This window comes from Neoarius graeffei, chromosome 24 (assembly GCF_027579695.1).
Source record: "Neoarius graeffei isolate fNeoGra1 chromosome 24, fNeoGra1.pri, whole genome shotgun sequence".
NCBI lineage: Eukaryota > Metazoa > Chordata > Actinopteri > Siluriformes > Ariidae > Neoarius > Neoarius graeffei.
The window spans coordinates 44,518,453-44,654,591 of NC_083592.1; the positions used below are offsets into that span (position 1 = coordinate 44,518,453).

The window sequence follows — 136,139 nt, forward strand, 5'->3', positions numbered from 1 at the left end:
GACATACAGGACACTTTTTCGATTGAATAAAAACGTGTTCTATTCCCTTCTAGCGGGTTTCATTCATTTGGTTTGATAGCATGCAATATTTTTAGCATATTGCTTATCCTATGTGTATTACGTCACTACCCAATGGACAATGAGCGTTGAATATGGTTTACGATATTGCCTGATTGTCAAGACAACATGACATCACATGTCAGAGATGTAAAACTTCTGTGCTAGCGAGGGCCTGTGACAATTTGTAAACAAACATGGCTGCCAGGTTTGCTTCATTAAATATGGAAGATTTTGAGAGAATTTTGAAAGAGAAAGATGTGTTGAATACCCAAAAGGAATGTGTATGTATGTATGTATAATAATAATAATAGGCGGCACGGTGGTGTAGTGGTTAGCGCTGTCGCCTCACAGCAAGAAGGTCCTGGTTTGAGCCCCGTGGCTGGCGAGGGCCTTTCTGTGCAGAGTTTGCATGTTGTCCGCGTGGGTTTCCTCCGGGTGCTCCGGTTTCCCCCACAGTCCAAAGACATGCAGGTTAGGTTAACTGGTGAGACTAAATTGACCGTAGGTGTGAATGTGAGTGTGAATGGTTGTCTGTGTCTATGTGTCAGCCCTGTGATGACCTGGTGACTTGTCCAGGGTGTACCCTGCCTTTCGCCCGTAGTCAGCTGGGATAGGCTCCAGCTTGCCTGCGACCCTGTAGAACAGGATAAAGCGGCTAGAGATAATGAGATGAGATGAGATATTGGCTCATTTGAAATTTCATGACAGCAACACATCTCAAAAAAGTTGGGACGAGGCAATAAGAGGCTGGAAAAGTTAAAAGGTACAAAAAAGGAACAGCTGGTGGACCAAATTGAAACTCATTAGGTCAATTGGCAATAGGTCATTAACATGATTGGGTATAAAAAGAGCATCTTGGAGTAGCAGCAGCTCTCAGAAGTAAAGATGGGAAGAGGATCACCAATCCCCCTAATTCTGCGCCGACAAATAGTGGAGCAATATCAGAAAGGAGTTCGACAGTGTAAAATTGCAAAGAGTTTGAACATATCATCATCTACAGTGCATAATATCAAAAGATTCAGAGAATCTGGAAGAATCTCTGTGCTTAAGGGTCAAGGCCGGAAACTCATACTGGTTGCCCGTGATCTTCAGGCCCTTAGACGGCACTGCATCACATACAGGCATGCTTCTGTATTGGAAATCACAAAATGGGCTCAGGAATATTTCCAGAGAACATTATCTGTGAACACAATTCACCGTGCCATCCGCCGTTGCCAGCTAAAACTCTATAGTTCAAAGAAGAAGCCGTATCTAAACATGATCCAGAAGCGCAGACGTCTTCTCTGGGCCAAGGCTCATTTAAAATGGACTGTGGCAAAGTGGAAAACTGTTCTGTGGTCAGACGAATCAAAATTTGAAGTTCTTTATGGAAATCAGGGACGCCGTGTCATTCGGACTAAAGAGGAGAAGGACGACCCAAGTTGTTATCGGCGCTCAGTTCAGAAGCCTGCATCTCTGATGGTATGGGGTTGCATTAGTGCGTGTGGCAAGGGCAGCTTACACATCTGGAAAGACACCATCAATGCTGAAAGGTATATCCAGGTTCTAGAGCAACATATGCTCCCATCCAGACGACGTCTCTTTCAGGGAAGACCTTGCATTTTCCAACATGACAATGCCAAACCACATACTGCATAGATTACAGCATCATGGCTGCATAGAAGAAGGGTCCGGGTACTGAACTGGCCAGCCTGCAGTCCAGATCTTTCACCCATAGAAAACATTTGGCGCATCATAAAACGGAAGATACGACAAAAAAGACCTAAGACAGTTGAGCAACTAGAATCCTACATTAGACAAGAATGGGTTAACATTCCTATCCCTAAACTTGAGCAACTTGTCTCCTCAGTCCCCAGACATTTAAAGACTGTTGTAAAGAGAAAAGGGGATGTCACACACATACAGTGGTGCTTGAAAGCTTGTGAACCCTTTAGAATTTTCTATATTTCTGCCTAAAACATCATCAGATTTTCACACAAGTCCTAAAAGTAGATAAAGAGAAACCAGTTAAACAAATGAGACAAAAATATTATACTGGGTAATTTATTTATTGAGGAAAATGATCTAATATTACAGATCTGTGAGTGGCAAAAGTATGTGAACCTTTGCCTTCAGTATCTGGTGTGACCCCCTTGTGCAGCAATAACTGCAACTAAACGTTTCCGGTAACTGTTGATCAGTCCTGCACACCGGCTTGGAGGAATTTTAGGCCATTCCTCCGTACAGAACAGCTTCCACTCTGGGATCTTGGTGGGTTTCCTCCCATGAACTGCTCGCTTCAGGTCCTTCCACACCATTTCGATTGGATTAAGGTCAGGACTTTGACTTGGCCAATTCCAAAACATTAACTTTATTCTTCTTTAACCATTCTTTGGTAGAATGACTTGTGTGCTTAGGGTCGTTGACTTGCTGCATAACCCACCTTCTCTTGAGATTCAGTTCATGGACAGATGTCCTGACATTTTCCTTTAGAATTTGCTGGTATAATTCGGAATTCATTGTTCCATCAATGATGGCAAGCCGTCCTGGCCCAGATGCAGCAAAACAGGCCCAAACCATGATACTACCACCACCATGTTTCACAAGTGAGATAAGGTTCTTATGCTGGAATGCAGTGTTTTCCTTTCTCTAGACATAACGCTTCTCGTTTAAACCAAAAAGTTCTATTTTGGTCTCATCCGTCCACAAAATATTTTTCCAATAGCCTTGTGGCTTGTCCACGTGATCTTTAGCAAACTGCAGACAAGCAGCAATGTTCTTTTTGGAGAGCAGTGGCTTTCTCCTTGCAACCCTGCCATGCACACCATTGTTGTTCAGTGTTCTCCTGATGGTGGACTCATAAACATTAACATTAACCAATGTGAGACAGGCCTTCAGTTGCTTAGAAGTTACCCTGGGGTCCTTTGTGACCTCGCCGACTATTACACGCCTTGCTCTCTGAGTGATCTTTGTTGGTTGACCACTCCTGGGGAGGGTAACAATGGTCTCGAATTTCCTCCATTTGTACACAGTCTGTCTGACTGTGGATTGGTGGAGTCTAAACTCTTTAGAGATGGTTTTGTAACCTTTTCCAGCCTGATGAGCATCAACAACGCTTTTTCTGAGGTCCTCAGAAATCCCCCTTGTTCATGCCATGATACACTTCCACAAGCGTGTTGTGAAGATCAGACTTTGATAGATCCCTGTTCTTGAAATAAAACAGGGTGCCCATTCACACCTGATTGTCATCCTATTGATTGAAAACACCTGACTCTAACTTCACCTTCAAATTAACTGCTAATCCTAGAGGTTCACATGCTTTTGCCACTCACAGATATGTAATATTGGATCATTTTCCTCAATAAATAAATGACCAAGTATAATATTTTTGTCTTGTTTGTTTAACTGGGTTCTCTTTATCTACTTTTTGGACTTGTGTGAAAATCTGATGATGTTTTAGGTCATATTTATGCAGAAATATAGAAAATTCTAAAGGGTTCACAAACTTTCAAGCACCACTGTATGTTAACTGTAGCAGTGTGCGCAGGTGATTCTACTTTCATAGCATTAATTCCTAAGGCACTATACATATGGAAAGTCACCTTAATCATTCTGATCAGTCTGCTTTCATGGATTAATTCCTCATGAGCAACTCATTAATATGCCTCTGGCCTGAAATGACCTGCATAACGTCATGCACAACAACAAGCAGGTGTTACGTGCAGGACAGTTTGTTACTGCAGGAATGATCAGTTTTATTTACTCTGAATCTGAAGGTCAGATGTGGATCAGGTGTTCATTACTCAGATGAGAAGAAAAAAGGACAGATCCGGAAGAGTACTGGAGAGAAAATAGTAGTGATGTGTGCGTACATGTTTCGCAAATTTCATTACAGCTACAAAGATACATGATTGTGTGTCCAATTGAGGACCACGTTAGCGAAGAAAACTATGACTCTAATACAACTCTAAGCAAAAATTGCATTTTCTGGCAACCCAAGCAATTGTACAGTTTCATGAAATAAACAATATATAATATGTATGAATATTCTGGTGTGGTCTTTGTAAAATTTGATGGATACTAGCCGAAGTGGGCGGCACGGTGGTGTAGTGGTTAGCGCTGTCGCCTCACAGCAAGAAGGTCCTGGGTTCGAGCCCCGGGGCCGGCGAGGGCCTTTCTGTGTGGAGTTTGCATATTCTCCCCGTGTCCGCGTGGGTTTCCTCCGGGTGCTCCGGTTTCCCCCACAGTCCAAAGACATGCAGGTTAGGTTAACTGGTGACTCTAAATTGACCGTAGGTGTGAATGTGAGTGTGAATGGTTGTCTGTGTCTATGTGTCAGCCCTGTGATGACCTGGTGACTTGTCCAGGGTGTACCCCGCCTTTCGCCCGTAGTCAGCTGGGATAGGCTCCAGCTTGCCTGCGACCCTGTAGAAGGATAAAGCGGCTAGAGATAATGAGATGAGATGAGACTGGCCGAAGTCTTTTTTCTTTTTTTAATTCACCATGGGATTTTTCTAGGAAGGATAGTAGGTGTATGATATCCAGTGTTTCCTCCATCTCTCCTCTTTCTCTCTCCCACACGTCTAACACAGTGACCTAAGTGCTTGTATGTGTGTGTGACTGTGGGTGATATGCTAGAAAGCTAACACCCATTTAGCAAAGTGAACAATATGAAAACTGATTTTCTCTCAGTAACAACTTAGCATTATGAAAGAAAACAAGTGAGACTCTGAGTTTAAGCTCAGGACAGATTACTTATAGTCACTGCACACACAGAAAGGAGACAGAGCAGGTGCAGCTCCATCATCGTAACTCATTACTGAATTTCCGAAATGGATAATGATACGAGGCAGTGCTATCTTTAAATTCTGGCTCTTCCCTGTTGCAAACATCTAAGCTGCCAGGTTCTACTTGACCGAATATCCTTTTAGAAGATTTTGTCACACAGTCATTGGGACTTTACATTATGATGTGTGTAATAAAAGATAGGCTTGATGGGAGAAAAAAAGAAGATAATGAGCTTTACAAGATTTTTTTTTTTAGTAATAAAAATCGATTAAAGTCATTAACCCGTGCGCTGAATGATCCAATCACATTGCTATTTTTGGATTGTATTTGCTCATACTCTAATTCTACTGGACGGATATTCCTAGAAGACATAAGCCTCTGACATGTTGATGAAGCAAACCAGTAAAGTGCAAACGGAAAGTTTGAGTGCACCTAGTCGATAAATGCATGCCGGTCATTTACTAGGTACTTTCCTTCTATTAAAACAAGTATATGACTCATCAACCTTCTTTATGTCCACAATGTCACTTGCCGAGCATGAGGAACTTTGCCAAATGCTTCCATATATCTGCTTGTAGTGAAATTTAAAAATATGGATGCATCACCACTCAGTATTTTTCACAACAGACTTAATCATGAAGGTCCAGTAACCTTCACTGCCAGCTATCTTAGAACAGATCCATTACAAATCCACGGGCAGCTCGTTCCCAAAGATCATGTCATGCATTCCAGTCATGGAAGGCCAGCATCTTGCACAGTTTGGTGACTTCCCCGTTCAACACACAAAGTAAGCCTGGTACTTAACCAGTAAATTCAGTGTGGTGTCTCTGAAGAGTGAAACCACCAAACTGTGCTGCACTCTAGTGCTCCAGGATCCAGAATTACTATGTGTGTCTTTTATTAGTGGTGTTATAAACATAGGCCCTCACAAGTGCAGCCCATCAGCATTATCTATTACATCTGCAGACCACAGAGATCTTTGGCTGCTAAAATACACTGCAGTAAAAAATGCTTTAATGATTTAAAGATTTATTGCACGGGTTTAGTCTTTTAAATCTCGGAAGATTAGAGTCAACCCATTAAATATGCAATCGAGGCTGTTCAGCTTATAAATTAAAGACTCACAGAAAGAAAAACTATAAAACACATATGTGGTGTGCTCAGAGTGCTTAACTAGAGCGACATAGATTTTTTTTTTTTGCCTAATTATATTTGATTATTCCAATAAATTAAAATGCATTTTTAAAATTATTATTTGGTTCGGTTTAAGACTACTTAGAGTTTCATATAGTCAAGGTTATTTGTCTAGCGCTTTTAACAGCAGACATTGTCGCAAAGCAGCTTTACGGAAAATTAAAGACTTGAAAAATGAGCTAATTTTATCCCTAACTTAGACCCAGTGGCGACGGTGGCAAGGAAAAACTCCCTCAGACGACATGAGTATACAACTATATTCCATTATAGTGTATAACTATAGCAATCTGCATTAACCTGAGAATTTTGTGCACAAGTTTTTATTTATTTGGGGTTTTCTGAAATCAAAACAGGGTCAAAATTATACATCTCATCTCATCTCATTATCTCTAGCCGCTTTATCCTTCTACAGGGTCGCAGGCAAGCTGGAGCCTATCCCAGCTGACTACGGGCGAAAGGCGGGGTACACCCTGGACAAGTCGCCAGGTCATCGCAGGGCTGACACATAGACACAGACAACCATTCACACTCACATTCACACCTACGGTCAATTTAGAGTCACCGGTTGACCTAACCTGCATGTCTTTGGACTGTGGGGGAAACCAGAGCACCCGGAGGAAACCCACGCGGACACGGGGAGAACATGCAAACTCCGCACAGAAAGGCCCTCGCCGGCCCCGGGGCTCGAACCCAGGACCTTCTTGCTGTGAGGCGACAGCGCTAACCACTACACCACCGTGCCGCCCAAAATTATACATAATAAAAATAAAATAAAATAAAATTACCGTGCACCTAATATTTGGTTAAATGTCCCTTAGCATGTTTCACTTTGACCAGATGCTTTTGCTAGCTGTCAACAAGCTTCTGATAGAATTCTGGTTGATATTTGATCACTGTTCTTTGCAGAATTAGAAGAGTTTAATTACATTGGTGTTTTTCCTGGCACAGTGTTTAAAAAAAAAAACTAACAATGCTATGCTGTGGTTCATACAAATAACATCTGATCAGCAGCGAGTCTGTGGTGGTTCCTTTCCAATGACGGATTGGGGAAAGGGGAGCCGACACACTATTTATAGAAACAGCAAAGCAACAGTCAGTATCTATAAAGTGTGCCTACATGCTAGGTGTAGCTATTAAAAAAAAAGAAAAAGGAAGAAAGAAAAAAAACCTAGCAACTGTGTGTGTGCTAGAATGGGGCTAATTGAAGGTCATACTCCATGTCTGTGACAGCGGTGGCACAGCAATGCTGAGCGACATGAATTTCCAGGGTTCAAATAAGGATAGGTTTCAGTCTTGCACTTCTGTTGCTGAGGAGATGTTAGAGAAGCACTGCCTTGCGCATACAAATGAAAACCTCCTTCCCTCAAGCCTGAAGGGAAATCTAGTGTATGGGATTCAGAGCAAACTCCTGGATACTACATTCCAGCACAAAAGGACAATGCTGCTTTTATATTAGATGTCCCAAAATGGTAGATTTTCTCTCTGATCAACTAAAAGAGCCAATGGGTCTCTATAGCTTTATATGGGGGCTTTAGATAGCGGTCTGTAAATATTGTTGATGATGCCAATGGCGGTGTAGCACGGTGGTGCAGTGCTTCACAGCAAGAAGGTTCCAGGTTCAAACCTCACAGCTGACTGGAGCCTTTCTGTGTGGAGTTTGCGCAAGCTCCCCGTGTCTGCGTGGGTTTCCTCCAGGTTTCCCCCACAGGTCAAAGACGTGGTGAAGTTAACTGAATTGCCCATAGGTGTGAATAGTTGAGGAGAAAACCTCTATAATAATCCAGTAGAAAGCAACAGGAAACCATGACTGTAACGTTCCTTAGAAACTGACGGCTGGAGCCATCCGAGCGGCCACTGCAGCGGTACGCTAATGTACTGGTGTTGAGGTCAGTGAATCCTTTAAACTGTTTTAACTATAAAATAAAGACAAGCTTCTGTATTGGTTAGAAATGCTAAAGATGCATAATAATCAGCATTATCGTTATTATTACTCAACGTTTTTTGTACTAGTAAAAATTAAGGAAAAAAGCATGACGTTTTGGTGCCGCTCGGACACCATTATCAAGCAAGTGTTCATAAGCCAAGTCAATGTCAAAACATACAAAAATAGATTAGCATAATGCGAAACAAAAAGTTTGGCCTGTAAGGAGTCCGATTGCATGTTGAGAGTTGGTCTTCTTTCCCTAATGTAGAGCATTTTGTACAATAAGCAGTCGAATTTACTCTGACACTTTCTTAAGACAACAAAGTTCTTGTTAATGTCTTTAGGTGCAATACTGTGTGCCATCTATAGTATAGTAAAAATGTTTGGGTTTTTTGGTTTCAAAATAATGTATTACTGACATCATAGTAAATAAAATACAGTGCCTTGCAAAAGTATTCATCCCACTTGGTGTTTGTCCTGTTTTGTTGCATTACAAGCTGGAATTAAAATGGATTTTTGGAGGGTTAGTACCATTTGATTTACACAACATACCTACAACTTCAAAGGTGCACACTTTTTTTTAATTATGACACAAACAATAATTAAGATGGAAAAACAGAAATCTGGAGTGTGCATAGGTATTCATCCCCTTTCATATGAAACCCCTAAATAAGAGCTGGTCCAACCAATTTACTTCATAAGTCATAATTAGTTGATTAAGATCCACCTGTGTGCAATCAAAGTGTCACATGATCTGTCACATGATGTCTGTATAAATCAACCTGCTCTGGAAGGACCCTGACTCTGCAACACTACAAAGCAAGCAATATGAGAACCAAGGAGCACTTCAAACAGGTCAGAGACAAAGTTGTAAAGTAGTATGGATCAGGGTTGGGTTATAAAAAATATCCCAAACTTTGAATATCCCAGGGAGCACCATTAAATCCATTATAGCAAAATGGAAAGAATATGGCACCACTACAAACCTGACGAGAGGAGGCCACCCACCAAAACTCACAGACCGGGCAAGGAGGGCATTAATCAGAGATGCAATAAAGACACCAACGATAACACTGAAGGAGCAGCAAAGATCCACAGTGGAGATGGGAGTCTCTGTCCATAGGACCACTTTAAGCCATACACTCCACAGAGCGGGGCTTTATGGAAGAGTGGCCAGAAAAAGTCATTGCTTAAAAAAAAAAAAAAATCACGTTTGGAGTTTGCCCAACAGCATGTGGCAGACTCCCCAAACACATGGAAGAAAATTCTCTGGTCAAATGAGACTAAAATTGAACTTTTTGGCCATCATGGGAAACATCATGTGTGGCGTAAACCCAACACCCTGAGAACACCATCCCTACAATGAAGCATGGTGGTGGCAGCATCGTGCTGTGGGGATGTTTTTCATCTGCAGGGACAGGAAAGCTGGTCAGGACTGAAGGAAAGATGGATGGCACTAAATACAGGGCAATTCTGGAGGAAAACCTGTTTGAGTCAGCCAGAGGTTTGAGACTGGGACGAAGGTTCATGTTCCAGCAGGACAATGACCCTAAACATACTGCTAAAGCTACACTGGAGTGGTTTAAAGGGAAACATTTAAATGTCTTGGAATGGCCTAGTCAAAGCCCAGACCTCAATCCAATTAAGAATCTGTGGCATAACTTGAAGATTGCTGTACGCCAACACAACCCATCTAACTTGAAGGAGTTGGAGCAGTTTTGCCTTGAGGAATGGGCAAAAATCCCAGTGGCTAGATGTGCTAAGCTAATAGAGACATACCCCCAAGAGACTTGCAGCTGTAATTGTAGCAAAAGGTGGCTCTATAAAAGTATTGACTTTGGGGGTGAATACCTGTGCACACTCGAGATTTGTTTTTTCATCTTAATTATTGTCACATTCACATCACATTATCTCTAGCCGCTTTATCCTTCTACAGGGTCGCAGGCAAGCTGGAGCCTATCCCAGCTGACTACGGGCGAAAGGCGGGGTACACCCTGGACAAGTTGCCAGGTCATCACAGGGCTGACACATAGACACAGACAACCATTCACACTCACATTCACACCTACGGTCAATTTAGAGTCACCAGTTAACCTAACCTGCATGTCTTTGGACTGTGGGGGAAACCGGAGCACCCGGAGGAAACCCACGCGGACACGGGGAGAACATGCAAACTCCACACAGAAAGGCCCTCGCCGGCCCCGGGGCTCGAACCCAGGACCTTCTTGCTGTGAGGCGACAGTGCTAACCACTACACCACCATGCCGCCCCTTAATTATTGTGTCACAATAAAAAAAAAAAAAAAAAACTGCACCTTTAAAGTGGTAGGCATGTTGTGTAAATCAAATGGTCCCAACCCTCCAAAAATCCATTTTAATTTCAGCTTGTAATGCAACAAAACAGGATGAATACTTTTGCAAGGCACTGTATTACACTTTATTACTGTACTACAGTGTTCCTCAGATGGTTAACAATACTAGTTTTCTAAAGCACTTGTACATGGCTGGAAATACACATTTGATAAGGGCTCCCCATCGCGATACTGAAGAACCCCCCAAGAATGTTACAGTGTACACCCACAGAAGGGTACGTTTATAAGATTACTGACGATTATTGACGTACACATTGTTACATAGCTGTGTGTTTATTTAATATCAGTATTTTATATCTAGCTATGCTTCAATTATCCACTCAAATAGCAGACAAGAGTGGCCTGCATAATTATCAAATTTATACCTGGATATCCATTATTAAAAGCGCTATATAAATAATATGGGATTGAATTGAATTCCCTGGTGGTATATGGACCAGATGATTTGATTTGATTTGATTTAGGTTTTCCACATGTACATTTACAATAAAGTACACATTAAATTATTGTAAAGACGTAAAAAAAACCGAGGATGACACAAAAAAGTCTAATAAAATGACTTATTTCCATTGTGGTCCTCATAAAAAATTACAAAATGGTGACAATATGATAGAGGACAAAAATTACAAAAATGTATAAGTAAACAAAGTGTATAAAAATAACATTAATAATATTATTAATAAATAAATTTAAGAAATATAACTATCACATTTTATATATCACAAAATATCACAATTGTTATCACAGAAATTGAATAACAATTTACAAACATATTAAAAGTACATGAGAGAGTCCATTTTTAATGATTCTAATATGATGAACTGGTAAGCGTGGGATATTACTGGGCCATTATTCATTTTCTATCAGTGCAAAGATGTTTCACTAGTGAAATGGGTTAAAAATTCTCAAAACACAAAAGCCACTGTTCAGCATTTCTGATTCGTCTTTGTTCCTAGTTATAGAGAGATTTGTAGGCAGTGGAAGTAAATCTTCAGAGAACAGAGCAGAAAGCGCTTACCTTTTAGAAAAGTCAGACAACAGTAATATTTCCTCAACTGTAAGTTAGCTATGCATACCTATCAGTTTCCAGAGAGTATGAAAATAAGTGCTTTCTTTGTAGATTATTAGTGGATTTCTTCCAGGGTCTGTCTGTAGCATGACTTCTAAAGCAGCCCTGGTCCTGGAGGACCCCCTGTTATACACAATGATGATGTTTTTTTTCCTCCCCTCTGCTCCCAATACATCTGATTCAACTAATCAGCTGATGAACAGAGAAAATACAAAAATGTGCAGGAACCAGGGTTAGGTCTAATGATCTAAATGCAGGTTTGAGAAAGAGGAAAAAAAAAAACTTTGGCAAAGCTTTGTAACTTGGATATAAACATGTGCTTTGTTCTCAATGCTGCCATACAATGGGCATTCACACAAACTGTTAAAGCCAAATCTCACCAGCACAAACAAACACTGAGCTTTTGTATTGAGCAGCAGACGACCATAATGTGTTTAAATGTTTGTCTCGCACCTCGCAGGTTAAGGGTGTTAGACTGAACTATCGACTTCACACGTGTGCGCTGTGGATCTGAGTCACAAGTGAAGAGAGCCGCAACAGTGAAAAAGACCAGAACCTGGACGTTCATTGCGTTCTCCCATCTGCTGTCTGCTCGTAAAAAATGGAGATAACCATAGCAACAGAGAAGGCGGGGGTGCAGTCTGCATCACATAACATTCTAAAGTGAAAGACTATTCTGACTGGTATTTCTGAGTCTATGAATCACGTAGACGATAATAATTGGCATTTTTAGAGAAACTGAAGTGGTCTCTGAGGTGTATTATCAGGTGTCCCTTATCAGCCTTATACGCCTTCACGTTTGGGAGATAGGACATATGATGTTAAAGGTACCATGTATGTAGATTATCAAAGGTTTTCTATGATATTTTAGACTTTTTTTTTTGGCCAAACTACAAAAAGCCATCAGACTACTAGAATGATGTGTAAATTGAATTTACTGGATGTCAAGGGATCCAGACTCTGTAGTGATTCGACAAGACCAAGCAAGTCCAGCTTTTGCTGGACTGCAGTCATTCACATTACCGTAGCAACCGTAGCAAGACAGCAGACCTGGCATTGCCACGCATTGCTTTGTCCCCTTCACCTGCACTCCAATAAATCTCCAAATCATCAGTCAGCTTGTGAGTAAGAACCATTAACCAACCCTAGCACTGTAGAAACAGGAAGAAAAATTGGAACACAGTGATGTTCATTCTTCTACTTCACGAATAAAATGACGACGACCTCCTGGATATGCTTTATGTATCCCACCACCTCGTATAAAAAATACTTCTTTGTTTCCCCCTCCCATTCCTTGTTAACAGATTCAACAATCATAGAAATGTATTGCAGATATGTCAGAATACAATACATATACTATTTACAACACATCATCCATGCCTGCCAATTTTTTTTTTTTAGGCGTTCCTGTTGAGTTTGGTTAATGATGTTAAAAATTTTCCAGAATTTGTAAAATGTACATTTGAACTGATTTAATACTCATGACAGAAAACAAAAAGAATTTCTTTATGTATTTATTATGGACACTGAGAGACATGGTCTAAGGCTATTCATTTTTACATTAGCAATTTACAAATTGCTCACGTGACTTAGCTTTAGGACAAAAGTCATGGCAAAGTACAAAGAAGACACATACAGCGACTGTGTATCCGGATTCATCCGAGTGTCCTACAGAGCCCTGGAGAGGTGACAAAAATTATTTTAGTGAGCTGACCCAGATCATTAAGCCTCGATTATTGGGAGTAGAATCGATTCTTTAAACCCAGAATATTGTGCAGTGGGTGTGTGTGTGAGATGACTTGGTATTACAATTCCAAATATTTACTTCATGTAAACATACAAAACAAATACAGAGACACAACGAGACATTTTTATTTCGTCCAATAGCATAATTGTTAGGATAATAAAAAAAATTTTTCTTTACTATCATCAGCAATTTATTAAACTCACACCAATCCTCCCTTGCTAATTTACTACAAATTAATTGACTTGATCCAATTCTGAATGTTCATAAGAGTAAAGTCCTTACACCCTTAAAATCCTTCCTGTTCCCCACACATGGTTACACACACACACACACACACGCTTCAGGACCTCTGAATTGTTCCTGCAGCACTCCCAGCTCTCCAACAGGTTTACAATGGACCTGTGGAAAACACCATTTTTGTTACAATCCTGTTACTCCCAGTACGTCTCTGGAACACATCTCAATCCCAAAATACACTTCAATGACAGAACCTTCACCTATAACGGAGACTTTAAGTAAAACTCCACCTGCTCCACCTTTAAACTGTAACTTGCGAGATCAGTTTATTCATGAAACCATGAGCACCTTTTCCTGAGACAAGAGGCAAAATGAGCACAAATGGCAAACTGAAAGCTCAAAGGAAAAAAAAAAAAAAGTGATAGATGGTACGTCATGTGGTCAATAAACTGGACATACATTTCATGACCTCTCAAGGACTCTGCAGCATCCTGGGTTTTGTGTAAATTGAAAAACCTAAAAGGATCTACGGTCTTCTCTGTATAGAATTTTCTTTCCCCCTGTCTCAGTTCTCTCAAGCAAGTAAAAGCCACCAAACATAAAAGTGTGTCTGCATAAATAGAAACCATCTTCAAATTCCAATTATGAAATGTTTTAAATAATGTATATCTAAATCTCTAAAACTAAAACACACGACAGAAAATCCCAAAAGCCTCCATGAGACCTGTATGATGATCTGACTACATTCAGCAAACAAACGCAATGATTCCCGAGTCAGACTGACTTTAAAGTGCATACTAAATTAAATCATGTGGCAAAAATAAGTATGTTCACGAGAGGTGACTCGAGGAGAAGTTATTTTAGGCCTTCTCATATCTTCACAGGCTTCTTTCGAACATATTCACACTACAGACCTGAATGTTAAATACTGTATGCTATACACCTTGAGAAAGTGTAGTATTTCACTGTAAGATTTTATGAAACATTCGTAATAAGAGCAAAATTAAATCTGAACATGAAATAAAAGGTAACCTTGTTTCACTTCATTTACAAACATGATCTTGTACGTCTTTCATGCTTGTATGGAACCAGTGAAATCGTCGCCAAAATACCAAATAAAACAGAGCATACAAACCTAGAAAATGTTAGATTAAGATCAATAACTGTACATATATCTCGCACTAGAGCTGACTTTGTCGTACATTTCGAAGTCTGACACTTGTGTTTCATGGACCTGCATATTTTATTTTACTTTTTTTTTTTTTTTTTAAAGTTATTAGTTCCAGTTTTGGAATTGCCATTTTGACTTCCAGGACAGGTTTGGCATTTATTTGGCTCAAAATCATAGCATTAAACAGTGATTCAAGCATGAAGAGGCAATTTCGCACACTAATGATTCCATTCGTATTACACGCTACTATCAAATGTAACTCATGGCTCTGACTGACCGAGATGATCATACATATTTACTTTCTCAAATTTGGCCAGCAGCAAAACGCGTATATTAAAATACTGATGGCATGTAGTAAAGAATTTTAAGGTCTTGTAGAATGTCTGGATATTTTCACTCCATGAAAAGGAACATTCAAATAAGGCTTGAGAACTGTTTTGACGTTGGCTGATTTAAATGGGGTGGGAAGAAAAGGCTATGATGACACAATGTATAAAGCAAAATCTCAAAACGAACATTTTAGCTGGAGACACATACAAGTGCAACGTCAAAAAAAAAGGGCAGGCAAAAAAGAGGAGCAGAATACACCATTACACACATCTGGATTACCTTATAGGCATGAATTCGTGACTTTCAAAGCTTCTCTTTGGCACTGTATTCCACAAAACACCCAAAGCTCTGTTCCAGACAATGTTTTCAGGTAAGAACCCCATAAAAGCACAAATGATCTGAATTTCAGTTTGTTGTGCTCATTCTCCAGTGCATTTTAACACAACAAGTGTAGTGTCTTGGTTGATAAGTCTGCAGTTCAGACCATGCTAGCGCATGATGTCCAGATAATGGAGGTCTGGGTACAGCGAGTTGATGAGCAGGGATAAAAGGCGGTTGCTGTCTCGCAGGCAGTGACCTGGGTACTTGATGAACTGACAGGCTTGGCTCAGGGTCTGCTGCAGCTCCGAATACTGCTTATTGGTTGACATGGCCTCCAGTGACGTCACAGCCTGAGGATGCAAAAATCTTCCGTGAAAATGCGAACTTCTCAAATTTCTCTAGCAAATGTTAATGAATATAAATAGCCCGTTTCTCTGACTGTGTTCTCTTCATTTTGGTGTAAGATAGTGTCAACAATAGTCTTAAATATCACAATGGAACGTTAAAGAAACATTTTCTCCATACACCGTAAACTGAAAGAAGAGGAGAAAAAAAACAAACACACTACTAAAAACGACAATATTGCATAAACACATAAAATATACTTATTGCACTTTTGCTGATCCACTGCCCTAACCTGAAGCTCTTACCTGTTGGGCCTTCAAGGACAGCTGTAGCTCTGCTCCTGCATGGATGCGTAACTGGCATTCTGAAGGCACCTGCACCAGGAGGAACGCGGACATGCTACGAGCAACAATCCGAAATCTGTAATGGACACGAAACCAGTCAAACCATATAAAGCGTTTCTGTACATCTGCTCTAGAAATTGACCAGCAGGTTTATTCAAACATCTATGTTTACAGATGTCAACTTGGGGAAAGCCATGGCCTAATGGTTAGAGAAGCAGCATTGGGACCAAAAGGTTTCCAGTTTGATTCCCTGGACCAGCAGGAATGGTTGAAGTACCCTTAAGCAAGGCACCTAAACCCCCAACTGATCCCCAGGCTGCTCTGGGTACGCTGTACGTCACTCTGGGTAAGAGCGTCTGTTAAATACCATTAATGTAAATGTACTGTAATGTCAAACTGCTATAATTTTGTTACTGTTCAGTTTGCTCTCAACTCCACAAACATGATAGAAAGCACCAAATTTGAGCATCACTCTCCATCAACCTCATGATATTTTCCATGACTTAAGTACACTTTTTTTTTGTTTTACCTTATCCCCCCCAGTACAATTATCTGGAGCTTATCAGGTTTGTTACCTCTGCCAAAGAGGTCATGTTTTTGGTGTGGTTTGTTTGTCTGCCCATCTGTTTTAAGCATGATTGTGCAAAATCTACTGACTCAATTTCCATGAAACTTGGTGGAAAGGTGTAGCATGGGCCAAGGAAGAACCCACTACATTTTGGAATGGATCTGAGTCACGGGGCCGATCCATGAATTTAGTTTCACTTCCGTTAACATTGCAAGATACAGCATTTGACCTTTGCAGAAACCTGCACTCAAAAATACTATCCAGGTTAAAATCCAGGAGATGGCAGTAAAGTTCAATAGTGACAAAATATAGCCAATGTAGAAATACGATAATTCCATATCTCAACCCACATACACAGGTACCACTAACCCACTTATATGAATGTACATAATTCTAAAAATATATCCAGACATATAAAGTGGTTGCGGTTGTAGATTTGCATATCATAGAAAAGCCGACTATTGTCCTTGATGGAGGTCTGCATTATCAGAGTTATTATTTTTTTTTAAATATCACTTTCCAGAACCCTATATGAGCCCTATAAAAGGACCATGGAAGGCAGTATTGTTTACAAAAGCAACCCCGTAAACACATCACTTGTAATAAAATCTTTTGTTGCTACGCTACATGACTGTCATAAAATGCATTTTGCCTGTTGGAGAGTGGTGACTTGCGCCCTAGACCAATGGCTCCCAGGATGCCCGAGTTAAGCCGCTCCTCTCCCAGCTGGGCCAGGTGGTTCTGAAATGATATCACGGAGAGCACCAGTGTCTCTAGTCCACATGGGTCCCCCTGATCAACCTGAACCTGTAGCAGGTGCAAGGCTTTGTGCCACCACAGAAACACCTTAGCTTCGTTTGCTGGACCACTGTAATAATGTACGTACACACACACACACACACACACACACACACACCAACAAATCACAGATGCACACATGTGCATGCAATACTAAAAACACAAAGAATGGTAACTAACAAAAGGCTTTAAACAAAAACTTGCACTGGTCTATATCAAACAAAGATGAACATAAAGTTACTTAGGAAAAACTTGGTTGATCCAGGAGTTAAGCAGCATCAAAGTCTTCTTCTCATTGAGCAAAGTCTGCTCCATGTTGAGCTTTTGAAGGATGTAGACATAAAGCGTGAGGTAGCTGCCGAGGGCCAGACTCTCCTGGATGAAGTCCTCCACAGTGAGTTCAGGAACCTGGAGAGAGACCAAAATAGGTCCCCAGCCAGAGTACTGATCCACACCGCCACCTGAGAAAGACCCAACAAATTAGAAATTAGAGAAAATAGGACACTGGCTGCTTTGTACTTTGAGTTATTTAGTCTCAACACATGACTGGCTTAAGCATTAGACAGACAATATTTCTCAGTGTTGGGAGAAAATTACCATCAGTGAAGTAGGACAATATGCAGGCCTCAGTAGTGCGAGTCATATGGCGTACAGAGGCCAGGCATCTGCAGGCAGCAGTGAGTAAAGGCAACACCAGTGGACTTCGAGCCCTTTTCTCTATCCAGGAATGAAGCTTCGTGCCAAGCTGCTCTGCTGTTGACACACTTGCACCATTCAGTAGGGTCAACAGCTCAGCAAACAGACTGCAGGTGGCCATGTGTCTCTGCTGAAGGTCAGTTTCTGATGGAATAAAACAATAATGATGCTGTCACAGGGGCCTCAAGAGTCAATTCATTCATTCAATACATTAACTATTATGAAATTCTCATTAAAGTAAATACAAATTAACACTGGACAAGAACACTCGATAATCCCCAGTTAATTCAAAGTCAAGCCGCATCCTCTTACCAGGTGGGTTGAAAACAACGATACATTCCAATAGCCTCTCCATCTCAGTTTCTAATGAGGGGAGACCGATGTTACCATTCTGATCCAGAGACGTCAGAAACTGCACCATCAAATGAAGGAACGCTTGGCACTTTAAAGTCATGTCCTAACAGACAAAAGTGAATAATGCAATGAGATCACAAAAACAAACTGGAGGGGGAAAAAAAAAGCTTAGGTGTTTAAATAATTTGTCATAAATAATTCTAACCTTGTGATGCAACCCATCTAAAGTGGATCCGAAGCCGGCAGCCATCTTAAGGAGTTTGACTACTAACTGTGAAGAAGTCTCTTGGCTGAGAACAAGGGAATCTTGGTAGTGTGTGCTCACATAGCCTGTGACATTTTGGTATGAAGAAATGTCTACTAGGTGCCAGGGTAGAGACGTTGACTGGCCAAGGAGACTTAAAAGAGGAGAATCCTGCAGAGAACATTAAAAAAAAAAAAAAAAACTACCAAAAAGAGAACTGAAATAGAGCATAGTGTCCCATATTTTTGTCAGCTGGAAATATCAAAGCTAGCTCCGTTCTAAGAGAATTTTTGATGAAAAAACTTGTTTAACTTCTTTTATGGTAGAAAAGCTTGAATGTGAAAAAGGTTACAGGGGAAAGCGCCAGCCAATAAAGTATGAGCTATTTTGCAAAGTATGCATTTTCCTAAATAACGTTTCTGTAATGAATTTCCTGCATATCATTGAGTATCATTATCATTAATGAATAAACCAATTCATAAAAAATAATTATGAATTAATAAACCGCCATTATATTCTTGACATCATTACCAGTGTCGTGTTTCAGAGCCATAACTAGATTTTGAATAATGCTGGGGAGAGTAAAGATGACGGGGGGGAATAAAGAAAACTGTACACGATGAATGAGACACGAGGCCAATTCATATGGAAAGTTTTTTTTCTAACACATTTTCAGTCATCTCGATGATACACATCGTAACCAACATATAAATCCACACCATTTTTTAAAAACACTTTAGGCAGTTTGAAGGATAGATGCTGTGGAAGTCTTAATTTCCTGCAGGCTGATTAAACCAGCCCTTGTAATTAAAGCTACAGCATCAACGGTATAAAGTCTCTTTTTTCTCATATGCGACAATATGATTATAGTTTATCAACTATAATGAAACCATTGCGTCTGTGTGATGCAAAATACCAGATTTGCAAGAAAGGAAAACTGAAAATTGGTTCATCTGGATTAAAATGAAATAAAATAAAAAATACCCCACACTTTTTTTTTTATTATTTTAATTTTGCACTCGGGCAGCACGGTGGTGTAGTGGTTAGCGCTGTCGCCTCACAGCAAGAAGGTCCTGGGTTCGAGCCCCGGGGCCGGCGAGGGCCTTTCTGTGTGGAGTTTGCATGTTCTCCCCGTGTCCGCGTGGGTTTCCTCCGGGTGCTCCGGTTTCCCCCACAGTCCAAAGACATGCAGGTTAGGTTAACTGGTGACTCTAAATTGACCGTAGGTGTGAATGTGAGTGTGAATGGTTATCTGTGTCTATGTGTCAGCCCTGTGATGACCTGGCGTCTTGTCCAGGGTGTACCCCGCCTTTCGCCCGTAGTCAGCTGGGATAGGCTCCAGCTTGCCTGCGACCCTGTAGAAGGATAAAGCGGCTAGAGATAATGAATGAATGAATAATTTTGCACTCACGCATTCAAACTAAAAATGAACTGATCGTCTATGACAGTTCTTTGGGTGGAAACGCCTAAGGCTATGTTTACATTAGACCGTATCTGTCTCGTTTTCTTCGCGGATGCACTGTCCGTTTACATTAAACCGCCTGGAAACGCCGGGAAACGGGAATCCGCCAGCGTCCACGTATTCAATCCAGATCGTGTCAGCTCCGGTGCTGTGTAAACATTCAGAATACGCGGATACGCTGTGCTGAGCTCTAGCTGGCGTCTCATTGGACAACGTCACTGTGACATCCACCTTCCTGATTTGCTGGCGTTGGTCATGTGACACGACTGCTGAAAAACGGCGCGGACTTCCGCCTTGTATCACCTTTCATTAAAGAGTATAAAAGTATGAAAATACTGCAAATACTGATGCAAATACTGCCCATTGTGTAGTTATGATTGTCTTTAGGCTTGCCATCCTTCCACTTGCAAGTAGTAAGTGATATGCGCTGGGATCACACACACAGCGGCTCAGTCCCGAATCATTGCTTGTGCACTACACTCGCGCGCTGTGTGAGCTGCGCAGGGCCGGAGTGCGCACCCTCCAGAGGGCACTCGCTGTTCAGGGCGGAGTGATTTGGAGCGCAGGATGCCTGCGGAGCCGAGCGTATCCGTGTATTGGTGTTGCTGTGTGCACGCAAATCGTGTATTGGTGTTGCTGTGTGCACACTAATCGTTTTAAAAACGTTAATCTGATGATCCGCTGATACGGTCTAATGTAAACATGGGCTAAGTATATTTAAGGGGATGTTCCCCTCCCCCCCATAATGTGACCGAAAACTACTACATGAATGTGAACACTCACAGGTTTGCTAATAAGATGGTCCTCTTTGGCTAAGAAGATCATCAGGTACAGAAGATAGACCACCATCATGTGGGAACTGGTACTAGGCTGTGGGCTCAGGGGATCACTTAATGCACTGATCCAGTTGACTTTACAAAGAACTTCGCCCATGAACAGGAAACAGCTCTTTGGGCTTCCTCTTTCAATCTGGACAAGACAAAATGAGGCTTAGAACAAGAGTATATATGCATGACGTGAAATCATACATACAGTGGTGCTTGAAAGTTTGTGAACCCTTATTTATTGAGGAAAATGATCCAATATTACATATCTGTGAGTGGCAAAAGTATGTGAACCTTTGCTTTCAGTATCTGGTGTGACCCCCTTGTGCAGCAATAACTGCAACTAAACGTTTCCGGTAACTGTTGATCAGTCCTGCACATCGGCTTGGAGGAATTTTAGCCCATTCCTCTGTACAGAACAGCTTCAACTCTGGGATGTTGGTGGGTTTCCTCACATGAACTGCTCGCTTCAGGTCCTTCCACAGCATTTTGATTGGATTAAGGTCAGGACTTTGACTTGGCCATTCCAAAACATTAACTTTACTCTTCTTTAACCAGTCTTTGGTAGAACGACTTGTGTGCTTAGGGTCGTTGTCTTGCTGCATGACCCACCTTCTTTTGAGATTCAGTTCATGGACAAATGTCCTGACATTTTCCTTTAGAATTTGCTGGTATAATTCAGAATTTGTTGCTCCATCAACGATGGCAAGCCGTCCTGGCCCAGATGCAGCAAAACTGGCCCAAACCATGATACTACTACCACCATGTTTCACAGATGGGATAAGGTTCTTCTGCTGGAATGCAGTATTTTCCTTTCTCCAAACATAACACTTCTCATTTAAACCAAAAAGTTCTATTTTGGTCTCATCCGTCCACAAAACATTTTTCCAGTAGCCTTGTGGCTTGTCTACGTGATTTTTAGCAAACTGCAGACAAGCAGCAATGTTCTTTTTGGAGAGCAGTGGCTTTCTCCTTGCAACCCTGCCACGCGCACCGTTGTTCAGTGTTCTCCTGATGGTGGACTCATGAACATTAACATTAGCCAATGTGAGACAGGCCTTCAGTTACTTAGAAGTTACCCTGGGGTCCTTTTTGACCTCGCCAACTATTACACGCCTTGCTCTTGGAGTGATCTTTGTTGACCGACCACTCCTGGGGAGGGTAACAATGGTCTTGAATTTCCTCCATTTGTACACAATCTGTCTGACTGTGGATTGGTGGAGTCCAAACTCTTTAGAGATGGTTTTGTAACCTTTTCCAGTCTGATGAGCATCAACAACGCTTTTTCTGAGGTCCTCAGAAATCCCCCTTGTTCATGCCATGATACACTTCCACAAACGTGTTGTGAAGATCAGACTTTGATAGATTCCTGTTCTTTAAATAAAACAGGGTGCCCACTCACACCTGATTGTCATCCCATTGACTGAAAACACCTGACTCTAATTTCACCTTCAAATTAACTGCTAATCCTAGAGGTTCACATACTTTTGCCACTCACAGATATGTAATATTGGATCATTTTCCTCAATAAATAAATGCCCAAGTATAATATTTTTGTCTCATTTGTTTAACTGGGTTCTCTTTATCTACTTTTAGGACTTGTGTGAAAATCTGATGATGTTTTAGGTCATATTTATGCAGAAATATAGAAAATTCTAAAGGGTTCGCAAACTTTCAAGCACCACTGTATATATAAATAGTAGATCATGCATCTCTTTAAGTAACTGTGCCCAAGTCTACGATACTTTCAATCCCTGTATGCACTGATGTGTGAACGTGTATGTGTGCGCGCACACGGTGCTTGGAGGCCTCTTACATTGAAGAACTGGTTCATGAGGGTCTGGTCTGGATAAAGATCTTTCCAGGGCAGCTGGCTGTACTCGGTGTGATAATTATACAGAAGATATTCTGGCATTTTTGGAGAGGTGCAGGTCTTGCAGTAGTGCATGAGATGAAGCCACAGAGCACCTTTTTGTCCTGGCAGGAGGCGATCTGACAAATAATAAAGCATGTTACTGGTAGAGCTACTCTGGGTGTGAATTAAAAATTTCCCCATACACTTGGTATACCTTTAGATTGACCATGACACCCTTACCTTTGAATTTGTCATTCAAGGTTGCAGTTAGTTTTGTGTATAGGCTGAGCAGACTGACAGCTACTGTGGTATCTGATTCAAGCCAGGGAGAACAGCGAGGGTTGCTGTTTATTTAAAATAAATAAATAAATTTAAAAAAGCATCAAATACAGTCATTGTCTTTTTCAGCAGCGAACACTTATGCAACACTATGAGTAAGCAGGAGTGAAGTGTACCTCGCATCATCTGTGTCCAGGACCAACATCCAGGGGCTAAACAGTTTAGTCATCTTTTTATAGAGTTCTTCAAGAGCTGCAATATGGAAAACATTACAGAGAATACAGTAAAGCATTCTGGATGTAACAGACATCAAAAAGAGCAGTAAGCATGAACAGCTACATTATAAATGCAACCTCAGCCCACAGCACATTCCTGATCAGCTAACTGAATACACACCAGTGTTAAAATATCGTTGCTAAAATATTAAAGAAGGGTTATGAGAGCTTTGCCTGAAAGTATTTCTTGAATTTTAATACGTTTGTTCATTTCCCAGGACATAAAAGTAGTTCGAGTAAGAAAGAGGAGTTCTCTGGATGTTGTGGGGAGGGGACTGGTTATAAGGATGTGTTGAAAAATTCTCAGAAATTAATTTTCTTTGGAAAAAAAAAGCAGCTTATTTAAAATTGAGTGTGCGGTTGCTGTTTTCTCTGATAGAGTATGAAACAGATTCAGGTTTGTTGTAATGGAATAGAGTGACCTGAACATAGCAAAGTGTGCCAATACTTTAATCTTAAGAGTTGCAATCAATCAATCAATCAACCAATAGATAAATAAAGAGTTGCATATTCTCTGCTGGGTTTACAGTGACATTGCTACTGCAAATAAATAGAAAATAATCTGAATTAATGCTACTGTAAGTCAAGAAATAAAATCACGTCTGAATGTTACTATAAGTAAGTAAATAAATAAAATCCGAATTATTACATTTCATAATAAAATTGTTACTGCCTCAAATTGCTAAAAGCCTGAAGAAAAAGGACAAGAAAACGTGGAATCAGATTTGTTATTCCACCTTTAGCATTACTCGAAACAGTCACAAAAACCAGAACGTCAAGGACGTAGTAGGTCATCTGGCCTGCCATCACAACAACCATGCCTACCAAAACAAACAGAACTGAGATGTGACAATGTGAGAGAGGACGAACCTCCACAACAAATTCCTTACAACAGGAAAATCAACAGGGCGGCACGGTGGTGTAGTGGTTAGTGCTGTCGCCTCACAGCAAGAAAGTCCGAGTTCGAGCCCCGTGGCTGGCGAGGGCCTTTCTGTGCGGAGTTTGCATGTTCTCCCCGTGTCCGCGTGGGTTTCCTCCGGGTGCTCCGGTTTCCCCCACAGTCCAAAGACATGCAGGTTAGGTTAACTGGTGACTCTAAATTGACCGTAGGTGTGAATGTGAGTGTGAATGGTTGTCTGTGTCTATGTGTCAGCCCTGTGATGACCTGGCGACTTGTCCAGGGTGTACCCCGCCTCTCGCCCGTAGTCAGCTGGGATAGGCTCCAGCTTGCCTGCGACCCTGTAGAACAGGATAAAGCGGCTAGAGATAATGAGATGAGATGAGGAAAATCAACAAAGGACTAAATTTTGTTCCCCGAGGGAAGATCGACCCAAAACATCGATCAGAATTGAATTCGCATGATAAACGAGAGAGGACAATTCTAGTTAGAAGAAAATTTGTTAAGCTGACCTACTTACTAATTTGTTAGCAAAAAATTGACAATACAATGACCGAGTTTTGTACAGAAGGACTAGTTCCCTCAAACAAAACAATCAGAACTAGCCTAGTAAACTAGACCCAACCGCCTAGCGGCCAAAAATATTTTTTGCCTAGCGAATGGGTCTAGCCTCGCACCATATAAACAAAAACACCCCGGGCATCAAATCGTGCCCGCCAATCACAACGCAAAGTTTTTGGATTCTTTGGGTGGGCTTTTGCAGGAGTGACGACAAAGCTGCACAACACTGGAGAAAGCACAACAGGAAAGATGGCTACGGGCTAGTCAACAGCGCTAGTTTGACTCCGCTTTGGAATCAGTTTTAGAAGAATTAGACTTGGAGTTTTCGTTGAAACATGAGCAGGAAGAGGCTCTCCGCTCATTCCTTTTCAAGAAGGACGTTTTCGCTGTTTTGCCGACCGGCTATGGCAAAAGTCTGATCTACCAGCTGGCTCCGCTCATAGCCAAAAGAATGGGCTAGTTTGTGCAGTACGAAGAATTAATAAACAGCTTTGAAACATTACTTTTTGATTGTTTCTTATTTTCCTGTTATTTTAAATTTAAGGGAAATTATTTCACCAAACACCACTAAATAAAAACTCTCAAAAACAGTTTAAGCAAACCCTTGAAAAACACTTGGAAAAAACGTGTATGTGGTACAGACTCCAAACTTGTGGTCATTATCTCCAAACTTCTTAATATCTAGAACCTGTTTATTAATTAATACGCATTTTGAAAAATTATTTAATTTCAAGGCCTCCCCCACTGCTTTCTGTCGCTCTGACTACGTCACAGTCACTGTTGCGCTGATTGGTCAGAGCGTTGGCCTATACGCACTGAGACAGTTTGAAAGACAGCGGTTTGTTCCTCCTACCCGCTTCGGAAATGTCTACGGATCGAGGCCAGACTAAATATTCACATTTAGTCTGGCTTGTCAGGCTAAATCAGAACTGAAATCCATTGAGAACTGAGGGAGGAGATATGATTGAACTGAAAATAAAAGTTGTAAGGAAAATTAATGAGAGGCCTGGAAAATTCATTAATTTGGCCTAATTACTAACTTGTTAGCAAAAAATTTGACAAAACAACAACCGAGTTATGTGCGGAGTGACGAGTTCTTTCAAACAAAATCAGAACGGAAATCCGTGGAGAATGGAGGAGATACGATTTAACTGAATTGTGGACGACGGACTCCACGCCATGGAAGTAGCTCATCGGTCTTATGGACAGATGAGCTAACAACCCTGAATGCATGTGAGAAGACACATGTCTGATTGGTACATTTATTAAAGTAATTCTTGTACCTCTGACCAGTCTTCCACTCCCCACAGGCTCCTTGCTACAGTTGTTCAGCTCCAGATCAATGAGGTAACTGATCAGATATTCCCAGAACATCCTGACTTCCTCAATGTACGGCTTCCATTTGGAGAGGAGGCCGAAGCTGCGGATGTCTCCTTTGGATAGACGGAGCTTGAGAAAATAGTCTGAAAGCCATTCGATTGTTTCATTCACCTGGAAGGAAAATTACAAAATCACTGAGATTAGGGTGTGCTGGTACACTGTACCATGACAAGGAAATAGCAAATAAATGACACCCCCCCAAAAAAAAAATTAAAAAAAATTACATACATTATAGTATGTATACTCTTCTTGATAATGACATCACAAAAATAAATAAATTCACTTTCACCTAGTACACAAAATACTTAGCAGTTTGAATTAGCTTAGTCACATATCCAATTTACAATGGATTCTGTCAATGTTAGTTTAAACTTTGTCCAGTCTCTTCCATCTCTTACTGCTGTGCATATGCCTCATGCTAATGACAGCTTGTAAGCTAATCTGCTCATGTCTGCAACTCCAATTTATGAGGCGTGAAAAAGAAAATATTTAGTAGAGCAGTTCAGACTGAGCAATTAACACACAGTTTACTTTGAAACACATCTAAACATTACTGGCTCATCAATATCCTGCAAACTGAGCTAACCAGCTTTATTCTATCCACATTCACTGGATATGAGCAATTGCGCGCTCTGATTGACTACTTTACTACTAGGCTATTAAGCTCATACACGGTGGGCAGAGAAAAACAATACGGCAGAGCGTGTTGCTGAACCAGCTGAGGACGAAATAAAAACTCTACTCAAAAACAAAACCCCAAAAAATACACACACACAAAAAAAGCAACAAACTATGGAAAGAAAAGTATCTGATGACAAGAACACATCTTTTTTTTATTTTTCAAGAATTATCATCATCGCATTTGTCGCAAATTGCTTCTGTCATTTTGCTGGTTTGTTCACATTCTAAGCTGAAATGATTTTGTCAGACGTTTTGTATAAAAGTTTTCATTTATCAAATGTGCAAAAAATAAAAATGCTCCGTTCCTCAAAATCCAGTGAATGTGGAAATAATAAAACCGTTATTCCACTCAATCTCATCATACATGGCTTATAGCGGACTCAGCACGCGGCTTGTTGGCCATCAGCTCACGTACGACTCGATTTCGTGGAATAACTTAAATATAGCTATATTATAATCCCTAAACAAAGGCTAGCTTGCTAACATCAGCAAATGCCTCACATCGAAGCTAGTGAACTAAAACCATCCATCCTTATAACTAGTTAGCAACCGACAAGTTATTTATTGAGTTGACTGATCAGTAAATACAATCAAAAGGTTACATGGTTTAGAAGATAATTAAGGAAATTCAGCATGCTCAGTTATCATTCACCTTAGTTTTAAAGTTTGGTACCAGAAGCTTTTTCTGCTTGCCTAAAAACAATGATATTGAGCTGTATGATTAGTATTTTACCTGTTGAGGGGAAAGACAGACTGAACGTGTGGAGGATGTTTTGGACCCTTTATTTTTGGGATTAGCAGAGCAACCAAGCACTTTTAGGGAAGCCCTCCAGCAATCTGCGCTGAGAAGCTGCTCTGAGCTACCTGTCATACAGGAATATCCATGTTTCAGTTTGTGAATGGAAAAAAAAAACAAAAACACATGTAAATAAATTATACTTTATTTTCATCCCATTTAAAGATGTACCAAGTCTGTACAGAGTACACATTACTCACTCTGTGTGAAGAGTCTGAGGAAGTCACTGTAGTGGTCAGGAAACTGGTACACCAGCAGCTGGGTCCAGTGCTTACAGAAAAGGTTAAAGGGCATGAGAACCTCAGGCTCAGGCTCCAGGCCACAAGCTGTGAGTGCCAAATGGATGAGCTCTATCAGACGACTGCGCTCCGTGAACGGCGGCTGACTGGCAGAGAGCCATTGTACCAGGTCAAACTGGAGAAGACGCAAAGGGGAATATAAAATTTATATGAAGGACTTAATTAGGCTTTTAGTGATGTGTTTTAATTAAATGCTTAGGAATAACTCCTCTAAACTGTAAATCAGTCAACTGTAGTAACTCCCAAAACTGTTCCTATTAGAACTTCTTGTTGCCTCAAGCACAGAATGGGTGATACTTTAATCTCCTACATAATTTTTTTCTTAAAATATCAGCATAGCGTAGGAAACGAGAATGTCGAAGGTATGGAAAAGGAATGCAAGTTAAAAGGAAAAAATAAAAATAACACACCTTTGTGAGGAGCATGAAGATGACGTCACCACTGTCAGCATGCAGAGCCGTCACCACTTCTTCATACAGAGTCACCAGTTCAGAAGGTGAGGCATTGGGAGTGAAGTAAGGTGACAGCAGGTTACACAGACGTCTGTTCTGCAGGATGGTCTTCAGCATGCGCTTACACTCTGTTCGACTGTCCCTAATGAAGACCTGGGACCAGGAAAATCAGGCTATTGAATAATCAGTGCTTACTACCGACTAACAATACCAGTCAGAAATTTGGACACACCTTCGAATTCAATGTTTTTTTTTCTTTATTTTTATTAATTAAAACACTTCACGTCTTAAAGTAACGATGGATGTCGTTTCTCTTTACTTAGTTAAGCGGTTCTTGACATAACATGGATTAATACAGTTGTGGAATAGGGCCATTTATTGTACTGTACTTTTATTATTTACTATTTGATCTCAAAACACATTAAGGTGGCAAGAAATTGCACTAATTAGCTTTTTGACGAGGCACAGCTGTTAATTGAAAAGCATTCCAGGTGACTACCTCATGAAGCTGGTTAAGAAAATGCCAATCGTGTAATGTGTAACACGTCATCAAGGTAAACGCTGGCTACTTTGAAGAATCTAAAATATGAAACTTTATTTTTAACACTTTTTTGTTTATCCCATAATTGCATACATGTTATTTCATAGTTTTGATGTCTTCAATATTGTTTAACACTGTAGAAAATAGTCAAAATACAGAACAACCTATGAACGAGTAGGCATGTCCAAACTTTTGACTGGTAACATAGGTAACTTTTATATGCGTATACCTTTATTAAAAATATCACACACGTCACATGTGACCGTATGAGTAATGTCTCATCTCATCTCATTATCTCTAGCCGCTTTATCCTTCTACAGGGTCGCAGGCAAGCTGGAGCCTATCCCAGCTGACTACGGGCGAAAGGCGGGGTACACCCTGGACAAGTCGCCAGGTCATCACAGGGCTGACACATAGACACAGACAACCATTCACACTCACATTCACACCTACGGTCAATTTAGAGTCACCAGTTAACCTAACCTGCATGTCTTTGGACTGTGGGGGAAACCGGAGCACCCGGAGGAAACCCACGCGGACACGGGGAGAACATGCAAACTCCACACAGAAAGGCCCTCGCCGGCCCTGGGGCTCGAACCCAGGACCTTCTTGCTGTGAGGCGACAGCGCTAACCACTACACCACCGTGCCGCCATGAGTAATGTGATTACATGAAAAACATGAAGGTGCATTTCACCATGAAATCGCAGGGCAACACACGTGATGTAACATACTGCAGGTGACATAAACATGATCACAAGTGGAAAAAAAAAAAAAACATGCACTACATGTGAAAAAGTAACATGAAAATAAGTGTATCATCATGTCATGGGAAAAAAAAAAAAAAAAAATCACATGCAGTAAAATAAAAGCATGTCCTACATGTGAAAAGTCAACAGGTGAATCGTTTCAAAACCACGTGTGAAATTCACGTGACCTTGATTTGGCTTTACTGTAATGTTAGTACTGCCATGCATAACCAAAACTGCATGTTTCCCTACAAAATCTCAAAGTAAATAAATAAATGACAATTTTGAGAAGGGGGGGATGCAAATACACACACAAAAAAATCTGCCTTAATAAATGAATAAATGACTCTACCTGCCCCAGGATCTCCACACAGGAAGTGAAAAACTGGCGTGTCGGGGGGTGTCTCTGGGTGTCCTCACAAATTAAAGACACAATCTGATAGAAGGCTGTAATGCCTACTTTCTGCATGGCAGGCGATGGGTGTAACTTGTATGCATTAACAAGGGTCCTATACAAGGAAAAATACAGAGAAGAGGATGATGGGAATGTTTATTAATGACAAGCAATGTACCCATCATGCATCTTTAAATCACAAAACACTGCTATTTGGAAAGTTGCTGAAAACGAAGTTTTGTTGTGTTTTATGTGCAACGACAATAAAACCATTATCTATGATGCTCCAATTAATCCAAACATAATTTATCACAAACCAAAAAAAAATATTACGAGCAAACAAACAGAAAAAACACAAAGATTCTGTAACAAAAAAAAAAAACAGCTGAAGACTGCTGTGTGGATGATCGGGTACTGACGTTATGAAGTTCTCAGTGTGCACGGCGGCCTCAGCTAGGCTCTGAGGAAGAGGCTTTACTGCGTCTATCTGAAGCTGCTTAATGTCACTCTTCAGGGATTGGATCTGAGTCTCCACTGGTTCCACTTTGTGCATGCCTGCGTACTAGATAACAAAGACACCAGATTATACCAGGAAACGAGAAGATAAATCCAAGAAGAAGAAGAAGCCTTTGTCACATGCACACTCAAGCACAGTGAAATTCATCCTCTGCATTTAACCCATCTGAAGCAGTGAACACACACAAAAGTGAGCAATATATAACCCTTTAGAATTTTCTATATTTCTGCATAAATATGACCTCTAAAACATCATCAGATTTTCACACAAGTCCTAAAAGTAGATAAAGAGAACCCAGGTAAACAAATGAGACAAATATTATACTTTGTCATTTATTCATTGAGGAAAATTATCCAATATTACATATCTGTGAGTGGCAAAAGTATGTGAACCTCTAGGATTAGCAATTAATTTGAAGGTGAAATTAGAGTCAGGTGTTTTCAGTCAATGGGATGACGATCAGGTGTGAGTGGGCACCCTGTTTGATTTAAAGAACAGGGATCTATCAAAGTCTGATCTTCACAACAAATGTTCGTGGAAGTGTATCATGGCACGAACAAAGGAGATTTCTGAGGACCTCAGAAAAAGCGTTGTTGATGCTCATCAGGCTGGAAAAGGTTACAAAACCATCTCTAAAGAGTTTAGACTCCACCAATCCACAGTCAGACAGACTATGTACAAATGGAGGAAATTCAAGACCATTGTTACCCTCCCCAGGAGTGGTCGACCAACAAAGATCACTCCAAGAGCAAGGTGTGTAATAGTCAGCGAGGTCACAAAGGACCCCAGGGTAACTTCTAAGCAACTGAAGGCCTCTCACATTGGCTAATGTTCATGAGTCCACCATCAGGAGAACATTGAACAGCAATGGTGTGCATGGCAGGGTTGCAAGGAGAAAGCCACTGCTCTCCAAAAAGAATATTGCTGCTCATCTGCAGTTTGCTAAAGATCATATGGACAAGCCAGAAGGCTACTGGAAAAATGTTTTGTGGACGGATGAGACCAAAATAGAACTCTTTGGTTTAAATGAGAAGCATTATGTTTGGAGAAAGGAAAACACTGCATTCCAGCAGAAGAACCTTATCCCAGCTGTGAAACATGGTGGTGGTAGTATCACGGTTTGGGCGTGTTTTGCTGCATCTGGGCCAGGACGGCTTGCCATCATTGATGGAACAATGAATTCTGAATTATACCAGCGAATTCTAAAGGAAAATGTCAGGACATCTGTCCATGAACTGAATCTCAAGAGAAGGTGGGTCATGCAGCAAGATGACGACCCTAAGCACACAAGTCATTCTACCAAAGAATGGTTAAAGAAGAATAAAGTTAATGTTTTGGAATGGCCAAGTCAAAGTCCTGACCTTAATCCAATCGAAATGTTGTGGAAGGACCTGAAGCGAGTAGTTCATGTGAGGAAACCCACCAACATCCCAGAGTTGAAGCTGTTCTGTACGGAGGAATGGGCTAAAATTCCTCCAAGCCGGTGTGCAGAACTGATCAACAGTTACCAGAAACGTTTAGCTGCAGTTATTGCTGCACAAGGGGGTCACACCAGATACTGAAAGCAAAGGTTCACATACTTTTGCCACTCACAGATATGTAATATTGAATGATTTCCTCAATAAATAAATGACCAAGTATAATATTTTTGTCTCATTTGTTTAACTGGTTTCTCTTTAGCTACTTTTAGGACTTGTGTGAAAATCTGATGATGTTTTAGGTCATATTTATGCAGAAATATAGAAAATTCTAAAGGGTTCACAAACTTTCAAGCATCACTGTACATATATACATATCTATATCTCTCTATTTTATATGCCCAGAGCAGTGGGCAGCTATACTACAGCACCCAGGGAGCAGTTGGGGGTTAGGTGCCTTGCTCAAGGGCACTTCAGTCCAAGGCCACCCAGTGTTAACCTAGCTGCATGAGCAGGAATACAGAACACAGTGAGATCTGGTTGGAAGTTAATATATGCTGATGTATCTAGAACACACCTTCACTGTTATATGTGCAGAGCCCTGGCATGGCTGCCCTCCTTTACCAGTGCATTCCAACTGCATGAAGAGCTGCTCTTCACGGTTGGTATAGAGTTGAGGCAAAATCTCTAAAAGCTCATTGTCCAGCGCCACCTGCTGCGTCTCACGCACTGCTGCTAACCTGAGTAACACAGAGCTTCAATTTGACTTTCAGTAACATCAGTTGAAAACTAGGCATCTGAAAACACTATGACTGTGAATTGTACATCATTTTTTTGCATAATGTGGTCAAATAAACTATTTTGAAAAAGGTGTTACGATTATACTATTCTGGTAATGATATTACAGAAAGATGGATCATCTTTTATATAAAAAAAGCAAAGGTGAGTTTAGTGACAATATAAAATGAACAACATATTCAACGAGTAATATTTTGATCTGAGACATACCGGTATAGTGGGGCAAAAAAGTATTTAGTCAGTCACCAATTGTGCAAATTCTCCCACTTAAAAAGATGAGAGAGGCCTGTAATTTTCATCATAGGTATACCTCAACTATGAGAGACAAAATGAGAAAAAAAAAATCCAGAAAATCACATTGTCTGATTTTTAAAGAATTTATTTGCAAATTATGGTGAAAAATAAGTATTTGGTCAATAACAAAAGTTCATCAATACTTTGTTATATACCCTTTGTTGGCAATGACAGAGGTCAAACGTTTTCTGTAAGTCTTCACAAGATTTTCATACACTGTTGCTGGTATTTTGGCCCATTCCTCCATGCAGATCTCCTCTAGAGCAGTGATGTTTTGGGGCTGTTGCTGGCCAACACGGACTTTCAACTCCCTCCAAAGATTTTCTATGGGGTTGAGATCTGGAGACTGGCTAGGCCACTCCAGGACCTTGAAATGCTTCTTACGAAGCCACTCCTTCGTTGCCCGGGCGGTGTGTTTGGGATCATTGTCATGCTGAAAGACCCAACCACGTTTCACTTTCAATGCCCTTGCTGATGGAAGGAGGTTTTCACTCAAAATCTCACGATACATAGCCCCATTCATTCTTTCCTTTACACGGATCAGTCGTCCTGGTCCCTTTGCAGAAAAACAGCCCCAAAGCATGATGTTTCCACCCCCATGCTTCACAGTAGGTATGGTGTTCTTTGGATGCAACTCGGCATTCTTTCTCCTCCAACCACGACAAGTTGAGTTTTTACCAAAAAGTTCTATTTTGGTTTCATCTGACCATATGACATTCTCCCAATCCTCTTCTGGATCATCCAAATGCTCTCTAGCAAACTTCAGACAGGCCTGGACATGTACTGGCTTAAGCAGGGGGACACGTCTGGCACTGCAGGATTTGAGTCCCTGGCGGCATAGTGTGTTACTGATGGTAGCCTTTGTTACTTTGGTCCCAGCTCTCTGCAGGTCATTCACTAGGTCCCCCCCGTGTGGTTCTGGGATTTTTGCTCACCGTTCTTGTGATCATTTTGACCCCACGGGGTGAGATCTTGCGTGGAGCCCCAGATCGAGGGAGATTATCAGTGGTCTTGTATGTCTTCCATTTTCTAATAATTGCTCCCACAGTTGATTTCTTCACACCAAGCTGCTTACCTATTGCAGATTCAGTCTTCCCAGCCTGGTGCAGGTCTACAATTTTGTTTCTGGTGTCCTTTGACAGCTCTTTGGTCTTGGCCATGGTGGAGTTTGGAGTGTGACTGTTTGAGGTTGTGGACAGGTGTCTTTTATACTGATAACGAGTTCAAACAGGTGCCATTAATACAGGTAACGAGTGGAGGACAGAGGAGCCTCTTAAAGAAGTAGTTACAGGTCTGTGAGAGCCAGAAATCTTGCTTGTTTGTAGGTGACCAAATACTTATTTTACCGAGGAATTTACTAATTAATTTATTAAAAATCCTACAATGTGATCTCCTGGATTCTTTCCCCCCATTCTGTCTCTCATAGTTGAAGTGTATCTATGATGAAAATTACAGGCCTCTCATCTTTTTAAGTGGGAGAACTTGCACAATTGGTGGCTGACTAAATACTTTTTTGCCCCACTGTATCTCCATATGGAGATTTCTAAAAGGAGTAAAAAATGTTTCTGTATTAACATAATAACGTCCTCTTTCTGGCAAACGTTCATCTGCTACAAACTTTATACATTTAAAAAAAAAAGTGATTTTTTTAAAAGTGAAAAAAAAGTGAAAATCATTGCATGCAACATTTATTTCTTAAATTACCCTGGAGATTACTGTCTGCAAAATCTGATGCTCTGTAATGGAGAGTGAAATTTCTAAATTGTGACCTAAAATAGGTTATATGATGCATTAAATGAGTGGTCATACAATCACAGTTACTATAAAGGAAATTCTTCCCTTTACAGTCTTAACACTATAATACATCTTACTTGGCTTGGTGTTGTAGCTTAGTGAGGTCTTCCTGGATGAGAGTAGTAGATGTGTGTACATCAGAAAGGCTGCCAGTAGAGATATCGGGTACTGGGGCCTTCAAAGGAACTAATAATAGCGCACACTGGGGGGAATCATGTTTCTTCAGGTTAGTGAGGATACGCTCTCGTGCTACAAGGAACCAACAGAGGAGGATTTTGAGAAAGTAATATTCAGAGGAGGGAATCTGAAAAAGAGTCATGTTTTTCTATTCTCGTCTTTATTAAAGTATAAAAATTTAATCTTTGTAACTATGGTAGTGCAAAATAAATAGCATTCCTGCAAACAAGGGGAGTGTTTCAACCTGTTTACTAAATTACAGACAAGAAAGTTTGCTGATGACAAATGGAGCCGATAATATTAACATTTATTACGTAAAATAATGCATTCTGCTCATATTGGCTAAAATATTAAATTTCATCCATTTTAACATGTACTATAAGTTTAAAAAAAAAAAAAAGTGAACAAACCAGCATGAGGATTGATGAAGTCAGTGAAGATGGAGCTGCTGTTCCTCTGAGAGAACGAAGGTTCACTTTTGACTTTCACCCACAGGTTAAGAACTTCATTCAACTCATGCTGAACTCGCTCAATGTCTATATACTCCATCCATGGCTCCTATTAAAAAAATAAAAATAATTTAAAAAAATGCTACATTAGTGCTACATTTCATCTCAAATCATCCATACCTGAACTTTGTAGAAGAGTCTAATTTTACCAAATGTGGCTCGAAAACAGGAGCACATATCCAAGAAAACCCCCCAAGGAGGAGCCTGAAGGACCTGCGGGGCTAAACTTGAAATTTCAATCCTGTCACTTTTTTGTTTATTTAACTGCAAATCCAAGGAAAGTTCTACAGAGGCGTTTCTACAGAGTATAGGTATGGATGTCCTCCACATAGTAGAAGTAATAGTAGTAAAAGGAGAAGACAACAAAGAAGGAAAAGACCCTGACGTCCAATAAACACAATAGCCTGTCTAGTGGTGTAATATTTTCTGTTGCTTGAGTTTGCGCAAAGTAACATTACTTAGAATACCACTTGTACAGGAAGGGACAGAGCAGGCTGTAGTTCCTGAGGAGGCTGTGGTCCTTTAACATCTGCAGGAAACTCCTGTGGATGTTCTATCAGTCCGTGGTCGCCAGTGTCCTGTTTTACACCGTGGTGTGCTGGGGGGGCAGCACATCCAAGAAGGACGCATCCAGGCTGGACAAACTGATCAGGCGGGCCGGCTCTGTGGTCGGCATGAAGCGGGACTCTCTGGTGACGGTGGCAGAGAAGACGACTATGGACAAAATACTGAACATCATGGACGATGCCAGTCACCCTCTGCACACCGTCATCAGCAACCAGAGGAGCCTGTTCAGTGACAGAATGCTCCTTCCCAAGTGCAGGACTAACAGACTTAAAAACTCCTTTGTCCCTCACGCCATCAGACTGTACAACTCCTCTCTGGGGGGGAGGAGGGGTAACAGGAGGACAGGAAGGAGCAGTAGCCTAGCCTGACAATACGCAATACTGGAAAATGTGCAATACACAGTGCCTTGCAAAAGTATTCCTACCCCTTGAACTTTTTCACATTTTTCCACCTTACAACCATGAACTTAAAAGTTTTTTTATTGAGATTTTATGTGATAGACCAACATAGAGTAGTACATAATTGTGAAGTGAAACGAAAATGATAAATGGTCTTCAAAATTTTAAATAAAAATCTGAAAAATGTGGTGTGCATTAGTATTCAGCCCCCTGTCCTCTGACACCTCTAAATACAATCCAGTGCAATCAATTGCCTTCAGAAGTCATCTAATTAGTTAATAGAGTCCTACTGTGTGTAATTTACTCTCAGCATGAATACACTTGTTCTGTGAAGGCCTCAGTGGTTTGCTAGAGAACACTGAAGAACAAACAACATCATGAAGACCAAAGAACTCACCAGACAGGTCAGGGATAAAGTTCTGGAGAAGTTTAAAGCAGGGTTAGGTTATAAAAAAAAATATCCCAAGCTCTGAACATCTCAAGAAGCACTGTTCAATCCATCATTCAAAAATGGAAAAAGTATGGCACAACTGCAAACCTACCAAGACATGGCCGTCCACCTAAACTGACAGAGCAAGCAAGGAGAGCACTGGTCAGAGAAGCAGCCAAGAGGTCCATGATCACTCTGGAGGAGCTGCAGAGCTGTGCACAGCTCAGGTGGGAGAATCTGGGCACAGGACAACTATAAGTCGTACACTCCACAAATCTGGCCTTTTTGGAAGAGTGGCAAGAAGAAAGCCATTGTTGAAAGACAAGCATAAGAAGTCCCGTTTGCAGTTTGCCAGAAGTCATGTAGGGGACACAGCAAACATGTGGAAGAAGGTGCTTTGGTCAGATGAGACCAAAGTTGAACTTTTTGGCCTAAATGCAAAGCGCTATGTGTGGCAAAAAACTAACACTGCTCATCACCCTGCACACACCATCCCCACTGTGAAACATGGTGGTGGCAGCATCATGCTATGGGGATGCTTTTCTTCAGCAGGGACAAGGAAGCTGGTCAGAGTTGATGGGAAGATGGATGGAGCTAAATACAGGGCAATCCTGGAAGAAAACCTGTTGGAGGCTGCAAAAGACTTGAGACTGGGAAGGAGATTCACCTTCCAGCAAGACAATGACCCTAAACATACAGCCAGAGCTACAATGGAATGGTTTAGATCAAAGAATATTCATGTGTTAGAATGGCCCAGTCAAAGTCCAGACCTAAATCCCACTGAGCATCTGTAGCAAGACTTGAAAACTGCTGTTCACAGACGCTCTCCATCCAATCTGGCTGAGCTTGAGCTATTTTGTAAAGAAGAATGGGCAAAAATTTCAGTGTCTAGATGTGCAAAGCTGGTAGAGACATACCACAAAAGACTTGCAGCTGTAATTGCAGCAAAAGGTGGCTCTACAAAGTATTGACGCAGGGGGGCTGAATACTAATGCACATCACATTTTTCAGATTTTTATTTGTTTAAAATTTTGAAGACCATTTATCATTTTTGTTTCACTTCACAATTATGTGCAACTCTGTGTTGGTCTATCACATAAAATCTCAATAGAAAACTTTTAAGTTCGTGGTTGTAAGGTGGAAAAATGTGAAAAAAGTTCAAGGGGTATGAATACTTTTTCAAGGCACTGTAATGTGCAATGCCTCTTCTGTTGGACTCTTCCCCATATCTTATTCTTTTTTTTATATTTGTATATGCAAATACCTAATTTAATTTATCTAGAAGTTTTTCTCTATTTCTATTCTCTGTTTATCCTGTAATGATGCTACTGGAATTTTACTTTCCCTGAGGGAACCCGCCCAAAGGGATCAATAAAGTTCTATTTAATCTAATCAAATCTAATCTAATCTAGAATATTCCTATACAAATAATCTCAAAAACATGTTAAAAATTTTTTTTTTTAAATAAAAAAATTACAACAACGTCCTCCATGTCCATATAATATTTCATATATAATTAGGTCATATTTATATTCTTAGGTAAAACGTGTCTTTAAAAACCAACAAACTAACAAACAAACAAAACAATCATGGTTATAACAGTGATGGATTACTGAGCAAAGAGGAAAAACCTCTGGTAAGATTCTACCTGTTGGCCCTGCATAATTGCGGCTAGGTGATGAGCATCGTACTGTTTCGGCAATGAGGGTAAGTACAATTCCTGTTTCTGTATGCTTTCATCATCCATCCATAATGCAAAGGCACTGAAAAGCCTTGCAAGGGAGGAAGAAAAAAAGAAAAACATATTTCAGAGTTTGTGTATTATGACATCTAATAATACAAATAAATAACCATACAAATAAACTTATAAAAATAAATACTACACACATACCACACATACATAATAGTACCTAATTACACAATGTCATTATGGTACCTGTATTTCATGAATAGAAGTATTACATTTTAAGATCTTTTCACTCAATTCAGGTCATTCTTATACTATCACCAACATGAGGACATACCTAACCAGTTCAACATGCAGCTGAGGAGAGGTCATGGACTGAGATATAGGGGTTCCTGGCGTCGCCTCTCCTTCACTGTGTGTGTCCTTGGATGGACTCGGCACTTTCAGAGCCTTGCCAGCTGCATGGTGAAAGTCACACACCTCCACCAGCCGCTGCTTGAGCTCCTTTAGCAGAGTGAGGTGTGCAGCACTGTGGAAATAGCGCTTCCCAATACAGCCTTTAGCTTCCAGTCTAAAAAAAAAATATATCACATAGAAAAGATGTCCATCTCACGGACTATGTGACTTAATACTGTAGCCTGCTACAGAGGCAACGTTGGAACAGCAGAAACTCACCCAAACTCTGGGCCAGGCTGGCGAAGGTAGAGATGTAGGAATTTCTGCCAGATGAGAGGCAAAAGCGGGTGATCTGCCGATGTAGCCAGGGCCTGCTGAGCCCACCGATAGACCATGAGTCTCTGCAGGCAAGGCACCACATGCAGCTTCAGGCGCAGCTGAGCCTTCTAATGAAGCACAATAATGCACCAAACAATTAAAATGTTAAATCCATTGTGTAAATATACGAGTGCAAACACTTAAATGTTACACTTTCTAAAGAATTTGACTGGAATTTAGTTAGTAAAGAATATATACTTTAATATAAATAACTGAATAATAAGCTCGCATAACAAAGGGGGAAAAAATGCTTGCCACTGTGCGGGTTAATTTCTAAGAGTTAAAGGCATTAACTTTAATGGAAAACATATTTGATATTTTACAATATTTCTCCATTTCATGTTTAAAAATTAGCAATATCCTACTATATACACAGCCTGGCCAATAAAAAAAAAATTGCTGCTTGAATTTACATAAGCAAATACTTAAGAGCCTTTGATTGGATAATTATTGCAGTGATTAATATGTTTCAGCTGGCAACGATTCTTTTAACGCTAACTGATGCAGTGAGTAGCTTCTCATTTATTAAACAACCATGTTGGAAGATGTATTCTGTGCTCATGGAAAAGATGTTACTGCGTTTCTGTAATCAAGCAAAGAAAACAACTTAGGAGATTGCTGACGTTACTAGAGTTGGGTTAAGAACAATCTAACGTATTATTAAAACCTGGAAGGATAGTGGTGATCCGTCAGCTTCCTGGAAAAAAATGTGGTCGGGGGGAAAAAAAAAATCTTGACTGACTATGATCAGAGATCACGTAAATCAGGGGTTCTCAACCTTCTGCAACCTGGGCCCCACCAAAGCTGGTTCATTGTAGTTGGGGGCCCCTCTTCTCGCCCCGCCCCCCCCCCCAAACACACTCACCCGCAGTGACGCCACCCGACCTACAGCACCTTATATCGACCGATAGATAGATAGATAGATAGATAGATAGATAGATAGATAGCCCTGGGCTAGATTATTATTATTATTATTATTATTATTATTATCATTATTATTATTATTAGTAGTAGTAGTAGTAGTAGCAGTAGCAGCAGTAGTAGCATTATCCATTCCATAGAAATACATAGGCCTATTATCATTATTAGGCTATTGTTATAATTGGCAGTAGCACCACATTTCTAATCTGCTTTCGGGCATTATTATAATTATAATTATTATAATTATTATTATGGCCTATTATCATTACTAAGCTGTTGGCAGTAGTACAAGACTTATGTTCTTTCAGGCATTATTATTATTATTAGGCCTATTATTATTATTATTATTATTATTATTGCTGTTGTTGGTTGTTGATATTATTATTATTATGCTATTATTAATAGGCATCATTATTATTATTATTATTATTATTAGTGTTTTTATTAGGTATTTTATTAGGCTTATCATTAGCTGGCTATTGATATCATTGGGAATTGGGACCAGGCGTGAATTTAGGTTTTACTTTTTACTGTGCCTTTGTGATCTGCATTTGCGTTAATGCGAGACCTGAGCCTGCTTTGCCTTACAAAGATCCTCGATTCTTGGCGAAATGTTTGACAAGCACAGTCTCAAGTCATCCTCAATTTGCGCACGATTGCGATATTTCGTTTTGAGCGCAGTCATTTTTGAAAATCCTGCCTCACACAAGTAGGTCGATGCGAATGGGATGAGCAGTTTCAAGGCTACGTCACACAGTTGCGGGTACTCCTGCATCAATGCTGCCCAGAATGTCGAAAGAGGGCATGAGGTGAAAACTGCCTTAAGTCTACTGTCACTCTTCAGCTCAATAAGCTGTTCCTGCATGTCAACTGGAAGTTCGTCAGCAGTACACACAAATGGATCTCGAACCCACGCAAAAGAGCGATAATCCTCTGTGAAGTATGCCGCAAACTGTTTTCTCATTACCGACAGGTGCTCTGACGCTGCTTGAAAGACAGATGAGAAATCGTGGGAAGTGCCTGCATTACTGATAAAGTCTGCAAGGCTTGGGAACATATCACAGTTCCCCCGACTGATGCGGCCACACCAGAGGTCAAGTTTTTGCTTGAAGGCATCCACTTTCTCTGCGAGAAGCAAAATGTGAGTTTCTCGGCCTTGCAAAGACAGGTTCAAGCCATTCAAGCGGTCAAATATATCGACCAAATAGGAGAGACACGCCAGCCACAAAGGGTCATCCAGATTTTTCGCCAGGTCTGAATTGATTTGTGTCAAAAACCGCTTCACCTCATCTCGCAGCTCATACAAACGTTGTAACACCCGCCCCCTGGACAGCCAGCGAACCTCAGTGTGCAGAAGCAGCTGTTCGTGCTCTGACCCCATCTCCTGACAGAGGACCTCAAACAAGCGAGAGTTTAGCGGCCGTGACTTGATGAGGTTGATCATTTTTACTGATTGGTTCAGCACGGATTCCAACAGAGACGGCATTTTTTTGCAGCGAGTGCTTCGCGATGAACCATGCAATGGGTCCATTTTACAAGTGGAGCTACCTGCTTAACGCGAGCAGCTAGACCTTGCTCATGGCCCGTCATTGCTCGTGCGCCATCCGTGCACAAGCCAACGCATCGGTCCCACGCCAACCCATTCTCGCGAATAAATGAATCAAGGACATTGAAGATGGCCTCTCCAGTTGTGTGTGACTGAAGAGGGCGGCAAAAAAGGACATCCTCCTCAATTAATTTATCCCTGACATACCTGACATATGTAAGAAGCTGTGCCTGTCCAGCAATATCGGTAGACTCATCCAACTGCAAGGCATAGTATGGACTATTTTTAATAAACTGTATTAATTGCTCTCTGATATCATTGGACATATCAGCAATTCTCCGAGCAACTGTGTCATTTGAAAGTGGCACGGTGCCTAATTTGGCTGCTGCACTATCCCCGAAGAATATTCTGCACATGTCCTGCGCAGCTGGCAAAACGAATTTCTCGGCATCAGTGTGCGGTTTGCCTAGCTTACCTATTCTTTTTGCCACCACATATGATGCCTCCAGGCACTGCTTAGATACAGTGCTGTGCACGGAAATTGTTGCCTGTTGCTGATGCAGGCCATCACGCTTTCTTTGAAAGTATTCAAGCGGTTTGTCCTTCAGGCCAGCATGCTTCGTTTCGAGGTGCCTTTTAAGTTTGCATGGCTTCATGCTTTCGTTTGCCAGCACCTCGGCACACACGACACACTGAGGACGAAGATCAGAGGTGACAGTAAAACCAAACTGCAGGTATGATTCATCGTACCTCCGAAGCTTTCTCGCAGCTGGTGGTAGACCTACGTCAGTTGTCTTGGGTTTTTTGACAAGAAATCTATCCATTTTGTTAAAGTATTTGTGAATAAACGTGTGTAATAAAGTTGTAACGATAAGTCTGTAGTAGGCGAAGTCTGTAGTAGGCTAAGGGGGCTAACCAGAGGGAACGTATGGGGCTTATCAGTGAGAAACACGATCGATATCTTTATTCGGGGATTTTATAGTTGCAAATTTTAACGAGGTGTGAATGGTGTACTTACTCGTGTGAGTGTGTGTGTGTGTTTGTGTGTGTGTGTGGGACAGTTGGATTTTTCACACGCAGGGTGAAAAAGGCAAAGGGGTAGTAGACTAACAGTAAGAAAACAACAAAAACAACAAATTATTTGGGTAGAGCTGAAATGGGGAAAGCAAAAATACAGTGTGGGGTAGTAGTCTTTAAAAAGACTGTTTGGGTTTTGCGCTGTATCGATGGATTGATGATAGTAGACTAGCGAGAGTCGGCACGAGTTAACTCGGCAAGAAACCAGACTAGTGTGTGTGTGGCAAGCACTCACACGGTGGCCACGGTATGCAGACTCACTCACGTGACGTTGCGTCATGTTCGCGTCACGGGCTTAAAATAACCTACATTTTATGATAGATTGATGATAGATTTTATAATAGTATTGATTTGTATGTAATAGTCCAATGTCCTGCATTTTGACATGGGTAAATGTGTTGCATCTGCTTAGCTACTATAGCCTGTTAGCCCCAGATTTTTTTTTTTCTCCATACATGAAGCCTACTCGCAACCCCCCTGGAGTACCTCCGCGCCCCACCAGGGGGGCGCGCCCCCCCGGTTGAGAACCACTGACATAAATGCTTAGCGAAGTCGAATCGTAAAAATCGTGAGTTCTACTGTCGAGTTATGTTTAATAATGAAAGTAAGAGCATTTACGCATGCACAATGTGACAAGAACTCACAGGATTAGGACTATAGTGCTGCGTGGCCATAAGAAAACCACTTGTTAGTGAAGCTAATCTGAAGAAAGGGCTTCAGTTTTCTAGGGAGCATAAAGACTGGACTCTGTAGCAATGGAAAAAGGTCATGTGGTCTGATGAGTCCAGATTTACTCCATTCCTGAGTGATGGGCGTGTCAGGGTAAGAAGGGAAATGAATGAAGCGATGCACCCATCATGCATAGTGGCCACTGTGCAAGCCTCTGGAGGCAGTGTGATGATCTGGGGTTGCTTCAGATGGTCAGATCGAGGCTCAGCAACGTTATGTGGCAATAAAATGAAGTCAGCTGATGATCTGAATGTACTGAATGACCAAGTTCACATCAGTTGATTTTTTCTTCCCTGATGGCACAGGCATATTCTCAGACGACAATGCCAGGGTTTATCGGCCTCAAATAGTGAAAAAGTTGTTCAGGAAGCATGAGGAATCATTTTAACACATGAACTGGCCACCACAGAGTCCTGACCTTAACCCCATTGAAAGTCTTTGGGACGTGCTGGAGAAGACTTTAGGGACTGGCTCGACTTTCCTGTCATCAATACAAGATCTCGGGGGGGGGGTAGATGGATAAATAAATAAATAAATGCAAATCTGGATGGAAATAAATGTTGAGATTACACAAGGTTGTTGAAACAATGCCACAGCAAATGAGCTCCATAGTTAAAGCTAAAGGCAGTCCAACAAAATATTTACAAAAAAAAAGTGTGACACTTTTTTGTAAGCCAGGTAATGCATTTAGTATTTTTGAATTTCCTCTTAATAAAGTATATATTGCCAAAAGTGCTGCAAATTTAAATATGTAGCATCGGTTTAGTTAAGAGCAGAGGAAGGAGAAGGAGTTAAATGAACCTTGAGTGCCTGGTCTGGGGTGAGAGCGGGGTTGGATACAAGCTCATGCTCCAAACAGCGTCGCAGCTGAGAATCTTCCTCAAAGATGGATTCCATGTTTAAAACGAGCCAAGCAAACCACACCTACAAAAAGACAATACGTGTGGGAATATGAACACAAGTTTTAAAATAACAATATATCATTAGAAGATTAACTTGTTTTTTTAAATGTTGCTCCATTTTCTGTTTACTTTAAATTTACTATGAAAGAGTTTTAATCAATAAAGCAAACAATACACATACCTCACTACTCAGAGCATTGCCCTCGATAAAGGAAGGGGTAATGTTTCCTGCCACAATCCAACCCATTAAAGATGACAACAGACCTTTATCACCATGGTAACCTAGCGCATTCTGCAGGAAGACAAGCTTTTTTTTGTAAAATTATCTTGTGTCATTTTCTCTTTCATTATACACAAATTGGAACGGCACATTTTACCTTATGCTGCTGGTAAAGCAGTTTATGCAGACATTCCTCCTGCTGGTGCAGGAACGCAGCACGGCACAGATGGTCCAGGAGGTACAGAACGGTTTTGTCTCTGTGCCAGAGGTTCTGTTTGGTGAAAACCTGCAGCCAGAATTCCAGAACGGCAACGGCTCCGACTCTGCCAACCTTGGAGCTCTCCAGGATGTGAGACTGAAACACAGTTAAAAGAGAGGTCAAATACAGTACGTGTTTTTCATCTTCCCATAGACTTTTAACCATGAGTTATCCATAGACTCAGACTTTACTGGAAAATGGACTGGAAAAAAAATACCCTACCTGGATTACACTATTAAGAAGCTTGATGTTCTCACAACCAGAGGTGCCAATAAGATGCTGGGCCACCTTGAGTGTCACCTGTTGGGTCACACCCTGGGGTGTCCCACTATCAAGCTGTAAAAACAGCTGGATACAATTCAGGAATCTGTAAGATTGAAAATATAGTATTAGAAATAAAGTCTAAATAGTCATATCTGTTGTTTGTGTAATTATTAAAAGGTCATTAATATTTAAGGCCACAGTTGAGGAATCTAGTTTATAGTGCCCTCTTTAGGACAACCAGAACAGCTACAAGAATATTACTGCCATCACGTTATAAATGCAACATCTGCTTAAGGAAAAGCCACTCTACTGGCTCACTGTACCTTCTGCCACTTCTTCATTACATATGACTTATTGGCAAAACTCCTGATCGATCGATTTACTTTTATTGATCTCAAGCTGGGAAATTGTTACAGCAGCATGTTATCGGACATACAAAAAAACACACACACAACAAACACTGTACAACATAAAGTAGAATGAAAATATATCCCAGAACAAGATCAAAATGTAACGATAAAAAATATATATCTATGTATGTGCTTCATATGGGTGAATGTGCATTAATAGTACTAAAAACAAGAACTGAGATTGTTTTTGAAAAGAAACAGAAGTGTCGAATGTTTCTAATACAATAACATGAATGCTTCCTAACTGTTCATTCTTGAGGAGGTAGAAGGGGCAGTGATAGGCCATGGGTAGAATGTTTTCCAGCACATGGACTGCAGCTTTGAAGTGACGAGACTGAATCAAGGTCTTCAGCAAGGGAATGCCTTCACTGCAAAACTTCTCTAAACTGCAGGAAGAAAACCAGTAATTATGACCAACAAGATCAATCAACATGTACGCACAAAATTTTAGCAAGAAACAAATATCAAAGACAGGGTGACATCATATCAGGGATTATTTTTAGTTGATTTCTAAACCTGTGCCCAATGGTGCTCATGTCCAATGCTAGGAAACAGCCAATGGGGATGCCTGCTTTGGTGGCTTTAAGCACCGGGTGCATGGTGGGCGAGTCTGTGACCTCTGGTACATTAGGCACATCAGAGGAAGGCAGTGGACACCAGGCACCCTGGGGATTCCTTTCACTGGTGTGGAGCTTAAGCCGCAGTGCCAAGTCCCACGCCCACTGGTTAAATGACATCTCTGGAGTTTGGCCCAGACGCATGATATTGGCTAGATAGGACATCTAAGGAAAAAGGGAAAGAGTAAAATAATTCAGAGGCTTTAAAGGATACGATATCATGCCTGTTGTAGAACAAATAGTTTCTCTAGATAGAGAAAAACATTTCAGATGACAATGCTACTGCTATGTATAGTATTTAACACATAGGCATCCAATAAGCATGCTACGAACATACTCTGGCTTCTTGAAAAACTGTAGGAGTACCTGCTTGAGACCTTCTGAGATGATGCCAGCATATGGTTTGTCTGTGAGGTATTTCTGATAAGCCTCCACCACCAGCAGAGCCACTTCACTGTGTAACGCAGGAGGCAGGGCAAGGCAACCACTCTAAAGACAACATACATATACACAACATTGGAGGCTTAAGGTTAGATACTGCGTTTCTAGCACAAGAATAGCCTGTGCTCCAAGTCATGGGAGTGTAATCTACTCATTTTCAAGCACAAGCTGTACAGAAACCAGTCCCACAACAAGTAATTTAAAAAAAAAGCAGCTATATAACAAAGAAGAGTTTATTCTGATGATATAAGAGGTTTATATTTTGTATGGAAATTCTTTGGTGAACAACTGTGCGCATCATATAGAAAGTTCAATCTATAAAACTTATAAGATGAGCTTTTAACCCAGTTATAATCATTAAATGGCACCTTTCTGTATTTGTCCAGAAATCCTATCCTCTCAAAATAACACATACAGTACTGTGCAAAAGTCTTCAGCACATGTAAAGAACTGCTGTAGACCAGGGCTTTTCAAAGTGTGGGGCGCGCCTCCCCTGGGGGGCGCCAGAGTTCTTCAGTGGGGGTGCAACGTGAGGAAACAAAAAACAGAATAAATTACTATTGCGGACATTTAGCGAACTTCAGCTAGCCTTTGCCAGAGACAAAATGGATCGATTTTTAGTACCTAAAGCTACAGTGAGTGAGGAGACAGAGTCTGGGCCAAGCAAAAAACCAGACCCTCCAGGATTTCGCGATGTTGCGATTTGCAACTTCAACGCAAATTCAACCAATCCCCACGAATTCAGGGCTGTGTTGCAATTATATCCAATCACCGCAACCTTCCCGCAAATTTGACCAATCATTGGCGTCGTCTTGAGTAGGGCTGGGAATCGATCCAGATTTCCTGGATCGATTCGATTCCGATTCATAAGATCACGATCCGATTCGATATCGATTTACTTGGATATTGCTGGATTGTCACTTTAAAGTAAAAACTGTCCCTATTGACAGGAACAGCCCCATATGTGTTTGTGCATGTAATTTAACACCAAATGCCTTCTCCACTGCAGTTTGATTCGCCACAGGTTTAGCTGAAACTGTGTCGGCGTGGCGCCTGGATAAGTGGTTGCGGAGATTGGTTGTATTGCCACTATATTTTACCTCTATGTGGCACAGTTTGTACACTGCTTTTGTTCTGTCGACTTCGTCTCTGTCCTCGTAACGTTTGAATCCAAAGTAATGCCATACATCAGCTTTCAGGCCAGGCGGTGATTTTAGCTGTGCAGCTTCAGCCATCTCGTGTTCTTAAGTTTCAGTTTCGTTTGCCGGCACCCGCTTTTTATAGCGGTCCTTGTGCGGTCGAGAAAATAGTGCCTATAGCCACCTGGAAGAGATCGATCCACACATTTTTGAATTGATCTCGTATTTTTTTGAACGTGAATCGATATCGGATCAGGGATCGATCTTTTGAACTCAGCCCTAGTCTTGAGGTGACGTCGACAAACTACCTTCCGCCTTACTTCCATGTATACGTTCAAGAGAAGCAGCATGCGCAGTGTTGCCAGATTGGGCGGTTTTAAGTGCATTTTGGCGGGTTTTGAACATATTTTGGACTGGAAAACGTCAGCAGTATCTGGCAACACTACATGTGTGAGACAATGTTTATATAGGCTTAAATTCTGTTACTGAAAGTGTGTTATGTTTACAGTGAAGGACTGTGTGCACTTTACATTATTTTTTACTTAATACAAGAAATTAATGTATGCCAACATTTTTGCCAAAATGGTATTTTATTTTCCATTGTTTAGGCAGCTTCAGCATCATACTGTGAGATTCTGTTCAAATTGCTTTTTTCTTCTATGAAGCCTGAGCCATTTATTTTATTAGTTTATAATTATTGTTTAATTTAGTCTTCAGGAGAGACTGCCTGCACACAGTACTAGTATTAATAGTTTTTTTTTTCTTACATGAAAGCTGAGGCATTTATATTATATTTTAAGGTAACTTCATGTTGTGCTGAGAGGTTCTCTGCACTTTAACTTTTGAACCAACAGGTGCATTTGGATAAGTAAAGCCTATTTTTCTGCATTTTTGTAGTCCTGGTAATCTTTTATATTGGTAAAGTTGTTTATAGGACCATTTCTCAGTGTCTTTGTTTTTTTAATCAATAGTTTTTTGGTAATAACTTAATATTTAACATGTCACTCAATTTTAATCACAAAAAGAGAAAATCGCAACAATTTCTCGCAACTTTCACTTCCTCCCGCAATGTAATCGCAACTAAAACCTAAAAAACACCGCAACTTTCATCACAATTTATTGGAAAACCCCCGCAACATCAGACATTTTAGCCCGCAACAATTACAAAAAAGGCCCGCGAAATCCTGGGGGACTGAAAAAAGAAGGAAGTATGACCACGATTATTTAAAGTTTGGATTTTCATGGACTGGATCTGAAGATGCTCCACTGCCACAGTGTGTTGTCTGCCAAGAGGTGCTAGCTAACGATGCTATGAGATGTTTAAAATGTGTAAAACAAGATGTTTTAAAAAGAAAAGCACAGATGTTTAAAATGTGTAAAAAAAAAAAAAAAAAAGATGTTTTAAAAAGCAGATGTTTAAAATGTGTAAAAGAAAAAAAAATGTGTACAACAACCATTTTTTTAAAAATACGAATGGAACATTAAGTATAGCAACAACAAAAATTGTAAGGGGGGGGAGCGCTGTTGTTTATTTGCTCTCTGAGGGGGGCTGACTCTCCCACACTTTGAAAACCCCTGCTGTAGACTAAAACTGGCTAAAAAAAAAAATGAAATGTTTGAAATGAAGTATTTAGTCAATCCTTTTGTTAATAGTGTTTATGAGGTAAAGGAGTAGATCTGGAGGGTCCTCAGACATAGAGTGTTTTGGTAAACTGGGATGTATGGATGCTGTCAGTCCCCACTCGCTTGCTCACTCGAGTTTGTTGACGGTGTAGTGGCTGCTGCTTTATGTCCCGGGGCTCTCTCATGCCTGTGTTACCTTCTGGCTCTCTCCTTTTACCGGTAGTTATGCTGTCATACTTAGTTGCCGGAGTCCCTGCTTGTACTCAGTGCAACATGTACAGTGCCTTGAAAAAGTATTCATACCCCTTGAACTTTTTCACATTTTTCCACCTTACAACCACGAACTTAAAAGTTTTTTATTGAGATTTTATGTGATAGACCAACACAGAGTCGCACATAATTGTGAAGTGAAACGAAAGTGATAAATGATCTTCAAAACTTTAAACAAATAAAAATCTGAAAAATGTGGTGTGCATTAGTATTCAGCCCCCTGTACTCCGATACCTCTAAATACAATCCAGTGCAATCAATTGCCTTCAGAAGTCATCTAATTAGTTAATAGAGTCCTACTGTGTGTAATTTACTCTCAGCATAAATACACTTGTTCTGTGAAGGCCTCAGTGGTTTGTTAGAGAACACTGAAGAACAAACAGCATCATGAAGACCAAAGAACTCACCAGACAGGTCAGGGATAAAGTTCTGGAGAAGTTTAAAGCAGGGTTAGGTTATAAAAAAAATATCCCAAGCTCTGAACATCTCAAGAAGCACTGTTCAATCCATCATTCAAAAATGGAAAAAGTATGGCACAACTGCAAACCTACCAAGACATGGCCGTCCACCTAAACTGACAGAGCGAGCAAGGAGAGCACTGGTCAGAGAAGCAGCCAAGAGGCCCATGATCACTCTGGAGGAGCTGCAGAAATCCACAGCTCAGGTGGGAGAATCTGTGCACAGGACAACTATAAGTCGTACACTCCACAAATCTGGCCTTTTTGGAAGAGTGGCAAGAAGAAAGCCATTGTTGAAAGACAGGCATAAGAAGTCCCATTTGCAGTTTGCCAGAAGTCATGTAGGGGACACAGCAAACATGTGGAAGAAGGTGCTTTGGTCAGATGAGACCAAAGTTGAACTTTTTGGCCTAAATGCAAAGCGCTATGTGTGGCAGAAAACTAACACTGCTCATCACCCTGCACACACCATCCCCACTGTGAAACATGGTGGTGGCAGCATCATGCTATGGGGATGCTTTTCTTCAGCAGAGACAGGGAAGCTGGTCAGAGTTGATGGGAAGATGGATGGAGCTAAATACAGGGCAATCCTGGAAGAAAACCTGTTGGAGGCTGCAAAAGACTTGAGACTGGGAAGGAGATTCACCTTCCAGCGAGACAATGACCCTAAACATACAGCCAGAGCTACAATGGAATGGTTTAGATCAAAGAATATTCATGTGTTAGAATGGCCCAGTCAAAGTCCAGACCTAAATCCCATTGCGCATCTGTGGTAAGACTTGAAAACTGCTGTTCACAGACGCTCTCCATCCAATCTGGCTGAGCTTGAGCTATTTTGCAAAGAAGAATGGGCAAAAATTTCAGTGTCTAGATGTGCAAAGCTGGTAGAGACGTACCACAAAAGACTTGCAGCTGTAATTGCAGCAAAAGGTGGCTCTACAAAGTATTGATGCAGGGGGGTTGAATACTAAAGGCCAATTTATGCTGACAACCCAGTCCTCGCAGACGGTGTCGCAGATAGCGTCTGCGTAGCCCCCCCACCTTCGCAGACGCTCTGCACGCACCTCCCAAAAATTGTGACCACCGCAGAAGCCTCGCAGACAGCGTCGCAGACAAGAGGGCTCTGATTGGTCCACTCGACATCCGCTGTACACGCACTTCCGCTTCCCTACTTTCCCGGTTTGTTTTGTTTTCACAACCGGCATTTTTAAAAACACGAGTGAAGATGGAGCAGCATGAAGAGCGGTTGATTGAGGAAGTACGTACATCTATACGACTCCAGTTCTAGTCATTATAAAAAAAAAAAAGTTCTAGTCATTATAAGTAACCGGAGGATAAACACTCCACTAACCACACCCACCAACTACTCCTAGCGACTTCGCGCCCCCTTGCGTTGTGCCGGTGAATAACATCGCGCACGCCTATACTCCCCGCTCAACAATAAATTACAACTGTCTGCGAAAAGCTGTCTGCGAAAGCCTTGTCGCAAGAGCACAATTTATGCACATCATTTTTCATATTTGTATTTGTTTAAAATTTTGAAGACCATTTATCATTTTCGTTTCACTTCACAATTATGTGCTACTCTGTGTTGGTCTATCACATAAAATCTCAATAAAAAACTTTTAAGTTCGTGGTTGTAAGGTGGAAAAATGTAAAAAAGTTCAAGGGGTAGGAATACTTTTTCAAGGCACTCTATACTGTTCCTACTTATTGAGGTGACATTGGGCATACCCAACAACCTGTATTTTCTCTCTCTCTCTCCCCCCCCCCAAATCTGTCCCTCTGAGTTACATGTCAGTCCTGGGATCGAGATGCTGACCTCTTCTGCTCTTCGGACCTGCCTGATCCATCCTGGTGCCCTGTGTCTGGTTGGAGTCTCATCGCATTGCTCCTGTGAAGGACGGCCCCATGTGGACAGTCGAAAGTCACACCTGGAGGACGCTCTGGACTCTTACAGTAATGCTTTTTTGGCTGAGGACTACAGCTGACTTGCTAACTTTAGGACTGCAATTGTCATGAACAGTTTAGCACTCAAGTTTCCATCAATGAAGAGTTATAACATCAATGAAACTGACTTCATGTTAACACTGTTAATGTTATTGTCATGTTGTCTGTTGTTGCCCAAATGAGGATGGGTTCCCTTTTGAGTCTGGTTCCTGTCGAGGTTTCTTCCTCATGTCGTCTGAGGGAGTTTTTCCTTGCCACTGTCGCCACAGGCTTGCTCATTGGGGATAGATTAGGGATAAAATTAGCTCATATTTTAAGTCGTCCAAATTTTGTAAAGCTGCTTTGCGACAATGCTTATTGTTAAAAGCACTATAGAAATAAACTTGACCTGAATGTTTAAATATTTTTTAAAAACCTATGAACAGCAGCAAGACAACTGCATTGGAAAAGGCAGCGAATGCGTTCAATAAACTTCTACCTATTATACATCATAAATCCATCCGGCTGCGAACAAAAATGGCAATATATCAAGCTGTAGTGATCTTAACCTTACTATACGGCGCTGAAGCTTGGAATACCACCCTACAAGAAGAGAAGCGCTTAGTGGCTTTTCATACTAGATGCCTTCACAGAATTCTTGGTGTGTCCTGGAGAGACTGCATCTCAAATGCAGAGATCTTTGAAAGAACTGGTCAGGCTCCCCTAATTAATATCCTGCGACAAAAATAGCTATCGTGGCTCGGCCACGTCGTATGCATGCCTCCAACACGCCTACCGCGCCGCCAGCTCCATTGGTTACCATCAGGATGGTGTCCTCCAGGCAGGCAACACATGCGATAGAGTGATGCGGTCTCAAGAGACTTACAGGAGTCGGGTATCTCGTTTGAGGAGGTAGTGGTGGCAGCGCAGGACAGGAAGCAATGGCGATCCTTTGTGTTGGCGCTATGTGGGCGCGGCCCACTGCAGCAGAGTGAGCGTAAGACATAATAAATGAAACAAAGTCAATATTTGCCGTGGGACGACCCTTTGCTTTTTAAAAAAACAACAACAAATTAGTAGTCTCCGGTACAATGAGTGCAGTTTTATAAGGAAATGAGCTGTAGGTTTTACTGAGCATCTTACAGAACCAGCCAGAGTTCTTCTGGACACTTTGACGGTCACACTCGCTTCTTAATTTTGCACCAAAACGCAGTAGCCTTCATTATGTTTTCTTTTTTAATCTGAAAAGTGCTCTCTCTTGTCATATGCTGCTCAGATACAAACTTTTTTCTTGTAACATTTAATTTTGTGCTGGAAAACGAACATTTGGAACTCTAAAATGTTTTTGTACTGACTCGATAATGTAGAGGTCATAAAATAGAAATCTATAACAAAGTTTGTATGCAGAAAAAAAAAATAGGGTGCCGAAGACTTTTGCATAGTACTGTACATATAAACCCCGTTTGCACTACACAGTACATGAAATGCTGGGAAAAGCAGATTAGGTGCTCACTCACAGGCTGGAATCCCCAGTTAAGACCCTCCAGGATAATGCAGGCCAGTTTATTCTCCACAGCAGAGAGGCTGTAATCCAGCAGCCAACTCCGAATGACTCCAACCTCATCTCCCCTGGGGCTCCACAAGTGCAGAGGAAGCTCCTTAAACAGGTATAAGGACACCTGCAGACAGACGTCGAGGAGATGACACAAGTATTGGATGAATATTAGAAACACTAGTTATTTTTGAATTAACCAAAAAGTCTAACTTCTATCTAAACTATACAATTTTCTGTCACATTCTCTGGTTTATTTGTACATCTGATACAAATTAGGCTCGAGTCTATCACCAACATTATTTAATCAGTTTTGGAACAAAAACATTTGGTCAAATTTTAATTCTCAAACAGAATTGCTTGATTCCTCACTATGAAAAAAAAAACCCAGCATATTTTTCAAAGGGGAAAAAAAAAAAAATCACAAGATATAGTACTAATAAAGTGAACATCAGGTGTTCCTTATGATTAACAGCATGTGTCATGTGTTCTTATATAAAATAAACTGAAAGAGAGTCACGTTATTTGAAGCAACACACCATGCCAACTTGGCCAATTGTCTCCTTCAGCCTCTCGAGCAGAATGGAAATGACGTCTGGGTGAGCTGTGGCTATAGCAGCTAGTAACTCTCTCCCCACTTTCGAGAAGATCTCCCGTGTGGCCACACTGACATAAGACACCTGAGTAAGAATAAAGAGAACAACTGACTGAATTTTCTTTGAATTTTGCAACAGCAATAAGACAAGATTGTACAGCTGACTGAATTAATCTTAAAGTGGCATTCCACCATTGGATGTATTCTTTGGCATAAAATACGACAACATATATAAACGGTATCACTAGATAGAGAAATCTTTTAGCTTCAAAATGATATATCAAACATAATTTTTTGACAACGACAAGTATATTAATTTTGCGACCAAAGTCACCTACCCTTTTAATTTCTGCGCGGTAGTGAAACGTGATGTCATCGGCAGGTTCCCCTTCTTGTGTACCACGTGACGTATCCTACCTCTTGGATTTGTCCTACCAAGCCTACTGCGCATGCGCGAAATCCAGGAGGGTAGTTTTGTCCTACCGATCAGCTGGGCTGATAGAAAATCGGTGAGTATTTCACGCATTTGCCGATTTTTATGTTTTGTGCGTATTGGTCGAGTCTTTGGCCGAATCAAATAATTTGTAATGACTTGTTGTGAATAATAAAACGGTCTGCATGAGAACTTGCTAATTGTAATGGCGTCATGTGTTCTGCGCATGCGCAGTAGGCTTGGTAGGACAAATCCAAGAGGTGGGATAACTTTACAGAACACCGACACGTGGTACACAAGAAGGGGAACCTGCCGATGACATCACGTTTGACTACCGCGCGGAAATTAAAAGGGTAGGTGACTTTGGTCGCAAAATTAATATACTTGTCGTTGTCAAAAATTATGTTTGATATATCATTTTGAAGCTAAAAGATTTCTCTATCTAGTGATACCGTTTATATATGTTGTCGTATTTTATGCCAAAGAATACATCCAATGGTGGAATGCCACTTTAAGATTGTACAGCTGGGGTCAGAGCCCATGATAAGTCACGATACAGTGCCTTTGACCAAAAAGGCTTAAGGACTTTGCTCAAAGACCTACTTGTTTGGGCCAGGGCTTGAACTCGCCACCATCTGATAAGTAGCCTAGAGCCTTAAACACTAAAGCAACCCTGTGACCAATTGTTGGTAACTGTATCTATTCTTCTGTTATGTGAAAGCTTATTATTTTCTTTGTAGGTCTTGTGATGGTTTTCCTGATCTCACTTAGTCACAACTTTACTAGCAAGCTAATTTTGAGCTTGAGATTTTCATGCCTTAAGTAAGACTTACACATGTTGGCGGTTTTAAGTTATTATACATTTCAATGAGCTGCATTCAAATAAATAAATAAAACTAGAGCAACAAGAATGTACACTTGGTAATAAGATCTGCTGACTTAAAGAGGACATATTATGAAAAACTCACTTTCAGTGCTTGTGCACATACATTTGGGTATCTGGAGCTTACCAACCTACAAACTCTGAAACAGGACGACCCAGTCAGTTTCTTTTGTTCTGCCCATTTCAGAAAGCATGCGCTTCAACAAGCTGTTCAGATTTAGCGCCACTTTCTATGTCACAAGGGGAGCAAATTAGAATAACCCCACCCCCTCATCTGAGTATCTCCACTCATGGCTTGAAAACTGCATTTGTAAATGAATGTTCTTGAGGAAAGTGCTAATTGATTGGCTGGTGGAAGAGGGAGTGGAGTGAGTAGTGGCTTATTATCATTTAAAGGCACAGACACTCAAACTGAACCACGAGTTGGCCTAGTGGTTAGCGTGTCCACCTCTCGATCGGGAGATCGGGAGTTCTACTCACGGTCGGTAGATACCAAAGACTATCATAAAAATGGTACCTACTACCGTCTGGTAAGGCACACTGCAATACAGATGTGAGTGGGGAATCAAACTCTCACGGTTACCAGAGGACTAGCCCCCCACTGTAACCCTAGCTACAGTGGTGCTTGAAAGTTTGTGAACCCTTTAGAATTTTATATATTTCTGCATAAATATGATCTAAAACATCATCAGATTTTCACACAAGTCCTAAAAGTAGATAAAGAGAACCCAGTTAAACAAATGAGACAAAAATATTATACTTGGTCATTTATTTATTGAGGAAAATGATCCAATATCACATATCTGTGAGTGGCAAAAGTATGTGAACCTTTGCTTTCAGTATCTGGTTTGACCCCCTTGTGCAGCAATAACTGCAACTAAACAGTTCCGGTAACTGTTGATCAGTCCTGCACACCGGCTTGGAGGAATTTTAGCCCATTCCTCTGTACAGAACAGCTTCAACTCTGGGATGTTGGTGGGTTTCCTCACATGAACTGCTCACTTCAGGTCCTTCCACAACATTTTGATTGGATTAAGGTCAGGACTTTGACTTGGCCATTCCAAAACATGAACTTTATTCTTCTTTAACCATTCTTTGGTAGAATGACTTGTGTGTTTAGGGTCATTGTCTTGCTGCATAACCCACCTTCTCTTGAGATTCAGTTCATGGACAGATGTCCTGATGTTTTCCCTTAGAATTCACTGGTATAATTCAGAATTCATTGTTCCATCAATGATGGCAAGCCATCCTGGCCCAGATGCAGCAAAACAGGCCAAAATCGTGATACTACCACCACCATGTTTCACAGATGGGATAAGGTTCTTATGCTGGAATGCAGTGTTTTCCTTTCTCCAAATATAACATTTCTCATTTAAACCAAAAAGTTCCATTTTGGTCTCATCCGTCCACAAAACATTTTTCCAATAGCCTTCTGGCTTGTCCACATGATCTTTAGCAAACTGCAGATGAGCAGCAATGTTCTTTTTGGAGAGCAGTGGCTTTCTCCTTGCAACCCTGCCATGCACACCATTGTTGTTCAGTGTTCTCCTGATGGTGGACTCATGAACATTAATATTAGCTAATGTGAGAGAGGCCTTCAGTTGCTTAGAAGTTACCCTGGGGTCCTTTGCGACCTCGCCGACTATTACACGCCTTGCTCTTGGAGTGATCTTTGTTGGTCGACCACTCCTGGGGAGGGTAACAATGGTCTTGAATTTCCTCTATTTGTACACAATCTGTCTGATTGTGGATTGGTGGAGTCCAAACTCTTTAGAGATGGTTTTATAACCTTTTCCAGCCTGATGAGGATCAGCAATGCTTTTTCTGGGGTCCTCAGAAATCTCCTTTGTTCATGCCATGCTACATTTCCACAAACATGTGTTGTGAAGATCAGACTTTGATAGATCCCTGTTCTTTAAATAAAACGGTGCCCACTCACACCTGATTGTCATCCCATTGATTGAAAACGCCTGACTCTAATTTCACCTTCAAATTAACTGCTAATCCTAGCGGTTCATATACTTTTGCCACTCACAGATATTTAATATTGGCTCATTTTCCTCAATAAATAAATGCCCAAGTATAATATTTTTGTCTCATTTGTTTAACTGGGTTCTCTTTATCTACTTTTAGGACTTGTGTGAAAATCTGATGGTGTTTTAGGTCATATTTATGTAGAAATATAGAAAATTCTAAAGGGTTCACAAACTTTCAAGCACCACTGTATGTAATAGGCGAGAGGCCAAGGGCTACGGAAACGGAGATCGGCGCTGCCCTATGCGCCACATGGCTTGAGAAGGACTTTGACACTCAAAGCGGCCATTTTGAACAGGGCTGTTTAGACAGAGTGAGAAGGGAGCTGTGGTGCTTTATCTTTATGGTATTTTGACCAAAGCATGTCACAGACATTTTATTCAGACCTCAGGGAGCTTGTGGAAAAGGGATATAATATGTCACCTTTAAACAAAAATTGATGAAACCCTTGTAAGAAGTTTTAAAACATTTTAAATGAACATGTACTTTTGTTTTGTAGATAAACTGCTTGTATATTCACTCAGGGGAAGGGGGGGAGGAGGAGGTGCACACATTTGCAGTAAACTGTTCCATAAAAGCCCCCATAATGTAGTGTGTGAGTGTGGGAATAAAAATCACCTTGTATATCTCCAGCACAATGGTCCTGACAAACTCCGGGTCTGCGTCAGTGCGTTTGGGTTGCGCCATGTGAGCAAACGCTGTCAGCAAGCAAATTCCATCTGAACTATTTATCTCTGACAGCCAGGCCTCAAACTTTTCCTGGTGACCTGGTTCTGAACAGATAAACACATGGACATGAATGCACACACTCCCACAACAAACCAAACTGCATGTGTTTATTCTTAAATTGAACTTGTTTAATTATTATTATTCTCTTATATGCCATATAAACACTAATCCAATTCATACACTGTCCCAATAGTTTACTGCAATTAGACACTGAACAGTTGGCTATTAATCTAATATATCATGCACTGAGAGGCTCTGGTTGAAATTATGGATTCTCTGAGGTGATTGGCATAGTACTATTTTGTGAGGAAAAAAATAGTACTATGCCAGTCACTGAAGAGAATCCATAATTAATCGGTGCCTCTCAGTGCATGGTATATTCGATCTATATCCCTCATCAAAAAATTCCAAACTAAAAGTATTAAGATTGAATCTTGGCATGAACTCACTGGAGGCAGCCATGTTTGTTGCTTACGTCAGCGCGATCTTCGACCTGCACGTGCGCAATGTACCTGGCTATCGCCTGCCTCGCTAGGCTTGATCATGATATGTAGATCTACACACACAGAAATCCTCGCGAAGTCACAGCTGTGACTCGAGACAGCCATAAAGCTCGAAATTGTGACATCAGCTCATGGTATATTTAGGATATACCATGACTGAATCACATCATATGCATTTTTTTTTTTTTGGACATCACGAGATACATCGCTTAGGGCCTCTGCATGCTCTTGTGACAAGGCTTTCGAAAACAGCTTTTCGCAGACAGTTGTAATTTATCGTTGAGCGGGGAGTAATAGGCATGCGCGATGTTATTCACCACCACAACGCAAGGGGGCGCAAAGTCGCGAAATCGCTAGGAGTAGTTGGTGGGTGTGGTTAGTGGAGTGTTTATCCTCCGGTTACTTATAATGACTAGAACTGGAGTCGTACAGATGTACGTACTTCCTCACTTCCTCGATCAACCGCTCTTCGTGCTGCTCCATCTTCGCTCGTGTTTTTAAAAATGGCGGTCGTGAAAACAAACCAAACTGGGAAAGTAGGGAAGCGGACGTGCGTGTACAGCGGATGTAGAGTGGACCAATCAGAGCCCTCTTGTCTGCGACGCTGTCTACGAGGCTTCTGCGGTGGTCACAATTTTTAGGAGGTGCGCGCAGAGCGTCTGCGAAGGTGGGGGGGCTACACAGACGCTATCTGCGAGGACTGGGTTGTCAGCATAAATTGGCCTTTAATCAACGGTGGAACTATTTTAGGTCACATGAGCCATCCTTGCCCAATCCCTGCACAGGAATTTTTTTGATGAGGGATATAAAAAGTATTCATAATCGAATTCTAAATGAACTGTGCTCCTAGTTTTTTGTTAGTAAAGCACAGTCACCTTGGAGGCTTTGGATGCAGCTCTCCACGCTCAGACTGCAGCCCAGCCTATCCAAGCCGTCCATCTCAGCACACTGCATGATGTAGAAGATCTTCCATAGCATTGCACTAGACAGAGTTCCATAAGGCATCTCTGACATGAAGAGCCAGATGCCAAGTCTGACATATACAGGGTGGTGAAAGAGACACAGGATGATTAGTGTTTAAGCATTCTGACAGATACAGATGCTCCAAAGATGCTGCACATCCCTAAAAATGGGCATTACACTATAATCCTTGAGAAATCTAGTAACTGATTGCACTGTTCAACCACCTAAAGCACTATTTACTGTAAGTATTAAGTAGCTCATCAGGCTAGCATGATACTTTTCCAGTACTAGTCTCCTGGAATCATAATGCATACGTTTCTATTAATTTTTAAAAAGTTTGCTTATTTAACACAAGACAAAGGTCATTTGAGTGTGTTAATAAATCATACCTTTTAGCCTTGAGGACACGCAAGACTGCACGGAGAAAGAGATGGTCAAACTCCACCTGCAGTTTCTCCATGGAGAAGGACTGTTCCTGCATGGTGGTTCTGCTCACTCCCGTTAAACTGACGTACTGCGCCCAGTGATCGCTCACATAGCACAGAGTCATCCTAACCAACCCAAGAGAAGACAGGAAATGTAAAGTCACCTCTGACTGCATCAACTCTTGAATTGTATATCAGGGAAATTAGAATAGCAAATGACTGAATAACCAATAAAACGATCAGCGGACCTGATAATGTGGCCAATCCTCTTCACAAACTGTCTGTAACATGCTCGGTTGTAGGTTTGCAGACCAACAGCTAGCAGCTCAACAAGTGAAGAGGCAAAAGCAAATATCTTCATCATTTTCTGACTTGTGGTGGCTTGGGGTTGGTAATTGCCTGAAGAGTGCATGAAGGAATAATTATTTATGTACATTTGATGACTCACATTAAAGGAGAACTGAAGGCAAATTTTTTTACCGTCAAAATTATATTTCTCTCATTTTATTAAATATCGGAATGCATTTTTGATCGCTATTTTGGTCACTGCTATAGCAAGTTATGAGTGTTTGAAATATGCTATGTAATACATCAGTCCATATGTCAAAGCAATGGCCGTAAACGAGATTCGTTGAGACCTGTGCGAGACATCGTAGGACGGAAGTAAAACGTACAGCGGAAATCAAAGCGACCAACATCTGCCAACGTTGTCAAAATCTGTGCACGCCCTCTTTCGAATGCTGATGTAATCAAGCCGGAAGTTTTGTTTGTTTTGATAGCAATCAGGAAAGTTTGAAACAAGTAGGCAGTAACTGTCATGTAAACTCGTTTTTGTGCAATATTTCATTTGGAAAACAGTTTTCAAAATGGTGGCACTGACACCTGGCTGACACTTCACGTTTCAAAGTCTCGTGAAGATCGCGCGGATAAGCGACAGCTGCCATGGACCAAACGAACTAAATTCAACATGGCTAAAAACCGAATAGGCCGATAAGTATAATATTTAATTGTGATTAGTTGCCAATACGAGTCACGATACAAAGTTACTAAATCCGAAAATGTAATTGAATAACATGTTAATTAAGAAATAAAGCAAGTTTAAAAATCCCTTCAGTTCCCATTTAAGAGCTTGGTACAAATTAAACATCATACGATTGTCAGCGTCATCTATTTTGATCCAAGCTTGTTCATTTTATTATTTAAGCAAAATGCAGCTAGAATTTGTGAAATTACTTAAAACCCAACATATTATATGATTATTACAAAACCATCATGGCGTAAAGGTTAGAGAAGCAGCTCTGGGACCAAAAGGTTGTCAGTTCAATTCCTTGGACCAGCAGGAATGGCTGAAGTGCCCTTGAGCACCAACTACTCCCTGGACTGACCTGGACTGCTGTGGGAATGTCGGGGTCTTGTTGTACGCCGCTCTGGATAAGAGCGTCTGCTAAATGCCTGTAATGTAATGTAATGGTGTCAGTGACTGACCTTTTGAGGACATCCCCAATAAGTGTTTAAAAAGTTCATCAAATGGAAACTGAGAGAGAAGAGCAATCAGGTCATCTTCTGATAAAAGCAGCCAGCTTGTCTCCGGGTCTTCATCCTGAAAGCAAATAAAAATATCTCATCTCATCTCATTATCTCTAGCCGCTTTATCCTTCTACAGGGTCGCAGGCAAGCTGGAGCCTATCCCAGCTGACTACGGGCGAAAGGCGGGGTACACCCTGGACAAGTCGCCAGGTCATCACAGGGCTGACACATAGACACAGACAACCATTCACACTCACATTCACACCTACGGTCAATTTAGAGTCACCAGTTAACCTAACCTGCATGTCTTTGGACTGTGGGGGAAACCGGAGCACCCGGAGGAAACCCACGCGGACACGGGGAGAACATGCAAACTCCCAAATAAAAATATCTGTGATAAAATACAGACTTGATAATTATCTGTTAAACAGATGGTTGTCACACTATTTGACTGGATATGCACAAGACTACTGAATTTGATCTTAATTTCCTGACACAAATAATTAATAAACAATAAGGACGAAAAATATTTTTGATCAGTGTCTAAACACAGACAATAATGAGGACGAAAGCACATAAAATACTGTAATACCACACCTTAACTTTCTCCTTAATTGAGTATTTGTATACAATACCCCCTTTTCTGCTCATTAGGTTACTTTCTTCTTTTCCGTGTTTTCATTTGTAATGTTTATTTTCGAGACCTTTTCACCATAATGGCTGGAATTAACATCAAATGAGAACAAATTCCACACCTACTGTATACATATATTAAACAAAACAAACAAAAAAAAAGTCTTACAGGAAGGAAATGAGAATGCTCTAAAATTACAATGTTTATACTGTTATAAAAATTAAAAAGGAGGGCATCCAGTGAAATTCTATTTCCACTTATAATATGGAAGCCTAATTTGAACAGAAACCCTTTTTTCGGAAATTATTTTGGATGCCAAATAATAACTCATTTCGACGGGCACTCAGAGAGCACAGACCTCCGCTAAGGACAATACGCGACTCTACTATGATATGCAAATCTACAACCACAACCACTTTATATCTGTATACATTTCCAAAACTATTAGAATTATGTGCCTACATGTGTATTCCAGAGGATTATTGGAACCCGTGAATGTTGACCGTGATATGGAGGCATTGTATTTCTACACTGGCTATGCTTTTTTTCCCACAACTGAACTTTACTGGGGGCGGCACGGTGGTGTAGTGGTTAGCGCTGTCGCCTCACAGCAAGAAGGTCCGGGTTCGAGCCCCGTGGCCGGCGAGGGCCTTTCTGTGCGGAGTTTGCATGTTCTCCCCGTGTCCGCGTGGGTTTCCTCCGGGTGCTCCGGTTTCCCCCACAGTCCAAAGACATGCAGGTTAGGTTAACTGGTGACTCTAAATTGACCGTAGGTGTGAATGTGAGTGTGAATGGTTGTCTGTGTCTATGTGTCAGCCCTGTGATGACCTGGCGACTTGTCCAGGGTGTACCCCACCTTTCGCCCATAGTCAGCTGGGATAGGCTCCAGCTTGCCTGCGACCCTGTAGAACAGGATAAAGCGGCTAGAGATAATGAGATGAGATGAGAAAATGAACTTTACTGCCATCTACTGGATTTAAAGATGTATGGCATTGTTGAGTGCAGACTTCTGCAAATGCCAAAAGCTGTATCTGTTGAATGTTAGCTGAAGTCAATTTGCGGAAAATAAACTTGTAGAGCTGCTCCAAAATTTAATGGGTTCTTCTTTGACTCATGCAACACCCTTCCACCAAGTTTCATGGAAATCGAGAAAGTATGTTTTGTACAATCCTACTTATAGTCTAACAAACAGACAGACAAACAAACCACACTGAAAACATAACCTTCTTGGCAGAAGTAAAGAAGTCAATATGGGTTTGAAAAAGTTCACTGAACAAATAGAAGATTAATTCTATAATGTTTATAGGTGAAACATACAGCAGCAGGTTATGCCACAAGTACACTTTAAAAACTGAAACTGTTAAATCCTTGATCAAACTCTGCATTGCTCCAAGTGTTGCGCATGTGAAGACAGGAAGAGATCCTTGTGATTATCTTGTGCTACTAATGTTACGTGTCAGGCAGTAATGCGGTTTAAGGTCAGGCAAGAATGTGGTTTAGAAGAGAAAACAAACACGGCTACACACTCAGAGTGCTCCTTGACAAAAAGGTTACGTTTTACATTAACCAACACACACACAGCAAAAGAAAGAGAGATAATATAAAGGCAGCATTAGCCCAAAGCAGCTACTGACCTCTTCTCCACCTTCATCTACAAGGGTCCAGATACTAGATGGAGGTCCTGAATAGCTGTTGTTACTTTTTATATCACTAGGCTTCATATGGCACATCAGATCAGCCCGGTCCCTGAATATCACAAACGTATGGGTGTATACGTTAAAGTAAAAAGGAAGAAAGGTTATTTAAAATAAATAAATAAATAAATAAACTATCCACCACACCCACCCACAGGAGTAACAATCTATAATTAATAACTATGGATATTAATCAGAAGGAACACTTCAAAAAATGAATATGCTAAACAAACAAACAAACAATGAAATATATAGATATTCTTTGAGTAAGTAAGCCAGATTTGGGATGGATGGAGAATATTATTTTTATATGTGAGAAAGAACATTACACAGTTGCGCAAAGATATGAAGTTTATCTTCAAGTGGTGATATCACGAGTGAGCAAAGCAAATGAGTGAAATATTTTTCAGTATGAAAAGATAAACTCCCCTCCTAGAACTGCCACCTTATTGTGGTGGAGGGGTTTGTGTGCTTGAATGATCCTAGGAGCTATGTTGTCGGGGGCATTATGCCCCTGTTAGGGTTTCCCAAGGCAGACAGGTCCTAGGTGACAGGCCAGACCAAGAGCAGTTCACCAAAAAAAAAAAAAAAACCCCGATGGAGAAAAAATCCAGGACCGTGACGTCGCCCGGTAGGACGCAGCCAGGGCCCCACCCTGGAGCCAGGCCCGGGGTTGGGGCTCGTATGCGAGCACTTGGTGGCCGGGCCTTTGCCCATGGGGCCCGGCCGGGGCTCAGCCCGAAGAGGTGACGTGGGCCCGACCTCCTGTGGGTTCACCACCCACAGAGGTAGCAGTAGGGGTTTGGTGCAGTGTGGATTGGGTGGCAGTCGAAGGCAGGGGCCTCGACGACCTGATCCCCGGACACAGCGGCTGGCTGTTGGGACATGGAATGTCACTTCGCTGGGGGGGAAGGAGCCTGAGCTTGTGCGGGAGGTTGAGAGGTACCGGCTAGAGATAGTCGGGCTCACCTCCACGCACAGCTTGGGCTCTGGAACCCAGCTCCTCGAGAGGGGCTGGACTTTCCACTTCTCTGGAGTCGCCCGTGGTGAGCGGCGGCGGGCTGGTGTGGGCTTCCTTATAGCTCCCCAGCTCAGCCGCCATGTGTTGGAGTTTACCCCAGTGAACGAGAGGGTCGCCTCTCTGCGCCTTCGGATTGGGGAGAGGGCTCTTGCTGTTGTTTGTGCCTACGGGCCAAATAGCAGTATAGAGTATCCGGCCTTCTTGGAGTCCCTGGGAGAGGTACTGAGGGGTGCTCAGACTGGGGACTCCATTGTGCTACTGGGGGACTTCAATGCTCACGTGGGCGATGACAGTGACACCTGGAGGGGCGTGGTTGGGAGGAACGGCCTCCCCGATCTGAACCCGAGTGGTGTTTTGTTATTGGACTTCTGTGCTAGTCACAGTTTGTCCATAACGAACACCATGTTCGAGCATAGGGGTGTCCATAAGTGCACGTGGCACCAGGACACCTTAGGTCGGAGGTCGATGATCGACTTTGTAGTCGTGTCATCTGATCTCCGACCCTATGTCTTGGACACTCGGGTGAAGAGAGGGGCTGAGTTGTCAACTGATCACCACCTGGTGGTGAGTTGGATCCGCTGGCGGAGGAGGAAGCTGGACAGACCTGGCAGGCCCAAACGTATGGTGAGGGTCTGCTGGGAACGTCTGGCCGAGCACTCTGTTGGGGAGGTCTTTAACTCCCACCTCCGGGAGAGCTTTTCCCAGCTTCCGAGGGAGGCGGGGGACATTGAGTCTGAGTGGACCATGTTCTCTACCTCCATTGTGGACGCAGCTGTTCGGAGCTGTGGCCGCAAGGTCTCCGGTGCCTGTCGTGGCGGCAATCCCCGAACCCGGTGGTGGACACCGGAAGTAAGGGATGCTGTCAAGCTGAAGAAGGAGTCCTATCGGGCCATGTTGACCTCCGGGACTCCTGAGGCAGCCGACGGGTATCGGCAGGCCAGGCGTGCTGCAGCTCGGGCAGTTGCGGAGGCAAAAACTCGGAACTGGGAGGAGTTCGGGGAGGCCATGGAGAAGGACTATCGGTCGGCCTCGAAGAAATTCTGGCAAACCATCCGGCGCCTCAGGAGGGGGAAGCAGTACTCTGCCAACACTGTTTACAGTGCGGGTGGGGAGCTGTTGACCTTGACTGGGGACATTGTCGGGCGGTGGAAGGAATACTTTGAGGATCTCCTCAATCCCACCGTCATGTCTTCCACTGAGGAGACTGAGGCTGATGACTCAGAGGTGGACTCGTCCATTACCCAAGCCGAAGTCACTGAGGTGGTTTGCAAGCTCCTCGGTGGCAAGGCACCGGGGGTGGATGAGATCCGCCCTGAGTATCTCAAGTCTCTGGATGTTGTGGGGCTGTCTTGGTTGACACGCCTCTGCAACATCGCGTGGCGGTCGGGGACAGTGCCTCTGGAGTGGCAGACTGGGGTGGTGGTCCCTCTTTTTAAGAAAGGGGACCGGAGAGTGTGCTCCAATTATAGGGGAATCACACTTCTCAGCCTCCCAGGGAAAGTTTACTCCAGGGTACTGGAGAGGAGAATTCGACCAATAGTCGAACCTCGGATCCAGGAGGAACAATGCGGTTTTCGTCCTGGTCGCGGAACACTGGACCAGCTCTATACCCTTCATAGGGTGCTCGAGGGTTCATGGGAGTTTGCCCAACCAGTCCACATGTGCTTTGTGGATCTGGAGAAGGCATTCGACTGTGTCCCCCGTGGTATTCTGTGGGGGGTGCTTCGGGAGTATGGGGTTCGGGGCTCTTTGCTAAGGGCTGTCCGGTCCCTGTACGAACGGAGCAGGAGTCTGGTTCGCATTGCCGGCAGTAAGTCAGACCTGTTCCCAGTGCATGTTGGACTCCGGCAGGGCTGCCCTTTGTCACCGGTTCTGTTCATAATTTTTATGGACAGAATTTCTAGGCGCAGCCAGGGGCCGGAAGGAATCCTGTTTGGGAACCACAGGATTTCATCTCTGCTTTTTGCGGATGATGTTGTCCTGTTGGCTTCTTCAAACCAGGACTTTCAGCATGCACTGGGGCGGTTTGCAGTCGAGTGTGAAGCGGCTGGGATGAGAATCAGCACCTCCAAGTCCGAGGCCATGGTTCTCGACCGGAAAAGGGTGGCTTGCCCTCTCCAGGTTGGTGGAGAAGTCCTGCCTCAAGTGGAGGAGTTTAAGTATCTCGGGATCTTGTTCACGAGTGAGGGAAGGATGGAGCGTGAGATCGACAGGCGGATCGGTGCAGCCTCCGCAGTGATGCGGTCGCTTTACCGGTCCGTCGTGGTGAAGAAGGAGCTGAGCCAAAAGGCGAAGCTCTCAATTTACCGGTCGATCTACGTTCCGACTCTCACCTATGGTCATGAGCTTTGGGTAATGACAGAAAGAACAAGATCGCGGATACAAGCGGCTGAAATGAGTTTCCTTCGCAGGGTGGCTGGGCGCTCCCTTAGAGATAGGGTGAGAAGCACAGTCACTCGGGAGGAGCTCGGAGTAGAGCCGCTGCTCCTCCACATCGAGAGGAACCAGCTGAGGTGGCTCGGGCATCTTTTTCGGATGCCTCCTGGACGCCTCCCTGGGGAGGTGTTCCAGGCATGTCCCCCCGGGAGGAGGCCCCGGGGAAGACCCAGGACACGCTGGAGGGACTATGTCTCTCGGCTGGCCTGGGAACGCCTCGGTGTTCTTCCCGAGGAGCTGGCCGAGGTGTCTGGGGAAAGGGAAGTTTGGGCTTCCATGCTTAGACTGCTGCCTCCGCGACCCGGTCCTGGATAAGCGGAAGAAGACGAGACGAGAAAAGATAAACTTACTTTTATATATGACCGCAAGTTGGCCTCGTGGTTAGCGTGTCCGCCTCTCGATCGGGAGATCATGAGTTCTATTCACGGTCGGGTCATACCAAAGACCATCATAAAAATGGTACCTAATGCCATCTGGCAAGGCACGCTGCAATACAGATGTGAGTGGGGAGTCAAACTCTCGCGGTTACCAGAGGACTAGCCCCCCACTGTAACCCTAGCTATGTAATAAGCGAGAGGCCGAGGGCTACGGAAACGGAGCTCGGTGCCGCCGTATGTGCCACATGGCGAGGGAAGGGACTTTGACTGATATACAGTATATATCTTTGCGTAACTATGTAATGTTCTTTTTATTATATAGACACACCCACAAAAAAACCCACAAAAAAACATCCACAAGTTAATCAGAAGAATTTTAATTTTGAATCGGTTCGCCATTTTGACAACACACATCTCGCCAGTGGGAAAACACTCGGAGTGACATCATCGGAATGAAATATCAGGAAATTTGTCACTCAGATCTGCGATGTATTTCGCATGAAAAATACAAATTTTTCAACACGAGAAGATAAACTTCACACCTTCAAGCCAACGTTATTTTATTTTTATTATACTGACACATTTGCAAACAAAATGTACCCGAATTTATCAAAAGATTGATATCCTCATGAGTGACGATATTTGGAAATATGTTACTCGGTTACTCGATACCCTGGACGTCGTTTGTATGAAAAATACAAATGGCAGATTTCCAAGTAAAACACTCATGCGCCTCATTTTATATATATTAAAACACACACACACACACACACACACACACACACACACACACACACACACACACACACACACACACACTTCTACAGTGTAGAAAATAGTCAAAATACAGAGAAACCTGTGAATGACTCGGTGTGTCCAAACTTGTGACTGGTACCATATGTAATGAACACTGCTTGCTTGTTGACGTAAACTGTGAAAGGTTCACCTGTAAAGACAGAGACCCTTACCTTACCGGAGACATTAAAATAGCCAATGCCTGCATGAAGTGATAAACTCCAGATGGATTATCCAGCACTTTAATCTAAAAAGAAAACACATATAAAATCATAAACTGACAAAACAATGACATTTTAACAAGTTTCCTTTTCCTGGTCTGCGCTTCCTTATATTTTGCCATCATTAAAGATACAACTGAATAGCTGTTTGCTTTTTTATTTGCTCAAAAACTACTTCCTACCTGTAGAAAGGGCACGGCCCATTTCCTGATTCCTGCAGGACAGCACAGCAGATGGTTAAGGATGTAGAGATGGTCTCCTGCTGAGCCCACTCGGTGAAGAACAGATACCTGCACATAGGTGACACGCAGAAGTGATGAAGTGTGACTGGGGGAAAAACAGAGAACGACACTGCTATACGACTCCCAAACTATTATTCATCTATTAACAAACAACACTTAGAAGAGTAAACTAAGTGACCAGAACTGACGTGAATGAATGATGCATAGCCACTGGTGATTACCTCCTGTGTTTTTATCACCGTATTTGTAAAATGCTTATTCGAGCTCATAATCATTAAAATTATGATAGTGTTTGCCATGCAGATATCAATCCATAAACAAAAGGAAGCTCTCTTTTAATTATCATCTAACAGAGGTTCTAAAATGGGCTGGATTTCCCAGCGTTAACATTCTTCTGCAGAAAGCCCAAGCCAGATGGACCGGCCATGTTGTCAGGATGCCAGATAGTCGACTGCCCAAACAGCTGTTATATGGAGAGCTGTGCCAAAGCAAGCGCTCATCTGGGGGGCAGAAGAAACGCTTCAAGGACAATGTCAAAGTGTCCCTCGAAACTCTAGAAATCGATCTCAGCTCCTGGGAGTCGCTTGCTCAGGATCGTCCAGCATGGTGAACAAAGCTCACCAGTGGTGCACGTGCAGCAGAGATGAAACACATTGCCGAGGCCCAGAAGAAACGAGCTGCACAGAAGGCTCGACCTATCACCACCCCCACTACAGCACCTACCTACATGCAGGGCTCGAAATTAACTTTTTTTCTTTGTGTCCCCCAGTGGTCCCGAATTCTGTGTTGTATTGTCCCGAATGGAAGCAATAGTGTCCCCATTTTTTTCCTCTCTGAAATAACCAGTGGTTAATATTATCATATGAAGTTACTATTATATTTGTAACTATGTGATTTTGAACCCTTTATATCATTTTTACAATAAGTCACAAGACACAAGCGACACATGTCCTATACATCATCTATTTCAAAATTACAGTTATTGCATTTTCAGTTTATTAAACTTTGGCGATCTCACTGTATGAATAGATACCCATTTATTTAAAGGGGCCAACTAGCTCATTCAGAAAATGTTTCAACTCCCTACATCTGCAGTACACTTTAGTTGAAAATAAGACCCCTTTTATGTTCATTTCATCTACTGATACCTTGAATATCTGTTGGCACTTATAAGGCCAACTTATAATTTTCACCATTACCGTTATCCATAGCCCTGTGATGACCTGGCGACTTGTCCAGGGTGTACCCCGCCTTTCGCCCGTAGTCAGCTGGGATAGGCTCCAGCTTGCCTGCGACCCTGTAGAACAGGATAAAGCGGCTACAGATAATGAGATGAGATGAGATGAGACCGTTATCCATTTTTATGAACTTTCCGTTATCCATTACCGTTATCCATTTTTATGAACTTTCCGTTACCCATTTTTATGAACTTTCCGTTATCCATTACCGTTATCCATTTTTATGAACTTTCCGTTATCCATTTTATGAACTTTCGCTGCCGAAACGTGGGTGCAAATGTTAGCACCATCAGCATAGTGGCAGGTCCGAGCCTAGTTGTGCTGCTGACTGACTAAACTTTCTGAACTAGAAAGACACCAAGAAAACTCACTTATTCTGTTGAACGGTATCTTCCGTCAATATCATCCACATCATTCCTGTTGTATTTTATAACGTGTCTAACAGTGTTCATTAAGTTCATTCAGTTGCTAGCGTTGCCTGCAGACCAGGCGATGACACTTTGGATCCTGAAGGTCCCGGAGACGTTATGTCTGGGCTTTCAGTTTCTTCCCCGCGGTCGGTCCGCTTCAACCACTTCAGCATTTTTGTTCTGGCAAGAGTCGGCGCAGCGTGTGCGGTAGCAATTCCATTCCAAGTCCATATAATGCGGACACCGGCCGAAGATTCTAGAACAGAATGCGCTGCTCTGTAGCCTACGGATGCAGGTGCATCGAAAGTGTAGCTACTATGTATTTTTCGCTGTTAACGTTTTAAAATTAAAATTGACAAATTAGGTGAATGTCTACGTATGTGTTACGGCTTTGTAAATAATATTAATGTAGAACTTTTTTTCTAGATCTATTTTTTTCCATTGTCCCGGGATTGTCCCAGATATGATAATTTTGTGTCCCGATGACATTTTTTATGGTCCCCGGGACGTCGGGACACCGTTAGTTTCGAGCGCTGCCCACATGTGCCCGACACGTGGGCGTATCTTCAAAGCCCGGATTGGCTTCATCAGTCACGTCCGGACCCACAACCACCACCCACCAAACTGAAGTCATGGTCATCTTCGACCCTGAAGAACAATCATCACCACCACCACCTAACATGACAATTATGCATCAATTTTGTTTCGAATATAGTCAGGCTGCTATATTTTGTCACTCAACATGGCTACGAATGAGGCCCAGCACTTCATTTGGACACAAAACTAAACCTTAAAAAACAAGAAACCAAGAGTAGTTTGAGAATTTACACTGGTGCACCAGAGAACTCCATTTAATGCCCTGCATAAAACTTTACACTTATTATGCCATGCCATGAGTAATTACGCTTATTTTATTTCAATAAATATGGCAGTTCAGTGACAAAGGAGCAAATCTAATGACCCAATGAAGAAGAGAATTTTGGAATGAACCCAAAATGCCACATGGCTCAGTATCAATCCTCAAATGGCCAAGACGTCTACATTAGATTGGGTACTCAAACACGCACCTCAACTCTATTCCAAGACTCTGAACAAACCTCATGTCTGCTACATCAGTTCTGTACAACCCACCCAAACCACCTGACCCCAAGAATATTCACAACACCACCATTACACCACCATTTCCTGTGATGTAAGGAAGTAGTTGATGATCATGCCAGTGATGTCCATACACAGGATTTTTCTCTCACAGACATGTTGTTTTTGACAAATTGTTTATCTATACATGTGGAAATCGTGCATGGATCCATCATTTGGTCATGATATGGAATTTTCCCAGATATCAAAAAAGTAAAACTTCTTAATAAATAAATATGCAATAAGTTACCCATACTAAATGTATAAAACTATAGAGATACTCTTGTAGCATGTTTACCAATCTCTGTAACCACAGATGAACGTCTTCCTGGAACTGAGAGTCGTCTAGAACCCGACGGGTAAAGCTGAACAGCACACTGATGCTTTCCTTTAACGGCTTTAGAGAAGACGGCTGTGACTTTGGACCATCTAGAAAAACCAAGTGGTACATTTCAGTATCAGAAACACTACTTTGCTGAGCCAGTTGTGAAACTGGGACAGTCTAAAAGCCAGTACGGCCTTGCCTGGGCCAGTCTTGTGCACAGCCACGCTCCTGGTGATGGGGTTGGTGTTGAGCAGGTTGTAGAGATAAGACTCCACCTGCAGCCGTGACAGGACCGAGGTGTAGGAGTGCAGGGCTATGGTCTGGTGGAGCAGCTCGGCCTTGGTCTTGAACAGATGCTTCAGGTCAGCGACCACCGCCTCGTTCAGGACCACCTGCTGGAAGCGATGGTAGCCATACACCTTGGCCTGGTCAGCGCACACACCCTGTGGGGTGAAAGAACGTGTTACAAACATCCCATACACTACAGGATAATGCATACAATAAACAACATGAAAGTAACTTCAAATGTTTGTCAAGTTTTTCATGCAAAGGTTTGTATCATGCTTGGTTTCTGAACAAAACAAAAATGACAAGACTATATGTTTACAATTTATCTACAGAAAATAGAATTCCAAGTATCCAGCAAATAAACAATCCAGAGCAAAAGGCAAAAATCAACAGAAAAATAGTTTGGAAAGAAACAAATGGAAGACATTTTGCCAGGACTCTGTCTGTGTCCAGAACACAGGAAGTAGTAAAGCAAATTATTGGCTATAACAGATACGACAACAAGAAAGGCAGTGTATACAGTGCTGTGCAAAAGTCTTTGGCACATGTAAAGAAATGCTGTCGACCAAAAATGGCTTAAAAATAATGAAATGTTTCAATATTTAAAAAAAATACTCTAAACAGCAGTAAGCCAGAACAAATGAAGCAAAGTCAATATTTGGTGTGAGACGACCCTTTGCTTTAAAAAAAAAAGCAGTCTCGGGTACAACGAATGCAGTTTGATAAGGAAATGAGCTGTAGGTTTTACTGAGCATCTTACAGAACCAGCCACAGTTCTTCTGGACACTTTGTCGCACTCGCTTCTTCATTTTGCACCAAAACCCAGTAGCCTTCATTATGTTTTCTTTTTTAATCTGAATAGTAGCCTCTTATGTAATACGCTGCAAACTTTTTTTTCTCTAACATTTAATTTTGTGCTGAAAAATGAACATTTGGAACTCTAAAATGTTTTTGTACTGACTCGATAATGTAGGTCATAAAATAGAAATCTATAACAAAGTTTGTATGAAAAAAAATAGGGTGCCTAAGACTTTTGCACAGTACTGTGTATTTAAGAGATGTCTCATCTCATCTCATTATCTCTAGCCGCTTTATCCTGTTCTACAGGGTCGCAGGCAAGCTGGAGCCTATCCCAGCTGACTACGGGCGAAAGGCGGGGTACACCCTGGACAAGTCGCCAGGTCATCACAGGGCTGACACACAGACAACCATTCACACTCATTCACACCTACGGTCAATTTAGAGTCACCAGTTAACCTAACCTGCATGTCTTTGGACTGTGGGGGGAAACCGGAGCACCCGGAGGAAACCCACGCGGACACGGGGAGAACATGCAAACTCCACACAGAAAGGCCCTCGCCGGTTACGGGGCTCAAACCCAGACCTTCTTGCTGTAAGGCGACAGCGCTAACCACTACACCGCCCTATTTAAGAGATGTTTTATTTATAATGCAGTAATTTTTTGACAGAAAAATGTATACGATTTGCCTGAAAACACATCATCATACAGGCTATGTATAATCTTCATTACCTTGTAATTTTTTTTTAAATGACAATATTTCTACAGAAGCATACCTGCTGAATGACTATAATTAATGTAAAAGTACAAAAATATGTAATTAATTTTTGGTTTAAAGCTAGACGGCCTTTCGATTTCATGAAATCGATGAAATTTAGTTCCCTCTGAAATTTGGTCATTGTGATACATGTTTATTTCTGTAACATCTCAGAAAATATCAGGCCATTCTGTGGCTGGGAAGTTATTTAATTTGAAGGGATTCCCGAACAAATAATGTGCATGAAATCGCTCACTTCGCGCAGTCAAGCAGACAGAGGAAATCCATGTGCACATGCGCAGGTTTACCTTTAACCGTGCAGTGACGGTTACATCATCTTATCGCTAAACGAACAGCTGATCACACCGAGGTGCTCGCTGACCACCGATATTTATTAGTTTGGTCCTGCGTTTCCTTTCCTTCGCAACATAATGTCTTTTCTTCTCGCTTTCCGTTACTGTAGTCGGTCTTTCACGTTTCATTCGCACTCATGTCCTCCATTTTTCTCTCCTGTTTCAAATTTGTATCCCACAATGCCTTGCGTGAACAGGGAAAGCCCACCGCGTGATGCATAACGTAGTATCTTGAATTGGGTCATGGTGAAGCAAGAAATAATAGGGTCATTCCATATCAAACGAACCAAAATTTAACTTTCATGCTCAAAAATTTTAATTTTCTTTAAACTTTTTTGGATGAAGGGGACATGTATCCTGAGCCCAACTGCCAAGTTTTAAAGCTGAAATGTTACTATTAGCAGAGATAAGCTACTGGTTTGGGGTCAGGGGGTCAATTTTAAGAAATCAAACATATTTCTGGAGCCATTTGGAAGACTCTGTATGCTCACTTATAGACTATTCAGGTGAACTATTTTTTTTCCCCTCTAACCCCATAGTACATACACTTCTGAAATATATAGTTTGAACTTGCTTTATTGTCACCACCTTCCAACTATTTAGGTCAGAAATTTAAAAATATATATATTTTTTAAATCACGACGCGAATTTGCGGGTGTTTTTTTTTTTTTAACTAGTTTTAAAAGAGCTGGTTTCTAGAAAACTAAGCAGCTATCTTGTGGGCTCTATTAGAATACCACAAACATGCCTGAACATGCAATTTAGTGTATTTCACACTGTAGATATATACGTAGAAGCAATGCTTCATAAAACCACAGGGAACATTTTTCCATTTCCAGTTTTCGCATATGTTAGGCCTTAGCCTCTACTCTTAATGTGCCCAACTTTCTAAATTGCTAAGTTGTGGACCTTCTGAGCTGGACCCCCCATGAAATAAGGCAAATTTGTTAATTTTCTAGCTGCGGCCAAATTTGGGCACCTAAATATCAGCCATATGCTATCCTAGAACTATATTAACATAGCCCTGGCCTGAAAAGTTTACTGAGACTTTGGTCACCAAGTGGCATGTCTGAGACTTGCTTAGTTTTCTAGAAAACAGCTCTTTAAAACTAGTAAAAAACACTCGCAAATTCACGTCATTGTGATTTTTTTTTCATTTTAGAACTTTTATAGAAAGAAAGAAGTCAAAATGAAAAAAGCTTATTGGACATTTTTCAAAAGGTATGGGTATCCAAGGGCCCAGGAAAAAAAAATTGGGCTGTCTGCAATAAGTGGGTATAAAAACCCCTCAAAAAGCCTCCAGAATGAAGAAAAATTAATAAAAATTGACACCCCCTGGGTTAAGTGGCTACATTTTAGTAACAGAAGCAAAACTGGGCAAAATATTTTGCCAGTGCTCTCCAAAGACATTAAGGGTGCAATCCTGATTTTTTAAGCAAAATTGATGATGTAAGGTGTGAGGCTCTGGTTGAATTGACATGGAATGACCCAATAGCGAAGAATTTAGGGCCACATGACCCTAAATTCATTAATTGTTCTATTTAAAAAAAAACTAATAAAATTGGAAGTCTGTGATTCGAATTCAGCAGCTTTCGGTCCACTAAACAAAAATAATTGAGTATCAGGGAAAATTCTTTTTATAACCTACCCTTGAAAAATCTGAAAGGCAGTCTAGCTTTAATTTTTCAGTTGAATAATGCTCCGACTTTCAGAATTTTCACAGGCGAAGAGTGGGCATACATAGGATTATCGAATACTTATATCCTTTTCAGAAATTAAAATGCCAACTTTAAAACGGGTAATTTTCCACAGTTGATGTCCTAACACACACTATTACACATATCAGTTACTGGCAATAGTTAACACCTGTGAAACCAAACACACTGACTGACTTGTTACTAAAAACAACATTTCACTTCTTTTTGTCCTAGGGTTATGCAAATTGTTGGAGCCAACTGTTTGTTTTATATTAGCTAACACATTCCTGATCACACAAATTAAGCTTTAGAAATGTACTTTCTGAACAGTCAGACTAAATACATTTCAAAACAGAAACCTTGCTAACAATAAGTACAATGCTTTATTGGTATATTTTGCACTATAAGAAATGATAAAGGAACAAAATCAGTTTGCATTAAGTCACAGTGTCTGGAGTGTTACACTGTTCGATGTGGTAGAACACTGACTCTAGTGGTGAAAATATTATTTTAAACTGACTTGTTGAATCAATCCCTGTTAGCCAGTGTGTTTGTTCTTTAAAAAAAGTGTCACACATTTTAAATCTTGTAGCATAATTCAAGTTGGGAATGGATGATGACTTTATTTTGTAACAGTATTGCATACTACTTAGCAACGTCTCCAGTGTGACCATTTAGCAGTTATTCCACAAAATCAAATTGTACATGAACTGACAGGGAGCGGCTATGAGCCATGTATGACGAGATTGAGTGGAATAACTGTTTTATTCTATCCACATTCACTGGATTTTGAGAAACAGTGTTTTTATTTTTTGCAAATCTGATAAAGAAAAACTTTATACAGAACATCCGACAAAATCATTTCCACTTAGAATGTAAACAAACCGGCGAAATGGCAGGAGAAATTTGTGAAAAATGCTATCATAATTCTTGGAAGAAAAAAACCCCCCTGTTCTTACCATCGAATACTTCTATATTTTAGGGGTTTTTGGGGGGAGGTTTTTTTTTTTTTTTTTTTTTGGGGGGGGGGGGGGGTGTAGTTTGAGCTTTTCTTCTTCTTTAGGGTTTTTTGGCAGTTGGTAAACCAACTTAAAGGTGCATTACCGCCACCAACTGAGCTGGAGTGTGGAACAGGAGATATTGGGGGGAAAAGAAAAAATTATTTTCGCTATTTCTGTTTCTTTTAAATACTTGATAATTTTTGGGGTTTTGTTTTTGAGTAGAGTTTTTATTTCGTCCTCAGTTGGTTCAGCAACACGTGCCGCCATTTTGTTTCTCTCTACTCACGGTATATGAGCTTATATCCTAGTAGTAGAGTAGCCAATCAGAGCATGCGATTGCTCATATCCAGTGAATGTGGACAGAATAATACCGATTATTTTTTAACCATAGTACACCACCACCTCAAACAGGAAAATAAAGAACTAATATTTCAACCTGCAGTGTGAGTTGCTCATCCTTGAAACTCCACAGTCGGTTCTGTGCACTCTTGCAGTCCGAAACAGTGGCCTGCAACTCAGTCTGCGCCTGCACCAGCTGTTTACGGCACCTCCAGTAATTCAGCAACAGCTCATGCAGCTCATGGCCTTCTTGACGAACCAGGGCCTGGAACTCTGAAGCATGTAGCTCTACATTCTCCAGCCAGGAACCTGGTTCCCACATCCTGAGCTGCTCGCTGGTGAACGGCTGGACCTCCTGGCATGTCAGAGGGAGCTCTGGATACAGCCTTTCCTGGGGTCTCTCAACTTTGTCTAGCTCCACTGGAATGAGGCTGGGAGGTGAAGACTCCTGATCAGCCAGAGGAAGAATGGCTGGAGCTGGACTGAGTCGCTCGACTGTGTTTGCATTTGCCGCGTCAACCACAAAAGGCATAAGAGATGTCTGTGGTAGATCAGTGGTAACAGAGGAAATGTCAACCAGGAACTGGGGTTCCACAGATGAAACAGGGAGTGATGGGTAAAGGGAAGACACTTCAAATGACTCAAGTTTAGTGCTAAGGATTTCTGGATCACACTGGCTCAACTGAGATGATGGAGAATAATGGCCCACTTCAACTGTCGGGGCTTGTGAGAACAGTTTGGATGCTGTGTCTTCAGTGCGAGAAGATAACTCCACAGCATCAGGTCTATTGAACAAAAGATCTTTGCTTTGATCCTTCTCCTCTTTTTCATTTTGTTCTGCCGAGGGCTGTGTGTTCAGAGGTTCTTGAGTAGAAGCAGGTGGCTCAGAAGGAAGACTGAGAGGAATATCCATAAATTCAGTGGTGAGTTCAGTGGCAGGAGGTTTTAGTACAAGTCCAGGATATTTCTTTAGGCTCTGAGTCTGCTTCTGCTTTTTATCCTATGGTAGAAGAGGAATACTTTAATTTTATGATCGGTCACCTTTAACCAGGAAATTACAATAACAAATTAAGACAAGATACAGTTTGTCTAAAAGAAACAAAAACAAGCAATGAATGTAGTTGAATTAACTGGATAGAGGCATTTTGTTGGTGTTGGCGGTGGTGGTATTGGTATTATTGTTGTTGATAGTGTTGGTAATGCTGGTGTTATTGGTATTATTGTTGGCGGTGGTGTTATTGGTATTGTTGGTGGTGGTGGTATTGGTGTTATTGTTGGTGGTGCTGATATTGTTGGTGGTGGTATTGGTGCTGGTATTATTATTGTTGGTGGTGCTGGTATTGGTATTATTGCTGTTGGTGTTGGTGGTGCTGGTATTGTTGTTGTTGGCGGTGGTGTTGGTATTATTATTGTTAGTGGTGGTGGTGGTCTCATCTCATCTCATTGTCTCTAGCCGCTTTATCCTGTTCTACAGGGTCGCAGGCAAGCTGGAGCCTATCCCAGCTGACTACGGGCGAAAGGCGGGGTACACCCTGGACAAGTCGCCAGGTCATCACAGGGCTGACACATAGACACAGACAACCATTCACACTCACATTCACACCTACGGTCAATTTAGAGTCACCAGTTAACCTGACCTGCATGTCTTTGGACTGTGGGGGAAACCGGAGCACCCGGAGGAAACCCACGCGGACACGGGGAGAACATGCAAACTCCGCACAGAAAGGCCCTCGCCGGCCCCGGGGATCGAACCCGGACCTTCTTGCTGTGAGGCGACAGCGCTAACCACTACACGACCGTGCTGCCGGTGGTGGTGGTATTGGTATTATTATTGGTCGTGGTGGTGGTATTATTGTTGTTGGTGGTGGTATTGGTATTATTGTTGTTGGTGGTGGTGGTATTGTTGGTGGTGGTAGTATTGGTATTATTGTTGTTGGTGGTGGTATTGGTATTGTTGTTGTTGGTGGTGGTATTGGTATTATTGTTGGTGGTGGTGGTATTGCTGTTGGTGGTAGTATTGGTATTATTGTTGGTAGTGGTGGTATTGGTATTATTGTTGGTGGTGGTGGTATTGGTATTATTGTTGGTGGTGGTGGTATTGTTGTTGTTGGTGTTATTGGTATTATTGTTGTTGGTGGTGATGGTATTGGTATTGTTGTTGGTGGTATTGGTATTATTGTTGGTGGTGGTGGTATTGTTGGTAGTGGTATTGGTATTATTGTTAGTGGTGGTATTGGTATTGTTGTTGGTGGTATTGGTATTGTTGGTGGTGGTATTGTTATTATTGTTGTTGGTGGTGGTGGTATTGTTGTTGGTGGTGGTATTATTGTTGTTGTTGGTTGTACTGGTATTATTGTTGTTGGTGGTGGTATTATTGTTGGTGGTGGTGGTATTATTGTTGGTGGTGGTGGTATTATTGTTGGTGGTGGTGGTGGTCTTATTGTTGGTGGTGGTGGTGGTCTTATTGTTGGTGGTGGTGGTCTTATTGTTGTTGTTGTTGGTATTATTGTTGTTGTTGGTATTATTGTTGTTGGTGGTGGTATTATTGTTGGTATTATTGTTGTTGGTGGTGGTGGTATTGGTATTATTGTTGGTGGTGTTATTGTTGGTGGTGGTCTTGGTATTATTGTTGTTGGTGGTCTTGGTATTATTGTTGGTGTTGGTATTGTTGTTGTTGGTGATGTTGTTGTTGGTGGTATTATTGTTGTTGGTGGTATTATTGTTGGTATTATTGTTGGTGGTGGTGGTGGTGGTATTGGTACTATTGGTGGTGGTGGTGTTGGTATTATTGTTGGTGGTGGTATTGGTAATATTGTTGGTAGTATTGTTGTTGTTGTTGGTACTGGTATTATTGTTGGTGGTGGTGGTTTTGGTATTATTGTTGGTGGTGGTGCTATTGGTATTATTGTTGGTGGTGGTGCTATTGGTATTATTGTTGGTGGTGCTGGTATTGGTATTATTGTTGGTGGTGCTGGTGTTGGTATTATTGTTGGTGGTGCTGGTGTTGTTGTTGGTGGTGGTGCTGGTATTGGTGTTGTTGGTGGTACTGGTATTATTGTTGAGGCTGGTATTATTGTTGGTGGTGGTGCTGGTACTGGTATTATTGTTGGTGCTGGTATTGGTATTATTGTTGGTGGTGGTATTGGTATTATTGTTGGTGGTGGTATTGGTATTATTGTTGGTGGTGGTATTGGTATTATTGTTGGTGGTATTGGTATTATTGTTGGTGGTGGTATTATTGTTGGTGGTGATGGTATTGGTATTATTGTTGTTGTTGGTATTATTGTTGGTGGTATTGGTATTATTGTCGGTATTATTGGTGGTGGTGGTATTGCTGGTGGTGGTATTGGTATTGTTGGTGGTATTGGTATTGTTGGTGGTATTGGTATTATTGTTGGTGGTGCTGGTATTGATATTGTTAGTGGTGCTGGTATTGGTATTGTTGTTGGTGGTGGTATTGTTGTTGGTGGTATTGTTGTTGGTGGTATTGGTATTATTGTTGGTGGTATTGGTATTGTTGTTGTTGGTGGTGGTGCTGGTATTGTTGTTGTTGGTGGTGCTGGTATTGTTGTTGGTGGTGGTGCTGGTATTGTTGTTGTTGGTGGTGCTGGTATTATTGTTGTTGGTGCTGGTGCTATTGTTGTTGGTGCTGGTATTGGTGTTATTAGGGCCCGAGCACCGAGGTGCGTGGGGCCACATCGGCCTTGCGCACCAGTCGGCACGAAGCCCTATTGTATTTGGAAGGATTATTATTATTCCCTTTTTTCCTGCCTCGTTTGGCCTTTTTTGAGCTGGTTCCCATGGTTCAAAACGAACAAAATTTGGTACACACATCAGTCATTGTAACTGCTACTCAGCCACAGAGATTTGGCCCCGGGCATGGCTCAGGAACTCCATAGCGCCCCCTAATGTCATGGAATCCCCTGATCGGCATATAGTTTCAGCTACACACACCAAATTCGGTATGTATGTAGCGCTCCCCAAGACGAACAACTTTCACATATACATTGCATTAGCCACGGCCAACAGGAAGTGAGGTAATTGGGCTTATATGCGTTTGGACACATCGTCAATTTTAATATACTCCTCCTAGACGGTTCATCAGATTCATGTCAAACTTGGTATACATGATGCCAAGATGTTGCTGATGTTAAATTGCGAAGGGATTTTTGATATGTTGTAATATGTTGAAATGGCAATATTATGAATTTTAATATCTTGCCACATAAACAGGAAGTATGTCAAAAAGTCATAGTACAGTTAAGGATTTGTCTGAAACTTCTCAGGTTAGTAGATAACGTGATTATGATAACATGTAGACACCCAATATGCCTTTCTGGTATAGCGCCACCAAGTGGCCAAGGAAAGAATAGCGTTTTGAATATGTGTGTTTTGACACATGATCAGTTTTAAGATACTCCTCCTGGACGGTTCACCAGATTCATGTGAAAGAAATTTGGCATACATGATGACGATATGTTGTTGATGTTAAATTGCGAAGGGATTTTTGATATCTTGTAATATGTTGAAATGGCCTTATGATTTTAGTATCTTGCCACATATATAGTAAATGTGTCAGAAAGGCACAGTGCATTGAATGTATGGTCATAAACTTCTTAGTTTAATAGATGTTATGATTATGATGATATATATAGACACTCAATGGACCTGCCTGTTATAGCGCCGCCACCTGGCCAAGCAGAAAATATGCCAGAAATGGGCATTGCATTAACTGATTGATTGAAAACTTTACAAAATATTGTATGTCATGATTGTGATGATATTCCCATGTGTAATCCACATGTCTAGGACAGTGCCACCATCTGGCCAAGTAGGAAATTGCAAAAAAAAATTATAATAATTGATGGATTTACAGTTGAAACCAGAACTTTACATACACATGCTAAAGTTGACTAAAACGAGGAATTAAAAGAATCATCTTTTGGGAATTGATCTTAATATAATGTCTTAATTAAAAAATGAGGAAAAAGCCAACCTTTAAGGACACCAGTTTTCTTTGTGAATGAATAATGTATTGTTATTACTGCCATCATTGTGCATTTTGTTGCAGACATATGAAAACTCTGCATGTATACACACACACAAACACACACACACACACACACTGCAGACACAGGAAAGCTAAGATGACTTAAGATTACAGCGCGAGATGACGATAAGGTGAAGACATATGTATAGTTTTGTACATCTATCTCTCATCCGTCAAGCAGTCATGGCATTTGTAACATGCACATCACCTTTGAACATTTGATGAATATATGACATGTGACTATTTTGTTGGGTGGCGGAATGTCCTGGGTTGCGGAACCACACGTGCGGGGGCCTGTCAAGGCCGCTAGCGGCTTTAATTGTTGTTGGTATTATTATTGTTGGTTCTATTGAAATTATTGTTGGTGGTGGTATTGTTGTTGGTAGTATTGGTATTGTTGGTGGTGGTAATGGTATTGTTGGTGGTGGTAATGGTATTGTTGGTGGTGGTGGGATTGGCATTGTTGGTGGTGGTACTGTTATTTGTGGTGTTGATGGTGTGGTTGTTTTTTTACCTGTGACTTGACAGAAGCTTTTGCCTTCGATTTCTTTGGTCTCACTGCTTCAGCCATGTTTACAGAGACTTGCTCAGTTCAGTTTTATTACATCTACACACATCCCTGTGAAACAATGAAATGCCTTCAACAACAAAAATAGTTAATGAAGAGTCATTCTCTTGTGCACAATATCTACCTCATGATACAGTACATTTTCTTTCAAACTATTACAAAAAAATGATATTTAGCAAATGAAAATATCTTGAAACTAGTCAAATTTATCTACAATAACTTGATTACACCAAACCACAAATAAACCTATTTCTAGATGTTTTACTATTTTAAGCTTTACATTTTCTTATTCTGGGCGGCACGGTGGTGTAGTGGTTAGCGCTGTCGCCTCACAGCAAGAAGGTCCTGGGTTCGAGCCCCGGGGCCGGCGAGGGCCTTTCTGTGTGGAGTTTGCATGTTCTCCCCGTGTCTGTGTGGGTTTCCTCCGGGTGCTCCGGTTTCCCCCACAGTCCAAAGACATGCAGGTTAGGTTAACTGGTGACTCTAAATTGACCGTAGGTGTGAATGTGAGTGTGAATGGTTGTCTGTGTCTATGTGTCAGCCCTGTGATGACCTGGCGACTTGTCCAGGGTGCCTTTCGCCCGTAGTCAGCTGGGATAGGCTCCAGCTTGCCTGCGACCCTGTAGAAGGATAAAGCGGCTAGAGATAATGAGATTTTCTTATTCTATCGGCAGATCTTTTTTTCTTTCTAAAAAGAAGCTGCCAGTAGAACAAGGCAATTTAAAGCTTTAATAAAATAGTAAGATGTCTAGAAGTAGGTTTAATAATCTTATATTTGGTTTATTGTAAGCTTATAATAGGAAATGGTAAATAAACTTGGCTAGGTTTAAGATATTTTCACTTGCTGTCATTTCTTGCAGTGTAAATTGATGACTAATGTATTGAACACCTGACAAAACACCTGATGTTTTTCTGATCATCCATAAACAAACAGGCGTATAGTCACTTGTTTACAGTGTTTGCTTATCTAATAATAAGTTAATTATTTACTGTAACGTTAGTGCTCACTGAGTTAGTTGCATTTCTTGCTCGGGCTCAAAATTATAATTATATAAAAATAATAAGGACACTCACCATATCTGACACAAATGTCAACACTTAAACAAAACTGCTGAGCACTAACGAGCTCAATAAAACCCTCGGCTTGGTGGATTTGTTTGGGTCTGGTTTCTTCCAGGATAGCTGTCGCAAGTCACGTGACACTCCACCCGCCTACGGCACCCCAACAGGGACAATTACCAAACGCTTTTATTTTTCGTTCTTTTCCAAAAAACGTCACTGGACGTCAGAAAAATGTACAGAATCGTCACCGACAGTATCTTCATCATGAGATACAGACGATATGAGTGTACATAACAGAAAACGTTCTCAAGAATCGATTGAAAAAAATAGTTTTGGAAAATAATACAAGCACAAAACACATTCAACTGGTGGGCGTGGCTGAGATTATCATTTTTGGAAAAATTTTATTGGCTCTTACATTTGGGAGTGTGGGTATGATCTCGTCACGTGACTGATATATGAGCTTTGGTTTTCCAGTGAGAAGCAGCACTGCTATTTCATTATCTCATTATCATGAGATTTGCTACCTCATAATGATGGGATACGAGAAAGTGCCTCAAAATTATGACTTATTATCAGAATCAGAATCAGAATCATGTTTATTGGCCAAGTTTGTTGACACACACACAAGGGATTTGGTTCCTGCGGTTCTTGTAGGGTGACCACCGACATGAGTCTGTAAGTTAGGACACTTATGTCCAAAAGTGAGGACAAAGGCCCTCAAGTTAGGACACCGTCGCGTTACGGGGGGTAAGAAAAACTTATAAAAAAACGTATGAAGTCAATATATATTTATTAACTTGGAACACCTATCAAAAAGGGGCGGCACGGTGGTGTAGTGGTTAGCGCTGTCGCCTCACAGCAAGAAGGTCCGGGTTCGAGCCCCGTGGCCAGCAAGGGCCTTTCTGTGTGGAGTTTGCATGTTCTCCCCGTGTCTGCGTGGGTTTCCTCCGGGTGCTCCGGTTTCCCCCACAGTCCAAAAACATGCAGGTTAGGTTAACTGGTGACTCTAAATTGACCGTAGGTGTGAATGTGAGTGTGAATGGTTGTCTGTGTCTATGTGTCAGCCCTGTGATGACCTGGCGACTTGTCCAGGGTGTACCCCGCCTTTCGCCCATAGTCAGCTGGGATAGGCTCCAGCTTGCCTGCGCCCCTGTAGAAGGATAAAGCGGCTAGAGATAATGAGATGAGATGAGATGAGATGAGACCTATCAAAAAAAGAAATGTGGAAAATGATGGTCAAGACCATGTCAACAAGAAACAAAACATCACTGTAAAGTCACTGTAAAGAGTTGTGTCCATCTATAGACACTGAAAAAACAGTCTTTGCCATACCATAGGCCAACATATTTATTCACTTGAAAATGACCATCAAAAAGAAAAAAAAAATGAAAAATCGAAAAATTAGTCAAGAAACATGTAGGCCTACTGTCATTTAGCCTACTATACTGGCCTTGGCTTATCCACAGGAACTAAACTAAAAACAAAACATTGTTGTGTTCATTTATGCTCATCCAAAAAATATCAAAAAGAAAAACATGAAAAATGACAGTCAACCATGTCATTTACATTTGGCCTATAACCTTACCTGTCAACTTTTGCAGAGCAGTCTAAACTCCTGTACGAGTGATGGTGTTTAATGGTGTGGAACAATTTAGTCAGCTCAGCAGCAGTTGTTTTGTCATCGATTGGGGTTGGTAGAGCTGGGGCAAAAAATGATGCTAAAGATGACTGTCCAGCACTGCTGGCATTCTCTCTGTGGCGGTCTGTGTCCGCGTGTCTGTCTTTCGCACCTTTCCCTCTGCTCCCCACATCAATGTCAATGCGACAGAGCTTGCAGAAGGCGAAGTGTTCTCCTTTTTGGCTCTTGCCGACAAAACGATGTTCTAAGCACCAAGCATTTTTAAAGGATGTCTTTCGTTTCGGCATGAGTATTGTTCAACAGCATGCGTGCCAACATTCATAGGTTTTTCTGTACAAACATTCGCACTGCGCACGCAGCTCGGAGGAGCAAAAATCAGTCAATCGCGTGAGCGCAGCTTTTGAGTGACAGCAGCTTCCAGACAATCAGAGGCTGCAGAGGCTCCATCAGCTGCGTGCGCAGCGCGAATGTTTGTATACAAGAAATCCCTGTAGGCTATCTTTGCCTGTATGTCATCGCAGAATAGCAAGTGTAAATAGTGGGCGGGGATTTGTGACGATTGATGCAACGGTGGTGGCTGAGGGTCCGAAATGAGGACAAAATGTAAAAAGTGAGGACGTGTGACAGACGTCCGGACAGACGGCTCTAAAACCGGACTGTCTGGATGAAATCTGGACGAATGGTCACCCTAGGTTCTTGCCTCTCTAGCGATACATGAGAGGGGAAAAAAAGTGAATATTTAACGGTTATTCCACGAAATCAAGTCGTACATAAGCCATGTACGACGAGATTGAGGGGGATGACTGTTTTATTCTATCCACATTCACTGTATTTTGAGAAACAGAGCATTTTTATCTTTTGCAAATTCGATAAAGCCTTCATACAAAACGTCCGACAAAATCATTTCCGCTTAGAATGTAAATAAACCAGTGAAATGACAGTAGCAATTTGTGAAAAATGCTATAATAATCATTCTTGAAAAATAATTCTCATCTCATCTCATTATCTCTAGCCGCTTTATCCTTCTACAGGGTCGCAGGCAAGCTGGAGCCTATCCCAGCTGACTATGGGCGAAAGGCGGGGTACACCCTGGACAAGTCGCCAGGTCATCACAGGGCTGACACATAGACACAGACAACCATTCACACTCACATTCACACCTACGGTCAATTTAGAGTCACCAGTTAACCTAACCTGCATGTCTTTGGACTGTGGGGGAAACCGGAGCACCCGGAGGAAACCCACGCGGACACGGGGAGAACATGCAAACTCCGCACAGAAAGGCCCTCGCCGGCCCCGGGGCTCGAACCCAGGACCTTCTTGCTGTGAGGTGACAGCGCTAACCACTACACCACCGTGCCACCCCGAAAAATAATTTAAAAATATATATTTTTTTTTTCTTACCATCAGATGTTTTTATTCCATATGCTCCAGCTTGCCTGCGACCCTGTAGAACAGGATAAAGTGGCTAGAGATAATGAGATGAGATTTTGTTGCTTTTGTTTTGTGTTTTTGGGGATTTTGTTTTACAGTAGAATTTTTATTTCATCCTCGGTTGGTTCAGCAACATGCGCCGCCATTTTGTTTTTCTCTACTCAGGGTATATGAGCTGATAGCCTAGTAGTAGAGCAGCCAATCAGAGCTCACGATTTCTCATATCCAGTGAATTTGGCTATAATAAATGTATATGTATGTTATGTATATGTAATGTAGGAAAAAATGTATATATGCATATGTAATGTACAATATGGACAATATATACATGACACAATATAATACATATGCAATCTACAATAACCAGTATAACTATTATATACAATATACACAATATACGATACCTATAATGTACTCAATATGTCTAAAATATCTGTATTATACAATATCTATCTGTAATCTAAATATCTATTATATCATCTATAATTAACACTATAATATATAATATAGATATTATGCATTAAAAAGATATATATCAATAATATACAATATAATATACAGTATACATTATAAAAATGTATGCTGTTAACAATATAAACAGTACACCATATACAGGCAATATACAGGATATTTACAGACAAGACACAATATACTGGCGGCACGGTGGCGTAGTGGTTAGCACTGTCGCCTCACAGCAAGAAGGTCCGGGTTCGAGCCCCGTGGCCGGCGAGGGCCTTTCTGTGCGGAGTTTGCATGTTCTCCCCGTGTCCGCGTGGGTTTCCTCCGGGTGCGCCGGTTTCCCCCACAGTCCAAAGACATGCAGGTTAGGTTAACTGGTGACTCTAAATTGACCGTAGGTGTGAATGTGAGTGTGAATGGTTGTCTGTGTCTATGTGTCAGCCCTGTGATGACCTGGCAACTTGTCCAGGGTGTACCCCGCCTTTCGCCCGTAGTCAGCTGGGATAGGCTCCAGCTTGCCTGCGACCCTGTAGAACAGGATAAAGCGGCTAGAGATAATGAGATGAGATGAGATACTAAAAATATACACGACAGTCAGTCAGAGTACACAGATTGCGGTGAGGTCTTGCAAACAGGAGTATACAGGAGGTACAAGTGGTACAATAGTATAATGGCAAGGATGGTTCAGGTTAGATATTTATGATGTTGGTGGCACGGGGAAAGAAGCTGCTCTTATGTCTGGTTGTTCTGGTTCACAGTGCTCTATATAACCTGCTGGAAGGGAGGAGTTGTCAAAGGTTGTGACCAGGGTGTGAGGAGTCCTTCATGATTTTCTCTGCCTGCTTCCTGGTTCGTGAAATGTACAAATCCTGTAGGCTGGGCAGGGGAGCATCGATAATCCTTTCTGCTGACCTTACTGTTCACTGCAGTCTGTTCCTGTCCTGTTTTGTGGCTGCTCTGAACCAGACTGTGATGGATGTGCACAGGACGGATTCAGTGATATTGGTGTAGAACTGTGTCAACAGCTCCTGTGATAGACCAGACTTCATGAATTGACACAGAAAGTACATCTTCTGCTTGGCTTTTTTAAGGATAGAGTTGATGATGGAGTCTTGTGAGATGGTAGTTCTCAGGAACTTGCAGGTCTCCACAGTTGACACAGGGGTGCTGGATATTGTGAGGAGGAGCATCGCATAAGGATGTCTCCTGACGTCCACTATCATGTCTACTGTCTTGAGCATGTTTAGTTCCAGGTTATTTTGACTGCACCAGAGAACCAACTGTTCAACCTCCCGCCTGTATGCAGACTCATTGGCATCTTGGATGAGGCCTATGACTGTAGTGTCATCTGCAAATTTCAGGAGTTTTACAGTTGGGTCCATGGAGGTGCAGTTGTTGGTGTAAAGGGAGAAGAGCAGTGGGGAGAGGACACATCCCTGAGGAGCACCAATGCCAGAATTGACTGCATGCCAGAATTGACTGCCCTCAGCCTTACTTGCTGTTCCCTGCCTGTCAGGAAGCTGGTGATCCACTGACATATGGCAGGTGAGAATCTCACAATTACTTACCTATGACTTGGTATCACAAAACTATGATTTACTGTCTCATAATTTTGAGAAAATTCTCATTGTGTGTGGTTATATGCTCACTCCAGTTTTCCTCTGTTAGTCCTAAGTTTTGGACTTATAATCTTCTTAACCACCGAGTTACAACATTCCCGATACCTCACACACTTACCGTACACACACACGTGCATGATTAAAGAAGGAACAAAGGGTAGATAAGCAATCTTTAACTAGCACGAATATCCATGATGAGAGAGCTATTTTATTAAGGATGTCAAACATCTCATCTCATCATCTCTAGCCACTTTATCCTGTTCTACAGGGTCGCAGGCAAGAGCCTATCCCAGCCGACTACAGGCGAAAGGCGGGGTACACCCTGGACAAGTCTCCAGGTCATCACAGGGCTGACACATAGACAACCATTCACACTCATATTCACACCTACGGTCAATTTAGAGTCACCAGTTAACCTAACCTGCATGTCTTTGGACTGTGGGGGAAACTGGAGCACCCGGAGGAAACCCACGTGGACACGGGGAGAACATGCAAACTCCGCACAGAAAGGCCCTCGCCGGCCACGGGGCTCAAACCCGGACCTTCTTGCTGTGAGGCGACAGCGCTAACCACTACACCACCGTGCCGCCCCGGATGTCAAACATCCAAACTCTAAATTGATTTTATTGTTTATTATAGTATACAAAATGCATATTATTCAATTAAGCTAAATAACTTCTTTTAAACCCAGTGAAAATTCTTCAAGGGCATTTTGTAACATGTGACCTTACAAACACTTGGCACAGTGATTATATAATCATTTATTAATTCTACTAAACCCGGATTATTTTGTTAACCACACTGCATTACAGAACGTAGGAACAGTTCAAGATTTTGACTGTCAGAGGAATAATGTTAAAGGAAGACCTTGAAAAGCTCACCCACGCCTTTATTTCCAGTAGATTAGATTACTGCAATGGTCTCTTCGTAGGCCTTTCAAAACAAGCTGTTTGACAACTTCAACTTATTCAGAATGCCTAAGCTAGAGCCCTGACAAAAACTAGGAAACATGACCACATTACTCCAGTTCTAAAATCTTTACACTGGCTACCTGCGAGTCAGAGAATTGATTTCAAAATCTTGCTGCTTGTGAATAAATCACCCTGTAGCTCAGGGCCCAAATACAGGATTAGTCAAAATTATGTGAACACTAATGGATTATTTTTCTCCTGCAGTTAGACGTACGCCATGGGTGACAGATTAAATGGTACTGTTGCTCGCTGGTTTTTGTGTGTTGAACATGATGGCGAACAGGTTGAGACCGTCCTGTAAATCATCTTGCACATATGATGTGTTTTGTGAATAAATGGTTTCTACCATTTAAGTGTTAACATAATTTTGACTAACCCTGTATACCTCTGACATGCTTGTGACATATGAACCTTCTAAGACCCTGAGGACATCTGGGGCTGGTTTACTGACCATCCCAAGGGTTAGAACAAAACATGGTGAAGCAGCGTTTTGTTATCATGCAGCACAAACCTTGAATAACCTCCCAGATGATACGAGATGAGCCCCGACTCAGATCAATTTTAAGACAAAATTTAAATAATTTCTTTTTTACACGGCCTATTCCACCCTGTGATGGCTACTTTTTTTTAACACCTCGATTTTAAATAATTTTAAATCTTTTATTCTTGGACCTCTTGTCTGCACATTTGCTATTTTTAATGAACTATAAATTTAAATCACTTTGGAAATCAATTTTACCTTTTATATTGTAAATCTCTATCCTTTATCGTGTTCTTTATTTTTGCTCTATAGCACTTTCAGTTGCCTTAGTATACAAAATGTGCTATACAAATAAAGCTGCCTTGCCTTTGTCATTTTACAAGAGCAATATTTAAACTAATAAACTTTTCCGTATATCCATTTCTGTTGTTGAAAAAGAGACTGCTTGTTCAATGAAAATGATTTCTGAGTACATGAACCTCTGAAACCTTGCACATAGATTTAAATATTAAACTTCATTGAACTGTCTTCACTCTGGCTAGGATGCATGAGGTGTTCACTTAAGATATACAGTGTTATAGTGGTGCTTGAAAGTTTGTGAACCCTTTAGAATTTTCTATATTTCTGCATAAATATGACCTAAAACAACATCAGATTTTCACACAAGTCCTAAAAGTAGATAAAGAGAATCCAGTTAAACAAATGAGACAAAAATATTATACTTGGTCATTTATTTACTGAGGAAAATGATCCAGTATTACACATCTGTGAGTGGCAAAAGTATGTGAACCTCAAGGATTAGCAGTTAATTTGAAGGTGAAATTAAAGTCAGGTGTTTACAAAATCAGTGGGACGACAATCAGGTGTGAGTGGGCACCCTGTTTTATTTAAAGAACAGGGATCTATCAAAGTCTGATCTTCACAACACATGTTTGTGAAAGCATATCATGGCATGAACAAAGGAGATTTCTGAGGACCTCAGAAAAAGTTTTGTTGATGCTCATTAGGCTGGAAAAGGTTACAAAATCATCTCTAAAGAGTTTGGACTCTACCAATCCACAGTCAGATTGTGTACAAATGGAGAAATTCAAGACCATTGTTACCCTCCCCAGGAGTGGTCGACCAACAAAGATCACTCCAAGAGCAAGGCGTGTAATAGTCAGCGAGGTCACAAAGGACCCCAGGGTAACTTTTAAGCAACTGAAGGCCTCTCTCACATTGGCTAATGTTAATGTTCATGAGTCCACCATCAGGAGAACACTGAACAACAATGGTGTGCATGGCAGGGTTACAAGGAGAAAGCCACTGCTCTCCAAAAAGAACATTGCTGCTCGTCTGCAGTTTGCTAAAGATCATGTGGACAAGCCAGAAGGCTATTGGAAAAATGTTTTGTGGACGGATGAGACCAAAATAGAACTTTTTGGTTTAAATGAGAAGTGTTATGTTTGGAGAAAGGAAAAACATTGCATTCCAGCATAAGAACCTTATCCCATCTATGAAACATGGTGGTGGTAGTATCATGGTTTGGGCCTGTTTTGCTGCATCTGGGCCAGGACAGCTTGCCATCATTGATGGAACAATGAATTCTGAATTACACCAGCAAATTCTAAAGGAAAATGTCAGGACATCTGTCCATGAACTGAATCTCAAGAGAAGGTGGGTCATGCAGCAAGACAATGACCCTAAGCACACAAGTCGTTCTACCAAAGAATGGTTAAAGAAGAATGTTTTTGGAATGGCCAAGTCAAAGTCCTGACCTTAATCCAATCGAAATGTTGTGGAGGGACCTGAAGCGAGCAGTTCATGTGAGGAAACCCACCAACATCCCAGAGTTGAAGCTGTTCTGTATGGAGGAATGGGCTAAAATTCCTCCAAGCCGGTGTGCAGGACTGATAAACAGTTCCCAGAAGCATTTAGTTGCAGTTATTGCTGCACAAGGGGGTCACACACCAGGTACTGAAAGCAAAGGTTCACATACTTTTGCCACTCACATATGTAATATTGGATCAGTTTCCTCAATAAATAAATGACCAAGTGTAATATTTTTGTCTCATTTGTTTAACTGGGTTCTCTTTATCTACTTGAAGGTCTTGTGTGAAAATCTGATGAGGTATTAGGTCATATTTATGCAGAAATATAGAAAATTCTAAAGGGTTCACAAACTTTCAAGCACCACTGTACTTCAGAACTGGAAAGTCATACAAATAATAAAATTTTGTTGTTGTTGCACCCGAGTGCCATTAATATGGTCATGCAACAAAACCGGCTGAAATGACGACCACATAGATGTTCAATATAAACAGTTTATTAACATCACATGCAGCTCATTAAATACCCCTCAAATGAGCCTTAAAGGGCAGTTTATACACACAGATGAACTCCAGACTGAGTTGAGGCTGTGGTAAAGCAATCCCTTCTGTCCTCATCCCCAGAACTGGGCTGCTTCCAGGCTACTCTTGATGTTGCTCAGGTTCTCTCTCCTCGCTTTCGTCACCAGGTTGGCTTCTCCTTTTTGTAAGCGTCTCCTCTGAGCAGCCTTCTGCTGTTTAGTGAGCTGTCTCTTCACTTTCTCTCTGATCACAGACTGTAGAAAATGACGTTCAAGATTGACAACTTAGTATCACATGCCATAGTTTTTTGGTCAAATGATAAACGACTTTATTGAATTGAAACTAGTACCCTATAATGGCAAACTCGTTCAACAACACACGAGTAAAATATACAGTGGAACGCAAAAGAGAACCTCTCAATTTCTGAGAAGGGGGGGGGGGGGGGGGGGAGGATGGAGCTCTATTTACAGTCTACAATCTCATCTCATTATCTCTAGCCGCTTTATCCTGTTTTACAGGGTCGCAGGCAAGCTGGAGCCTATCCCAGCTGACTACGGGCGAAAGGCGGGGTACACCCTGGACAAGTCGCCAGGTCATCACAGGGCTGACACATAGACACAGACAACCATTCACACTCACATTCACACCTACGGTCAATTTAGAGTCACCAGTTAACCTAACCTGCATGTCTTTGGACTGTGGGGGAAACCGGAGCACCCGGAGGAAACCCACGCAAACTCCGCACAGAAGGGCCTTCGCCGGCCACGGGGCTCGAACCCGGACCTTCTTGCTGTGAGGCAACAGCGCTAACCACTACACCACTGTGCCGCCCCTAGTCTACAACCAAACTGGATTTTTTTTTTTTAATTTTTGATGCTCCTTTGCCTCAATATGAATACTTTGTAGTCCATTTTGATAAATCGACATGTTGGAGATTCACAGACATTGCAAATTTTTATATCTGATTTTTTGGGGGGGGGCTTTTTTCACCTTTATTGGATAGGACAGTGTAGAGACAGGAAATGAGCGGGAGAGAGAGACGGGGAGGGATCAGGAAATGACCTCGGGTCAGAATCGAACCAGGGTCCCCGGATTTATGGTATGGCACCTTATCCAACTGAGCCACGACGCCCCCATATCTGATATTTTTAATATTAAGTAAGCTATCAAGTTTTGCACAAATAAACCTGGTATTTTATATATTACACACACACCTGTGCAAAAGTCTTAGACCCTTTTTTTTTTCATACAAACTGTCAGATTTCTATTTTATGACTTCTACATTATCGAGTCAGTACAAAAACATTTTAGAGTCCAAACATTTGTTTTCCAGCACAAAATTAAATGTTACAGGGGAAAAAAAAAAAAAACAAGTTTGTATCTGAGCAGCATGTTACATAAGAGACCACTTTTCAGATTACAAAAAGAAAACATAATGAAGGCTGCTGGGTTTTGGTACAAAATGAAGACGCGAGTGCGACAGTCAAAGTATCCAGAAGAACTGTGGCTGGTTCTGTAAGATGCTCAGTAAAACCTACAGCTCATTTCCTTATAAAACTGCGCTCACTGTACCCGAGACTACTATTTTTTATTTTTAAAGCAAAGGGTCGTCTCACACCAAATATTGACTTTTTTTCATGCATTACTGCTTACTGATCTTTATGGTATAATATTGAACCACTTCATTTCATAATTTTTAAGCCATTTTCGGTCTACAGCATTTCTTTACCTGCGCCTAAGGCTTTCGCACAGCACTGTATACTCCGTACATTTATAAAGAGGAGAATCCTGTTATTATTTTGCGATTCAAATAACAGCGAGCATCAGAAATCAGGATCATGGGTTATGATAAATCACAGTAATAGTATCAAATGATTTGAAAGTGCTTTATAGCTTATATTTTGCTTTAAAAAAAAAAAGCCGTAGGTGGAGACACTATACACGAAAGAGTTAATGAAATGGCTAGAGTTGCCAAGTCGGGATGAACACTAATGTATAAATCGGCAACACGATCTAGGTTTGTCATGGTACATTGATCTTTTTAACTGATACCAAGTTGTATATTATATTACACATTGTATATTATGGCTACGTTCACACTGCAGGCTGAAGTGACTCAAATCCGATCTTTTCGCCCATATGTGACCTGTATCCGATCTTTTATTGACAATATGAACGACACAGATCCGATTTTTTCAAATCCGACCCAGGCCGTTTGGATATGTGGTCCTAATTCCGATTCCTATCCGCTCTTTTCATATGCGACTTCAGTCTGAACCGCCAGGTCGCATTCATCCGACTTACACGTCATCAACAAGCCACAAACGTCACTATTCTGCGCTGAAGTAGGCGGCGGGTCTCTCAAAAAAGTTACAACAACATGGCGCATAATCACGGGCGCAGATAGAGGGTGGGACGAGTCATATTTAAATTCACCTCGTTCGGTCCCCCCCCACTTATAGGGAGGAAAAAACGTCTATGCTGTCTTTCTTTGCATAAGGCAAACCTCACGGAAAAATCAAAAGACTAATTACCATTCGGTTTATTGAGGTGCACAGCAGTGTATACATAGTTGCAACAACTCACATAAAACAAAACAAAGACTGATATTCGGTTGGTTGAGCTGCGCAGACTGCACAGGTTGCGAGCTCGAGCTTGGTTGCTATGGTTACTAACAACAAGTTTGACAGGCATATCGGGGTTGGGGTTGGTTTGCTGGCAGCTTTGCCCCCCCCAGTTTTTTGTCCCTCCCAGTTCAAAAAACGTATCTGCGCCCCTGCGCATGACATCAATGCGAGGGACGCTTCGGGCTGTGAAGGTTCTGAATCTTCTCAATGGAAGGACGCAGAGGTTAGGGAGCTGATTTCCATTTGGGGGGATGCAGCTATTCAAGCTAGATTGGATGAGTCATACCGCAACCGGGCGGTTTTACTTCCGTAAACACTGGCCATGCTCACTGCGTGTGACGTCGTCGTATCCTGCAGTGCGCATGCGGAACACTTTTAGGTCGCTTTTCGTTCATACTGAGGATCACATACAAGTCGCATATATTTGTTAATGTGAACGACCTCACAAAAAAATCGGATTTCACAAAAAAATCTGAATTGAGCATTAAGCCTTGCAGTGTGAACGTAGTGTCTGACTTACTGTTGTTTATAGCATTGTTTTATTTTGAAACATTTCATTTCATTATTTTTAAGCCATATTTGGTCTACAACATTTCTTTACATATGCCTAAGACTTTTGCACACAAAAGTATATATGTACATTTTTTTTTTTTTTAAATATTGGTAGCACTACTCACTGGAGGAATCGTGGACTGGCTGGTGACGCTTCCGATGGACGTTTCACTGGTTGTTCTTTGCCTGTGCTCATTCACATGGAGTAAGCTGTCTTGATCTCTGTGAAAATTAGAGCAAGCAAACATGCTCAGCTGGTGCGCTTAGCAAAATGTACTTGATTATGCTACAAGAGGTAAAAAGCAAATTCAACTGTTGCTTGGATCCTAGTTTTGCTTGATGAATCATATTAATTAACGTTACCTGAAAGGTTTGAACTCTTTATTGTGAGCTGAAAGATCAACCAAATCTGGGCATTCGTCCTCATTCTCCTCATTACTCTCCAACCTTGTTGAACTGTCTGCTACTAAGTCATTACTCCAGTCAGAACAGATCTCATTCTCTGAGCTAGTCTCTCCATGTTGCTCCTCTGTGTATTTCTCTCCTGATGAGATCTCATCCCCAATCTTCAGGCCCTCAAGTTCCAGAAGAGCATGTTTGTACTCCTCCATGTCAACAGACTCCTCACAAACAGGCTCTGGTGCTTCAGGAGCATCGTCTTCATCTCCACTGAGGTTTTCTTCACCCTCAGGGCCGACTGGCTGGAGAAGCTGGTCGTCCTGCTGGAACTCTTTGCTGTAACCACTGGCTGAGATCTCTACATCCAAAGAGCAGGCTTTTCTGAAAGTCGACAAAATACAAACAACTAAATTAAACTGTGAGCTGTAATATGTTTATTTGTTAACACACAACATGCAAAATAAGTACCTGATATCCTTAAACGTTGGGTACAGTTCACTTTCGTAGTTGAAGCGTTTAATGAAGAAATCTCTAACGCACTTGACATCTCTATCAAAATACCTGGAGAAAAATATCCAATAAGCCAAGATACGGTTTTGAGCTATTCATTTGATTGTAAAACAATTAATCCTATACCTATAGGTTTTAATTTCACAGCTTGAATATAAAGAGAAAAATACATCAGTTAACTCCTATTTGGACTGCTAATAAAAAATAAACACCATTGTGCATTTGGATGAGACGTGGACACCATTTGCGGAAAGTCAATCATCGTTATATGATCGTTGTCATCGAGCATCAGGTTGAACTCGTTAAAGTCCCCATGAATAAGTCCATGATTGGCCAGTTTGACGATCAGCTCCATGATTTCACTGTACAACAAGGCAGGGTCTTGAATTTCATGCACCTGACACCTGGCACACAAAGAGGGGATAACAAATAAATTCAAGCTTCCATTTCAATGCAAAATTAAATTCGAACGGCGGTCCTAAAGTGCGGCACCGTTTGGTGATTTCGTTCCTCGACCTGATAACTGATAGTATGAGCTGAGAAATTACATTTCTCCAACAACAGCTCCTGCTGTAACTCAAATCCCAGCTGTACATTAATGCTCTCTTTTCTTTTTAATGTTATCATTTATTATAACTCATTCACAGGGACTTGTATGGTGGCATTAAACAACTGTAAATTTTACTATTTTTTTAATTTAAGTAGATCATTCTTTAATTCAAAAAAAAAAAAAGTTCCTGTTAGCAAAAAAAGAGGAACAAAACACTGTCATGCTATGAGAGTACTGCGACTGGAAAATAATGACCTCTGGAGTGGCAGGTGGCACTCATGCCACCATGTCATTGATTATTTTCCTATAGCAGCATGCCCCGTTGTGTTTGGACTCCACTGGTAAGCAATCATCTAGGATTTCAACATCATTGATGCACAAGTAACCTGCATGTTTACAGTATTTTTAGCTCATCTGGCTGACAGGTGATGAATTTATGCCATCATGTGTTGTCCGTCCGGCGTCGTCCACATTTCACGAAAATTGCTTCTTCTCTCACATTTCTTCACCGATTTTTATTCTTTTTGGCAGGAAGGTAGGTCTGCCTGGGGTGCATATAGCTTCTATCCAAATTTGCATAATTGCAGTTAATAATAAGGAGTAATTAAGTCCTAACGAGCAGTTTCTACACAAATCGCTTCTTCTCCCTCAATTCTTCACCAATTTTGATTCTTTCTGGCATGAACATACAGGTACCTAGGGTGCATATAACTTTTCTGCCCAGATTTGCTTAATTACAGTTATTAATGAGGTTATGGACTAATTAATCCTTAAATCAGCAGTTCAACAAAAATCACTTCTTCTCAGTCAATTCCTAGCCGTTTTGGATTCTTTCTGGCAAATATATAGCTTGCAACATTTATTGCGCAAGGTGGCCCACTTTAGATCGTTCCTTCTGGACTAGACGGGGCCAGAGTGAGCTACGCCATCACTGACAGCGTCTCGTTTATTCCCCCACTGCCAATTTTCCCCTAAGGATAACCCGAGACTATTTTTCTCCATTTTCAATATGATACAGTATTAAAGCTCTGAGCATAACAGCAACATGCTTTCAGACAAGTTGCATCAAACGCTCACTTATGTGTTTTCAATTTTAAAAAAAAAATTGAGAATTACACTGATGATAATCGACTCACAGAGGATAGCCGTTGATGAGCTCCATAACGACTGCATGTCTGTTGTAGTCCACTGGCTTTGGAACAGGAAAGCCCCGGTCATACAGGGCCTGGAAAGAAATAACACACTATTCAATATATTATTCCAAATTAACAACATTTACAATTGCGGTACACTAGATGTATGTGTGTGTCCATTCCGGAGTAAAAAGAGATTTACCTTGTAACTACTTACAAAATGGCAACCATCAGTCTAAATCACCTGACTTCACAATCACCCAATTACGGGCTTCTTAAAAAATTATATACAACCCCGATTCCAAAAAAGTTGGGACAAAGTACAAATTGTAAATAAAAATGGAATGCAATAATTTACAAATCTCAAAATCTGATATTGTATTCACAATAGAACATAGACAACATATCAAATGTCAAAAGTGAGACATTTTGAAATTTCATGCCAAATATTGGCTCGTTTGAAATTTCATGACAGCAACACATCTCAAAAAAGTTGGGACAGGGGCAATAAGAGGCTGGAAAAGTTAAAGGTACAAAAAAGGAACAGTTGGAGGACCAAACTGCAACTCATTAGGTCAACTGGCAATAGGTCATTAACATGACTGGGTATAAAAAGAGCATCTTGGAGTGTCAGCGGCTCTCAGAAGTAAAGATGGGAAGAGGATCACCAATCCCCCTAATTCTGCGCCGACAAATAGTGGAGCAATATCAGAAAGGAGTTCGACAGTGTAAAATTGCAAAGAGTTTGAACATATCATCTACAGTGCATAATATCATCAAAAGATTCAGAGAATCTGGAAGAATCTCTGTGCGTAAGGGTCAAGGCCGGAAAACCATACTGGGTGCCCGTGATCTTCGGGCCCTTAGACGGCACTGCATCACATACAGGCATGCTTCTGTATTGGAAATCACAAAATGGGCTCAGGAATATTTCCAGAGAACATTATCTGTGAACACAATTCACCGTGCCATCCGCCATTGCCAGCTAAAACTCTGTAGTTCAAAGAAGAAGCCGTATCTAAACATGATCCAGAAGCGCAGACGTCTTCTCTGGGCCAAGGCTCATTTAAAATGGACTGTGGCAAAGTGGAAAACTGTTCTGTGGTCAGACGAATCAAAATTTGAAGTTCTTTATGGAAATCAGGGATGTCGTGTCATTCGGACTAAAGAGGAGAAGGACGACCCAAGTTGTTATCAGCGCTCAGTTCAGAAGCCTGCATCTCTGATGGTATGGGGTTGCATTAGTGCGTGTGGCATGGGCAGCTTACACATCTGGAAAGACATCAGTGCTGAAAGGTATATCCAGGTTCTAGAGCAACATATGCTCCCATCCAGATGACGTCTCTTTCAGGGAAGACCTTGCATTTTCCAACATGACAATGCCAAACCACATACTGCATCAATTACAGCATCATGGCTGCGTAGAAGGGTCCGGGTACTGAACTGGCCAGCCTGCAGTCCAGATCTTTCACCCATACAAAACATTTGGCGCATCATAAAACGGAAGATATGACAAAAAAGACCTAAGACAGTTGAGCAACTAGAATCCTACATTAGACAAGAATGGGTTAACATTCCTATCCCTAAACTTGAGCAACTTGTCTCCTCAGTCCCCAGACGTTTACAGACTGTTGTAAAGAGAAAAGGGGATGTCTCACAGTGGTAAACATGGCCTTGTCCCAACTTTTTTGAGATGTGGTGTTGTCATGAAATTTAAAATCACCTAATTTTTCTCTTTAAATGATACATTTTCTCAGTTTAAACATTTGATATGTCATCTATGTTCTATTCTGAATAAAATATGGAATTTTGAAACTTCCACATCATTGCATTCTGTTTTTATTTACAATTTGTACTTTGTACCAACTTTTTTTGGAATCGGGTGTTATACACACACACAATACTATAAAGGACTACACTCACTGGCCACTTTAATAGGAACATGTTTTTGATTCTAAGATCCCTGTTCTTGGCTGCAGGAGTGAAACCCAATGCTGAGATGCTTTTCTGCTCACCACGTTTGTAAAGAGTTGTTATATCCTTCCTGGCAAAAAAAAAAAGCTCGAACCAATCTGGCCATTTTCCTCTGACCTCTCTCATCAACAAGGCGTTTGTTTCCACCCGCAGAACCGTCCCTCGCTCAACTCAATGTTTTTTTTGTTTTTCGCACCATTCTGTGTAAACTCTAGAGACTGCTGTGTGTGAAAACCCCAGGTGGTCAGCAGTTTCTGAAATACTCAAACCAGTCCATCTGACTCAAACCAACACCCATGCCACAGTGAAACAAAGTCACACTTTGAGATCACAATTTTTCCCGTTCTGATGTTTGACGTGAACATTAACTGAAGCTCTTGATTTGTATCTGCATGATTTGATGCATTGTGCTGCATAAAACAGCAGGTGGATGGTGTTCCTAATAAAGTGGCCAGTGAATGTATAGTATACCTATAGTCACAATACATCAGTCTCACACAGAAACTAATATTTTAAATCCTCAGTTCATTATAATCAGTGAATCTGTTTAAAAAAATAATAATAAGGCATGAGAATTACTTTCATGTATGCGTATTCTTTCATGGCGGAGAGCCGAGACAGGTACAGCCAGGACATTTTGTGTCTGTGTTTGTGGTAATCACGCTTATTCTTCAGGTTCCGGAAAGATGTTCTTCCGAGTCTGTGGAGCTTCAGAGCAAATTGCTCGTCTTCTTCATTAGCTACGATGTAAATATCTGGAACGGGGGAAAAAAATAAATAAATAAAATTATATATATGTGCTTCTCATTTCATCATGCTTAACAACTAGTCCAGCTGTTCTCTTTGGACAACCTTTTAGCTGTGCACGATGGGGCAGTACTCCACAACCCGCTGATGTCTGGTCAATTTATATGTCTGAATTAATACAAAGTTATCCACATAAAAATACTACAAAAAAAATAATCAACGTACCGAAGAAACATTTTAAGACCAATTGAAAATTTTTTATAAATGTTCAGATGCCATTATAAATGGAAATGCATCTCTTTTCCGAAAACCAAAATTGATTTGGGGTGGGGTGGGTGGTCACCTCACAATATTTGACAATCATACAGCACCCATCCACACATGCCCAACATGTGGGTATACCTTCAAAGCCCAGATTGGCCTCATCAGTCACCTCCGGACACACAACCGCCACCCACCAAATTGAAGTCATGGTCATCTTCGACCCCGAAGGACAAACATCACATTACATAATTTTAGTTCATGACTGACAAGTTGGGGCCTTTAAAGGGATCCTCCAACGGCTTGATTTTTAAACTTATTTTATGTAAAATTAGTCACAGATTTCAAAAATCTAACTTTCATGGCGTATTCACACCTTTGTTGTTTGGTCCGGACCAAACGACCAAACGAACCAAATTTCCCTTGGTCCGGACCTTTTGGGTTGGTCTGAATACAAACCACTGAACTCTGGTCCGGACCAAACAAGCAGACCGAGACCGAGCTGCAAGGTCGGACTCGGTCCGGACCAAAGGAACCCTGGTGCGGATCTTTTGGAGGTGTGAAAGCAGACCGGACCTAATCCGACAGTTTTGCTTTTTTGTACCTCGGGAGCTTCCGTCATTTGTCAAGCATTATGGGAAACAGAGTCTTGACACTCCACTGCAAAGTGCAAACACTGTTTCGGTTGTCAAGGGAACCTTACAACAGTCGTTCAGTCATTCAGACCAGTGGTAGGCTAGACTACAGAGTACAAAAAATGAGTAGGGGGCAAACGTGGGCCGAGGAAGAAACGCGTACCCTTGTGGATATATGGGCAGATGTCCACATATCTGAGCTTTTGGAGAGAACACACAAAGATGCCGACGTGTTTACTGTATTCAGTGAGAAAATGAAGGAGAAGGGGTTCACGCGCTCCCCAGAACAATGTCGGCTAAAAGTGAAGAAACTCCATCAGACCTACATTAAAATCAGGGACATTCTTTCAAAAAAGTGGCAGTACTAGTGACGCAAAAAAGAAATTCATCTATTGCGTGAAGAGCCAGAACTGTCACAACATGATGTGCGCTCATCAGCGCTATCCTCCGTAGCCGCCTTGCCCTTTGTCGTCGTCGTTGATAAATTACTTGTACAACAGCATAGGTAATCGCACAATTGTGAAAACAGTAAAAACTGGAAAAAACATACAGCTTTGATGACATTAAAAAGAATAACAGCACGGAAAGCCTCCATGACTACTTTTGAACTTAACGCTTTGTGCGCGTGTCGTCTCTGACCAATAGCTGAACGACCTCAGGGCGCGTGGCTTTGTTGACAGATTTTGGTCCGCTTACTAAAATGTACAGTGTGAAAGCGAACCGCACCAAAATGAAAAAAAAACAAACAAACATTTGGTTCGGACCAAAGCAAGTGAACTATCCTGGTCTGAATACACCCTTATTTTCGGAGATCAAACAGTTGTCGAGAAAAAAATTTTTTTTTTTTTTAGAATACCAAATGGACTTCCTGCACTGGTGACGTACGCGACGACACCAGGTCGTGGTCACTTGGAGCAACTCAGCTGTTTATAATCTCCGGTTACATCGTAGTCTTGCTAGTTTTACAAGTATTTTTACAGAATTTATCAGCTTTTAAATAAGTATGCCTCATTGTGTAGCATACAAATGCCACAACGATGCGCAAAAGAAACCCCAAGCTAGAACCAGGGGTCGAAATTAACTTTTGAATGTACTTGCCCTCAGGGCAACCAACCCCAAAAATTTACTTGCCCACATGCATGTATCAGTTGCCCTACTTTTTTGCAGGTTGACTGGGTAAGTAATTTGCATAAAAAGCAATCTGGATGTATATTATAGAGTATGCAATAAAATATTTCAACTTGTTTTGCCATTGTTTGATTACTAATTGATAGAAATAAAAGTTATAACACTCACATGTGTTTGGTGTTTATTTCATCATGATGAACAGTAAAACAACGAGGTATAACTACTAGTATCTTCTATTAAACATGTTAAACAGTCAGAAAACATCATGTCATCATGGTCAAGTGGAACTGATCAAATCAGAATTAAAAAGCAGTCCAAAAAGACGCTTCGTTCGTTCTAGCCTGTGTGACAGTGGCGCCTCGTGTGAATAATCATATCATGTAGCGCCATGTCGCGAATGAAAGCGTCAACTACCGCAACGAACCAAAGTCAAGGACAAACGAAAGAGAAGACGGGAAAAATAAAGTTTTCGTTCTGTTTCTATTAGGAATCACAACAACTTAATTTTTCTTGGTAAAATAGACATTCAAACGCAGTTGTCCGATGGACAACTAGTGATAATTTTATTGTTGCCCGAGTATGAGAATGACTTGCCCATGTCCGTCGGTACATGCTTAATTTTGACCCCTGTAGAACCAGACTCCATTTCCGCAGAGAAAATGCAAAAAAAGTGTGTTTGCTCAGCTTGTAGCAGAGAATCACCAACAGAAACTGGATCAGACATGAGACCCTGCGCTGCAAAATCTGTTTCCCCCCCCACATGATCTACAGAAAGTAAATTTTAAGAAGACTTGCAAAATAATGATTTTAGCTGAAGCAACAATGTCCAGTATAAAACATCACCACAAAAAAGTGGCTTAAATATCATGATATGCATACTAATTACAATACAGTAAATGGATTCCAAACAGGTTAACTACACCATGTATATGCACGTGGATCAATTATTATCAGTGTACAATCTGAAAACACAATGTAAACAAGGACTCTGACTGTCTAGTCCACAACTTCCCAAGTCTCGGAGTAGCCCTATTCTGTACATAGTATTTTCTCTGGTTCCAACACATCCGAAAATGGCATGTTAGAGCAGCATGAGAAAGAGCAGGATGGAAAAAACAAACAATACAATAATTCTGACCTGACTCTTTGCCGACACCCATCTGGTTTCCCACAGACAAAATGACATTTCGAGATGACAGCGCCTTCAGAGCCAGATAATCATAACCACCATAGTTCAGGCGATATCCCTGCACAGCTGGAAAAACAAAAACAGCAATGACAGACACAAGGTTAAACGCAACTCATCACGAGACAGAAACTCCGTTAACAAAGTAACACCAGGATCAGACGACACAATATTTTTGTCTTTCATGATGGTCACCATGTCAGGTTAGTGCCATAAATTCTTGCCATGTCTTGAATGGGAGATTGGCAACATGACAAATTTGATCCTAAACAATCAGTATTCCTGTCCTTGCATGTTGGAGGGAAAGGATCAAGAAATTGTCAATCATGGTGAATACAAGTCATTTCGTCCAATAGTTAAGACATTTCAACCAAAGCCTTTTTCATACACAGCAACAATCAATTATTTTATATTTCAGGTATTTGTTTGTTTGAAAAAAGGAGGAATTCTCAATGGACTCGGACTACAGCAAAACACATTTTTGTAAAGCAAACGAGTGCCATAGTGCATGCGCTTCGACACTAAACAGCATAACAAGACAGGCCAAGGCGCAGTCCTACCGACCCGAGACCATGCTCTTTCGAAGGGGAAGGCTTAGAGGGAGGTGCCTGTAAAATTTGGCTTCACTGCAAGCCATCTGGATCATATTAAATTTTTACAGCGTTTGCTTTACAAAAATGTTTTCTGCTTCGGTCAAATTCTACTGAGAATTCTTCTTTTCTACTAAGAATTCTTTTTCTAACAAATGAATACCTGAAATATAAAATCATTGACAGTGCATATGAAAAAGGCTTTGGACCAAATGTCTCAACTATTGAACAAAATGGTCATTGGACGAAGCGTCCCGATCCCATCATGGCTACAGAAGGAATGTCAAGGAAAACACCATACTAGATGTTCTCAAATTAGGTAAGAAAAAGCCAAAAATCCTGAAACGCCAAACTCTTCATCAGGGCATCCCAGACACCACATCAAGATTGGTTCATTGTTTCCATCGTTCATATTCAGACCCGTTGCTAGAAGTCTTTTTGACCATGACAAAAATGAGACTCGAATTTGTCTCATCTGATCCCAGCATTAATGAGTGACACCTCTGAGTGCCAACAACAGGCGGGTGATCTTTACTTTTGGTGCGCTCGTAGGCCAGCAGTTTGTGTTTGACCAGCTCTCTCAGAATTTTATTGCATCCTCCATGTCTCAGGCTGGCAATAGATGCGATCAAGCTGGCTGGTACGATCTCATGATTCTTCATTCCCATTTCCACCTGGTCAGAGATGAAAAATCAGTTAGAGATTAAAGACACCTTCAGAGTTTTAACGTCGAGGAGAATAACATAGGAAGTCAATTTGATCATAATCCACAACCCTGGTCCTGGAGTAACCCCTGTCCTGCACAAAACAACTAATTAACAGCCCTTTCCGAGCTGAAGTGGGCGTGTTAGAGCAGGCAAAAAGTGTAAGACATGGGGTACTTCAGGACCAGGGTTAGGAACCTGTGTTATGTTCATTATCTTTATCAATCATAACGGTTATACCTCTTACAGAATGCAAAATAGCTTTATAACATCAATCAGCTTCACCAAGTTTGTCTCAGATAGATCTGCTATGTGAGCTACCAAGATGCTATTAATAATAATAATAATAATAATAATAATAATAAAATACTCACAGCAGTCAACACCCGAAAATCATCTCTAGAAAGATATCTCAGCACAACAACGTTTAATTTACCCATAGTGCTCAAGAAAAAGTGATCCTGAGCTGTTACAGAGGAAATAAAACTACTGTTGTCATTCAGATTACATATGTCCGAAAAATATGCGCTCCAAACACATGGATGAAGAACCCGGAAGAAATAAACAAAGAATTTGCTTCCGCATTGGGCGGAGCCAAACCGCCTGTGTGTTTTACTGCCCCCTGGCGGTCTGGAGAATATTACTACTTCTTCCAGCTTGTCCTACTTGTGTTAGTCAGGCGATATTTGTTTATATTTGGAGGCTACTTTGCAAAATTTGCCAAATCTTGTGTTTGGTAATAAGTTCAGATATAAATTCATAAATCTGGACTTGTTGTAATGTTTGTAGGCTGCTGTTTCATAGTTAATTATGCAGGGGAACTTTGCGCATAAAAAGAGCCCTGAAACCACATATAGGAAATTGGTATAAAAGTATGACATCATTAATATGCAATTATTATATCCATAATAGCTGTTATTTGTAGCACACAACCTTTTTATTCAGGTCAAAAGCATGGTTCATACATTAGATATCCATTTAACCCTAAAAGGACCTCAACTACTGAGTGGGATCAGTTCGAACCTCAGAGGTGGTGTGGTGTGGTGTGCTGCTCAGTCTATTCAACTGACTGAACTTTTTGCTTTTAGGAGTTTGTTACTCTATAGATTCTTTATCTAAAAGTATGTTTGTTTCAAGATTGATGGGGGAAAAAAGGGTTTAACGAGGTGACGGATTTTCTGTTGGGGTCCCATAACTCTGCTGCAAAAATATTTCAGCAAGTTAGTCGCTTCTTTGTGTGTCTATCTTTGCCTGTCTGTACGCTTGCATGCTTGTCTCAGATGTCTGCCATAATTAAGAATATAACTCTCTTATAAATTGTAGATAACGAGTGAACCTGTTAGTTATCGAATAACTGAAATGTCTGATGCTTATCTGTCCATGCACTCTTCATACAGAACAACAGACAGTCCAGCAGATACAGAGGAAACTGACATTGTTTACTTTTGAAAATAGTCCACTGGCTGTTCTGGTCATAATATGTGTTACCAATAACTGCTTTTATCTTCGTGTTTTGTGTTTGAATCCTTAGGCAAAGTGTTACTTCTTGATGTAGTTTGGACATAAAAAAAAAAACCCAGAAACTGCTAGCAGCTTAGTAATAAATGTATCACAGAAATTTCTGAAATGAGAGATTGTGAGCTGAGTTCTGGAATGTAGATAAGCTATAAATATTCTCAAGTTCTGTAGCAATAGTGTAAAATATTTCTGGCTTTTTTATGTTCTCGATGTACTTAAATGTCTCATTTTAAACTTAACTTGATAATATCATGTAAATATATGATTTCTATTCACAAAGTTAGTAAATGGATAATTATTTTAAAAAAATACAGATGTTATAAAGGATTTAAATGATACGGATATATGATTTTTTTTTTACGTTTTTACATGTGATATTTAGTATTTCCTTTTTTTGGTGAAAATGGTGATTGCTGACATTACAACAAGTAAAAATAATTTGTTTGGGATGTAAATAAAGGGCTAATACTGAGAAACCAGACTTGGCAAATTTTGCAAAGTAGGTTACATACAGTATGGGGTGGCACGGTGGTGTAGTGGTTAGCGCTGTCACCTCACAGCAAGAAGGTCCGGGTTCGGGCCCCGTGGCCGGCGGGGGCCTTTCAGTGCGGAGTTTGCATGTTCTCCCCGTGTCCGCGTGGGTTTCCTCCGGGTGCTCCGGTTTCCCCCACAGTCCAAAGACATGCAGGTTAGGTTAACTGGTGACTCTAAATTGACCGTAGGTGTGAATGTGAGTGTGAATGGTTGTGTGTCTATGTGTCAGCCCTGTGATGACCTGGCGACTTGTCCAGGGTGTACCCCGCCTTTCGCCCGTAGTCAGCTGGGATAGGCTGCAGCTTGCCTGCGACCCTGTAGAACAGGATAAAGCGGCTAGAGATAATGAGATGAGATGAGGTTATATATGTTCCCTGACTATGTGTGGGATCGCTGACATGTGGACCTTGACATGTCATATTAATTGAAGCATAGGTTTACGCCGGATGCGCTTCCTGCCGTTTTCTGGGTTTGGGACCAGCGCCAAACGGTGGCTGAGCTCCCAAACAAACAACCATTCACACCTATGGGCAGTTTAGAGTAGCCACTTGGCCTAACTGCATGTCTTTGGACTGTGGGGGAAACCCCTGCAAACACAGAAAGGCCCCTGTTGGCCACTGGGCTTGAACCCAGAACCTTCTTGCTGCAAGGCAACAGTGCTAAGCATTATACCACTGTCCTGCCCACAGCTTGAACAGGGCAGAAAAAAAAGACTTAAATTGATGTTTATTCTTGATTTCAAGAAGCTACATAAAAAATTGAGCGGCATGGTGGTACAGTGGTTAGCACTGTCGCCTCACTGCAAAAAAAGCTATGGGTTCGAACCTCACAGCTGACTGGAGCCTTCCTGTGCAGAGTTTGCATTTTCTCTCTCTGTCTGCATGGATTTTCTCCGGGTCCTCTGGTTTCCTCCCACAGTCTATACCTGTAGAGGCTCGTTCGTAGTGAGACCTTGAGAAAAGTGCTATAGCTTACGCTGACGAAGTCTCTGTCCCAAAGTAACTGTTTCCACTCTCAGTGTCCGTGTGCCTTGCAATAAATCCACTTGAAACATCTTGAAAGTTGAACTTTAATCCTCGTTTAACAATTACAAAGGTTCTAAGATACAGAGAGAGTCGGTGAGTCAGAGAGTCAGGTAAGAAAAACTGTTCGCTTCCACGGCTTCTCGAGATCTCCCTTGAGAAAGCGCGAGATCGTTCTTATAATAGCTGAGACCGTTCTAGTTCTAGTTCTAATTCTTCACATATGAATTCTTAATTCTAATGCTTCTAATTCTAATTCTTCTAACCTTGCCACATGTTATTCATCATTTTAATCATGAAATAAATTACTTATATGAAATTACACACTCAAATGAAATTATTTATACCTTTTAACATAAATTGTAATTCACGTTTATATGAATTCTACTTTGGCCGCTACAATACCGTTTATCCTACTGAGGTGCACAAGTGAGCTGGAGCCAATCCCAGCTGACACTGGGCGAGAAGACCCTGGACAGGACACCAGTCTATCACGGTGCTAATACAGAGCGATGGCCAGCCAGCCAGCCATTCACACTCACATTCACACCTATGGACCATTTAGAGTCACCAGTTTAACGAATCTAACAGTCTTTGGATTATGGGAGGTAACCGGAGAACCCAGAGTAAACCCACATAGGCATGAGGAGAACATGCAAATTCTGGCACAGAAAGGTCCCAGTCAACCAGCAGGTTCAAAACCAGAACCTACTTGCTGTGAGGTGACAGTGCTAAAGCCTTTACATTAAAACCACATGCATAATATTGTGTAGGTCCCCTTTGTGCCACCAAAACAGCTCTGACACAATAAGGTACAGACTCTATAAGACCTCTGAAGGGGTGCTGTGGTATCTGGCATCAAGCTCTGAGCAGCAGATACTTTTAGTCCTATAAGTTGTGAAGTGTGGCCTCCATGGATTGGACCCACAGATGCTCGGTCAAATTGAGATCTGGGGAATTTGTGATGGTACTTAAACCATTCCTGAACAATTTTTACAGTGGCAGGGGACATTATCCTGCTGAAAGAGGCCACCATTATTAGGAAATACCATAGCCATAAAGGAGTGTACTTGGTCTGCAACAGTGTTTAGGTAGGTGGTACGTGTCAAAGTAGCATCCACATAAATGTCAGGACGCAAGGTTTCCCAGCAGACATTGCACAGACCATCACACTATCTCTGCCAACTTACCTTCTTCCCATAGTGCATCCTGGTGCCATCTCTTTCCCAGGTAAGCAACACACACAGTCCCAGTCATCCACATGATGTAAAAGAAAATGTGATTCATTAAACCAGGCTACCTTCTATTGCACCATAGTACAGTTCTGATGATCACATGCTCATTATAGGTGCTTTTGGAGGAAGATAGAGTACTCAGGATGGGCACTCTGACCAGTCTCCGACTATGTAGCCCCAGATGCAGCAAGCTGTGATGCACTGTGTTCTGACACCTTTCTATCATAGCCAGCACTAACTTTTACAGCAATTTGTGCTACAGTAGGTGTTCTGTGAGATTGGCTCAGACAGGCTAGCCTTCGCCCCCCACGTACATCAATAAGTCCTGGGTGCCCATGACCCTGTAGCTGGTACACTTCAATCATATCTTGATGCCTTCATTTCCAGTCCATTGTGGTGGTGTACAGAGGCAAAATGATCAAAACAATGTCTATACAGTGGTGCTTGAAAGTTTGTGAACCCTTTAGAATTTTCTATATTTCTGCATAAATATGACATAAAACATCAGATTTTCACACAAGTCCTAAAAGTAGATAAAGAGAACCCAGTTAAACAAATGAGACAAAAATATTATACTTGGTCATTTATTTACTGAGGCAAGTGATCCAGTATTACATATCTGTGAGTGGCAAAAGTATGTGAACCTCTAGGATTAGCAATTCATTTGAAGGTGAAATTAGAGTCAGGTGTTTGCAATCAATGGGATGACAATCAGGTGTGAGTGGGCACCTTGTTTTATTTAAAGAACAGGGATCTATCAAAGTCTGATCTTCACAACACGTTTGTGGAAGTGTATCATGGCACGAACAAAGGAGATTTCTGAGGACCTCAGAAAAAGCATTCTTGATGCTCATCAGGCTGGAAAAGGTTACAAAATCATCTCTAAAGAGTTTGGACTCCATCAATCCACAGTCAGACAGATTGTGTACAAATGGAGGAAATTCAAGAACGTTGTTACCCTCCCCAGGAGTGGTCAACCAACAAAGATCACTCCAAGAGCAAGGCGTGTAATAGTCAGCAAGGTCACAAAGGACCCCAGGGTAACTTCTAAGCAACTGAAGGCCTCTCTCACATTGGCTAATGTTAATGAGTCCACCATCAGGAGAACACTGAACAGCAATGGTGTGCATGGCAGGGTTGCAAGGAGAAAGCCACTGCTCTCCAAAAAGAGCATTGCTGCTTGTCTGCAGTTTGCTAAAGATCATGTGGACAAGCCAGAAGGCTATTGGAAAAATGTTTTGTGGACGGATGAGACCAAACTAGAGCTTTTTGGTTTAAATGAGAAGTGTTACGTTTGGAGAAAGTAAAACACTGCATTCCAGCATAAGAACCTTATCCCATCTGTGAAACATGGTGGTGGTAGTATCATGGTTTGGGGCGGTTTTGCTGCATCTGGGCCAGGACGGCTTGCCATCATTGATGGAACAATGAATTCTGAATTATACCAGCGAATTCTAAAGGAAAATGTCAGGGCATCTGTCCATGAACTGAATCTCAAGAGAAGGTGGGTCATGCAGCAAGACAACGACCCTAAGCACACAAGTCGTTCTACCAAAGAATGGTTCAAGAAGAATAAAGTTAATGTTCTGGAATGGCCAAGTCAAAGTCCTGACCTTAATCCAATTGAAATGTTGTGGAAGGACCTGAAGCGAGCAGTTCATGTGAGGAAACCCACCAACATCCCAGGGTTGAAGCTGTTCTGTACAGAGGAATGGGCTAAAATTCCTCCAAGCCGGCATGCAGGACTGATCAACAGTTACTGGAAACGTTTAGTTGCAGTTATTGCTGCACAAGGGGGTCACACCAGATACTAAAAGCAAAGGTTCACATACTTTTGCCACTCACATATGTAATATTGGATCATTTTCCTCAATAAATAAATGACCAAATATAATATTTTTGTCTCATTTGTTTAACTGGGTTCTCTTTATCTACTCTTAGGACTTCAAGTTTCAAAGTGTTTATTGTCATATGGACAGTAAGGATGTCCTCTTGCACAATTAAATTTTTACTTTGCTGTCCACCATGAATGCCAAATTACAACAATAAATAGATGGAAGAAATAATACAAAGTAAAGGCAATGTAGTGCAAAATAAAAGAACAAAAAAACAGTATAGTGCAAAATAAAGGTAATGTCGTGCAATATAGGCAGTATAATATAAAAATAAGGCAATGATAAAATGTAGCAGCAAAAAAGGGCAGTAGTGTGCAAACGTGCAAACAGATGTCAACAGTCAAGGACAGTTTACAGGGAGGTAGTCCATGGTTATAGACTCCTGTCAGCTGTTCAGGAGTCTGATGGTGGTGGGAAAGAGTTCTTTAGTCTGACAGTCCTGCATTTCACACTTCTGTACCTCCGGCCTGAGGGTAGAAATGTGAACAGTCCATGCTGGGGGTGGGTGGGGTCTTTGAGGATGGAGGCTGCTCTCCTGTGGACTCTGCGGTGGTAGATGCTCTGCAGAGAGGGCAGTGGAGTTCTGGTGATCCTCTCAGCAGTCTTCACCACTCTCTGCAGGCGTTTGTGGTCCATAGCCGTAGTGCTGCCGTACCACATAGTGATGCATTTGGTCAGGATGCTCTCAATTACGCAGCTATAGAAGTTGCTGAGGATTTTGTGACATACCAAACTTCCTCAGCCTCCTCAGAAAGTACAGCCGCTGTACTAAAACATCAGATTTTCACACTGAGGACTTGTGTGAAAATCTCATGTTTTAGGTCATATTTATGCAGAAATATAGAAAATTCTAAAGGGTTCACAAACTTTCAAGCACCACTGTAGATTATTAATTCAGAGGTGCTGAAACTTCCAAAATGTCTCTTATCTTGCCAAAGCCAAGGCCTCTTAACTTCCTGTTAGTGATCATGATTGACTACAGCTGGTAGCTTCTCTGTGCCTTCATAAAAAGGGTGTGTTTATAGCACTCATTGGATTGACCAAATAAAATGGGAAAGTCCAAGGAGCTCAGTGCAGATCTGACAAAGAGGATCGCAGATGTACACAACTCTGGAATGTCTCTTGGAGCTATTTCTAAACAACTGCAAATTCCAAGATCAGTTCAAACAATTATATCCAAGTTACTGTGAGGTATAGTCACTTTGCTTCAAGAAAACCCAAACTGTCATCCTCACATTGCAAAAAAATTGAAAACTGAATTTGGGGAGAAAATTACTTAATGCTAGTGAAGTTATCTTGCTGCATGGACAGATATTTTTACTTGATAAGACATCTTAGAATAAAGTTGGTTGCAACCTAGAACTAGGTTTAATAATCTCAGAATTGGTGTCTTGTATTCTTCTAATAGGAAATGCTAGATCATTTCAACTATTTTCAAGATATTTTCACTTGCTAAGATATCATTTTTTGCAGTGCAGCTGATGGATCACTGTTGACAGTTCAGATCACCATGGACTAAGAGGATGCTATCCAAGAAATAACCCCTTGCTCCAAAATTGACACCTTCAAGCTTAACTAAAGTTTGAAGCTGACAAAGAAAAAGCCTTCTGGAGCATAACTGTATGGTCAGACAAGAAAAAGACTGAGTTGTTTGGCCACAATGACCACCATGTACAGAGGGACACTGTACCAGCTGGTGGTGGTGGTGGTAGGATCATCATGCTCTGGGGCTGTTTTGCTGCCAGTGGAACTGGTTCATTACACAAAGTGGATGGAATGATGCAGAAGGAGGACTACCTCAGAATTCTTCAGCATAAACCATCAGAAACTTGAACACAACTTGGGACTTGGGAGTTACAACAGGACAATGAATCCAAACATGTATCAGAGCCGGTTGTGGAGGATAAAGCATGCTAACATTAAGCTTAAAACAAGTCCTGACTTCAACCCTATTGAAAATATATGGACCATGCTTATAAGTAGAGTCCATGCCAAGAAAAAAAAAAAATTGAACTCTACCAATTCTACCATGAAGTCATGAAATATCCAGCCAGAATTCTGCCAGAAGCTTGTTCATGGTAAACATGGTCAAGGTGAATCTTGCGAAGAGACATTTTACCCAAATATTAGGTGTGCTGTATGTATAATTTTGAACCTGTGTTGATTCCGGAAACCCAAAGAAAATTAAAACCTGTGCACCAAATTCTAGTTAAAGATGTATGCTGTACATTCTCATCTCATTATCTCTAGCCGCTTTATCCTGTCCTACAGGGTCGCAGGCAAGCTGGAGCCTATCCCAGCTGACTACGGGCGAAAAGCGGGGTACACCCTGGACAAGTCGCCAGGGCTGACAGAGACAACCATTCACACCTCACATTCACACCTACGGTCAATTTAGAGTCACCAGTTAACCTAACTTGCATGTCTTTAGACTGTGGGGGAAACCCACGCGGATACGGGGAGAACATGCAAACTCCGCACAGAAAGACCCTCGCTGGCCACGGGGCTCGAATCCAGACCTTCTTGCTGTGAGGCGACAGCGCTAACCACTACACCACCATGCCGCCCCTGCTGTACATTCTGCCACAGAAAAAGAACAGTTCAAAGAAATTACTGAAAGGCCAAATAATACCATGACATTCACGTCACTGTATGTAAACTTCTGACCACAACTGTACGTGTGTCATATATATATATATATATATATATATATATATATATATATATGACACACACACTGCCCTCCACAATTATTTGCACCACATGTAAAGATGAGTAAAAAGGGTTAGAAAAAAAAAATCCACCTTTCGGTGAAGTAGCTTCATCTCAATTATTCTTGACAAAAACACACATTTTTATTGGCACCCCTGGACATTATAGTGAATTATATTTTTTGAGTTGATTAGAGTGTGTAGGAACTTTCCAGCTGTAATCCAAGACTTCATGGTTAACTGGGGAACAAATATGAGGTGACACAGAGGCCAAATTCCCTTAGTCATCCATCAACATGGGAAAGATAAGAGAACACAAACCAAATGAGGGAGAAGCGTGTTAACCTTCATAAGTCAGGGAATGATTATTATAATTTTTTTTAAAAGCTACTACCTGAAAATGTCAATTTCTATCATTAGGGCAATAATAATAATAATAATAATAATAATAATAATGTGGACACCAACTGGAACCGTTACAAACTTGCTTGGAAGAGGAGCCAAGTTTATTTTGCCCCCACATACAGTAAGGAGGAGGATAAGTGAGAAGAAAAAAAATCCCCAAGAATCACGGTTGGTGTATTACAAGAGAAAGTAAAATCTTGGGGTTTCCAAGTCTCCCAAACCACCATGCCAACAGATTATTTGGAAGGTTTGCCAGAACAAGAGTCTTTTCTGTCAGTTAACCACAAATTTAAACAACTCAAGTTTGTGAAGAGCTAGTACAACTTTGGAACCGTGTTCTTTGGTCTGATGTAACAAAAATAGAACTTTTTGGCAATAAACACTCAAGGTGGGTTTGGTGTAAAAAGGACGGGTATAAAAGAAAAGAACCAAATCCCAAATGTAAAATATGGTGGAAGTTCTGTGCTATTTTGGAGGCCGTTTCTCCTCCAGAGTCCCTGGAAACCTTGTTAGGGTACATGGCATCATGAACTGCATGAAATACAAGGACATTTTAAACCAGAATCTGACCGCCTCTGCCAGGAAACTAAAACCAGGTAATCATTGGATCTTCAAGCAGGATAATGATCCGAAGCATATGTCCCTATCAATGCAAACATTTTCAGCTTACCACAGAATCAAGCTTCTGCCATCTCAGGCCCCTGACCTGAACCCCACTGAAGACCTGAGGAATGAGCTGAAGAGGAGCGCACAAGAAGAAAGGGCCAAGGACCCTGGATGCTGTGGAGAGATTGTGTAAAGATGAATGGTCTCAGCTGCCCTGCATCTCCAACCGAGAAAACTCAGTGCTGTTTTACTGACAAAGGAAGGTACAGAGTATTAAATGTGTGGGTGCTAGTAATAGTGGCACATTTTTGTTGAAAAAAAAAAAATTAGGGATTTGTTTGTCTTTGAATAATTGTGTTTCAATTAAAGGTTGGATTTAGATTTTTTCCCCCTCCAGCAGGATGAAGCTACTTCAAAAGGTGGGACTTTCCAACCTTTTTGTTCCTCTAATCTTTAAAAGGGGTGCCAATAATTGTGGAGGGCACTGTATGTACACACAGTAAGACAACTACGATGCATGATCAGACAGTCTACAGCATTGTCTTTATTAACATAATTACAAACGTCACTGATAGAAGATATACCTCAGAGTTTCAGAGCAGAAGGTTATATACGTTTTTTTTTTGTCAATGAGACATGAGGGAGAAAAGCAAGAGAATGGGTTTTCATAATGTAAAAAGGAATTTTAGTTTACAAAACATTTCAGACATACTCCTTTACAGTCTCCCTTCAAACCGTAGATCTTAGAAAATCACGTTTGGAACATTTCCTTTTAGCCTTTTTCATCCCCTTGAAATGCCTGCCACTGAAACAACACAAAAATGGTCACGTGAAACAGGTTGGTGTTGCATTCCTTAGTTAAGGGCAGTGTTTTTACTTCACAAAAACCCGGTTAAAATTTCAACTGGTGCCTTTAAGATCAATTTGAGATGAATCTACCTTGTCAAAATACAATTAGTTTAAACTAATGCTGAACCAAGTGTCAACTCGTTACACCACCAATCCAGTTTATAACATTAAAAAAAAAACAAAAAAAATGTTATATATACACACGCATGCGCGCACACACTCGAGGAATGCTTCTGAAGGGGTGGAAAAGCCTAACATTAGTGCCTGTTTTAACATTAAGTGACTTGCTTACATAATGCATTTACCAGACCAAACAAGATTTACAGAAAAGAGGACATGAGAACAAAAATAAGGCAACAGAAACTAAAACTGAAAAAAAAAAATTTGATATGTTGTGAAATTACAGTTACCCCCCCCCCCCCCCCCCCCAAACTACTTAAAAGGTTTACCACCTTAACAGGGTTTGATAGTGCTGGTCTGTTTCTCACATTAATAATGCTCAAAAGACATTCGGGGATGTTGAACATATCAAGGACCAAAAAAACCCGCTGAGCTCTTAAGTCCACTGGATGCTTTGCAGGTTGACTGATGTAAGACTAATAAGATAGCAAAACAAAGTGCTAGGCCACTGAAAACAAAGTGCAAAAAAAAAATGTTTTTACAGACTCAAATGTGTGTCCTGTTTAATATATTACTCTTAATGTTCTAGGTCTTAAAACATCTTGTATCTAAAGCAACCCCCACCCCACAAAAACATCAGAATTTTTACAATGGCGCTTTCAATTGTTTAACAATACTCATCCTGTATTGTACTCGTGCATATTGTTATATGTCGTGAGTAGAAACAAACAAGGATAAACGTGTGGTGACTGGTTACTTGTGACACTGCATTAATCCTAATTAAAACAGTTCTTGTTTCATTTAACAAAATGTACAATAACAGGTTATCATGCATCTTCTCTTAAGCACATTCTAAAATCAGATTCTGCCTAAACGTTAACTTCATTTCCACTTAAACGAGAATAACGCATATCAAAATTTCATGATTTAAATTACCCCACTATTTAAACAGCTCCTGTACACAAGATCTCATTTACAGTTATGCACATCCACCCGTGTGTTGATAAACTATTCTTTTCCCATCTACATTAGTGTTCAGTGGAGGATTCGTCCTCCTGTAAATGCTTGCCAAGTGCACTGGGACGTGTGCATTATGAACAGATAAAACAAGTGAGTAGAGAGAAAGGAAGGGCAGGGATGAACATGGCAGAAGCTGACTAATGCTTGCCCTCCATCATTCAGAGCTTCCCAGCCCCAGAAATCTAGTCTCATGGCCAATCAGAAAGGGGAGAGAGAGAGAGAGAGAGAGAGAGCGTACAGAGGCTGTGGTGTGGGTTTGGAGGGGAGATATGAAACAAAAAGAGACAGAAAGAAGTTTCCGTGGTCATTAACAGCTACAGCCCTCTTTCTGAGGCTGTGTGTCGCTGGAGAGCCGGCCACCTTGTGGAGCATTGGGCTTGTGCTGGACTCCTGACTCAGCAGCGTTCAGGTCCAGACTACCGTCCTGAATGTTCTGGTAGATCTTCTTAGCTGCCTCCAGGAACGCATCTTCAACATTCTCACCTCTGTTCAAAGAACAAATACATTGGGCTTGGACAAGATGTAAAATGGAGCAAAATATTATATTTCATCTACTCAAGTTTTACACTTGCTCCAGGTGTTTATGCAACAAATAAGGAATATAAACTTGGATGAATAAGGATTTAGCAGATCCTACATATGACATGAGCTTGTCCAAACACAGTGCACTAGCATGAAACACCCAAGGCTGACACCATTTGTGAGTGGAACTGTAGGGTTATGAAAACTTTGCAAAATCCTTTTCATTCGATCACTACTGCCTAAAATAACTAAAAACACCAAAACACACCAGACTCCGCTGCTTACTGATTAAGGAAATAAACTTACGTTTTGGCACTTGCCTCCAGAAACAACAGGCCTATTCCAAAACAAAATTACATTTAAAATAATTAATTCAGTGGAGATCCAAGACACGCATGATAAAATAAATACATTTTATGAAAATGTATACTTCTCACCATTCTCTTCAGCAAACTGCTTCGCCTCTTCATACGTAACATCTCGCTGGGCTTCGAGGTCAGCTTTGTTACCGATAAGAATAATCACCTGGGGAGAAAACAATGACTCAGGACAGAGCAGCTTAAACATGATGATTCTCCAAATCAATGAAACATCACCAATTGCACCTGTTTAAGACCAATGATGGAATATTTAGCTGTAGAACAGTAAGGCGTGCGTCACATACAAGTGTTGGGATACTGAAATCACTATTTGCCAAGAAGGAGAAAATGTGATGCTTATTCCTGGATTTAATATTCAGAGACACTGTACAATCAGGGCAAATATCAATAAATGGTTTACTGCTCAGGCTCAAATTAATACCAAAAGACGTTGTGAAAATACTTTCACAAAATAACTTGCTGATACACGCCCAAAAAAAAAATACTGAATTGTGCAGAGCTTAGCAATCTTATTTTAAATAAGCATTCTTGGAGTAATTATCTATAACAGCACATGGCAAAATTCCCCTTATACCAAAGCAATTTACCAATTAAACAATAGCACCATCCATGTACTTTTCATCTGTTTATATGCATGTTTGATGTGGCATTCTGCAGTCTTAGTTTTGTTGCAGTGCCTTCAGTGCATCTCTGTAGCTAAAAGTCTTGTTTTTTTTTTTTAGCATTCTTGAAATTAAACCTTAATGTAAGGAAGTTTCAAAAATGTATACCAGTCAAAGAATATTAGCTTGAACAAGTGGAAATAAAATAATTTATTAACTACCATAAGCAAGTTTATACATCTATAATGTATGCTTGTGACTGGAGGAGTGTTTAACTGCAGTGAAAAAAAATTTTTTATGATACCCTGCTGTCAAGCAAAGTCCTTTTGCCCTTCCACGCAGTTAACTGAACATCCGACAACTGACTTACAGATACTCAAATATCAAACTGGTTCAAAACACACATCCTCAGGATCAACCTGGTTATTGTAATTTTGCATGCATGCAAATCAATGGTAGTTCCACAAAAACTGATTTGTCTACAGCATTAAATTTTTCATTTTATACACATTAAACTAATCAATTCAGTATGAATACAGGGCAGATTAGCTTGGTGTATTGATTTAAAAATGTGTGGGTTGAGGTTATGTTTTCTTAAGACCAGATGCAGAGTTAAATCAGAAGCAAGACAGTCTGCAGTTGATCTTCAGTACAAACACAAAAGGAAAAAGGGAACCAAGACTAGAAGCAACTGCTATTTAAAATGCCTCCTTATATATTATATTAGGAAGCAAGAGTACAGTGTAAACTTTTCAGGCTTGAAACAAAACCAGTTAGTATATTATTTGTTTATTTATTAGCCAGGAGGTCCGTATCGTGAAATATTGTGACTAAGGTCTTGAAAAGTACTGACCGTGGCCCTCTGGGCTGAGGTCAGTATTCAAGGCTGAGGTCACGGTATTTCACCATCCGGACCGACCTTAAGCTGGTAAATATAATATTTATCTTTACCAAATTCTAACAGAAAACAAGAGCGCCCAAAAGGGAAAACTGAGCTGAGCCACCATTTTGAATCCTCATTCACAGCTGTAATGCAAATTGCTTCCACCTCAGTACACAAGTGCACTTACATGTCAGGGGGGAAATGACACTACATTTTGCCGCCTATGTAGTCCCCCATTTATACAAAATTGAGTCATTCAGGATTCAGCCATGTTTTTGCTTGGCGTTAGCAACAGTTACAGGTTTTAGCTTTCTCCTGAAAATGTTTTTTTTTTTTTTCTTCTTCCTCAGGGTAGTAAAACTTGCTTTCACTGTGAAGACTGTCTTTATCACTATCCATGCTGTAAAATTAATGCTATTCTCCTGAGAAATGCGAAAATAAATGTTGACAAAAATTGCTACTATGTTGTTGCGAACAAGCGAGTCGCCAGAGGTCCGTAACATAGGATACGGACCCGCTCGCCAGCCAATCAGAGTGCAGGATTTGATGGAAACCGGACCGCGAAAAAAAAAAGTTTTCATAGCAAGGTACATCAGGCTGGGCAAGGACTACTTCAATAATTATATAAAAACTCACTGGCCACTTTATTAGCGACACTCATACACCTGCTGTTTTCTGCAGTTATCTAGTCAGCCAATCCCTTGACAGCAGCACAACGCATAAAATCATGCAGATACAAACCAAAAACTTCAGTTAATGTTCACTTCAAACATTAGAATGGGAAAAATTGTGATCTCAAATGCCGCTTTTCCACTACCAACACGGCTGAGTTGGGCTGAGTGGGGCTGTTGGAGTTGCATTTCGACTACAGCCGCGCTGAACCGTGCTGGCTGAAAGTGGGTGGACACATTGGGTGGAGTTAGCGAAAGTGGGTGGACGTCACGTGATGTCGTTAGGCGGTGCAAACAGTGACATCAGTGACCTTTTAAGCGGTAGTCACACGACACAGATAGTAAACAATAAACATGGAGTCGTTAGTGTTGCTGGTCTTGGCGCTGTGGCTTGTTGTCACCGACAACGCCAACAGATACTGGCAAGAGCGTATAGATGAGGCGAGGCACATAAGGCTTCAGAAATTCTCGTAATTCTTCTTCTTCCGGGTTTACGGTGTTTACAGATCCCAGCGTGCTCGCGGGGCGTGTGTGGGCATGTGACGACACTCCTCCTCACCAATCAGTGCACAGGGGAGTGTCTCCTCACGCCCCTAGCCCCACTGGGCTCGGTTTGGCTCGCTTCAGCCCTACTCCAAAACCGTGCGAGTTTTGGGGGCTGAGCAGGGCTGAAGCAAGCTGAGTCGCGCCGCTCTGAGGTAGTTGAAACGCGAGCCGTGTCGGGCTGAAGTGAGCTGAAAAAGGGTAGTGGAAAAGCGCCAAAAGTGTGACTTTCACTGTGGCATGGGTGTTGCTTTGAGCCAGATAGACTGGTGCGAGCAGTTCAGAAACTGCTGATCACCTGGGGTTTTCACACACATCTAGAGTTTACACAGAATGGAGCGAAAAACAAAACACACCAAGTTGAGTGAGGGACGGTCCTGTGGGTGTAAACAAATGCCTTGTTGATAAGAGAGATCAGAGGAAAGTAGCCAGATTGGTTCAACCTGCCAGGAAAGATACAGTAACTCATAGCAACTCTTTACAACCGTGGTGAGCAGAAAAGCAACTCAGCATGCAACAGCAGAAGACCACATTGGGTTCCACTCCTGCAGCCAAGAACAAGTTCCTATTAAAGTGGCCAGTGAGTGTATTTAAAAACATTTATAACACTTCTCTGAGGTGAACACCGATCTCGTCAGTACGACAGACTTCACCGTTTCTCTCGGTCACATCTGATTAATAGCCAGCTGGTTCATTTTTTCTTCTCTTAACTTTTTTAAAACTTGAAATACGTTGACTTATTTTTAACCAAATTACCTCATAAGAGCACATTACTACTACAGGTAAGAATTCTGATGTTTCACAGGATCTTACTGTATTCGGGTTGGTAAGATTCCTTGCGTCAGTCAGCCAGCTGCTCAGGTGATTGTATGTACTTCGCCTGTAGAAAAATGCACCGGGTTCCACTTTAAGCACAATGACATTAAACGTGAAATCCAATGACAATATTCTGACAGGTTCATTTTAGACTTTGAATCCTCTAACCCTCCAGTCTCGGATTATGAGATATCTCCTTAAAGCTTTACAGAAAATAATCCACTCTACCTGGTGATGTCGTACACCATGAGAGCACCAGCGGCTCCTCTGTAGTAGCTGCGAGTGACTGCACGGAATCGCTCCTGACCCGCCGTGTCCCAAATCTGCAGCTTCACCTTCTGCCCGCTCACCTCGATTATCCGTGTGCCGAACTCCACCCCGATCGTGTGAGGGCAGTCCGCCATGACTGATTTAAACAAGAACAAACAGCACATCATACACTCTTCAACTGGAGACTCCTTCCTCTTCTGTTAAAAGACTCCAAAAGTTGGGACCACTTTTTCAGAAGCAAGAGTTTGTTTTTATATGTACCACAAAACCTTAACTGGATTTGCTATTCACTGTATTGCTTCAGTATTGGAAAGCTACTCTGATATTTGATGTATTCTAAGGCTTTTAGTGTTGGTTATGAATTTGTATATAGAGTGTTACTTTATTTAACACTGGCTGGTTAGTAGCTGAACTCAGCACCTGCCCTCACACTTCCATTATAAGAGATTTTCAAGACAATGGACTGTCTGTTCTTTTCCTAGTTGAAGGAAACATCTTGTCTAATCTGCAACACATTGGCAATGTGATGGACAGAGATTTGTCTTTAACACTCATCTCATCTCATTATCTCTAGCCGCTTTATCCTTCTACAGGGTCGCAGGCAAGCTGGAGCCTATCCCAGCTGACTACGGGCGAAAGGCGGGGTACACCCTGGACAAGTCGCCAGGTCATCACAGGGCTGACACATAGACACAGACAACCATTCACACTCACATTCACACCTACGGTCAATTTAGAGTCACCAGTTAACCTAACCTGCATGTCTTTGGACTGTGGGGGAAACCGGAGCACCCGGAGGAAACCCACGCGGACACAGGGAGAACATGCAAACTCCACACAGAAAGGCCCTCGCCGGCCCCGGGGCTCGAACCCAGGACCTTCTTGCTGTGAGGCGACAGCGCTAACCACTACACCACCGTGCCGCCTGTCTTTAACACACATTTATATAAACCAAATCTAATAATGGCAAATCTGTTCATGTATTCTTTGCAGGGGGGAAGAAAAAAAAAAAAAAAAAATCACAAAATGGGTATATTTTCTTGGGGGGGGGGGGGGGGGGGGTTTACAAGGGGTTCTTAAAGCAGCAGTATTTAAACCTGTGGAAGGAACTGCGTGGAGGAACAGATGGAAAACACCAAAAAATAAATCTTTAAATGATAATTTTAGACCTGCCAATCTTCACAGATTTTATGTAGGAGCTCTGCATTTTAACAACAGAACAGAAAAATATGCCAAAAGAGCAGTCTTCTTTTCAAAATCTAAAATAAAACTTATTGAAGTGGGGTTGTGTGAGTTTTTATGCATTTAAAAATATCAAACTTTAAATATACTGTGGCCTAATCATTAGACTCCAGTATATTGAAATGTTAGCTATATGTTAGACTTCTTGTAATACTGGTAATTTTTAAAGCGACATCTGTTTCTGTTTGGCCAAAGTTTCCACGCCACCCCCATACACACTGTTCCACAGCTTTGACTTTGATACAGTTTGCTGAAACATCGTTGTAGTGCTAAATCTCAAGTATATTTTGTTGCGTTCTCTCAAGTGTTCAAAATGATCATAATAGCAATGTTATTTTTATGTACTATTAAACAATGCAAACATTTCCATGTTGCAGTCAATCCACTGCTGTGTATTTTTGCTTTTTTTTAAATATTGTTGAACGGTTTCATATGAATTGAGCATGTTTTGTTACAATCAAAATCATTAACCTACAAGTGTTCTAATGATTAAACTTGAATGCAAATATTTTAAAGTTGCTGTAAATACTCACATATATGGGACATGAGAGTTTTACTGGGAAATATCCCCACTCTTTAACACAAGCTGCATCTGGACATGAAGAACCAAAACAGTGACGTGTCTCTCTATAGGTCACTCGTGAGGAAATCAATGAATTGTTTCGATAAATTTCGATACATTTTGCTTGTGAATGCATCTATATAACAAAAAAAAAAAAAATCACCACACATTAGCTTGAAGATAGAGTTCATCTTCTCGTGTTGAAAAACTCACATTTCTCATACGAAATACATCACGGATCCAAGTGACATTTCATGCTGATGACGTCACTCCTAGTGTTTTCCCATTGACTTGACACGTGTTGTCAAAATGACAAACCAGCTCAAAATTAAGTTTTTTGTTTTTTTTTAATTAACTTGCACATTTTTTGTGGTTGCGGTTATAAACATTACACGATTGCCTGAAGATATGAAGTTTATCTTCTTGTATTGAAAAATATATCACTCTTTCGCTTTGCACACTTGTGAATATGTTCCCCACTCAAAGATAAACTTCATATCCTCATGAAACCATGCAATATCCTCTATAGATTTCCCCTTTTTGGCAATATGACATGTCAGAACCTGTGCGTGTTCCTCACACTCAAACACACTGGCTGTTGCATAACTTTGTGGCAATCTTTACTTGCATACGAATGGTGATTATTATATTTTGTGTTGTTAATTAACACATCTGTTCCAATTACTGTCCAGCCTTTTGTGCAGAACTGAAACAAACTTGGTATCTTCATGCAGCTGTGCATGGGCCATATTACCCTTTTTGGATGGGAGAAGGATATAATATATACCTAGTCAAGCTCTTCTGACTGATTGCCTTCGTCCTACAATGAAACATGTCTATCTTGCTAGGAGCACTCAGTGGATCACAGGTTGCACGCCTGAGACCCATGCACTTTGGGCACTCGCCTTCTACAGCAGCACCACGGAGATGTGCTAGTTCTGGTTGGGGTGCTTGCAGCGGGCTGCCGGAAAACTTGATTACAGTCAAGGTCCGCCTTAAACCACGCCAGCCCACCTGGCGCTGCTCTCATCTGCCAGTTATGAGGCAACTGCCGTTGGAGTCTTCAAAAAGTTCCAACCCTAGTAACCCAAGAGTCTGCTTGGTTTTGTGGCACCAACCGCACTCGCCAGTCACAGAGTGAGTAGTAACGGCCACCTGTGCACTTTTTATAGGTTTCAGGTTGGGGTACACTGATCCCATGCACGACCTCCCCACTCCACCTGGATGCAGTTTAATGTCATACCCAGGACAGAGAGACGGCAGACTTTCAAGTCAAGTTTAATTGTATTGCACTTTTAACAATATTGTCACAAAGCAGCTTTAGAGAAAATTAAAAAAAAAAAAAAATTATCCCCAATGAGCAAGCCTGCGGTGACAGTGGCAAGGAAAAACTCCCTCACACGACCGTCAACCATTCACCACCATCAAAAAACCAACTGAGTGAATATATTTTCAAAGAACGGTGTTCATCCCTTCAGCACACTTCCAAAGAGCAGCATTTAAGCTACTCTGGATTTTTCCAGATTTTTTATTTCATCGCCTATCTAAGTGTGATTCAATGCCGAGCATTACTTACATTTCTTTTCTGTAAATTGGTGGAGCAAACAAGACTTCCCAACCCCCATATCCCCTGCAACAATAAAACACACACCAGGAGTGTCAGAAAACATCAGGAAGCAAGAAAATTACAGAATCTGAAAAATATGTTTCCTAACAGGAAGTCACTTACCAATAATGATATATTTGAAGATGTAGGAATAGTTATATGGTGCAGTCGTCATTTTGGTTCTGTGAGGGAAAAAAAAAAAAGCAAAAATGGTAATATGAAGAAAAATAAATATTTAAAAAAAGGTAGCTGATGTTAAAGTAGCCGGCTTGCTGATGCTTCACCGAAGGCTAGTCAGCTGACAAACTATTGTCTTGGCATTAACCTGCTAACACCGAGTTAGCAAGCAAGCTAATCAACAGCTAATCAAATTAATACAATTATGTACTCGGTTATGCGTTGAAAGAAGAGTTATGCGTCCCAAGAAGTCTTGTAAAAAGCTGCCCAATTATAAATTTTATGAACTAGTCATGCACGTAAACAAGTCACCGTGCTAAGCGGCTAAGAGTTATGCAGGCCGGTGCAACGATGAAAATAAATAGCCGTTAGCTAACTAGCTAGCTATTAGCCTAGCATCCATCTCAGTACTAACGGATAATTCTCCTTCAGTGTTCAGGAGACTGTCGTGACAAGACTCGGGTGAGGTCAATCATAATACAGTCCTGTGTTTCATATCAAATAAAGTACAACATCTGGCCTATTTATCAGATTATATAAACAAAAAAGTCACTAACTCGGATATTTTTCGACAGCTTAGCTGTTAGCTCAGCTTCCTTAGCCTAGCGACAGCGAAACACACAACTACTGGTATCGAATACACCACCCCAAGAGCATTTCAGAAAGCATTTTCTAACCAGAAATGTTATTTTAACACCACCAAACTAAAAAACTTCACCTAAAATACGAATTCAAAGCCGGCTCCTGTAAACCTGAGCAGATTCGCGGACCAGCCGATGGCGTCCACCTTCTTCCTACACGTCGATCAAAACAGTAACTTCAACGCCCTCTCGTGGACACAGCGGGCAGCGCAGGGACTAAATCCTGATTCGCTCCGTATTAAACACGACACATGACGTGAAAAGAAATGATTCAATTCAGCATGGGATGCGCTCGATTCCCACAGTGACTCTGCTGATTATATCTGTAAATGTTTCTGTTTTCTCGCCATCTGTTGTGTCCAAATGATGTGGAACAGTGATTCTCACATTATTTTACTCCGAAATGTACAACCAGAGGTGTTATTTCTCAGTTTGCCCCAAATAAAATGACTAGTAGACTAAACTGGGAATACAGGTCCTTTCTTTAGTACAGTGAAAAATCATAAATGTATAAGAAACATTCTATACACATTCACTGGATATGAGCAATCACGCGCTCTGATTGGCTACTCTACGATTAAGCTATCAGTTCATTTGATTGATTGATTGATTGATTGATTGATTGATTGATTTTATTGAGTAAATTCAGTGTAAATACATACAAACAATTGGATGACACAAGATTCCATTGTGGTCCATAAAATCAAGTGACAAAATGAAGGGAAAGTACAGAATGTAAAATTAAAATAAAGAAAAATATGATAGGCGGCATGGTGGTGTAATGGTTAGCACTGTCGCCTCACAGCAAGAAGGTCCTGGGTTCGAGCCCAGCGCCCGGTGAGGGCCTTTCTCTGTGGAGTTTGCATGTTCTCCCTGTGTCCGCGTGGGTTTCCTCCGGGTGCTCCGGTTTCCCACACAGCCCAAAGACATGCAGATTAGGTTAACTGATGGCTCTAAATTGACCGTAGGTGTGAATGTTAGTGTGAATGGTTGTGTGTCTCTGTGTCAGCCCTGCAATGACCTGGCGACTTGTCCAGGGTGTACCCCACCTCTCGCCCATAGTCAGCTGGGATAGGCTCCAGCTTGCCTGCGACCCTCTAGAACAGGATAAGCGGCTACAGATAACGGATGGATTTTATATATGTATATATATATATATATATATATATATGGGGCGGCACGGTGGTGTAGTGGTTAGCGCTGTCGCCTCACAGCAAGAAGGTCCTGGGTTCGAGCCCCGGGGCCGGCGAGGGCCCCTCTGTGCGGAGTTTGCATGTTCTCCCCGTGTCCGCGTGGGTTTCCTCCGGGTGCTCCGTTTTCCCCCGCAGTCCAAAGACATGCAGGTTAGGTTAACTGGTGACTCTAAATTGACCGTAGGTGTGAATGTGAGTGTGAATGGTTGTCTGTGTCTATGTGTCAGCCCTGTGATGACCTGGCGACTTGTCCAGGGTGTACCCCGCCTTTCGCCCGTAGTCAGCTGGGATAGGCTCCAGCTTGCCTGCGACCCTGTCGAAGGATAAAGCGGCTAGAGATAATGTGATGTGTGTGATATATATATATATATATATATATATATATATATAGGCGGCACGGTGGTGTAGTGGTTAGCACTGTCACAGCCCAGTGGCCGGTGAGGGCCCTTCTCTGTGACGTTTGCGTGTTCTCCCCATGCCCGCGTGGGTTTCCTCCGGTTTCCCCCACAGCCCAAAGACATGCAGATTAGGTTAATAGTCAGCTGGGATAGGCTCCAGCTTGCCTGCGACCCTGTAGAACAGGATAAGCGGCTACAGATAATGTGGTATACATTGATAACAAATAACATGATTTGTGTAAATAAATATAAATAAATATGATAATAATATAAATATAAAAAGATCATACTGTACAAAAGTACTTAGTGCAAAATCTGAGTAAACAAATACCTGCATCAAAATTAACAGGACAAAGACAATATAATAACAGAAGACTACTTAGATTATGGCATAATAAAAGGGTTGAGTTCTTCCTCTAAAAGCTAAAAAAGGTTCGGACTAGATGTTTGACAGCACTTTGGAAGACCATTCCAACCATTCCAAAGGCAAGCACCAGTATATGTGAAAGAGGACTGTCCAAAAGATCTAACAGAAGAGATAAACAGAGAGAGGGGGCCTGAACGGGTATTATGGCGGGAAGAATTTGGAATAAAGGCAGATGTTAGATATTGTGGAGCATTACCATGAATAATGTTGTGCATGTGAAGTAATTTAAGCTGTCTGACTCGTAGGCTCACTGGCAACATCTTCCATCCATCCATTATCTGTAGCCGCTTATGCCGTCCTACAGGGTCGCAGGCTGGAGCCTATCCCAGCTGACTATGGGCAAGAGGCAGGGTACACCCTGGACAAGTCGCCAGGTCATCACAGGGCTGACACATAGGTGGGGTTTACATTAGACCGTATCAGCGGATCATCAGATTAACGTTTTTAAAACGATTAGTGTGCACACAGCAACGCCAATACACGATTCGCGTGCACATAGCAACGCCAATACATGGATACGCTCGGCTCCGCAGGCATCCTGCGCTCCAAATCACTCCGCCCTGAACAGCGAGTGCCCTCTGGAGGGTGCGCACTCCGGCCCTGCGCAGCTCACAGAGCGCGCGAGTATAGCGCACGAGCAGTGATTTGGGACTGAGCCGCTGTGTGTGTGATCTCAGTGCATGTCGGGCATGCGCGTCACTTACCACTTGCAAGTGGAAGGATGGCAAGCCTAAAGACAATCATAACTACACAATGGGCAGTATTTGCATCAGTATTTGCAGTATTTTCATACTTTTATACTCTTTAATGAAAGGTGATACAAGGCGGAAGTCCGCGCCGTTTTTCAGCAGTCGCGTCACATGACCAACGCCAGCGAATCAGGAAGGTGGATGTCACAGTGACGTTGTCCAATGACGACGCCAGCTAGAGCTCAGCACAGCGTATCCGTGTATTCTCAATGTTTACACAGCACCGGATCACACACGATTTGGATTGAATACGTGGACCCTGGCGGATTCCCATTTCCCCGGTGTTTCCAGGCGTTTTAATGTAAACGGACAGTGCATCCGCGAAGAAAACGAGACAGATACGGTCTAATGTAAACTTGGCCATAGACACAGACAACCATTCATACTCACATTCACACCTACGGTCAATTTAGAGCCACCAGTTAGCCTAACCTGCATGTCTTTGGACTGTGGGGGAAACTGGAGCACCTGGAGGAAACCCACGCGGACACGGGGAGAGCATGCAAACTCCGCACAGAAAGGCCCTCACCGACTGCTGGGATCGAACCCAGGACCTTCCTGCTGTGAGGCAACAGTGCCGCCCCTGGCAACATCTTGACCTGCTCAAACTCAACATGACCTACAGTATATGGGTCCTAAAAGAGGCACTGACTAGATATCGAACTATTTTGTTCTGAGTTGTCTGCAGACGATCTTGCTTTTTCTTGGTAAGACCAGAGTACCAAGAAGCACTGGCATAGTCAAAATGACACTGTATTAGAGCTGACTCTAAAAGCTTTTTGGTAGCCATGTCAAATTGTCTGGTCTGTCTATACAGGAATTTAAGTTTAGCGCTGGATTTGCTAATGACTGTCAGCGATTTGGCTCCCTGATAGTGAATGGTCAAGAACAACTCCTAAATATTTAACACAGGTTTTACTGGCAAGGGTTTGACCTTCACATGTGACACCTATAGACTCAGAACTATGGAGTCTCTGTTTGGAGCCAAAGAGTATGGATTCTGTCTTTCCAAGATGGAGGGAAAGCTTGTTATCAATAAGCCATTCATGGACAGATTGAAGTTTGGAAGACAGCTGCTGTTGTATGTCAACAGTATTCTTTCCAGCTACCAAGAGGGCAGAGTCATCTGCGTACAATAGCAGTTTACTCTTTACTGTGTGAGTAAAGAAAAACAAAATAGCGGAGCGTGTTGCTGAACCAACTGAGGATGAAATAAAAACTCTACTCGACCCCCCCCCCCCCCCCCCCCCCCAAAAAAAAATAAAATAAATAAATAAATAAATAAATAAAAGAACAACAAAATATGGAATAAAAGTACAGGGTTAGTCAAAATTATGTTAACACTAACGGATTATTTTTCTCCTGCAGATAGACGTACGCAGGCGGCACGGTGGTGTAGTGGTTAGCGCTGTCGCCTCACAGCAAGAAGGTCCTGGGTTCGAGCCCCGGGGCCGGCGAGGGCCTTTCTGTGTAGAGTTTGCATGTTCTCCCCGTGTCCGCGTGGGTTTCCTCCGGGTGCTCCGGTTTCCCCCACAGTCCAAAGACATGCAGGTTAGGTTAACTGGTGACTCTAAATTGACCGTAGGTGTGAATGTGAGTGTGAATGGTTGTCTGTGTCTATGTGTCAGCCCTGTGATGACCTGGCGACTTGTCCAGGGTGTACCCCGCCTTTCGCCCGTAGTCAGCTGGGATAGGCTCCAGCTTGCCTGCGACCCTGTAGAACAGGATAAAGCGGCTAGAGATAATGAGATGAGATGAGATAGACGTACGCCATGGGTGACAGGTTAAATGGTACTGTTGCTCGCTGGTTTTTGTGTGTTGAACACGATGGCGAACAGGTTGAGGCCGTCCTGTAAATCATCTTGCACATATGTATGTTTTGTGAATAAATGGTTTCTACCATTTAAGTGTTAACATAATTTTGACTAACCCTGTATTTGGTGGTAAGAACATGTTTTTTTTTATTTTTTAAACTTATTATCATCACATTTTTCACAAATTGCTACTGTCATTTCGCCAATTTGTTTACATTCTCAGTGGAAATGATCATGTCAGACGTTTTGTATAAAGTTTTTATTTATCAAATTTTCAAAAATAAACGCCCTCTGTTTCTCAAAATCCAGTGAATGTGGAAATAATAAAACAGTTATTCTACTCAATCTCATCGTACATGGTTTATAGCCAACTCAGTGCTACGCGCCTCATCGGCTATCAGCTCGTGTATGTACGACTTGATCTCGTGGAATAACTGTTATTTATCTGTAGTACTGTTTTTTACAAACCTGATACAGCATTTTATTGGAACAGTTTGTTTCCTGCATAAACTGACAAAGTGCATGGTTGGGAAGTCCCTGAAAATACTGTACAGACGTCAATTCTAGCATGAAGTGTAAGTTAAACAGTCTAACATTAAACATAAATTAAATATTGACCTTCTTTGTTCGTATAGGTAATCGTATGGGGCCGAGTAAAATTAAGGATTAATTTCACCTCATCTCATTATCTCTAGCGGTTTTATCCTGTTCTACAGGGTTGCAGGCAAGCTGGAGCCTATCCCAGCTGACTACGGGCGAAAGGCGGGGTACACCCTGGACAAATCGCCAGGTCATCACAGGGCTGACACATAGACACAGACAACCATTCACACTCACACCTACGGTCAATTTAGAGTCACCAGTTAACCTAACCTGCATGTCTTTGGACTGTGGGGGAAACCAGAGCACCCGGAGGAAACCCACGCGGACACGGGGAGAACATGCAAACTCCGCACAGAAAGGCCCTCGCCGGCCACGGGGCTCGAACCCGGACCATCTTGCTGTGAGGAGACAGCACTAACCACTACACCACCGTGCCGCCCCGAGTGATTTCAAAGTTTTGAAAATTTCAAAACTTTGAAATCACGAGTGAAATTGATCCTTAATTTTACAAGGAACCATACGATTACTTGTTTATAATATATAGGGCCAAATTCATACTTCGGAAGCCATTCAAGTTCACAATATTTGTCATTGACATTTTCTGAACCAATCAGGGCGCAAGACTATCTTGCATGTTTGAATCAGTTTCTAAAGCATTCCTTGTTTTCGCAAATCTCTCGCTTTTCCCTCGAGGACTTTTCGTGATTCTTGAAAAGGAACATCTTTCAGGATTGATCCCGGATATTTCTCTTGTCTCAGATGCCGATCCAATGCTGCCTGCATTACTTTAAGAGTCTGGTTCGTAGTTTTCCCCATTTTCTTTCCTCACTTCTGCATAAAACTGCGATAGCACCTTATCTAACTCACAGCATTCATATGCCACTACAGTAGAGAGCCATTTATTTGTCTTTCTGCGGCCCATTTCTTAAACACAGAAAGCCACAAATTCGTACTTTTTTTGGTATTTTCATTTTCACTTGCAGCTTTCAATTGGTTTATCATTTCTTCGTCAAATATAGCGAAACTCGGCATTGCTGAGTCAGCCATTTTGTTGACAAAATTTGCTAATTTTTGTAACCGTAACCAAGCAACGATCTAGCCAATAGAATTTCAGAAATACGACCCCGTGTTAAGGAAAAAAGCCCTCCTTGATTGACCAATCAGAATTGATTAATTTGGCCCTATGTATTATAACTTTTGTAACAATATAGATGAAACCATAACTCCTTTATTTTGTGATTGTGCTTTAAGTCCTTTTTTTTGGAATGATGCTAATATTTTTTAGAAACAGCAAATTCGGTAAACAGCTTGATTAAAAAAAAAGAGTTTATATTGTTTGGTTTTTGAGTTTTCTGCTTGTTCTTCTTCCCATAACTGGCAAGGGATATACAGGCACCACTGATGACATTTGAACAGTCCATCATTGGTGTGTCTAGGGCATTTAAACTTGGCAGAGCCCATCCCTCTCCAAGCTTGATCAATGGACAATTTAGAGTAGCCAGTTCATCTGACTGCATGTCTTTGGACTGTGGGGAAAACCCACAGGGAGAACATGCAAACTCCACACAGAAAGGTCCCCGTCAGCTGCTGGGCTTAAACCCAGAACCTTCTTGCTGTGAGGCGACAGTGCTAACCACTATACCACCGTGCCACCTAGTTTTCTGCTAACAGTGCCTATGTCTCATTCATTCATCTCATCTCATTATCTCTAGCCACTTTATCCTGTTCTACAGGGTCGCAGGCAAGCTGGAGCCTATCCCAGCTGACTACGGGCGAAAGGCGGGGTACACCCTGGACAAGTCACCAGGTCATCACAGGGCTGACACATAGACACAGACAACCATTCACACTCACATTCACACCTACGGTCAATTTAGAGTCACCAGTTAACCTAACCTGCATGTCTTTGGACTGTGGAGGAAACCGGAGCACCCGGAGGAAACCCACGCGGACACGGGGAGAACATGCAAACTCCGCACAGAAAGGCCCTCGCTGGCCACGGGGCTCGAACCCGAACCTTCTTGCTGTGAGGCGACAGTGCTAACCACTACACCACCATGCCGCCCCAGTGCCTATGTCATCAATCTTATTTTAATTTGAGCAAAGCTCCATATACACTCCACTAAGTTTGCTAAACAGAAGTCTAGCTTTCCTGTTTTCACATCCTACTGTATATGAAACCGTATCTGGATACAGTAAAGCATTGCTTAAATCCAAAAGCCATTAAGACCAGTACTCTATGTAATCAATGTAATAGGCCTATCTCATCCTTGCTGGGGTTTATCCAAATATATATCACCATATAAATCTCATTATGCTGAATGATTGCATGCGCTGACACCCGATCTTTACGCTTCAGCTGTTCATGTAACTTGCAATAGTACCATAACCCCTTTTTATGTGCTGTATAAATACTGTATGCATCTGAAAAATTTTCTTTACTTCTATGTATTCAAGATTCAAGAGAGCTTTATTGTCAATACATCCATCTACAAGTATACAGTGGATTGAAATACTGTTTCCCTCAGGCTCCCAATGGTGCATTTACAGAGAAAATAGAATATTACAAAATAAGGTATATAAATAACTATCTATAGCTAACTAAGTAGACATCTAGCTATCGAAGTACAATAAACAACATAAATGACAAGACAAAGACAGATGCAAAGTGGCATTGTGCATTTGTGTGCAAATGTTCATTTAGTACAAAAATACAATAAACTGCAGTTCAGTTTGAAGAGTTCAAGTTTTACCAGGGTATTACAACAAGACAAGACAGGTGCAATGTGAGCGTTATGCACGTGTGTGTGAATGGGCAGTGTAGTGCAAATGGATGAGAAACCGTAGTTTCAGTTTGAACTGTTTGATTTCTGTCGGTCCTTTGGGAGTAACAGTGAGTTGAGGTCTCTGACTGCCTGGAGGAAGAAGCTGTTGCAGTGTCTGGCAGTGACAGTTTGGATGCTTCGGGTGCCAGATGGCAGGAGGGAGAACGGTGCACGTGATGGGTGGGACTTGTTCTGCACAATGCTGTTGGCACAGCAGACGATGTGCTTCTTATAGAGTTGGGAGAGAAATCCCAATAATCCTCTCTGCCATCCTCACCATCTGCTGCAGGGACTTTTGTTCAATGTATAGTTTGGTCTGAACAATTCAGTTTAAAGAAGAAGATAGAAAAATGCTAATCTTATGTGTTTGGACCCCTAATAAGAAAGAAGGAAAGAAAGAAAGAAAGAAAGAAAGAAAGAAAGAAAGAAAGAAAGAAAGAAAGAAAGAAAGATTTTTTGGCTTTATACCTGCTCACATCTTCAAATTAGCCGTTTGTGGAATTCACTCCCAGCAACTGTATTCCCTACCACTCCAGATGTGGACATATTCAAGTCAGCAGCAAATGCATACCTCCTGGATCAGGGTTTTTAAAACATCTTTTTTGTGTGTTCACATTTCTGTTTCGTCTGGTGGTCATGGTATTGATTGTAGTTCATACCTGACTGGGACATGGTGACCTGTGAACCTTAGCTTATGGGGTCCAGACCCTTAAACTGTGGGCAAACGGCACACCCATCCAGGTGCTGTTTTATTTTATTTTTTTCCCCAGTAGGGCTCAGTGTAGGTATTCCAGCTAACCATGACCACCTATGAACCATGTCTTGCTTGTTGTCTAACTGTCCCTGTTTTTTTTTATTTTTGGCATTTATCTTTTGCAGTGTAACTATGCTTTTGCATTGGGCCACTTTTCATCTTTCTTGATGGTTCCACCAGGCCCAGATGAAAAACAAGCTTAAAATAAATAAATAAAATAAACAGTTGAGACTGTAGGGTGCAGAATACCTATAAATGCAAATAGATGTCAGTTATAACAACCTTAGATGTTTCCCCCTAGTATTACCCCAATTTAGGCCTGTTATGGATCTGTTGTTTTTCTTACAGATTTCAAAAATGACAAAATTTATGT

The 136,139-nt window shown here is 41.5% G+C and overlaps 3 protein-coding genes across 4 annotated transcripts; all 3 read right to left on the reverse strand.

Moving 5' to 3' along the window:
- Positions 1–12,886: 12,886 nt before the first annotated feature.
- Positions 12,887–84,360, reverse strand: epg5 (ectopic P-granules autophagy protein 5 homolog (C. elegans)). Of its 2 annotated transcripts, none has more exons than XM_060907307.1 (45): positions 84,254–84,360; positions 83,126–83,230; positions 77,659–78,561; positions 72,527–72,770; positions 72,301–72,431; positions 69,158–69,265; positions 68,928–69,001; positions 64,066–64,177; positions 61,756–61,870; positions 60,519–60,669; positions 60,235–60,396; positions 59,758–59,915; positions 58,269–58,423; positions 54,245–54,385; positions 53,671–53,832; positions 46,660–46,782; positions 46,193–46,458; positions 45,922–46,062; positions 45,225–45,369; positions 44,901–45,098; positions 44,705–44,815; positions 44,423–44,545; positions 39,250–39,416; positions 38,912–39,145; positions 38,536–38,659; positions 35,394–35,541; positions 34,884–35,055; positions 32,498–32,660; positions 30,405–30,547; positions 29,944–30,100; positions 28,261–28,455; positions 27,752–27,965; positions 27,489–27,619; positions 25,978–26,185; positions 23,137–23,212; positions 22,922–23,025; positions 22,643–22,818; positions 20,786–20,971; positions 18,502–18,711; positions 18,255–18,399; positions 17,844–18,086; positions 17,488–17,707; positions 17,101–17,316; positions 15,842–15,956; positions 12,887–15,541 (listed from the first exon to the last, which is right to left on the reverse strand). In XM_060907307.1, exons 2-45 carry the CDS (start codon positions 83,180–83,182, stop codon positions 15,359–15,361), a joined length of 7,710 nt encoding a protein of 2,569 aa, XP_060763290.1. In that variant the 5' UTR covers positions 83,183–83,230; positions 84,254–84,360; the 3' UTR covers positions 12,887–15,358. The 2 variants fall into 2 exon arrangements, with proteins under 2 accessions (XP_060763290.1, XP_060763291.1); XM_060907308.1 differs by having other exon boundaries at positions 83,126–83,249.
- Positions 84,361–93,136: 8,776 nt separating this feature from the next.
- riok2 (RIO kinase 2 (yeast)) lies at positions 93,137–106,720 on the reverse strand. Its single transcript, XM_060907303.1, has 10 exons — positions 106,548–106,720; positions 106,005–106,143; positions 104,832–104,948; positions 101,502–101,677; positions 98,952–99,040; positions 97,478–97,669; positions 97,224–97,316; positions 96,720–97,136; positions 96,482–96,578; positions 93,137–93,431 (listed from the first exon to the last, which is right to left on the reverse strand). Exons 1-10 carry the CDS (start codon positions 106,611–106,613, stop codon positions 93,270–93,272), a joined length of 1,548 nt encoding a protein of 515 aa, XP_060763286.1. The 5' UTR covers positions 106,614–106,720; the 3' UTR covers positions 93,137–93,269.
- Positions 106,721–117,603: 10,883 nt separating this feature from the next.
- Positions 117,604–127,178, reverse strand: LOC132872465 (ras-related protein Rab-14-like). The gene is made up of 8 exons (XM_060907304.1): positions 127,081–127,178; positions 126,309–126,367; positions 126,156–126,209; positions 122,734–122,911; positions 122,503–122,569; positions 119,048–119,135; positions 118,917–118,947; positions 117,604–118,573 (listed from the first exon to the last, which is right to left on the reverse strand). The coding sequence occupies exons 2-8, from the start codon at positions 126,358–126,360 to the stop codon at positions 118,396–118,398; spliced, it is 648 nt and encodes a 215-aa protein (XP_060763287.1). The 5' UTR covers positions 126,361–126,367; positions 127,081–127,178; the 3' UTR covers positions 117,604–118,395.
- Positions 127,179–136,139: the final 8,961 nt, after the last annotated feature.

Excerpts from the sequence above, each read along its gene's own strand:
- epg5 (XM_060907307.1), bottom strand. The coding sequence starts at position 83,182 with ATGGCTGAAGCAGTGAGACCAAAGAAATCGAAGGCAAAAGCTTCTGTC. Across the intron at positions 60,670-61,755 it reads ATTGGGGATGTCCTCAAAAG|GCAATTACCAACCCCAAGCC; the intron begins GTCAGTCACTGA and ends TGCACTCTTCAG. Across the intron at positions 18,087-18,254 it reads CGTTGTTTTCAACCCACCTG|AAACTGACCTTCAGCAGAGA; the intron begins GTAAGAGGATGC and ends TTATTCCATCAG.
- riok2 (XM_060907303.1), bottom strand. The coding sequence starts at position 106,613 with ATGGGTAAATTAAACGTTGTTGTGCTGAGATATCTTTCTAGAGATGAT. Across the intron at positions 104,949-106,004 it reads GGCCTACGAGCGCACCAAAA|CTGTGCAGGGATATCGCCTG; the intron begins GTAAAGATCACC and ends TTGTTTTTCCAG. Across the intron at positions 97,137-97,223 it reads CCAACGTTTAAGGATATCAG|AAAAGCCTGCTCTTTGGATG; the intron begins GTACTTATTTTG and ends GTCGACTTTCAG.
- LOC132872465 (XM_060907304.1), bottom strand. The coding sequence starts at position 126,360 with ATGACGACTGCACCATATAACTATTCCTACATCTTCAAATATATCATT. Across the intron at positions 126,210-126,308 it reads CTTCAAATATATCATTATTG|GGGATATGGGGGTTGGGAAG; the intron begins GTAAGTGACTTC and ends TTATTGTTGCAG. Across the intron at positions 122,570-122,733 it reads ATGGTGTACGACATCACCAG|GCGAAGTACATACAATCACC; the intron begins GTAGAGTGGATT and ends ATTTTTCTACAG.